This window comes from Setaria viridis, chromosome 9 (assembly GCF_005286985.2).
Source record: "Setaria viridis chromosome 9, Setaria_viridis_v4.0, whole genome shotgun sequence".
NCBI classification, from domain to species: domain Eukaryota; kingdom Viridiplantae; phylum Streptophyta; class Magnoliopsida; order Poales; family Poaceae; genus Setaria; species Setaria viridis.
The window spans coordinates 53279802-53417468 of record NC_048271.2 but is presented as its reverse complement, the minus strand read 5'-3'; the positions used below and the strand labels follow the sequence as shown (position 1 = coordinate 53417468).

Here is a 137667-nt window from a genome sequence, read left to right as displayed (position 1 = left end):
ATCTACTAATTAACATCTGAATATCCGATGTGATACTGCTAAAGCTTAGCACTAACGTGCGATCCCTCTCGTCAAAAGGAAAGGTTAGCAGACATTCATACAACACGCTTATCTCATCACACATTCCAAGCGAGCCAACACAGCCCTGGCAGAGCTTGCTGCACCGCAGGAGGTGGTGTCGGCCCCACAAACATGGGCAACCGTGCAAGCGCTCGGCGTTCGCATGAGCGACAAGCTCACTTTCTCTCCTCTTTTGTCTCTCCGCCACATCGGAATCAGCTGATGTGTCTTGGCTGTACGACCGCTTGGGTGCTCTTATTGGGCTTGCTCTAATATACGCAATTGCCGCGAGGCAGAGTGTGGCGACCTGCCGACCTTACGGAGGTGTAACAGTGGACCCCGCCTCTGATGACGCGGCGGAGTCCCCAGTGCGGGATTGTGGGTAGCGATTGGGGAAGCCAAACCAAGATGAGTATGCTACTTGTGTCCCCAATGCGGGGTAGCGGGGTGGGAAGCCAAACCAATTGACCGCGCGAGCTGACGCGCTGCGAAGCTTCCGTACACCTTCCGGATCGCAGGTAAGCAGTCAGTCTTTAAAGCTCATATTGAATTCATGTACAATATTTTTTAAGTATCCATCAACAATTATTGACACGCATCATATTTTTTTAAAAAAAGTCTTACTTAATTGTTACTAAGATCTAGCTAACATTTTTAAAGTATGTCTAGATACGTAAGTAAAAGTTATGTAATTAGAAAAGTTAAAATGAATAATAATTTGTGATGGAATGCTAGGAAGATCCATCGCTTTGGCAGCAATGCAAAGCAGGCACACGGGAGGGGGGGTGGAGGAGGCTGCTGCAGCTGCGTTGGCCTCACGGCCCAAATATACAGCCCAATACGCAACCTTTGTTCTCATTTCCAGCCCAATAATAGCTCCCTTGCTGCTTTTGTCTGCTTTCCGACCGCCTCTGTTTTCGCTATGGTGAACTACATCCGCAATAGGCAATACGATCTGAGCATCTCGTCCGATGACAAAACTTGCACGAAGAAAATAAATAGATAAGAAACAAAAATTACTACTGCAATGGCACGATCTTCTCCGGCGAAGTTGGAGAACTTTGCAAAACACTTCACTGAAACGTGATAGGTGATAGACTCAGAGTAGTGCACTACTACACTCTCCATTTCAAGCAACAATTTTTTATTTATCCAGCGTACTAAAAATCATGACTTGGCACACAAGCAACCAGCTCTCGCACGCACGACAGAGGCCCAACAGAACAAGCAAAACATACGGAACAACAAACAAACACTGCCGACTGAACCACGCCGCTCACGACAACAGAACGAACAGAGGCATGCACACTCCCGTCAAATCACATTGAGCTTAAGGTCTGGTTTGGTTGCTCTTGCTTATTTTTAGCACCCATCACATCGAATGTTTAGATACTAATTAGGAGTATTAAACGTAGACTATTTACAAATCTCATTACATAAGTAGAGGCTAAACGGCAAGACGAATCTATTAAGCCTAATTAGTCCATGATTTGACAATGTGTTGCTACAGTAAACATTTGCTAATGATGGATTAATTAGGTTTAATAGATTCGTCTCGCCATTTAGCCTCCACTTATGTAATGGATTTTGTAAATAGTCTACGTTTAATAGTGTATCTAAACATTCAATGTGACACGTGCTAAAAATAAGCAAAGGGAACCAAACGACCCCTAAACTCCACACGCAGACGACAGGCGACAGCCAGCCCATGACAGCTGAAGGCGTGATCTCGTAGCTGCAAGGTCACACGACTCCGTGACCGCGGCCGCCGTCGGAGGCCCAGACGGAGGCTGCCACCTGGGCCATCCCTGCGAAGAACGCCCCCGTGAGGGCGACGAGGTAGGCATTCCTGTCGAGCCAGGGCGGCGGCTCGGAAACGGCCATGGTGATTGCCGTGGAGGCGGCGGCGAGGCCGAGCAGACCGCAGCCAAAGGCTGCCCGATGGTGAAGCTTTGGCGCCCCGCCGGCGGCTCCCGCTTCACGACCGCTGCTGAACGTGCCCCTTGCCATCTTCAAGCCGAGGCTGCTCTGTACAAACGACATGAGGCTCGAGCTTGCAACGAGGAAGGGGAGCGTGACGTTATATATAGGCAGCCCGCAGCCTTGCGGACCTGGTGTGGTAATCCCTGCTCTACTCTGGTTAGTTCTACTCTGGTTAGTTTATAGGTTTATGCCCGCCTGTGACGAAGGGGCTGGACTTGCTGTACGATGCTCCCCCCGCGTGCGAGTCAGTGACAGGTGGGGCCACGGTCCATGACGACGAATGGAGCCGTGGGGGTAGAGCAAGGATCAAAGCGATGCAATCGTCGTGCCTTGCCATCCGTAATCTGACGCGTCGAAGCGGACGTTGACTCTTGAGTCCGTTGACATTTGTTGATGATTAAAATAGGCAACCGTCCAAGCGCTCGGCATTCGCATGAGCGACAAGATCCTCTCTCTCTTCTTTTCTCTCTCCGCCACATCGGAATCAGCTGATGTGTCTTGGCTGTCACCGCATACGTGCCCTTATTCGGCTTGCTCTAAGCGTCGCCGTTTGCAGAAATGTAGTACAATGCTAGCTGAACATACGACGGCACGCCGAGAGTATCAAATCTCGGCCCGAGACTGGTGCCGTGATGCGGTCTCTTCTGAGTTTTGGCCAATTTGGCGCTGCATTCGTTTGACCGGTATCTGGAGCTGCTACTTCAGCTGATCTCTTCAACTGCTCTTTTAAGAGTAAATTTCAACCGTGGTACTTAAACATGTCCCATATTCTCATCCCGATCCCTATATTCTTAAAATGCATATGACAGTTCTCATCCCGATCCCTATATTTTTAAAATGCATATGACGATCCTTAAACTTGTCCCAAGCTCTCATCTTGCTACTTGAACTTGTCCCGAGCTCCCATCCAGTCCCGGTACTCTCATAATGCACATAACAGTCCCTAAAGCTCTCATCTACTAAAAAATTGAGTGGGATTTGAACTTGGTTTCAAATCCTCAGAGTTTTGATCAATTTTGAATGGAATTCGAACTTGGTTTCAAATCCTCATGCTATGGACCAAATTTGAGTGGTACTTGAACTTGGTTTCAAATACTAAAAGTTTGAATCTCACTCAAAATCGATCCAAAGTTCACGAGAATTTGAAATCAAGTTTGAATGTCTTTTAAAATTGATCAAAAAATCATGAGGATTTGAAGTTAAGTTCAAATTTCACTCAAATTTTTAGTGGATAGAGATCGAAACAAGTTTATGGACTTGTATGAGTGCTCGGGACAAGTTTATGGATCTGGATGGGAGCTCGGGGCAAGTTTAGGAGCCGTTATTTAAATGTCAAGAGTACCGGGAAGCACAGGATAAATTTAAGGATCGTCTTGTGCATTTTGAAAGTATCACGATCGGGATGAAAACTCAAAACAAGTTTAAACACCTCTTACGAAATTTACTCTTTCTTATTCAAGCGTCATGCTTCGCAGCTTTACGCCTTCAGGCGCAAGGTTCCTCTCTGGCCAATGTAGCTACAGTCTACAGGTATTATAGTACAACTGTACAACTGCACGGTCATGAAAACAATACAACTGCAACGAAGAATCGAAGAGAGCGTGAAGAAATCAACAAAATTACAATACATGGCACAAGGGAAATGAGACGGAACAAAGTTTTTTTTTTGTTTCTCTTGTCTTTGTATTCAGTATCACTTTAACCAATCCAGTATCACCACTAAACCGCGATACAAAGCCTCCACAACAGCGGGTTAGCAGCCAGCGGCCGCAGAGGACAGATGTAATTTCGCACTGGGGGCCCTGTCTTAACTTGTCAGTTGGGAAATTTTATAAACTTTGCAAGGAGAACCCTGAGATGATAGACCTTTTCTTCGAGCGCATTCGGTCGAGTACTGTACAGTTTCCAGGTATGCACAAACAGAAGGGAGAGCGTAAGCATATATATTACCAAAAGAAAAATCAGATCCCACTCCAAGTCAACGTATGACAATCATCTTGAAACCAGCGCCACACAGTATACCCAAGTAATCTTCTAGGGAGAAGTGGCAAAACTGTCCGTCGCAGGGTGCTTCAGTTAAGGACCAACCGTGATTCGATCGAAAAATTTCTCTCGGTATAAGAGGATTTCTGTTCATCCCAATTTCCAACTACCTTTTTCAGGAGGACCAAAATTTGGACTGCTTTCTTAGCCAGATAATGATGAATCTAGTACAAATATTTCACATAATCACATTTCTTGGCATGTCAGCATTTTATTTCACACATTGCTGGTGCACTGCTCTCTTCCTTGGGGATCTTAACAATGATAGGTTCTGTGGTAGTCATCTGAGATGACACACAGCAAGTCTGCAATAGAAAACAGAAGGCAAAAGTGTGTCATGGTCCTGCAGACAGAGCAGGAGAAAACATATCATAATAACAGACTTAGATTTTTTGCAACCAAGATTCAGGAGCTGCTTGAGCGTGTACGGAACAATCTAAAAGTTGAAGCTAACTTTTGACAATTTATCAAACCACGAGAGCTTCGAGAGGATATTAATCTGGTTCAGCTACTTCAATGCAGCTTCATTATCTTTCATATGTACTATACGCTTAAATGGTTTAACCAAAAGTCCAAAACCCCACATGCATTTGACTAAAAAAAAATCAAGAATGAAATTACAGAGAGGACCTTTGCAGCATCCATCAGGGCTGTCCTGATCACTTTAAGCGGGTCAATGATACCAGCCTTCACCATGTCCGTATTCACCTAGGTTGGAAGATAAGTTAACATAACCAAAGTTATTACAAACTTAATTTAACATGAGTTTTCAAGGGTTAAGGTGATCAACAATGCACCCTACCTTTAGCTGTGTCATAGCCTAGACCATTGTTTTCCTGTTCAAAAGCTTGCCAACAATAACAGCTCCTTCTACGCCTGCATGTGAAGCAATAGTCTGCACTGGGTCTGCAAGAGCCTCCAATCATCAGATGATGTAAACATGAGAGGTTCATCTAAAAAAGACAACTTCTTCAAACCTTCAAAGCATTTTGGATGATTTGAACACCGATCTTTTGATCAAAGTTTGCGGTCTGCAATTTATCCAGGTCTTTTGACGCGCAGAGAAGGGCTATACTGCCACCTATGTGTATCATAAACAAATAAGATTTTCTGCCATGCTGATATACTGATACAGGTTTATATCAGAAAACTCAACAGTGGAGCTCCAGCTCAGTACCTGGCATAATACCCTCCTCAACTGCAGCTTTGGTTGCATTTAGTGCATCAGTCACTCTCTCCTTCTGCACACCAACTTCCGCTTCACTTGCTCCACCAATCTCAAAGAAAAATCAAAATAATGCATGTTATCAGTAAACCAGGGCATCAGAATCAATTAAAATGCTATGTCAATTCTTTTACATAACCAAGTACCTACTGAATATACTCCATACATGATACATGTCTGCCAATTTACACATTACCTAATCTGTTAGTTGAGGAATATTCTAGTGATTTACATTGATAAGTTCAATATTGACATCAAAATTCTGAAGTTGCATCATTCAACATGGATAAAAAAATTTCACCTTTAGAACAGCAACACCACCAGACAGCTTTGCCAATCGCTCTCGTAGCTTTTCCTTATCAAAGTCAGAAAAGCTTTGCTCAATAGCAGATCCCAGCTGTTGAAAACAGTATTTGATTGCAATAAGCACATAAGAGTCCAAACTGACTCACGGAAACTAAACTTATAAAATGAACCTGCTCAGCTCTCCCTTCAATTGCCTTCTTATCTCCAGCTCCATCCAGGATGACAGTGTCCTCCTTAGAAACTGTAACCTGCATTCAATCACTTCATTTAAGCATGAACAGAATGAGCAAGATAATCTACTGAAGCTATTGTATCACAATTATTGTTCACCCATGTAATCTAAACATCACTACTTTAGAAATAAAGTGATTACTTTATACTGTACAGCAGTTCAGTTTGATAGGATTTCAAACAGTGAACAGTCGTAAACAGGGGCATAATATTTATCTTCTTGCAAGTGCCAAACATATGAGGCTCAAAGTTTTCAAGGTTCACTAGAACAGTGCGCAACGTTGCCGCGCAGAAATAGCCCTCCATCTATTTGGTTTGGAATTTATATTTTTATGGTTAAATGGAGCACACAATATTTATGCAATATCAAAGAGTGGACTTTGAAAAGTATCTTGTAAATAAATTCATGCACGTATCGAGATGTTGTATTTTGTTGTTTTTTTTTGCCTACATTTAATTTTTTTGTTGGATACCTTTGGTTGTAACGAAGCCAACAAAAGCTAACTTATATTTTTATCATTTTCTACGTTTCAAAGTGTTTGGGTGCATCATATAAGCCAAAGTGACATTCGATTTATATCTCTATCATTTTTCTATGTTTTTGTTTCTATTTTGCAAAGTGCCAGTCAGTTTATTAGTTAATAAATTATCAGTTTGCATCTTTATCATTTTTTTACATCTTTGTTAGACAATTGTGTATAGGCCGACCCTATGGGCCTTGGGTGCTGGCCGCACCAGCCCATTGCTGAGTGTGCGCTGCCCCTAGGATTAGATAGGTGTAATTGTATTAGGCTAGGATCTCTTGATTGGTGGTGTTTGTATAAACCTTGGAGACCCTAGCCTATATATATGTAACCCGGTGCTTTGCATCAATACATCTACTATTCCTGAGCCATATTACTTTCAATCTTTATTTATATTACTTGTGGGTTGGACAGCGAGGTGATTTTGTTAAAGGTAAAGGGTTTTCTTAGGAAATTGCGTGAGAGAGGTCTGTGGACTGCGGGTTGTATTCCGACAAAGTACGGGTTTTTAAAAAAAAATTGTGTGAGAGGCCTTAGATGGCGGGTTCGATTCCAACGATGTTTGGTTTTTTTTTTGAAAGATTATTGGGGCTATCCAACTGCAGGTTGGATTTTGACAAAGTTCGGGGGGTTTTTGAAAAATTTTCTATGAGGTCTTTGGATTGCTGGTTCGATTTTGACAAAGTTTGGGGTGTTTTTTGAAAAATTGTTAGGCCTCTATTCGACAGCCTGAGCTTGCAGGTTGGATTTTGACAAAGTTCAGGTTTTTTTTAAAAAAGTTATGGGGCCTTTGAACTGCTGGTTGATTTCGACAAAGTTCGGGGTATTTTTTGAAAAATCACCATCCTCTACCGTTCGTGCTCGATCCGATCCGACGGCTGAAATCTTTTATGGCGACGTGGACAGCCTTCCTAACCTTGAGTGCGAGCAAGTTTAAGTCATTAAAGATCCCAAGTTCTTCAATGATGGTGCAAAAGCCTAAAACAAACTGAAGTAAATAAGGATTCAAACATAGGGAAAGTAATAGAGTCGTGACTTACTTCTGCACTGGTAAGAATAACAAGGTCATGTAAGTTGGCTTTCTTGGTCTCCCCAAAACCAGGAGCTTTGACCGAACAGACCTAAATTTCATGTCAAATTAGAGCCAACCTTAACACCTCCACAAAGCTTGCTAAGAACGCTTCACTTTCTAAATCTTCCACAACAACAAGAGGTTTTTGCTTCTGTTGAAGCAGAAAAATAGATCATTGGCATCTCAGATTGTAATTGAGGTCACGACAAAACAAACATCAGTCGTGAGCCCAGGAGAACAAATAGATTGTAATCGAGATCAGTGCATTCCAACATCAGCCAGCCCAAAAAAAACAATTAAAGAAATACCTTCATAGCCAACTCCATCACTTTGGCCACCGCGTGCATGTTTGATATTTTCTTGTCATGTACCAATATCAAGGGATCATTTAATTCCTACAACAGATAAATTAAAGATATAATAAAAACACATTGAAGTTACTGCAGAAGAAAAACAAGAAATCAAGGATATACTTACACGTTTCTTGTTCTTTTGGTTGTTAATAAAGTGCGGGGAGCTGTAATCTCTGTTGAGCTTCGTGCCTTCCGCAACTTCAAGCTCGTTATAGAGTGTGTTGACATCCTATCAAGATTTCATGGTTCATAAACAAAATATAGCACACTAGAAATAAATCCTCTGAGAAAAGTTGATATAGAAATCTTCTCCCAGCACAGCTAGTTATAAAAGAAATAAAAAATCAATGATAACAATCCTTTGTGGGATAAAGAAAATGCAAATATGTTCCAAATTGAGCACATAAACAACCTAAGTGTACTGGAAGTTATGGGAGTGTGTAAATCATATCTGGAACCCTTGGAACTGCCAAAGATAATTCAAAATATATTGGTACATGTGACAAGATTCATAAAATGCTAAGCTCTTTAGAGTGTTCTTGACTTGTTGCTATTCAACAGTTACCTGTGCTTTTTCCTCTGATATGCTAATCATTCTCGCAATGCCTTTTAGGTTTCTAACCGCAGCATCAACAGCCATTGAGATAACACGTCTCAGATCCATGGCATTCATTCCAGCCGTTACAGACTTGCAACCCTGAGTGAATATAGCCTTTGTCAGAACAGTAGCACATGTAGCACCTGAAAGCGTTTGAGCATAAGAACAGGGAACTTAAATGAAACCATCTACCAATGATCACAAAAAAGTAATACTGGCAGAGAGTACTTAAAATGGAGAGCGGCGTGTGGCCGTTACCGTCGCGTATGAGTCGCGCCGCCTCGGCAGCCGCCCGCCGCGTCGCCGCCGCAGGAACCAGGGATCGCCCGCTGCTGTTGCCGCAGCTTCTCGCGAGGGTTCGTTCCAATTGGAGGTTTGTTTTCCGGACGGGCGGGCGGGCGGGGGAGGGGAAGGAAGCGCTGGGTGCGGTGAGCCGAGGCCAGACTGGGCCTAGCCTAGGCTGGATTCTTTCAAGGCGCCGACTATTTTCAATGGGCTCGGATTCTTTCGAATTCGCCACCGTGGGCCGCAGTCCTGGCCGATCCAGCCCAAGCGAACATAGCCTAGCCCAAATCATACCCCACAATCGTGGGCACGCCTCGGCGGCAGCGGTGGCCCAAGATGAAGCTGGAAATTTTGTAGAAGCATCCACAGTTGTGTTTTACGGCACTGATCCGGAGACTATGGGAGGACAGGTGCTGCAGGGAAGGCTTGGCCCTAGCGGCCTAGCGTATGATATCTCCCTCTGCCGAGTACGTCTGGCGAGCGACCGTGCCAATGCAGTCAAAAGCACGATGGGACCGATATGTGTCCCTATGGCCACCACATTATCAGAGAAATCAAGGTAAGGCGCGACGACCTCTCAGAACTACCGACCGCATCAGTAGTTCATAACTACCGACCGTCAGTGAGCCAGAGGCAGGGACCTCAGAATTCAGGGCTGGAACTGGAAGTGGCGATAACCTCAAACAACAAAAGTGATGCAACGCGAGCAAAGCAGACTACGGCAAAGGTGGCCGCTTTGCTTCGTCATCTTGGCAACAACTCCCCTCCCTGGCTAAGCGGTAGTGGAGCACCGAACCGAATTCAGCACCATCATCAGACGACGGACCGAAAAAGCAACGGCTATTACGCTATAATCAAAGCCATCAAAGGAAAGCTACTACTCCAATCTAACCCACTTTCATTCAGATCCACTTAATATAACGACGACAACGACGAAGACAAGGGTATACTCAACTCAAAGACCCGATTACGCAACACGCACCCAGCCAGATGGCCTCCGCAATCCATTTTGTCCGGCCACAGAAGTCTCTGGCTTTTTTTTTTTTCCTGATGATGAGGATGGTACTATTACGAAAGTCCTGGAGCTAAGCAAACTGAAACGAGAAAATACGGCAAAAGAGAAACTAGGGGAAAAACTAACAGCTAGCCCAACTGCTCTCCAGTAGGCGCGACCAAGCAAGGCTCTCGGGGCCATGCTTCCAGTTCCACAGGTAGCCCTTGCTAGATCACCAGTTCCTTGGGACCCCACACTTCGGTTGAGTTGTCCGACCATCTTCACGGCTAGCTATGGAACATCGGTTTTGCAATCAAGCTAGCCAGTCTTGGCAACTCCATTGGCGAGGGCGGGCTTCTCGGTTGCTGTTTGGGCCACCTTTGCAGCGTAGGAAACAGCGGGAGCAGTGACGTTCTCTGTAGGAGCCTTCACCTCTCCGTTGACACCGTTTGGTACAGATGGCTTTGGCTTCCCGTTAGCGACTTCCTGCAGCTCACCGGTTGTGACAGAAACGGGAGCCCTGCTGTCCCAGACCTGAGTGATTTAAGACAGACACAGCAGAGGTATTTTAGAAAAACAGGTTAATTAAGTTGGCAAGGTGCTGGAGCCTCGAACTGATTAGTAAGCACGTATTTTTAGTGCGAACGTACCTGCTTTTGGATCTGCTGCTGTTTCGCCCTTTTATCCTGCATCAACTTCTGCCGGCTTTCATAGAAGGCAAAGTCATCCAGGATGGAGGTCTTGCTGACATGCTCCTTGAATATCTTGAGCATCTGAAGGCCTTGTTCAAGGTGTATCTGAATAATTGACCAAAAAAGATAAAGACACCACCATTTTTGCAAGCCAGTGAAATAAAGTCTGGAGAATGCTTACCTCTTGTGTGTCACGGCTATTAGTGACAGGCTTGTTCTCATTGTTCTCTAGGATGATGTGCTTCAGCATATTGTTAGGCACGTCCTTGACAATGTGCCACTTAAGAGAGAAGGAACCATTCCACTTGTCCTGTTGCCAGTACTCAAGGGTTTTCTCAAAATCAACAGCACCAGTCATTTCAGCCACACCAACAAACTGGCCACTTGTATTCACCTGAAATTTCAACATGAAGGCCATATCAGTCAAAGAAAACAAACTCATACATTCATAATGAAATAAGAAATGTTGATTGACAGGACCCATACCGAGAAAAACAAGAATATAGGGCACGCAGAGCCCTTTGACTGAGCTTCTTGATAAGCAGCATCAAGCTTCTTGTTTCCATTGGTGGTGCTTGCCCACACATTGTATTTAATACTCTTGTGGATATCATCCTCACTGTACGATTTAATGACAAAGAACTTTGCAGCATCGTATTGAACAGGGAAGTCATCTCTGTTGAACTGTGCTCGATCAGGTAGGGCACTATCATTCTTGCTTTCGCCAGAAGGAAGGCTCTGCCCTTTCACAGCAATAGAAACAGTATGACCATATAATTTCTGGTTCTTGAAACGGCCAGATCTAGGACCTCTGTTTAACTCAATTGTTCCATCCTGACTCTCATTGCCATAACCATAGTATCCATTAGCACGACCCCTGGGCCTGTACCTGTTGTCCATACCAAGACCCCATCGACCATATAACCTGGAGTCATAACCGTTACTGCCATAAGGAAGACCAGTTTTTATTGAGTTCCCATACTGGGTGTAAGGCCGGGAGCTAGGGTACATCCTATTTGGATATGTAGGTGTCACTGATCCGGTTGTAGCTGTAGGTCTTCGATTCTGCATACCCTGCTTGAAGACAATAAAAAGAGGACATGAGTCAGCCTGCCAATAACTGTTCTAAGAAAGATCATATATGCCATAATCAACTCTAGTATGAAGGGCAAAGGTAAAACTTTGTAAACTGCTCGATCAGGAAGCACATATTTCTTATATTTGAAAGCACAGTATGTCCTTGAATTGTTTAAAGAAAATGGAATTCTACAGAAGTTATGCTCCCCATCTGGTTAGACTAATAAGTGTCATGAAATGTGAAATGAGATTTATCCTATTGTGACTCTGAAACAGTGGAGTATTAGCCTAGCAGGAAACATATGGAAAAGCAGAAGAAGTGCATAGATGACACAGCTTTGTATTCTTAACAATACTATCACTAAATTTAGTCTGAACTCACCATCTGTGGAGCCGTGGAGCTCTTTGTCTGATTTCTTGCTGAGGAACCATTAGCATTGAAAGTCGAGGTCGGCATATGATTAGTTGTAGTTGATCTTTGCTGTCCATTTGCATAAGCAGAGCCATCATACCATGCAAAGTGTGCTCCTGTGCTGTCATAACCATAAGTTGTGTCCAGGTAACCAGCAGAAGGAACTCCACCTAGCAAGGGTGCCCTATAAGTTCCATCAGGCGTCAGTGATGAATTTTGGTGGCTTGACGCAAGGGGTACAGTTCCACTGTTACTGTGAGCAGTACCATTAGGAACACTATTTGTTGTTGTCTTGGCAGGATCGGTTTTAGCTGCTGGCTTTTCAGGATTGACAGAAGACTGGAGGTCGCCTTGAGTGGTAGAAGGAACTGGTGTAGGAGGTTGAAAATACGCAGTTGGATACTGATAATGCTGCGCACCAAACATCTGGCCATCAACTGTTGGAACTGGGGAACTGGCAGGAGAGTATGCACCATAGGGAGCATACCCATATCCATAAATATCGCCATATACTGCCTGTGAAATTCCAAAGAGCCTCAAAATGGTATACATGATGCTTCCAGGAGTAACACAAATATTAGAAGAGCATAAAAAGATACAAGATGCATAATTTTCATGACACGATGTTAGTGGCAGACAAGAAAAACAACCTTTCTAACATGAGGTAACAGTGCAGGAAGCACAAGGAAAAGAGAAAACCAGCCAAAAGCACAAACCATACCCAAAAAAGAGAGGGAATAGCTTTCCACTTCCTACATGTCCAACAATAGACACGACAGTACAGCTATCACCTAGCAGCAGACAATAATAGCAAGCATTTTGACCATTTCTACATTAAGAATATGCTGCAGGATACAAATAGTCATTGGAAGCATCAGATGACAAGTTGAAGAAAAAGATCTTCTAGGATTACTTACTGGGGCAATCTCCACTCCGTCTTGATTTAGATATCTAGGATAATCATCCCACTCGTTCATGGAACCGTCGTAGCCTGTAAGACACGAGACAGCACCAGTTCAGTCATCTAAATCACAGAACTCTCAAACGAAGAAGTAATCAAGCCTACAGTCTGGCACACCACTAGGAAGACGACACCAGCAAACAACTTGCCAAGATACTCCTGCTAGATAGGAAAAGGGCACCATAAGAATTTTTTACACAGTCCCTCACTCACCTCCATAGTAATACGCTGGCAGATAGAACAGGTTGGGATCCATAAAGTCTTGAAGCACCGGCGTGATGGACCGCTCCGGCGGGATCGACACGCTCAGCGGCTGGCTCGCTGCAGCACCCTGCTGAATCGAACAGCACAGACAAACAAGCGAATCAGAATCACAGATCACCTGGAGCAAACCACGAACACACACAAGATGAAAACCCATGAAAGCTTCTGTTTCATCCCTACCTTCTTGGCACCGGCAGGCTCTGTGGCATCCGCTGCCTTGGGCTGCGAATCCAGCGACAGCTTCTGCAGCAGATCCGTGGTTTCTTCGCGCGGCAAATCGGCGAATTAAGGCATCACAAGGGCGTAATCAGATCAGAGCTTGCAAGCTACTAAATCCAAGCAAGCACTAGCAATAAACCCAATCACAAAACTACGAAAAAAATAATCTTTATTGCTCCTGTAGCTTCCAACCAGGTAAAAGGCTAAGGACAGTAAAAACGCATCGATCTGTACAACCCAAGCGAAGGAGCCGGCAAGGACAGACAAGAGCACCGGACAGGGTGTCGGGCGGCCGGGCGGCGCCGGCGCAGCCGGCACAGCAGAGCACGCACCACCCAACCAAGCAGCCAAACCCTCCCAAAGGCAAAACCTTTCAAGCAAGTAAAAAGGACAGCACGAAAAGGATACGATCCGCGACAGGGACGGCTGCAGGAGCCGTAGCGGCAGCGGCAGAAGCGGCCGGCGCCGGCGCGGCGGGCGCTGGGGCCGGGGGCGGCGTGACGGCGGCCATGGTGCGAGCGCGAGCGAGAGATCCCAACGGGGAGGCAGCGACGAGATCCGAGAACCCCCGACCGACCGACCCTTCTCCCCTCTCTCTCTCCCTTCTCCTCGGGATAGGTAGCTCCGAGCTAGCTCGGGGTAGGGAGGGAGGAGGTGCAGCGAGAGGAGAAGACGGCGGCGGCGGACGGGGGTGGGGGGAGGGAGGCGAGCCGCCACCAGAGCAGCAGCGCGGCGGCTAGCGGTAGCAGGTGTACAGGGGGTGTGAAGGGGAAAAGGGGGAGGTTTTGTGTGGGGTGTGGGGGTCATATAGCACCAGCCCAGCAGGCTGGATAGGGGAGTTCGGGAGGAGCACGGCTCTCGGCTCTCGCCCGCCCGCGCGGCCGCTTTGGATTCCCCTCCGCCGCTCCATTCCTTTCTTTAAACTATTCCATCGTGCTCCCTGCAATATATCTTTTTAATAGTATAAACCTCCTGCCTTTTTCTTTTGGTTTTATTTGGGCGAGTGAGTGAACGAGTAATGGACGGATTAGTTTAGTGACTAATCGGGATCGCTCTGGTGTCCGGCTCAGATCCCTTTCTTAGCTCGGTGGGTTTGGAGCCGGTTACTTGGAGTACTGTGTTCAGAGAGTGAATCATCGCTCCACCCACTTGCTTTTGTCGTCGTCCTCAAATTTGCGCCTAATCCTTACTGTTTTGTTAAAAAACATTCCGTTTGGTGTTACGTGTTCGTACCGTAGCTATTTTTGGTGAGGAGTCATTGCTGCTGCGTGAGGGTATGTGATGAGTTCCAGTCCGTTGGTTTCAGTTTATCAGTCACCAAACAGTATTTTTCTCCCACAACAGCCGGCTTATAAGTCCTCGTCATCTCTGCTTTGGCTGGGGTAACAGCGGTCACGCGTGATCTACCAGCAGTGAGATGCCTGCGCACTGTTACGACGGCTACCGCTACCAATAATTGCGTGACTCCAAACCTGGCTCAGCACCAGCCTGACGGGTGACGGCTGTCTCTAGCATTTCCGGCCCCGTCCGATCTAGATATGCGTACGCGCATTTCCACAAGCAGTTTCGAACGGTATAATAAAAGAAAGAAAAACAGAAAGGAAGCCACGCGAGCGAGCAAAAAAAAACAAACACACTTGCTTTTGTCGTCGTCCTCAAATTTGCGCCTAATCCTTACTGTTTTGTTAAAAAACATTCCGTTTGGTGTTACGTGTTCGTACCGTAGCTATTTTTGGTGAGGAGTCATCGCTGCTGCGTGAGGGTATGTGATGAGTTCCAGCCTGTTCGTTTCAGCTTATCAGTCATGAACAGTATTTTTCTCCCTCAACAAATCAGCTTCCTTATAAGTCCTCGTCATCTCTGCTTTGGCTGGGGTAACAGCGGTCACGCGTGATCTACCAGCAGTGAGATGCCTGCGCACTGTTACGACGGCTACCACTACCAATAATTGCGTGACTCCAAACCTGGCTCAGCACCAGCCTGACGGGTGACGGCTGTCTCTAGCATTTCCGGCCCCGTCCGATCTAGATATGCGTACGCGCATTTCCACAAGCAGTTTCGAACGGTATAATAAAAGAAAGAAAAACAGAAAGGAAGCCACGCGAGCGAGCAAAAAAAAACAAACACACAACATTGAAGCGGGCCTCCGGTGCGTCCATCCATGCATGCGTGGCGCACGCAGGCGGCCACGCCAACGCCCAACAAGAGCCGTGAAGCAGAGCACACCGCTGCCGGCCGCCGTTTCCTCCTTGTGCCCCGGCGGCGGCGAATCTGCGTGAGAGTGAGGAGAGAGAGAGAAAGGGAGAGAAAAAAACGAGAGACCCGGTGCGGTGAACCGAGAAGCCCAGAAGGCAAGTACGTCATGAAAGAAATAGTAATCGCTCCGTACTTTCCTAATCTCTCCACCCTCAGTTGAGTTGTCACCGTTGATGCTGAATCTAACGGTGACTGCAGACCACCTCCCCGGTAGACAAGCTCCCGAAGGGATCCGATTCCGGCGCCAGAAATCGACACGTCGGCCGCGACCCGTGGGGCGGATACTGCTCGGCCTCGTGATCCGAGCGGCGTCCCGCCCGCTCGGAGCCTTTTGTTTTCCTGCCGCCCCGCGCCCGCTATGTGCTACGCAACAAGTATGAGACGCTGCTATGTACATGGAATCCACGTCAAGTATAACCTATCAACTTGTACTGTTGGAGACGCTCCGGCACAAGCGGACGGATGGATCGCGTCCCTTTATCTTCGGAACGTGGGATACGATGGAGGAAGCGTAGGAGGGTGATCCTCCTACACGGAACCGTAGGAAGCCACGTGGGCCTCGCGAGGACCAGAATTTGGAAGAAGAACGATCTCGTGCTGCCAACGACCCTGATGATCGTAACAGCTATGGAGCCATACGTGATACGAAGTGTACGAGTTTGCGTTCTCCAGCTCAAGTGTCCTTTAGCTGACTTTGTTCCACCGATGGGGCGTCGTGTTCTTATCTGACAAAAAGCTGCTCCCGGTGTACGTAGCATGGCGCTGCTCTCTTTACTTCTGTCGATGGGATCTGCCGACAGGACCAACAGATCCGATCACCACGGTGCAAAGGCGCGTGCGGGCACCTGCACGGCACAGTCGGCACCTGTTCGCAGCGAGATAACACTAAACACGCGCACTCGCTCTGTCGCTTTGGCAAACTTTTTTTTTTCTTTCCAAAATACTAGTAAAATGCACGTGGGTGTCGTGTTTTAAAAAAAATCTAGTAAATAATGATTTTTTGTTTATAGAGAAAAATGTACATGCATGCATTTTTAGAAAAACTAAAATATATATATAACCAATCAACTAATAATTAAATTTAAAAAAAAAATATGAGTAGCAGGTTCAGACATTTAGCGGAGCATAACCTCACCATATCTTGGAAGGTGCACGTATCATATGAAAGAAATAACAAATAAAGCAAGGGACTTGATTTTGTTGGATACAAACACAAAACTCTCCCATTCCTTGCCTGCATGGCTGCATCCAAATTAGATAAGCATACATGCATGTTAGAAAACCTTCAAGTCCAAATCACTTAGCTATTAAAAAAAGAATACAAAGTGCATCAACACAAAAGAAATATTATTACAATAATGGATACAAGATAGTATAGAACGTAATATTTCATTGTGTGACCTTAATAAGTCAATAAATAACATTGTTCCTTCAGCATGTAGAAAGCTGATGACTTGTTGGCTTCTGAGCTTCCCAAAGAGTCTGACCTCATGCTTTACCTATTTATTAGCTGAGCTAAAAAGTGGTTTCAGAATATGTAATTCCTTGCATGCCTTTGGTCTTCAAGTTGCTAAATGTAGAACACCATCTCAAATCCCTTTAAAAATACAATTCCAAAGTGCATAATAAAAATTCAAGCTACTCTGTATCCAAGTTTTTTTAAGTATGGCATCTAATAACAATGTATTCATTAGAAGGTCCTAGTGTGGAAGTATGTGAAAAATATCTCCAATATGGTGTGACATGTCTCGCTAAGTGCTTCATTCACATGGTGCCTAAGCTAGTGCACCCCGAGAAACTGCATGCAGAAAAAAAAAAGCACCTTCCAGGCAGCAAAAAAAGTTGCCCAACACTACATGCCTACAAGATGATGAGTTCACAGGGAAAAAGGCGCTAGCAGGGATATTCATTCAATTCCATCTGGGCATCTGGCCAATTTCAAGCTGATGCGATACTGTAGCTGCTGGACAAGGAAAGTATGATAATCACCGGTCACCTTCATGCACTCCATAGTAAGGGGAGAAATGTTCAGTTCACACTTTAGGGCAGGGTTTCAAATCTGTGCAAGACTTTACGCACAAATAATACTGCAATTAGATACCAAGCACCTTAACGTTGCAATTACATCACGAGGAATCCAAAAAATGACCCGAACAAAGAAATGTCTTCTATTTCATCCAGTGCTCGTATGGAGTATGCAGGATTTGCAGTGAGCACTGACTCTGTACTGGAGAGCAACTCTGTTACTATATGCTTAGAAATTTGTCATCCAGTGCTTATCTGACTACCAGAAGAAATGTCCTTTCTTCTAGTGCTCATCTGTGGTCTGAAACTATATGATTCTACAAGTTTGCAGTCTATATGCCTATAGGTTACTGCCGAATTCTAAAGGTACTGAGCAGTCATTGATTTTATTCACACCATAAAAGCCTGCAGGATAAGTGTCCTATCTCAACAAAGTGAGCATGCAAGGCACCAAAGCAATGTTTTGATTAACACTCTGAAATTGTATTCTGAAGCACCCAAGTCTATTCGACAAAAAAGGAAGGGCCGAAAATTGATCAACTCAAGGTCTGCATTTACCTACTGGATATTAAACCTGCAATACTGAACCTGTATCCAGCAATGCGAACTCTATATCTATTTTACAATACCAATGAATGTACAAAAAAAATTAACCATTCAAAAATATCAAAGTCCAAATAACAGGATCTCTAGTTAGTCCTGTAAGACCTTACAGGACTAACTGGAGATCCTTCAAAAGAGGTGGATTAACCTCATTCTCATTGTTACAGGAGCAGCTCTCCGATGCCATCGATGGAAGCTGTTGGGGCACTGGCCGTGACTGAACACGGAGGGCACAGCCATCGCAAGGATGAGTTCATGACTCCATGGCGCTGGGATCCAGGGGAAGCTCGCAGCGCCAGGGAATAGGGGCTCTCCAGCCAGGGAGCGGGATCTCCACCATTGTGGCATCAGGTGCCCTCGTTGGTCGCCAGTTCGCCACCGGCGCAGCGCCGCAGCCTCCTACCTCCGCCACCTTAGCATGCACCGATCCACACCCACATCTGTCGCTCGCCTGCCGGCTGCCAGGAATCCCACCCGCCGTGGTGGACACATTGCCGTTTCCGACTGCCACAGGCCGCATCGAGATTCGAGACCGCCGGGTGAAGGCGTGAAGCGCGACACCGCACGCGCAGCCGCTGGCAGGGCACATGGCCATCATGATCGGCGCGTCGCGGGGCATCGGGCGCGCCATCGTTGCGCATGGCTGGGGAAGAGGTCGGACGGCGTGGCGGTAGCGCGTGAGCACCGCACGGCGGGGTTGTCGGGGAGGAGAGGTCTGGCGGCGCAGCGGGGGGGCGAGGCGAAGAGGACTTCCGGCGAAGGCTGGGCGGGAAGGGAACGCGGCGAGGAAGAGTTTCGACGGACGGGGGAACGGGAAGGCAAGCATGGCGGGGGTGGGTGAATGCAGGCAGGAGCGTTGCGCTGGGCTCGTCGGTTCGACAGGCTCGGGTAGCGCGCCGCATGGGCATTCGGGAGGAGGAGCGAGCCACGCGAGGCCATGGGCGCGGCCGCGCGAGGCAGCTGGAGACTGGGAGAGGGACTTGGGACGGCGTGCCGCGGCTTCGGAAGCGGAAGGGAACCTCGGTGAACGATTTTTGGACGGCGGGTACGCGGGCGGGTATAAACATCGCCCGGTGAAAAAAAAAAACGTTTTCGACCGAAACATTTTCTAACTCTTGATTTCCATGCGTCTGCACCCCTCCTCTCCTTCAAATACATGATGACCGATGGGTCCAGCGTAAGGGGTACGGTGACGCCGATTTGAATGAGAAAAGTTTTCAATTATTTTCGATCTTTATAGTATAGACTAACTCTTAATTTTTACGGGTATGCACCCTATCCTCTCCTTCAAATATATGACAAATGGGTCCAACATGAGGGGTACGGTGGCCCCGATTTGGGTGAGAAAAATTTTCAATTATTTTTGATCTTTATAGTATAAACAAGCTTAGCCAAACTTCAAAACAATAATATTACGGATAGTATATTTGAATATAGTCTTGCTTTGGATACATCACCACAACTTGAGAATGGCGATGAAGGATACGCACGCCTTGCCGTTCGTCTAGTGCTACCTCACAATAAGTCAGCGTCAGAGTAGACGATGGGATCAAATGTGTCAATGTCCGCTGCTGCTGAATTGCCCTCAATTAAGCAGGATTTTTTATTGCCAGCTAACATGATCCTGCTGGATTGGAGTATACTATTGTGCAAGGTTGCAAAAGGCGCTCTCTAGGCGGTGACCTACCCCTAGAGCCTAGGCGCGTCTAGGTGTTTCAAGGTGGTCTCCTAATCGGTGTTGCACATACGCATATACTTTGCCACATATATACATATCCTTAAAAAAGCAAAATAGAAGACTAGTGGGCCTAAAGTTGAACCGAAGGCCCATCAAAATAGCCCAACCCGAGCCACAACAGTCCCACCTTATCCCTATCCCCTCCCTCCTCCCACCTTGTCCTCTCGACCTCTCCTCTCGACCACCCGCGAGACCACGGCCCCTGCATCGCCCCCGCCATCCCGACCACCGCCACCGCGGGTCTCCATCCCCTAGCTCCTTCTCCTCCTCCGCGCACCCGCGCCCACCCCTACCTCTTCCTCCTCCGCCGCCTGTCCCTGCCTCCGCCACCTCCCGTCCCTAACCTCGCCGCTGCCATCCTGGCCTCCGATGCCACCACAGGCCACCTAAGGGACCGCCTACCCCCTAATCGCCACGGTACCCTACCGCCCAACGCATAAGCGTGCTTAGGTGGCCACGGAATTCCACCTCATGGAACACTGCTATTGTGGCAGCAAACCTGGAAAAAGCCTCTGAAAGTTGCACTCGACCTAATTTAGAAGATGCGGTGTAAAAAAGTTGCCCGACTTTGAATGAAGATTTAGGGGGTGTTTGGATCTTTAGTCCGGACTAAAATTCATGTCACATCGAATATTCGGAGGCTAATTAGGAGGACTAAATATGAGCTAATTATAAAACTAATTTCACAGATGTAGGCTAATTCGCGAGATGAATCTATTAAGCTTAATTAATCCATCATTAGCACATGTTTACTGTAGCATCGCATTATCAAATCATGGACTAATTAGGCTTAATAGATTCGTCTTGCAAATTAGTCCCCATCTGTATAATTAGTTTTATAATTAATCTATGTTTAATACTTCTAATTAGTATCTAAACATTCGTGACACCCCTTTAATACTCTAGGGTATTGACATAGGTTCTATCATGTCCACCGATTCCAGTTCTGAGATCCGCGCTAGCTGTACTAATTGTCTGCATTATGTCCCACCAATATTGTGTACGGTGGGTCCGTCGTATACGTACAGCTGCTATACACGATAAAACATAATGCTTCCTCGTCTCATTTCGAATCCCGGTCAGGCGTCCACCTCTCTCCTCCCACCAACCCGTCTCTCCTCCTCTCCAAAGCCGTGGCCGCGGCGGCCGCGGCGAATCAGCCAGAACCGGCGGCGCGGGACCAGATCCGACGGTGCCGCGGGTGGATCCGAAGGTGCCGCTGCATCTCCGCTCCACCCTTTTTATCTGTTTTGCTACTTTGGTGGTTGGCGTGAGCGCTTTGATTTATGAAGGTTGTGCTTCCCTGCTTGGCGTGAGGCCAGATATTTGCTCTACCAGATATCAGACATATACTTGTTTATTAGTTTTTAATCTGTTAGCCTTTCCTTGTGCGCGGTATGTCTAGATTTGATGAAAATTATCTACCACAGAGCTGAAAATATACCTACTGCTCTTGCAATTCTAGTTGCAAGTTCAAGTTTCACAACAAAAAAAGGATGCAGAATCTGTTAGCCTTATAAAGAAGTTGTATGCTAGTAGGTCTTTGACAATAGTAGCTTCCTTTCAGAATACTCTCTTCTTTGTTGTCTTTCCCATTTCATTGTGTGACCAAGATCTGTTCAATTTATCAAGATGCTCCCTGGCCTTCCGCTGTCTGAACGAGATAAAAAATTTCTTTGACAGCTGCATGAATTCATATGCAGGTATATCTATCTTGGGCGCTTTTGTCAACAAAGTTAAAGGGATGTTTGGATACCTTAGACTAAACTTTCCCTATCACATCGGATGTTCTAACTAAGAGTATTAAATATAGTCTAATGATAAAAATTAATTGCATAAATGAGGGCTAATTCGCGAGACAAATTTATTAAACCTAATTAGTCCATGATTAGCCCATGTTACATTAACTTGTATCCATACGCTTCAGATTATTAGCCTGGAGTTCGCCACCAGCAGTATAGCCAACCCTACCCTATCACATCAATCCCACAAGCCTCTTATCCATTCCCGTTCGATCGTGGTGGGAGAGTAAGTCAAAATAGCTTACATTAGGTTTAGGGATAAACAGGCTCGAACCGATGACTTCCACCACATCAAGGTGACACTCTACCGCTGAATAGGAGAACAGTAGCCTGACAAACAATCGGTTCAGTCCGATTCAGGTGCCAATTCAGGTATAACATGGGCTAATCATGGACTAATTAGACTTAATAGATTCGTCTCGTGAATTAACCTCCATCCGTGTAATTGGTTTTATAATTAGCTCATGTTTAGTCCCTCTAATTAACATCCGAATATTCGATATGACATGAAATTTAATCCGGACTAAAATCCAAACACCACCTAAGGGGCCGTTTGGTTCACAAGGCTAAACTTTAGCCCATATTTAGATACTAATTAGGAGTATTAAATATAGACTATTTACAAAACCTATTACACAGATGGAGACTAAACGGCGAGACGAATCTATTAAGCGTGATTAATTTTATAATTAACTTATATTTAATCCTTCTAATTAACCTACGTTCGACGTGACACGAATTAAACTTTAGCAACAACCCCTAAGGGGGTGTTTGGGTAACACCTCCTAAACTTTAGTACCTGTCACATCGGATGTTTGGATACTAATTAGGAGTATTAAATATAGTCTAATTATAAAACTAATTACACAGATGGAGTCTAATTTGCGAGACGAATTTATTAAATCTAATTAGTCCATGATTTGACAATGTGGTGCTACAATAACCAGTTGCTAATGATGGATTAATTAGGCTTAATAGGTTCGTCTCGCGAATTAGTATAGGAGTTCTGCAGTTAGTTTTATAATCCGCTCATATTTAATCCTCCTAATTAGTATTCGAACATCCGATATGACCCTCCTAATACCTCGTATCAAACACCCATGAAACGTCCTCGTAGCCCGGCTCTGCCTTGCCGTGCCTTGCACAAATTCCCTTCCTCCTCGCGTCCCCAAGCAAACTGACGCCTCAGAAGGAGCGAGCACATCGCCATCAATGCTCCCAAACCTCAAGGTGAATCATCAGACCAGTGGCATACAATAATCCGGGCACGACTGCAGCTCTGACCGTCTCCTGCACAAGCTGCTGAAGAACGATCGGTCCACTGACTGACAGCAACTACCCTGGAATTTGTGGCAAAATTCTGTCTTGACCATGACCGATGGCACACCCACACACACTACCGATTCCGGAGGAACCCAACTCCCAAGAAAGAAATGGGCTCAAAAAAGTCTGACGAAATGCAATCCACACACACGCACGCACGCGAGAAATATCTGAAACCGAACGAGTTCTGAGACCGTGATGCGCTGCCTGCCAAGAACCGGGGGTAGCTAGGCTAGAAGGCGGCCTGTAGATCATCGGTGGCGCCGCGGCTGTCGTGGTCGCCCTTGGCGGCGGCGGCAGCGGCTCGGACGCCGTCGTCGGGTAGGTTGGTCACCCTGACGACGAGCGGCGTGCGGACGCGGTGGAAACCGTCGGACCACACGATCTCGCCGAAGTCGAACCGCCCGCGCGACGGCTTCGCGGGGGCGACGCTCACGTAGTAGGAGGCCGTGTCGCCGTGGTACGGCGAGAAGGCCAGCTCCCGCGGCCACACCTCGGCGCGCGCGCCCTGCGGGCTGGCCACGGCGGCGCGGTACACCGCGCCGCGGTTCGGGCCCACGTTGGTCACCGTCCGCTTCACGGTCACCGGCGCGCTCAGGTCCGGGAGCACGATGGCCGGGTAGTTGAGGTCGGCGGCGTGCGCCGCGCCGCCGCCGCCGCCGGGGCAGCTCGTGTCGAGCGACGAGCCCGGGAGCACCAGCTGCCGGATCTGCTCCGCCGTGTAGCCCAGGGCGCAGAGGAACAGCACGTGGTCGCGCGCGCCCACGTCGTAGACCAGGCCCGGGTCCAGCGCGCGGAGAGGGTCCACGTGCCCCGCGCCGACGTCGAAGGCGTCCGCCGCCTTCAGCGTCCCGCCGGCCAACATCACGTCGGACGTGTCGTCGTCCATGTACGCTGCACGCAGCCACGCACGGAAACAAGGTTACGAAGACGGAAAGCTTTCCGGTGGCCGGTGCAAATTAAAGCTTACTGGTACTAGCAAGAAAGACCTGTGGTCATGAGGGCGGATTTGACGGCTGCCGGCGACCAGGTCGGGTGCACGGACTTGATGAGTGCGGCGATGCCGGAGACGTGCGGGCACGACATGGACGTGCCCGAGTCGAAGTTCCAGTCGGTGGAGCGCTTGTCCAGGGGGAGCACCGTCGGCGACGACTTGGGCGGCCATGCCGCCAGTATGTTCACTCCGGGAGCAGTGACATCGGGCTGCCATGATCACGCGACACACCAGCCAGCGTAAGAAGACCTCACGAGCAATCACAATGGGCCGAGCCCACTGCCGACACCGGGGCCGCCCCGTGCCTTGCCGGACCGGGCCATATTTGCTCAGGTGTACAAGTACAACATGTGTGAAGAGTGAGGCGAAGTAGCATCGAGCGAGTACCTTGAGGATGTGGGGAGAGATGGAGCTCGGCCCTCTGGAAGAGAAGTACGCCACGACCGGCGCCGGCGTTTTGCCGACGACGGTCTTGCTCGAAGAAACGTGCACCGTCGCCTTCCTGTTTGCAGCAATGCAGGGATTGTGCTCCAGTTAGAAAGTCGATAGCAAGGCCGGTCGAGCAAATGCACGCATTTGCAATGGACCGGTTTTGCTTGGTCCATGATTATATATTGGTTTAGGCGAAGCACCTGGAGGCGCGGATGTAGTAGAGGATCTGGGTGCCCTGGTGCAGGTCGACGTGGACGGTGGGCCAGAAGTTGTCCTGGCTCGATTTCCGGCTGATGGTGTCGGCGAAGATCACGCCGTCGCCATTGCCGGCGTACACCGCCAGCGCCGCACCCTCGCTGGACACGGGGCCGGCGGTGCCGAAGCACAGCACGATCTTCCCCGACGCCGCCGTGCGGTTGATCAGCTGGTCGAACGTGCACGTCCTTCGTCCACACGCAAAACGGAATGCCCTCGTCAGATGCTATTGTTACATATACACATTGGACCTTGGAGGGAAGGAGGGAGGTTACCCGTCGGAGAAGACGCTACTGCTCTCTACCAGCTGCTTCTTCATCATGCCATTCGCAAGGAAGCTCTCCCCCTGCGCAAGTACGCCACGCACGCTGTGATCAACCCATGCACACGCTACACGACGTGCCAACGTGGACTCTGCACGCAGGCACGCCGGCCGCTAGGAGAAAAAAAAACTGAGAGATACTCACCACGACGGTGGCATTGTTCCCGAGCGTGATCACCGTCGGGAACCTCCTGTCGATGGTGCTGGCGGCGACGGTGAGCCCCCACGGCGACACGTTCTGGACCATCGACGCGTCCGGCCCGTCGTTCCCGGCCGAGAACACTGTCACGACGCCGCGCTGCATCGCGTGGAACGCCCCGATCTCGGTGCTCGTCGCGAACAGCGGCATCAGCGGCGGGGACGACCCCAGGGACGCCGACACCACGTGCACGCCGTCGCACAGCGCGTCGTCGAACGCGGCCAGGATGTCGGCGTCGCTGCACCGGCCCGTCAGGTCCTTGTACCAGCACACCTTGTACACCGCGAGCCGCGCCCTGGGCGCACCCCCGCGCGCGGCGCCGCGGCCCAGGCCGAAGTAGCTGGCGTTGGGCGCCACGCTCCCCACGGCCGTGGACGCCGTGTGCGTGCCGTGTCCCACGCGGTCGCGCGGCGACCGGTACTCCTCGCCACCGGTGGTGTTCAGCGGGCCGAGCTCGCTCTCGATGCCGGCGAGGTAGTAGCGCGCGCCGATGAGCTTGCGGTTGCACGCGGTGGCCGGGTCGAAGGAGTCGCCTTTCACGCACGTGCCGCGCCATGACGACGGGATGGGACCGTAGTGGGGGTCATCTCTGAAGCTTTCGGATTCGGGCCACACTCCTGAGGGCACATGAAAAGATCAGATGTCTCGAGCTTCCAAGTGGAATGTCAAGGACCGCACCATGTATAACAACACTAACAAGAATGAGTGCTCCATAAATTTCAACTTCAGATCTTAGCAGGGCATGCTAGGATCATAGCAATCATTTTATCTTTCATGTCAAGATTGCTCAACTCTATGCAGGGAGGATGAGAGGGATCACCACTCAATTTTCTCCAGCTTCTTTAATTTGTGCACGGATATTCGGAAACTATATACTTTAGGTTATCCCGTGAATACGTAGGAGAGCTGCGTATCTTTGTATTAAGAAGAATGTGCATAAAAGACATTATTTTTTTTAGAGAAAAAACACAAATATACAAGATTTGTAGCATTGCAGGGACAACAATATATATATATATATATATATATATATATATATATATATATATATATATAGATAGATAGATAGATAGATAGATAGATATATAGATATAGATATAGATATATATAGATATAGATATATAGATATAGACACACACCTGTATCAAGGATGCCGACGATAACATCGCCTCCAAATTTCAAATGCATTTGGGATGACTGTTCCATTTGCGTGTGCAGATTGAGGCCCATGAAATCCCAGCTCCGTGTTGTATGGAGCTCCAGCATCCTACTCCTGAATACTGATATGACCCCTTCTGTTTCTGCTTGCAATGATCATGAGGTTTCTTGTAAGTGCACGAAAATAATGAACTACACATAACTAGGTAGATGTATGCATGTTCTGACAACAAGCAAAAACGGATGCAGTCTACCAGACAAGGTGGAAGCCTGTGTTGAATTGAGCAGTGCAGCGAAACCAGAGAATCCGCAGCTGTAGTTGTACAGAATAGCTTCTGTTGCTTCATCCGGCCTGCAATGTTGAGTGCAGAAGTGTATTTGATATTTTTTTTTACCAATCAGACTCAACTGATGAACATCTGAATTTTCCAAAGCAGTTACTAAATTGCTTGAAGTTAAGCATGGTGCACAACCTGAGAATATATGGGACCAAAGATAACAGTTGTATATTACGACATATACAATTTAAACAGTTAAATTACATTACCTTTTCTTACTAAAGTGTTACCTTTATCTATCAGCCACATGCAGCAATATACGTGATTGACTGAGGAAATTATACATTAGAACAGTTTAATCAAGGATTAAGTTTTTGCACTACATTTGGTAAACTTAACTTTAAGATACTCTGAGCATGTATTTTGTTAGTTCCCTTGATTTTTACACCAACAACTTCAGGGGGAGAAAACAGAAACAATTACTTTGTAAAGACTCTTGACAGAAGTTGCAGATGAGACTCTGAAGTTAGAGAAGGACTGAGGCCATTGTTGTGGCCTAAATACACAATGTGAACCTGCAAGACAACAGAAAGAGGACATACAGAATGTGAAGACATGGTTTGATCAAAAGATCAAATGGACTGCAAAATCTATGAAAAACAGTACATCTGCATGAGACCCTGGTATAGATTGAACGGTATAAACGCCAGAGGAAAGAGAGAAAACAAGAAGCAGCAGCCGAAAAACTTCCATTGTGCTTTACACGATGACTTTACTGGAGTCGCAGGGGTATATATAGGGAGATAGACAAAGGACATAGCATACTACTCGGTGGGGGCATGCCTTGGTGCCATGCTGTAGGGTGCTTGCAAGACAAGCCTTGCAAAGCTACAATTGACTCTGACAGCCCTCCATGGCTGCATCATGCCCTCTGCCTTATTCATCTAGTGATCTAGTCCATAGACCACTGATGCGATGATTAAGCCTATGGAGTTAACTACATAGTCTAACTACTATACTATGTGTAAAATAACTAACAGACCTAAGCTTGTTCATAGCAAACTAACCTTCTTGGCCTCGTGTTTTAATCATCTGATCTAATGTTTTTAGGTCCAACTATCAGCTACAGTCTATTGACAAGTCGGAATGTCGTAGCTTTTGAAGTTCTCTAAAGGCTAACCTCAAGCTCTCAGTTTAACTAACTAAAAGGCTAAACTCCAAGGTTACAGGTAGACTTTCAAAGGTATAAGTAATTGTTGAGTTATGAATATCACATGTGTGCTCATATCATTATACCTTTAAAGATCCAATTTAGACACAAAACAAATGGTACGCCTACCTTGTATAGTAGCCGGGTTATAGCAAACTACAGTGACTTGTACTGCTTTGTATAAAATTTATAATATCCAAAATGTTCCATGAAATCAAGATGAAAGGGCCTTTTTTTTTTGTCTCGTGCCAATCATGTTTCAGTAACGTAATTTTTTTAAAAAAGAAGTGCAGCTTATGTAAGGAACCAGGAAAGTCTACTGTGCATGTTGATGTTGGTAGCCATTACAGTATTACACCCCGTGCAAGCATTATGCATTCTCTGAACATTCAAAAGCAATGCGATCTCACAAATAATGAACGGCCATGGTTCACAGGAAATATTAATACTTAATCAGCATGGACCTTGTTTCTTTAATTATGGTAATGACCTTCACATGCCCTACTTTGTAAAATTGTAGTCATCCAACCTCAATCTTTATCAGCTTATATTTCAGCAACTTGTAACTGTGCAACTTGCAAAAGGAAAAAAAAAACTGTGAAGCACATCTACCATGTGGTAAACCTCCCATCCAGGGTATGTTTTGCATACAATCAGGATGCACAAAGAGCTAACATTGTTCCATTATGTGCTGACCAAATAGCGGGTGGATAGGTCCTCCGGTTGCGAGGCAACCAACCAGGGTTCAAACCCTAGGTCTCGCATAAAAAAGACTCCTCAGAGAGTCATATTGTCTCCAGAGTTATACGCGATTAGGCAGTTTGGCGTTCAGGGCCTTTTCTCAACCCTGCAAATCAAAGAAAGATTTTTTCTTAATGCAACGAGACTCGTGAGGGGTCTTTCCCTTAAGGGTCGAGTTTTTTATGTGTTGATTTGTAACTATAATGATTAATATAAGTATATGGGTTCTTAAGAATATGGGTGTAAAGTTCTGTGTGAATGTGCCGGTCGGCCGTGTTGTAACAAACTTAATTCCTTCTTCAGCTCTCCTGTGTGTTCTTGAAAAAAAAAATTCTCAAGAACATGGAGGGCAATATCTATTTTTTCGAACAATGGACAATGTCTGTTTCCAAGGAGATGCATAGTAAAATGAAAACATGCACACGAAAGTTTAGTATAATTCAGTAAAACGCAGATAAAACCATATCCAGAGGCAAACTATCCAGTATCATCGGTTGTAAAGAAAAAATGTGTGAAACAGACGGTACGAATCTTACCAAACACTCCCATTTGGCATGAGTATGGTTCATCATATTTGTTCACTTCACCAGAAAGATCTACCAGCAATCCAGCATGCTTCATGGACCGTCAATCTTTTCATCTTTTAGATGCATTATTACATCAACATTGCATCATTGGATCAACACAGCAAAAATTTGGTTTCCTCATGTGTTTGATTATCCATGTTGACATGCCCGGTGGCTGCCCCATATCCATGCAGGTCAATTATGGTCAATCCAATTGAGCCTCCAAGGCTCCATATACCAAATGTTCTTTGGCTTCATGAGTGGCACAAAAACAATGAAAAGATGAATACATATGAGGTGGGTTAATAATGGCAAATACGCTTTTTCTGAAGTTCTTGAAAAGCAAACAGACTTATATGCGCTCCACAAGGATTTTACATGTCCATGTGCACGACGAGTTTCCGTTTATGGTTGCATGAAGACCAAAAGGCAACGACACCTTCCGAGGGATAAGGTATCCACGGGTCCTCACCGATCATAATACTGGTCGGCCCTGACAAGTGGGTGTCGGTGTTTAGATCCGGCAATCTACTGAGGGGGATGCCCGAGGTAGTGTTTTGGTTGGTAGGGCTCGTCGAGATCAGGAACTTGAAGGTAAACGCTGACACACGATTTAGACAGGTTCGGACTGCTAGATTGTGTAATACCCTAGTCATGTGTGTTGGTTGGATTGAATTGCCTTAGAGGAGATCCCTGCCTCACCTTATATAGTCAGTCGGTTGGTTACCAGAGTACTAGTCGGATACAACTAGAGGAAGCCTACCCTATTACAACGAATACTTTCCTAATTCTCGACTCGTTCCTGTCTTTCCATGTAGACTACGCCATCCTGTGCATGGTCTCCATGTTAGATGTGTCTCGGTGTCCAGCCCTACATTTGGGACTGTCAAAACTTTCGGGTGGGCCCATAGATGTATGTATGATAGTGGGCCCGCCCGACCATGCCGTGCGGGTCAAGGCATGAAAATATGTGGAGCACAAGTTTAGAGGCCGGGCGAACGGATTCTGCTCGGATATCACGGGATACTTGTTGTAAACCGACTCAGATTACTTTCCATGTAACAACCGATTAGGATTAGATCCTATCCGATTGTAACCCTAGGTCGTCAGCCTATATAAGGCGGCCAGAGGCGCCCCCCAAGGGTAACGCACCTCAACTCATCCCACGTCACGTTAACTCTTCGCATCTGCGATCAACAATACAATTTACCAGAACACAGGACGTAGGGTATTACTCTTCGGAGGCCCGAACCTATCTAAATCTTGCGTCTCTGTGTTACCATTCGAGTTCCTGATCTTACGATCTCCCCCGCCTACAAATCTACCACCTGGGTAACCCCCTAGTGGACTATCGGTCACCAAATCCGACACCTGCGAAAGGATCTCCATGTCCTACTGTACACACGTTTTTACTTATATGAGCACATGAAATCCTTTTTTTCTAACTGTCTTGCCGAACCCCTCGTGAAGAACAGATAATTATTGCCAAAATAAGTTACCCCTAGGATGATGTCGCGATATCCATTTGTTTTGTCTCTGCAGAAATATAGAGACAGTAACCTCCTGCATGTAAGGTGTTTTCACACATAATCATGATGACAGTACGATCCTTCATAGCATTTGGTTCCACGATTATACTGTATTTTATTCTCTCCAAAAGCCTTTTGAAACAAACTCACAAAGTTCTACACAGAAAATCATAATCAGAAACAAAAAAGAAGCTAATTTGGAGTTGTCCTGAAAACATTCTAACTAATAAGAAAAGTACATAACTTTGGTTAATGATAGGTATACAATTGTTACAAGTTCCATAACCCATTACACCGAATTATTCAAGATAAATAGATAGTACGATTATATAAAACCATACCGAATTGCAGATCAACACTTGTCAAGTTTATGACTTTCTTGAAGCCCATAGTATATTTCACAAGTAAATTCTCTTAATTAGGGGAAAGGGGGGAAAACTCAACTGAACATGTTTTGGCACTTGACCATGCACAACTTTTCTTTGAGATAAACAAGACACCCATATTTTTTTTATCAATATGGAACGAAACAAGATTTTTACAGGTCGAATAAAGAAATAACCCCAGAAAAAACAAACACCTTGACCGTTCTTTGTTGATCTCAACAAAATAATATATGTTTAGTCAGGCTCCTTGCCCCAGTTGGTTTCTAAAATTGATAAAATGAGCAAACAACAGAAAGAAAAAAAGGCGAGCTATATCAGACCAACCCAGCAGCTAACCACTGGAAGTTACTACCAACTACTCCCTGCGTCCTAAATTACTATTCGTTTTGACTTTTTTAGATATATATATTTTGTTATGCATCTTAGATATATCTTATGATATATATTATGTCAAGATACGTAGCAAATGTTATGTAACTAGATAAGCTAAAATGAATGGTAACTTGGGACTCCTACGGTATAATTTAAATCAATAAAGTTCAATCAAACACCAAACTTGGAAGCTAATCGAGTGTACGCAGAACTTGGGGGTAAAACTCATTCACTGAACCGAAAAATAAAAATTGATGTCTAACAACACAGAAGGGATGTAGGAAAGGAAGAATGATAGAGCATGACTCAGAATACTGTAGCCTGTAGGCTATAACCAATTCAGGACCACAAAAAGCAATACGGCACCATCAGAATTAATACTAGACAACTAGAGCTAAATTAATAGGATTTTAATTCCCAAATGATAAGTTTCACAAACACTACTTGTGCAAGCTGCCTTTTAGGAGAATCTAGACAATGATCTTTTCTAGTGCGACCAACAAACTAGGTTACCTTTAGGGCTTTCTAGAACCAGACAACTAAGGAAGACCAAGTGGAGCCTGTTTCCTTGACGTGTAACTATCAAGATGGAGTAAAAGGAATGCAATTCGTAAAGGCATGTAGCTTTTGAGCTTAGAAAATCCCAAGCGTGATATTTTGATAAAATTTCAAGTATGACCTGCTACAGGCAATGTTCTTACCCAATCGTATAATCCAAATACCCCAAAGGTGTTGCAGAACAGTATAATCAATCTACTCAAGTAACTTCTTTTTACACCAATCACATTCACAGACAAATCTGTCGGCACCCTCATGGTCCATGTAGTCATACAAAATCCAGAGACAAGCTGGGTTCATACATCACAGCAACTGATGCCGACATAGTTAGGAAAAATATAAAATGGACGGGCGATGGCAGTGTTTTACTAGCTGGATCTCACGCAGTCCCATCACCGAGAATTTAAGCTGTATTTAGGCCCTGGTGAACCCGTAACTGTTCAACCTAAAAGTGAGCCACCTGCTACATGCAAAACCTAGCGCTAGCAGCTCAAAGTCTCACAAGCAATCAATCAAGCATGCGGTGGTCGCACGAGATTATCATCAAGCAGATAGTCCGCACCTATCCAGTGAGTTCTGACATTCAGATCACACCGACATGCACATTTCTTTGCTAGCATTACAGTTTGACAGGGAATGGAATGAGGAACTATCCATGTTCGTGGAAACAAGTGATTCACGCTATGCTGCTGAACCTCAAGGGGACATAAACGCAATAGTAGTGCTAGACACCTCCCCTTGCAGCTGCAGGATCACTAAGGGCGTGATTGGTTGTGGTGCGTGCCTCAAGCCAGGATGGCCGGACGGTACAGGCTCAAAGCAGTCAGGATGCGCTCTTGCAAGTAGTCATGATCGGTTGTTTTTGCTGTTGATTCTGTATGAGATGAGATTTTGTTTGGATGCATGCAAGTATCGAAGTTCTAGTTGACTGACATATGGGCCCATGCACCTTTGCGTGCACCAAGCCATCTCGGCTCGCGAGGGAAGAGAGATTTCTAGGAGGGATACAGGATGAGAGGGGAGCAAGTGAACAAATCAGTGCAGGCATATGGTGCGGTGGGGTAACCAAATTAGATCTAAGTGCATGAAATGATGCCGGATGGCTTTTAGACGACTCCTCCCCGTGCACGAAATGGTGCCGGATGGCTTCTAGGACGACTCCTTCCCGCTACCAATCACGTCCTAACTACTCCTGAAAAAGGATCTTTCTGCAACTCTATCACTCACACGTAGGAACAGAATAACTGTAACTGTCTCTGGTGATAGGCCCTTTTGTTATAATTTGTTGCCTAGAGGAAAGCACCGTCATAAGTAGGAGTAATGCAAAGCTGTGCACCTTTGTTGATCTTAATTAATGAGATTAACCAAACCTAGGCAATTGGCTGGGAAAAAAGATAGTGATGTTGACACTCCCAGCTTAGGCAGAGCCGCAGAGGGGAGACGTTTCTGACCAAATGCGATGGGAAGGAACAGAGGTAATGGTTGGTGGCTTGGTGGGTCCTGAACTTGGAAGACTGGCACTGGTCCAGGTCTCGCTCTCACTCCCACGCCCACCCAAGCCAAAAGAGCGGCCAAAAAACAACACCGAGTGAGTCGCCCAAGCAAATCCAGAAATTCTCACCGCAGCGCAACTCCGCAAGGATTGCAACATTTCCCCTAAAAAAAAAGTCGCTGGAGATGGCAAAACTGGCTGCGTGATTCAGACATCCACTTCCCCAGCAGCAAAGGCTAATCATCGCAGGGGAAAGAAAGCGAATTCCACAAGACTATAAAATTCCTTGCAGCAAGGAAATGGGAAAATATAATTAGTGCAGTGATTAGGCTTACCTGTGGCTAGTGGGGGGTGTGGGATGGGCGCCACCACCACCGCCACTCCACCAAGAAACCCCATCATTCCATATCCATGAGAGATCAAGCAGATGGGGCTAGATGAGTGCATTCCTTGCAAGTCCCAACCACAGCCCAGAAAGCAATTTGGAAAGGAGTGAGGGCAAAGCAACCAAGGTCAAGGGCTTCAGCGCTCAAGGCCGAGACAGTGGAATCTAGGATGATTGCAGGGGAGCTGAGAGGGACAGAGAGAGCCACAACTGCAATCCCCATTTCCCCCACTCAGACTTCTTGGTGGTCTGGTGCCTTTACCTATGTCTGGTTGCTGCATTTCCCACCCCTTTTTTCTTCTCCCCCACAACCACAAACCAAACCCCTCAGAAATGGATATAGAGGAAAATATAAATCAGCGCAGAAAAGGAGAAATCTTCCATACCCTTCTTAAAAGCAAGATTTATGAAGTGGGTATAAATGATGCATATATAGAGGAAACTGACTACCAGAATTGAACTGTTTCCGTTTCTTTTTCTCCTTGCGTTTTGTCCTCATCAAACGCGTGATAAGTAGAGAAAGGGATGTTTCACTTGAGGCTTTCCATTGTGTTTGTGCCTTCTGTGTAGCTTTCAGGAGAATAAAAATTTGCATCTTCTCTCCCACCTCCACTGGTGTTCTTTTCTTCTTCCTTCGTTTTATGCTGACAACTAGGGCTGATCTTCAGGAGAGCCCGTTCTTGGTTCGAATCCTGGGAGTATATGTTGGTGTTCCTGTGCTGCGAACCATCAAGGCATCAACCCATCAGCTCACTGCAAGCACTCTCTTTCTTCCTTTTCTGTTCTTGGTGTTCTTGGTGAGACAGGGAGAGAGAGGCAGACTTTCTTCTTTAGGAGTTGTGCAGTATGGGTAATTGCTGGTTTAAAGGGAATCCATACTTCAACAGGGTTTCTTCCAATGCCACCAAATCAGGTAACACTTTTCTATCTTGGTTTCATGTCTGGGATTGCGTAGCTACAGTTATAACTAAGAAATTTCTCTTATTTGTTTGATCCCTCAATTGAGGCATTAACGTAACTGTTGCTAATTTCTTTGAAAAAAATATTCTCTTATATTTGAAAACATTAGTGTTCAGTGAGCATGGCCCCTGCTCTTGCTTAATCAAACTGCAGCAATTTTAGTACTCAACGTTTAATCTGATCCAATCCAATGATTCTTTCTTTTCCCTAATCTTGACAATTGGTCTTATGGCTATTCCAAGTAATGATCATAGATTTTCTGTTTTGCCATATGAAATTCTTGTTCATCTTTTGATAACTGATTTTACAAAGTTTTCTCAATCATTCCTATATTTCAGTATCTATATATGTCTTGCATATTTTATTTGCTGCAGAATCTCCAAAAATTCAGAGCCCATCGGAGAGAATTGGAAAGGAAGACAGCCAGCTGCCATCCAACCCGAAAGAGGTGGAGGCACTGAGAAAGGATACGGCTCGCAACCCTTTGATAGCATTCACATTTGAGGAGCTCAAGAGGATTACCAAAAATTTCAGGCAAGATTCATTGCTTGGGGGTGGTGGATTTGGCAGAGTCTACAAAGGGTACATTACCAAAGATCTCCGCGAAGGGTTGGAGATAGAAGAGCCCCTGAGAGTTGCCGTTAAAGTTCATGATGGTGACAATAGCTTCCAGGGCCATAGGGAGTGGCTGGTGATTAATCTGCCTTTTCTGAATATATACTGTTAAACGCATGCTTGTGTTAAGCTGTTGTCTTCAGTTTTTCTTTTTGGCATGTTTTGCTTTGATGTTCTCAGATGTGAAGTTTTTGTTCCTGTTTGCAGGCTGAGGTTATATTTCTAGGGCAGCTCTCTCACCCAAATTTAGTGAAGTTGATCGGGTATTGTTGTGAAGATGACCACAGGGTTCTTGTTTACGAGTTCATGCCCCTGGGAAGTGTGGAGTCCCATCTGTTTTCAAGTAATTCTGATCCTATTCTTGACCAGTTGTTGTTTGGCTTTCTAAAGTTTGTTGTCATTTTGTCATAACATTGACTATAGTACATCTGCATAGGGCATTCTGAACTGAAAACTATTACCCCTTCGAAAAGAGCATAAAACTGCCCCTCGCACCTATCCTGAACTAGAATAACTTAGCTGCATCTCTGCATTGCGTCAAGTGGCAGCATTGTCTATTTCCGCATGACCTATGTGGTAGTTTGTATTGTCATTTTGTTCATTTGAGATCAATCACTGTGTTCTGTCAAACCTTTTTGAAATATCTGTACTTGTAATGCAGGGGTAATGGTCCCACTTCAATGGTCGATCAGAATGAAAATTGCGCTTGGCGCTGCAAAAGGACTTGCTTTTCTGCATGAAGCAGAGAAGCCTGTCATCTATCGGGACTTTAAGACATCAAACATATTGCTAGATGAGGTATATTCAGTTTAAATTTATTTGATTTTGTTACACTTTCATATCAGTCTCTGTAAACTAAAATGCAAGAAATGAAGGAAAAATTCACTCATAGTAAATCACTGTCATTAATTTTGTTGGGAAAATGGAAAGCAACGTTTTCTTGCTTATTACCTCTTCTTTTATTCCAAAAAAATACAGGAATATAATGCAAAACTATCCGATTTTGGGCTTGCAAAAGATGGACCAGTTGGTGACAAGTCCCATGTTTCAACTCGTATAATGGGTACTTACGGTTATGCAGCACCAGAGTACATCATGACAGGTAATGTTCTCCTAACAAGGCTAGCTACCACGAAGGGAGTTTCAGAAACAATGACTAATTACTCAGGTTAATGCAACTGGTTGCTCAAAGGCCTTGTGGTCATGACCTGAGACTGAACTTTAAGCAAAAGGAATGAACTCTGAATCTTCATACTTTGCTAGGCGTCTAAATTCAGTACTTGTCACTTGGTTCCATAAACTTCAATACTAGACCAGTAACCAGTGTTGTTCTTTTGCAACTCCAGGGCATCTCACGGCGATGAGTGATGTCTACAGCTACGGTGTTGTACTCCTGGAGCTCCTCACAGGCCGGAAGTCGCTGGACAAGTCCCGGCCGGTCAGGGAGCAGACGTTGGCCGACTGGGCATTCCCGTTGCTGACGCAGAAGAAGAAGGTGCTTGGCATAGTAGACCCGAGGCTTGCCGAGGACTACCCGGTGAAGGCGGTGCAGAAGACGGCGATGCTGGCATACCATTGCCTCAACCGCAACCCAAAGGCTAGGCCGCTGATGCGCGACATCGTCGCTACCTTGGAGCCTCTGCAGCAGCTGGAGGAGAACCCCAGTGACAATTTGGCCGGTGCCACTTGAAGTGCTCACCTCACACAGCTCAGACGAACAGAAATGCCATGTACTTGTTACATAGGGTGTCGATAGTGGCTAGCTAGTGTTCTTGATCTGCAGATGATTTCTTGATTGTTTAATCCATGAAGGCACGAGTTCTGCTGAGCAGGAAGTTAGTATTATGGGCAAGTTTGTGTGTTATCTTCAGTGTTTGTTGCCCACCACGGCAGCTTGCCTGCCACAATGTTTGTAACCTAGCAGTGTGTAGCTCATGATATATGTATGATGAGTCATGTAGTCATGTGTGTATACGACGAGGTTAAAATGCACCCAGGAGGTACATTATGTACAACAAATGCACAGACTCTTCACCCTACGTTCCGCGTGCCAAGGAAAACCCACGCTGATGCCACCTCATAGCTTAACCCATCCATCCAGTAAGCATGCATGCAGGGAATCTTTTCTTGATTCGAAATGAAAAAAATATGATATCTCTAGAACCGCATATCCGATTTTAAATCTGTTTGTAGCATGTTGTTGGAAAAAATGTGCTTAACACAACGAGATCCATGAAGGCTATATTTGATGAAGTTTTTTTAAGTATGTCATTGCAACTAAGTTATACTTTGAGTTGCAAGAACGTCTGCAACCCAATTGCAACTTGATTGTAGCCTATTTAGCACTTGTTATTGATTGTAGCCTATTTAGCACTTGTTACTTATGGTTGAAATTATTTAATACTCAGTTGCAACCCAGTTGCTACTCTAATTGCACTAGATATGTTTCCTACTGAATAGAATTGCAACCAGTTACTACCCAATTGCAACCAGTTACTACTGATTGTAACTAGTTACTACTTGGTTGCAACATGGTTGGTACCGTAGTTGCAACAACGTATGATTGCAACTTAGAATTGCAACTTGATATGATTATTGTGACCAGATGCAAACAATACACAGAGTTATAACTAGTTGCAACTCTGTAGTAGTCCGAGTTGCAATCGATAGTACATAGATATGCAATTCGCTTAAACGATAAAAAAATATATCCATATTGGATCTAGTTTTGTTAAGAATATTTTTTTTGAGACAGATGGAATAAACGGTTTGTGAATCGGGTTACGGTTTAGGAGAAAATTTGTTTCAAAGATTCGAACCAATAAAAGATTCCATCCATACATGCATTTAGGTGGCTTTACGTGCTAGGTGGAAAATATAAATTAATTTAGGAAGCACTCACGGCATGTCTGGTTGGGTGTGCTAGTTGCTTCAACCTAGTGCACCCACTGGCATGGGTGCATTCTATGTATAGGCTACACCCAGGTGTATTATAGCAAAATACTATGTATGTAGGTAGGTGTGTGTCTATATATATTCCATGGAGTGAAAGATTGCACGTTTTTTTTTCTTTGGAACTAAATGGACACGAGTTATATTTGGTCACTGAACAAAACCACCAAAGTGATCACAGCTTTTGTGGTTTATTTGGTCACTGAATCCCACTATCCCACCCACTTAGTCCTAACTGTTATGGGCACAGCGTTGAGCCTATGCTCCTCGCTTGTCATCCTCTTAAGATTATCTATTCAATCACTTCATGTTGTTTCTGGATGTCTCCATAGACCATAGCCACCTCCTCTCAAACAATTTGACTATTTGAGCAAATGTTTACTGTGACATTACCACCTAGTAGGGGTATATTTTGGATGAGAGATCATTTGTCTAGCATCCAGCATCGGAATGTTAAGAAAAGGTTTATGACAAAACCTAAGAGCAATGACAACAATGCAACCACGGCCCACGGAGAGTCGGCCCATTAGTACACCAAAATTACGCCTTGCAGACTGGTTTACGTAAACTTATGAAAATACACCTTCAAAGCCAAAGCGTGGTGCCGCGCGTGCGCCTCGTCATCGCCCCCGTTGCCTCTGCTGCTTCGCTTCGTTGTCGCTGGTCACTTGGTCCGGCCTCGTCTCCGACGCAAGCCGATCCAGTCCCCATTCCCCGAAATCCACCGCGATCGCCTAACCGATGAAGAACCCTAACCCTCCTCCCCCGAGGCCCTCCGCCGCAGGCAAGCCCCCCACGGCCATGGCGGCGCCGCCCCGCAAATCCCGCTGGGGCCCACCGCCACCGGGCGCCGCCCCGGCCGGAGACAAGGCCGCGCCATCCACCTCCGCCGCCCGCACCCCGACCCCCACCCACCCGGCGGACACCAGGCGCCATCCGGCACCTCCCGCGCCCGCCCCACACGCGCCGCGCAACCCCGCGTCCCCGGCGGCTGCGCTCCGACCGCCACCGCAGGCGCAGCCGCCGCCGGCGGAGACCCCTTCCCCGCCGCCGTACGGCTTCCACAACCTCGACCGCCGCACCGTGCTCCTCGCCGACGGCACCGTCCGCACCTACTTCGCGTTGCCCCAAGACTACCCCTTCGAGTCCGCGCCCCTCCCGCCCCACCTCCTCCCCCGCGCCGGCCCGGATCTCTGGCCGCCGCACCAGCCGCCGCCGCCGCAAATGCCCATGCCGATGCAGATGACGCCGCACGAGGCTAAGCGCAAGCACCCCACGGACCAGGACGAGGGCTTCCCGAGGCACCACAAGCAGCTGCGGCTCGACGAGGCGCATCACCCTCCGCAGCTGCCGCCACATGCCGCGGTGGACCGGCATGCGCTCAGGAGGGCGTTCCTCAAGTATGCCAAGATGCTCAACGAGAGCTCCTCGCAGAAACGGAGGTTCCTCGAGGGCGGCCGTGTCCCGTGCCTCGCCTGTGGCAGGTTTGGTGATCCCACATCACTTGCCGCCTTCTTCCTGACAAGCTTTCTAGTATCATTTGTAGTCAAGTTCCTGTGTTGGTTTCTTGCTATTGTTGAGCTCGCTCTTACTCTTTGACATGATATGTGATGACTTCTTCCCTGCTATTATCTAGTTATAAACTGGACTGGCACTGATTATGTTATGTCTGTGCCTGGCTGGAGAATTCTACTTTACAATATTTTCCTGAAAATTTTTGCTGCCAATAGGTCTTTCTTTAGTATGTCATGTTGCATAACTGGTATGCATTTTATCTAGGCAGGTTTCTCCATGTATGCCTAACACACTTAGATATCATTTAGTATACTAGGAGTGTCAAGGTTAATTTTGTCTTCTGTATTGCTTAGTTTTATCTTGTACTAGTGTTGCTTTGCTAGGATGTGTTTAACAATAGATTTTCTGCTGTTTGCTACCTGTTATAATGTCATCATTGCTCCTAGAACTACTTTTGTGTTATTCGGAGTTTTGTTTTCCATTGTAAGAGTAATGATATATCATATTCTAGTGAACTATCACCAGCGCTTGTTTTGTGTCTTGATTGCTTAATTGTATACTAATGAGCTTTCTTATGTATTTTTTCTACCCACTGAAAATTGAGGAAAAGTGGCATTTTAGTGTGATCAGAAGTATAGGGGTGGGCATTCCGTTAGACCGAACTGAACCAATTAGTTCTTTGTTTTTCAGTAATTTCAGTTATCTGAAAATTGGAACCGATCGGTTTCTAAAAATTCTGAAGGCCGACAATTCGGTTCGATTAGTTCGATCTCAGTCTCGGTTATGACCGAACTAACTGCACACGTTCAAATCAGAGCATAAACAGAACACAATTTTCTGAGTACACAGAAAAAATGATGCAAATCACGTTCCAGCAGCAGGAATGAGTTGGATATTAGCAGCGAGCTTAGATCCTGGTAGAACTAGATGCTGGCCTGCAGGGGGTGCCGCGGCGTGCGGAGATCAGGAGGAGGCGCGTGGGGAAGGTCGTACAGCGTGGGAGAGACTCAGAGAGGTGAGGGACGGGGTGTGTGGGGAGCGAGTTAGGGTTAGGTTGGGCTGGGTTTATATGTGCGCTTGCTCTTGGACTATTGGGCTGGCCTGGGCTGGTTGGCTATTGGGCTGCACAGGTTTCTCTAGGCTGTTCTTATTTTGGTTTTTTGGGTTAAATCGATTAACCTAGGATTAAGACTGAATTACCCGAGTTAAATTCGGTTACTTAGAAGCAGAGGCTGAATTTATGACCGGAATATTCTGTTTCAGTTAGTTCAGGTTCGGTCCCGGTTAGTTCAGTTTGGTTCCTCGGTCTGGTTTTTCTGCCCACCCCTATATAGAAGTATAGAATTGCAGTGATTCCGTCTCTGCCTTTTGGCATCTAAAATGAAACTGCACACTGTCTTCATGTTTTTTTTAATGTCCATGCAATTTAATAAGAATAAATCTAATATATATATCCTGCTTCACTTCTTGCGGTTGTGGTGGCAACGGCAGATCGGGTAGATCTGCATCTGCTACTAGTATCTTTGTTCATTGATTGCTTGATTGCCATTGTGTGCTTGTGAGTGTTTTTTTGATGTTGTAGCAGAATTTATTTTTGTTTTATTTTAAGATTTGACATTCTGCAGATTATATATTATGATATAGCCACTTTCAGACTTCATGATTCATTGATTTGTTGAGGCTGTGCTGTGTGTTTTTCAATTTTTCATGGTTGTCTAGCATCTAGTGCAAGAAATAGCCTATCTCCATCCAGGAATACTACTTTATCCTTAATCGCTTGTATCCTTGACTTTAATTTCACCCTCACGCTTTTGTACTTTGTATTACTGTCTTGCTGGCATGAATTATGATCTGAATATTTTCTTTCCCAACTTGGCACCAGTTTTCCGAAGCGTTTACTTGTTACTGGGCTATAGATGGTGCTATCATACGTAGCATACATGCATTTGTTGAGTGTCAAATGCTTTGTGTGTCAAATGATAGCTTTGAATGCTATTTTGTAATTGTTTCTCCTGAGATTGTGCCACTTCATATCCTTTTATTGTTTGTCGTATCATTTATTATTGGTCTGTTTTGCATGATGCCATACAGTATTAAACTTATTCCACGGTTGACATGCTAATTACAATATTTCTAATTCTAGCTTTTTATGTAGACCTTGTTTTTTTGTCTTCTACTGTCGATAACGCCTCGTATGGCTTCTAGGATTAACTTTGTGCTATTCTAGTATTCATACTCAACCCCAATAAGGAGGATACCCCTGCCCACATCATGCACTTCCCGTTGTGTTTGGCCTAAACTGCACACTCTGTGCGACCGCTATGCCTAGTTGAGATGAGCTGCATGTGTCACCGTGTCAGGCCTTCTCTGACCTGCTCGATCTGCAGCACCATACTTGCATTGTGCTGTTCGCAACTAATTGCGCGCTGTTAGGATTGTGAAGGTGGCTTTACTTGAGAACGATGAATAGAACTGCTCCAACAATGTAGGGCCTCATGACAGCTTTGTTAGTAGTGACATCTAGGTAAGTTGAGAGGATGATAAGGTCATAAGGATGATGACTTGATGAGAAGCCATGGCAATAAATTCATGAGAGGAAGGGAGTTGTTGGGTCTTGGAATAAAGTTTGTTAGAAGATAGTTTTTTTCCCTTTTTTTCCGATGCGAGGCACTGCCTCATTCCCATTTCAAAAGAGACGGAAATACAAGCGAGTTTGTTTCAGACAGAGAGCCTAGCTATAAAAGCTAGAAGGGGAGATGGGGGGAAGTAGTTTCATCTAACCTGATTCAAGCTAGAAAAAACTACTAGATATTAGATAACCAGCCTAGGATTCCTAGACTTTGCCCAAGCCTCTTACCATCTCTAGTTCTTCATTGCGGTAGCTACGGTTCTAATGGGTAACCAAACTTCATTGTGGTAGTTCTTCATTGTTAGAAGATAGTTGACTGTACAGTTGCTGCCTAACTGGATGAAAGAAACTAATAGCTTCCTGATGCAGCAGTAGAATCCTTTTTCCCCTCACCTTAAACAGTTTCTGGCAGTTCGTATTTTGATTAAGTTTTCTGATGGTACAGAGGTGATCCTTCCCAAAATATTAATGCACTGCTAATAGGATTTGATTTGGAAACAAGTACCCAAACCTCGGTGCAGACCTCATATAAAACCACTTATTATCCATTACCACATTTTCCGGTGGGAGCTCATAACCATTCTTTATCAATGTACAGTGGAACTGTGGTAAATCCATGGTGTGCCCCCTAGGCTGCCTCATTCCATACAATACTTGGAGCAGCAGAGCTGTCAACGAACCTATAGGAGTATATCGTTTCACCAGTGAACAAATATGTCTAAAACTTTTTTCTCTTGACAAATGTTTCTTTGGCATAGAATCCTATCTTGCTGCTTTCTTATGATACTTTTGCCGTAGACTTGTTTTTGGGATTTGTCAGTTGATATTCTCTCACATTTCTAGATCTTGTTGTACTGTATTTGTAGTGAAGGCTGTGTTTAGCCCACTAGTTTCCGGCTCCTATTCATCGGATTTTAATTCATTTGTGATTGTGGCTGGCCAATGTGCACTCTTCCAGGGACTTTGCTGATGTGCATGGACTTGTCATGCATGCTTACAACCCACCGAATACAGATTCACTTGTTGATCATCTTGGTTTGCACAAGGCATTGTGTGTCCTTATGGGATGGGATTATACAAAAGTCCCTGAGAACTCTAAGGGATACCAATCATTACCTGCTGACCTTGTCCGAGCAAGTAGGGAGGACCTTATTGTGTGGCCGCCAACTGTTATCATGCACAATACTGCAACTGGGAGGAAGAAAGATGGCCGCTTGGAGGGTTTAGGGAACAAAGACATGGATAAGAAAATGACAGGTATATTATATCGCAGCCTTTAACTTATGGGAATTTAGTGTTTGCGTACAAGTGCCTGTGGAATATATGTTTTATTAACACACTACCTACTGCTGCTAAGCAAAGCAAAGCCTTTTTTTTGGGGTGGGGGTGGGGGGGGGGGGGGGGCTTGCTGGATTGTAGAGCAGCTCTTCATATGCTTATTGATCATAGTGCCAACTGCCAAGGCTTGTATTGGCTTGTATAGTGCCAACTGCCAGTACTTGTGAGGTACATGAGCTGTCTCATAGGTTACCTCATGCATTGGCTTGTAGGATTTAAGGTGTGTCGAGGGGGGAGAGAGAGAGGGAGTTGAGGGAAAGAGGCTGTTATCTCACGGTACAATTACTCATAATCTAAAATCTAGTGCTATTGGACAAGTCACATACCATTGTACCGTATATCATTGCGATGGATTTATTTTATTTCCTTCCACCGAGGCACTGGCCCACAAATTAAAGGGACATACTCCAGTTTCTATGAGGCAACTAAAAGACAACCTATTGTAAGGGTTGTCTGTTGAGTCGTATCAATATGACGTGGGGGCTATGTCGCTTTAAGATGGCATCATTATCTTTGCCCTTAATACCTGGTAATTCGTTCGTTCAGCTTGACCTTAGGAAGATAGTGTTGGGGTTGTTGTCTGTTGGGTACCTCTACTCGTTGAGTGTTTGTTAGGCTACAATTAGTTATAGGATCCAATGCTTGATTGGATGGCTTGGTTTCCATTGAATTTGCAATAAGCTAAGAGCCTGTTTGGTAGAGCTCCATATGATTCTGATTCTCTATGGGAGCTGATTCTATGAGAAAAGTGATTGTGTGGCTGAAAGTGATTCTCTTTGATTCTCTAGCATAAACTCTTAAAATCAGGATGGAGAATTACTTCACAGAATCAGGAAAAGCTACTTTTTTCAGCTCCCAGCCTCTTAGTTCGTGTCAAAGAATCACTTTACAGAATCAGCATAGAATCACTTCTCTCTTGAAAACTGTTTGGTAGAGCTCCTGCTGGATTCAGCAGAGAATCAGCTCTGGGAGCTCTGCCAAACTCAGCCTAAATGTAACTAATGCATAGGCTACTGCGCAGACAGTTAGATATTGCATTTTCTATGCAACAATTGTTTGCTGCCTCTTTGCCTTTGTTACATGAACATGCGGCTGACCTCAAGGGGGTCAATTATGTCCTGTCTTGTCAGTGTGACAGCCATACAATCGATCTACTTCAAGCAGATTTATTTGCTCTGTTGATCAGATCTAGAAAGTGACATTTCTCTGTCCAATGTTTTGTGTTGCAAGTTGCAACTTTTCTAGTTAAGGAAGAACTGTAGCATCATTGTGGGGTTCATATCCTTGCTGAACTAAACTATCTGATGTAAGCAAAGTAGGAATGCTATTCAATGCTTAGCTTGTTCAAGGCTGCAAGTTAGAATTAAGCCATATTTGGAGCAGGGACATAAAATTACTCGCGAAGTACCGTTACCCTTTACGAAATCATGCCTCTGCTAAGCACGTCTTTTTGAAGCAATGCCATATATATCACAGTAATACTTGCTGTGTCAATGTCGTATCTTTGTTTTCAGAACTAGGGTTTTCTGGTGGCAAGTCGAAGTCCTTGTATGGAAAAGAAGGGCACTTGGGTTTGACACTTATCAAGTTCGCAAACAACCCAGCTGGCTTGAAGGAGGCTGAGCGTCTTGCTGAGTTCCTTGAGAGACAAGATCATGGACGTATAGGTTGGTCACGTGCGCGTGCCACTCATTCTATAGATTCTGATCAGAACCCTTTGTTGGTTGAGACAGATATCAGGACAGGTGAGAGAAAGAGGATATTTTATGGCTACCTAGCAATTGCATCCGACCTGGATGAACTAGACTCAGATTCGAGGAAAAGGGCTTTCCTCAAGAGCAGAAGAGAATTCGACCCAAGTGATTAGTCTGTAGTCTCTTGTCATAAAGCCCACCTCCATCAGTTTATTTAATTTGCACCGAAGCGTGTATACCTATCTCTGATGCCAAGTCCATAGATTCATGCTACTCTGTGCTCGAAAGATCTTACCTTGAATATAATGACTGCAGCTAGGTGGGTTGTGACCACTTGTTCTGGAAACTATATTTTGCACTAGATGTGTTTTCTTGCAAGTGTCTATGGCTGACTGATTGAGTGGTTATCTGGAAGAGTTCTATCCTCCTATTTAAGTATCTTTTGCCTGATCAATTGCTCTCCATTTTGAAGTGTGATGTTGGTCTTGCATAGAGTATTCCGGGTTGATCTTTTCCATACTGTAGCATTTCCCTTATTTCTTGACTTGACATGAAGATTTAAGTTTCCCTTAAGAAGGTAGTCACTACATATTCCCTGGCACTTCTAATATTGTCTAGTTCTTTGAACACTGACCGTGATGATGTGATATATTTTTGTTTTCCAATGCATAGTGATACTATTCAGTATATTGCTGCACTAGATTGATCGCATTCTTTTGGGCATCTGTGTTTTCTGCATTGCTACCTATATTCTAAAATGCTTGTGGAAATGTTTATGTGGAACTAGAAGATAGCAAAGCCACTTAAATGCCAACTACTGCTATGCTATTTGTCCGAGTTCAGTACTTGTTTATTGGCGAATTGGATTCCACAATTTCCATGGCAATCAGAGATTGAATCAGACAAGTTACTTATTTACCTTTTTATTCGGGGTGGTATATTTTTGCTAACAAAAATATCCTTTGCTGTTTCTGTGTTCCAAAGAGCCTCAAAATTGGATAGGTACTACATTAAGTGGTGCTGATGCCAATTAGAGCTCAAAAGGTCTTTTGTGTGGAAGTGATAATGTAAAAGCCAGATGTTCGACAAAGAAAACTGCAAGCTTAAATGTGTGCTTGCTCTGACTATAGAGATCGATTTGCTCTACAGATTTGTCCATATGTTATCACTAACTGTTCTGCGATGTAGAATAAGATACTTGTTCTTTCAGGTGCTTCATGCGCAGCCATAACTGTAGCTCCATAACAGATAGGCATGGGAAAGGTTTGACCACTAACAGCTGCTTGCTGAATGGTGCGCCTGGTTTTCTGAAGGCTGTGTTGCCATCTCTGGCAGGGCGCTAAACCTGCTGGGTTTACTAGTGTTTCTTGTCAGTGTAAGTGGTGCGGTGTCGGAGCCGGTAATGCCTGTTCTGCTTCCTGTCGTGTGCTGTGTGCACTGGGCGTCTGGGTTCCCCACACGGCTTTTTTTCGTGCCCATCGGAGATGATTCTGTCGGTGTCGCTGCTGGTCGGAAAGGAAAGTGCCACAGGTGAGAGTGCCTGGAGCATAGTGATGGCCGGTGGTGGGGGGTAGATCATGGTTCTGCTTTGCAGGATGCTGTGCTAGTTGCTGCTCCAACGGTGCCAAATGGTGTTGCAGGGATCGCAACATGGGTGCACAGCTGCTTTCGTCTTGTGAATTTCGTTTCCTATTGTGGAGCAGTCTGGTACGCGGCCGAACGTCGGCTGGGCACGAGACTTCCTGGGCAAAGCAGATCCGTGCCGATCTTGTTCGCCGTTGCCATGTCAATGTCCGACCTCAACAGCCCTTGATTGCTTTGCTACTCTGTTTCCTTCTGTTGGCACGGTTCTTTTCTTGGGTTTCCCTTCACCACCCGAGTGGTTCGTTATGGCCACTTTGTGGGTCCATGGATCTTCTATCACGCAATGCTTACTCTACTGAATGGAAATGGGAAGCGTAATGGCGCCGATGGTTACTCTGTTCGACAGATGCGATCCACCCAACTACACGGCAGCCATGTGTAAACGCTGCAAGCAGCCTGCAGCTCCTGTACCCAGCCGATTGGTTTTGCACGGCATCTGTTTATTATTGCTGCCTGTGGCTGGATCCGAAGACCTCGCTCGTCTCAAGAGAAGAGACCTCGTTTGTGGCGTAGTTTATGAGGGAGTGATGCAGGCAGCTGCAAGATGGGAGGGCTGATCCTACATGAGCTAATCGTAGCGAAAACCTTCCCAAAGCTCTCAAATTCAAAGGATTTTCTTAGGTATCTCAAGGAGATTGTATAATGTTCCTGTTGGAAAATGATTTTATTTTGCGTTCCGAATCTATTAATGTTTGGTAAAACGTCATATAGCTGTTACAATCACGACACGAACCATAGCAATAGCAAATTCTGCCTTCAAACAATGCTTGGCATGGCCTACATAACACACAAGCAAACTTAGCCTTGAAACCATGCTTGGCATGGCCTATATAACAAACACAAAAGCAAGCTTAGCCTTCAAGTACCCCCAAAGAGAACAGAAAGCTAAAGAGCTCAACAGTAAAAGAGCAGAGATGGCCAAAAAGGCAAAGGCAAACGCAAAAGCAAACCAAGCAAAACACCTTTGTTTGTAGAAGCTGGACATATTCTATCTTAGCCAGCACGCTCACTGCTCACAAGTCACAACACACCCAGAGAAAAGTCAGAGCAAAATGCTATGCATACTGACAGATTCCAGCTACGAAATTTCACACCACCACGTATTTACAGTCGTTAGATGATCTTCAGAGTTCAGACACCATGATCTGCATGTGGCTTCTAAGTTACTTGCCAAATATTGCAATAGAATTCTGAATACGGTACCCAAAAATCTGTCGTCCGTATGCATCGCAGAGAGTTGCTGCATGCTAGCACGAGTCAATCGTGGTGCTCGTCGTCGAGGTTTGTGGCGGCGGTGAGGCGGAGGAGGAGGTCGGTAAAGGCGCTGACGACGTACTTGTGCGCGCGCCTGTCGTTGAGCGCGAGGTAGCAGAGCAGAAGCTCGTGGAGGCGCGCCCGGTCGCCGCGCCGCCGCGCGTCCAGCCGGAGCGCCGCGGCCATCTCCTCCATCGACCGGAGGAAGTCGGCGTGCGGGTCCGGCGAGTACGTCGGCACCGCCACCCCGGCCGCGCCGACGCTCAGGCCCAGGGCGGCGCCGTGCGCCGACGAGTCGACGATGGAGTTGGAGCGGCCCGGGGAGGAGAGGAAGAACCGGCGCGACGCGATGGCCGACGACAGCCCGGACTCGGACAGCGCGGACGGGTTCTTGCCCACCGCGCCGCCGTCGCGGCCATGGCCGTGTGGCGAGCTGCTGGCGCCGCCGTTCTTGCAGCGTGCCGAGGAGGACGACGAACACGGGGAGGTGGAGCCGCCCGCCGACGTCGAGGCCGCGGACGTGGACGCGTCGTCGGACCCCGGAATGGGCTCCGGCGCCGGTGACCCCGCCGGCGGCCGCCGCAGCCGGGAGAAGCATCCGAGCATCGTCGTGTACGCTTTATTTGCTCTAGCGCGAGTGCTCTCTTGGTTTTGTTTGTTTACTGGGCGCGAACGCTGCTGACCCGGAGCTAGCTAGGAGCTAAGCTTTGGGTCGTGAATGGAGTGTGGAGTGAGAAGCTGGTGTGTGACGCCGGCTGCGAGGAGTTTATAGGAGAAGTGAGGCAGTGGCGTTTCTAGGTATGGCCGTATGGGGGCTCACCTATTATTGGACGAATTGAGTTCAGTGCAAGCTGACAAAGTCACAATTTCTGGTCAAGAAGGTTCATTCTACCTGCATTAGTTAGCACGCAAGTGGCGCCAAAAAAAATTGATCGATAGCTTTTTCCACTTGAGCTATCCAGATTCCAGAAAGAGGTCTATTTTCTCAACAGAACTAGACCACGGCCAGTAAGTAAGAACACAGAAGTATCTACGAGAATGCTACACATACCACCCCTTGCAAACATCTTTACCGTCCAAGAAGCTTTGAGATTCTCCCTGAAGTTGCTGGAAAAAAAATGTAACTTGCTTGTCGTATGCATTTCTTCTCATGGGATCAATAGAGGGCTAGAATTGCCCTCACCTATCCGAGAAATAAAACAAATGAGGATTGTATTAGCACCGCCTTCATCCTCTGTCATTATTCTATCATCAGGGCGCAACGTGCAACTACGGCCACACCTGCATCGGTCGCCTCTTGAATGTTCAACAACCACAATAGCTTCATGGTACAATTACAATTGGCTCTGGTCCAAAATTGACAGAAGTGGCCGGTTACCGTCTGAATTCACTCCACTCGTACGCTCCTTTACTTGCCAGCACCACTGGTCCAGCTCGTACAGACTGTACCACGTACGCCCCCTGTATGTCAGCGTGTGTGTATCGATCAGCGTACGTATTCATGTCAGCATTTTTCACTGAGGCTGAGGCTGTAGTACGCATGAACAACGAGTAGTAAACTTGCAATAACCATCTAGGCGATGCCCGTGCCCCCATGGCTCCATGTGCCCCTCGTACTGCATCTGCATGGTGATGCTGCTGCTGCGCTGATGCTGTCAAGTCCTGTATTGTTCTAGCAAAAGCAAAGAAACCGCGTGCAGAACAGAGGCCTGGGGGCCCTATGCATGAACGCTGCCTGGGTGCGGAGGCGTGTCCATGTGTGGTTGGGTGCGTTAGGGCTCTCACATGGTCTTGCTACCCGGGCGGGCGGGCTCCGGGAGGCAGCACAGTGAAAGATCGATTTGAAGCATTGGCGTGTCAAGTGCCCATGCATAAACGTCGACCAACCACAACGTGTTGTTGGGAAGAAAACATGAGAAGGGAAATGGAGAGCTATCATCCTACTTTATAGCAGGCGTGTTTCATGCGTGCAGCCACACGCCAGAGCGAGGTACTCGTATCCTGTGGCAGAGATGTATTTTTCATTCGCTGCTACATTCAATTCCTTGAGATGAGAAGAAAGTATGCATACCGTGTTCCAAGAAGTTTCGTTCCGGGCTAGCTCGATCGTTTTGTTTTCAACCGATGACGATGAACTTTGCAGGAAAGTATGCTGATGATGATCGCGGAAGCAGGTTTCTTGTCGACGCTGAACCTTTCCAAACTCGGCACACGTACAGCTAGTAGGACGCCGTGCTTACGCAGCAGCGAGGGCAACGAGGCAACAACCGATGATGGAGCGACAACAACGCGTAACGAAACGACGCGAGCCGCTGGAGCACGTACGTCGTCGTTTAAACGGAACCATCTCAACATGAATGGCCGAAACGTACGTGCGTGAGTAGCAGCACACACATGTCACTCCGTTCACGCTCTACACTGCTACACAGTACGTCCGTCCGTCCTGGGGCGATCGATCGACACACGTGATCGCGCTCGCTCGTCGTCGCCCATCCCCATCGATCTCGTCTGCATCTACCGCCGCCGCCGTCGATCGGCGGCGGTGTACGTCGCAGATCATCATCAGCCGGTGAGTGTACTCCGTATAGCTGTCGATCGTATGGTCGAGCAACTGGACCGGATGATGGCCATGAACGCGCGGCCGGCGAAGTGGGGCACCAGATGCCACCCGACCCGGGCGCGGCAGGGCCGGCGAGATCAGAGCTAGCGGCGGAGGGAACGCATGCAGAGACATGATCCGTGTTCCGCGCGGCTGCCTTATCCTCCGATCTCCCCCGCGCCGCCGTGAATTTTTTTGGGGTTTGTTAATTTGCCCGGCGGGCAGGGAGGACGACGCGGTGTGGCCGTGGCCGCCGGCCGTGTACGGGCAGCGGGTTACGGATGGGGGAGTTCCGGCTTGTTGTCTTGCGTCCGGCTCACGCACGCGCCGCGCAGCACCGCTCGGAGACGCCACGCCGCCACATGCGCACGGGGCAGCGCTGGTTGGTCGCCAGCCACCGGCTCGCGCGCGCTAATAAAAGCGCCGCCTCGGTCGCTTGCTCGGGCGGCCCTGTTTGGAGCCGCACGCCGCCCATACAACGCGGCCGGGCGCCGGCCTCGCGGCGCCCGTACCGTGCTTGTACACAGATACTGGTGCAAGAGTAACTTCCTGGCCCGTCCGGCGGGCGCAGCGCAGCAGCAGCCAGCATGCCGCTGACGACGTGTTTCGGCATACGGCCTCGATGGTTCGCTCTTGAAGATGCAACGGCGGGGTCGCCCCCAGCCGACTCCATCGAGCGTTCGTTGCAGCCGGCCGGGGGTACGGAAGAGACAAGGATCCGTGTTCCGGGCTTGTCCCGCGCGCGGCCGTGAATTCTCTGGCGTCTGACGCGCGGCAGGCACGAAGCGGCCCCCATCCATCATTCCTCGTGGTCGTGGGCTTGGCGTATGCGCGCGGGGGCGGATGGCAACACACATCGCGACATCAACACACGCGTGCGTGCACGACGGGTCCGGCCTCTTCTGCCGTTCTGCTACCACCACCCCGCGTGCGCGGCCGTCACGCGCCACGCCACCACATGCTAAGGAGGGCCATCGCGTCGGCTCTGCTCTCCGCGCCCGCCACCCCAACCGCGTCAGTGCTCTGTGCTCTTCACCGACTCGTCCTGCAGCCAGCTTCGCCGTCGCGTTCCGCGGCTCGCCGGATTCAGAGAAGAAACTCTAGGTGATTTTAACTTTTCTTTATTTATATATGTTTGTACCTATACTATATTTAAGTGCATAGAAAATACTATGCCCCTAGAAAAATCAAAACGACCTGTAATTTAGGACGAAGGGAGTAGTACACTGGTAGATTAGCAGGTAGGGAAATTGTAACCGACCAACGTAGCACCCTTATACAGAGTTACTGAATGTAGATGTCTGCACTACGAGGTTCCTTCCACTTCACTACGACCAATGTAGATGTCAGGCACCATCCAATTTAATTCGAAGCTGACAAGCAACTCATTTATACTCCAATATACGACAACCATTGTCCCCGCAGAGTAATCTTGTTGCTGAGTTGATCACTGATGATCAGACAATTAAGCACGAGAGGAACAACGGCACGATGCATTGTTTGCTCTGTCAACATATAAGGCCACTGGCGGAGCTCAGTTGAGACAAAGGGGGCCATGGCCCCCCTGGTCCAACCCAATCTTCATCGAATGAACAGTATTTTTGCTACTGTTCACAGGCGTTTAGTGCTTAATTCCGCGGGTTGCCCCCCTCTGATTTGTTCGTCGAGCTCCGCCTCTGTATAAGGCAAGCGTCCTCGTACACACTCGAACACTCCAAGGTTCTTAACTAAAATAATCAGCATGAGTAATCAAACAGCAGAAGTTAAGTGCCTTTGCAGTCATGCGGCGGGGCCATGTTCATATTTTCTGAGAGTGCACAGTGATGGTAGGGCGGATGGAAGCGGTGGACTCTGTCGGCAGAAAACGGGGGGCCAGGCGTTTGTTCCTCACGTTGATCGCGAGTACCCATGCAATTTTGTCAGTGCTTTTCACTCTGCACATCAGGTGACAAACGTCCTCATCAAGCACGCTCAAGGTGGAGCGTTGATGTTCCAGTTCAATGGTCGTTGCCCTTCAGGTCAGGCAGCAAGCGCCTTGGGTTGCTGATGTCGATGTCATCAACGTAGACCTCGCAGTCCCTGAGCCAACGATCAGAGGTGGTCGACCTGCTCCGTGCGACGACATCCCAACCATCGTAGGCGTCGTAGTAGTCGATGCTAACCCCCCGTCTGAATCGTCGCGCAGTATAGAGCCACAGGCACCCGGTGGGACGGAGGTCCCGCCATTGCTGCAGGTGACATCCCGGACCATCGACGCGTTCTTCTCCATGCTCTTGTTGCTGGCCATCGGCTCGGGTAACCCGATGCGACGCAGAACTGGGGTTTCTTCCCGGATCGGGCACAGCAGGATGCCATTCCAACGTGGAACGGAGGACGGCGATGGCCGATGGCGAAGCGGTCCTTGTCGTCGCCGACGGAGGGCAAGAGCCAAGAGGCCGAACTCGTTTTTTTTTTTTTTTTTTTTGGGGGGGGGGGGGGGGGGGGGGGGGGGGCGCGGGCGGGCGCGGGGGGCGGTGGAAGCAGAGCGGGGATGGGCTGGGGAGCAGGAAGAGCGACGGGTGCTCGGGGTGTGCTCTGTACACGAAGTAATCCCGGAGCGCCTTCTCGGAGGAGAGGTAGACGTGGAGTACGGCGACGTCCTTCTCGGAGCAGACGACGAAGGGCTCCTCGAAGAAGTCGCTCTTGTTCAGGCCGGGGCAGTGGACGCACAAGCGGGAGAGGCCCGGCGGGTCCGCGAGCCAGAAGGAGACCTCGACGGCCGGCCTGCCCGGTGCGCCCGCGGTGGTCCCGTTCCGGCGGTCGGCGATGCACGCCACTTTATCGAGGAGGACCCAGCCGGGGCACCGCCGACGAGAGGTGGCGGCGGCGCCGGGGCCCGGCGTGGCGTGGCGGGGGTGTTAACGTTGAAGGAGCCGAGGAGGACGCGCGGAAGAACAGGCTGTTCTCCATCGGGGGCTCGCCGTCGGCGGCAGATTGCTTTGAGGTTCATTATTTAGGGCGTCCCCAAGAACGCGGCTGAGCCTGTGATGAATCACTGCACGCGTGGGCGGGTAGCCGTGTACCGCGAGGGGGCGTGTCACGCACGGCTTCTTTTATCTGTGCCCAACCCGCGCACCGCGCCGCCACGTCTCACTTGCGCCTCAGCCTCGATTTCTCCTGGACTGAATGCGACCTGATAGGATCAGGTACGGTGCAGGCACGTACGGTACGCCACCTGATGGTCTAACAAACAGCAATTTCTTTGACAGGAAACATCTTTGCACTGACCACCAAACATGCAGGTGAACTTTGGTATCTTACATTTGTCCTGCACTGACGCGTATCTTACATCACACGTGTGCGCACATCGCACGACAGTACGACACCAAGCCTCTCGGCTGATGCCGAGAGTTGAGACAGACCCATTTGACACACGACACGGGGTAACAAAAAAAAAAGAAAAGAAGAAACTTTTCAGCTGCGTGGAGCGTGAGCAGAGAGCGAACAAAGGAGACCCCGACTGGGCCTAAACCGAGGATGCATGTGCATGCAGCCTGCATGTTTAAAAAAAAACACTCGTGGCAGACGCAAAACTAGGCTCTCCTGGACACGTCTTCATGGCTGCGCGACGAGACGGCGCACCCTTCACTGTTCCCAGACAGCCTCATCACGGTTGAGCTTCGCGGCCGCGGCCATGGACGCCGCCACGCCCCCGGGCCTCGCCGTCGCGTCTCCCTTGTTGCGGTTCTCCGCGCCGGCCACCCTCAGCGCGTCGGCGCTCTCCACCGTCTTGTCCGCCACCAGCTTCGCCGTCGCGTTCTGCATCATCACACGTCAAATAAAGATCAAATCGACTGCTTAATTAAACACGCGCAGCCGCACGAACACAAAGAACAGAAGCTTGTGTGCAACGTCCGACGTACCGCGAGGACGTCGCCGATCGTGGTCTTGTCCTCGTCGCGCGCCGCCCACGCGTTGGCCGCCGCGGCTGACTGCGCCTGCGCGGCCAGCCCGCCGGGGACGTTCGCGTGCAGCCCGGTAGCCCTCGCTTCCGCCGCCTGGATGGCCGCCGCGTCGCTGCGCTCCACCGGCTCGTCACCCGCGGCCAGCGCCGTCGCCTCCAGCGCCTCGCCGATCGTCACCTTCGTGTTATCCACCACGCCAGCAGCAGCGACACCTCCTGCTCCGGCGGCGCCACCAGCCGTGGCATCATCCGGGGCAAGGTACTGGCCAACAGCCTGCGCACAGCATACACGTGCTAGCTGCAAACGCAGAGACAGAGCAGAAGGGGGCGTTAAGTGTTTGATGATTACCTGGCCGGCGACGAACTCTGTGACGAGGCGGCCGCCCGGGACGCGGGTCTCGGAGACGGTGACGCCCTGCACGGCGGTGGCGTCCGTGGCCTGGTCGTGGCCGACGACGCCCATCCGCTCGTTGGTGGTGGCCGCGGACTGCATGGTGGCGCCGGGGCCGCCCCTGATCGTCTGGCCGAAGCCGAACACCAGGCTCTCCGCCGACTGCATCGTGGCCGCGTCCTGTGGCGCGACAGGCTTCTCCGCGAGGCCCCCGCTCACCGCTGGGAACACGTCGCCGTAGCGGACGGCGCCATGCTCGCCGCCGGCCGCCTGCTGCTGGTCGGACGGCCTCCTTGGCTGCCCCTGGCTCATTCTCGAACACTCCAGAAGCTACCTAGGACTAGGAGTATATTCTGCACCTGCAGTAGCGTATCAGTATATCACCTACCAGAATCACCTATCAGTGACGTGCACCGCTGTTTGGCTTGGCTTCGCAGTCCGGTGCATCGGTTCGTCGCGGTTATATGCGGCTGGCGTGGAGATCGAGGAGGGACACGTGTGCAGAGGCCGGAGACGTGGAGGCGAGCAGGAGGGGGCGCGTCGCGGATCCATGCCCATGTGGCGCGTGCCCAAGGGCTGGCCGGCGGGATGAAGCTCGAGTCGTGGAGGGGGACAAGATTGCCAGCGTGGTTAGGCGGCGGAGAGGATATGGGCCACTCGCGCCGTCATTAGCAAGCAGGCCGAACTACCGTAAAATCCTACGATGGGCTCATCTAAGAAGTTCCAAGGGATTACTGGGCCGGCTTATTACTACAACCGTTAGGCCCGTCACCCACTGCCGCCGCCGAAGGCCCGAAGCAAGCAAGCTTCCGCGACCGCAGCCAATCGATGGCGATCGCCGCCGCTCGCCGGCGCCTGTGGCGCGGGATGGGGACAGCGGCCGCGGCGGCGGCTGCGGGGACGGAAGAAACCCTACTCACTCGCCTGGTCTCGGAGCCGGAGAGCCGCGTGAAGGCGACCGTGGAGGAGGTCGCTTCCTCGGCGCAGCACCGTGACGGCGGCTTCTGGGGGCCCCTCGCCGCCGCTCTCCTCCGCGCGTCCTCTCCGACAAAGGCGCACCTCGTGAGTCGCTTCTCTCCTCCTCACTAGTCACTCCTCAGCGCCTTCAGCCAAGCTAGTTTTCGGTTTAATTTAGCGTTTGTGTTTAGTGCTACGGCAGGGGCGAAAATTAAAGAAGAAGCGGCAACTGGGTGAAGGCAGGGGCGAAGAAGCTAGCAGAAATTTTGCCTTGTACATAATTTTACTTTTCTTCCGGTTAGCCGGCTGTTACTCTCTTTTCCATCAATGAAATAGGCACGATCTCGTTCCCGTTCGTTAAAAAAAAAAATAGTGCTACAGTAGAAGGAAATTTCTGTTTGCCCACGGGTCAGAGTGCGGACTGCGATGCGTATCACTAGTATTTTTAGCCTATCATCATGTGAGCTTACGATACATGTAATGATCTAACTTTTGAAATGCCGATATGATCAGTTGGTTTTGCAAATGAATCTGCATGAGATTCATAAGTTTTTTTTTTGGGTGAATTTGAGAACAGGGATAAGCGAACTAACATGTTGTGAATGGTGAACATTGGATTAGGTATTGGAATGGAAGCTAGAGAAGCTACTGAAGGAAGAGGTTCATGATTGCGAGCCCTACTCAACAATAATCCAATTCTGTGCTCAGACAAGAAATTCAGCACTTGCAATGAGAGTCTTTGAATGCGTGGAGGCACAGGGAATTCATCTGAACACTGGCATTTTCAATGCCCTTGTTAACACTTTCTTGTCGGTCAGAGATCTCCTCTCCGCAATGACCTTATATGAGACTATGGAAGGCATGGATGGTTGCAAGCCCGATTGCTTTACATATGGTGCATTTATATCTGCATTTTCGATCCTTGGAAGTGGCCATGCGATGATGAGCTGGTATGTAGCTGCAAAAAATGCTGGGTTTACTCCAAGTATTCAAGCTTTTGAATCTTTGATCACAGGGTTTGTTCGGTTGAACATGCTAGATGATGCAAAAACGGTGTTTGAGGAAATGATTTCCTTGGGGATTAAGCCAAACTCTGCTATTTTGGAGGCAAATCTTGAGATTGTTACTAGAAAAGAGGAGGTCAACACAGTAAGAGACTTTTTAAAACGTGTGAGGGATGGCAATTGGGAGTTGAACAAAGCTACAGTTGAAAGGCTAACGAGAATATGCCTAGATGGAGGTGAAATAGATGAAATGGAGCAGCTGCTTGCCGTAATACAAAAGGGAACACATTCGAGTTATGAAACACAACTGCACCATGGAATTATCAGGTTCTATGCTAAGGCAGATCGATTGGCAGATATGGAAGATGCGATTTGCTGGATGTTGGACAACGGTGTGATGTTTATGTGCCCAGAGGATGTTGATGTCATAATCTGTTCTTATTTTCGTCACAAGGAATTTGATAGATTGGATTTGTTTTTAAATCGCATTCAAAGTTTCTTCAAGCCGAACAGGTCTACGTATGATATATTGGTTGCTGGATATCGAAAGTTTGATTTACATGAAAGGCTTCATTCGACCATAAATGATATGAGGCAAGCTGGGTTTGCATGAGCTCACGGAAAACCTTAAGTGCATCATGCCAGCAAAATGAAATCCTGGGTTACATGTTCTCTTCACACAGTCCAACTCAATGTTCTTTGACCAGTTCTATGTCTGACACGGGAAGGATCTCAGATTCAGATAAATTATCATGCCCAACTATTGAGAAGCATGTGGACATATGAGAAGCATGAAGTTACCTGGATGTTAAGCTTGGCATTACACAAACATCTTTTAGCCAAGACTCCACTGATCTTAGAGGCTGCTGACGTTGCAGAAGGTGTTATTTAGAAAGATCAATGGAAGGTTAGTTGAGATAATAGCTGTAGCCACCTGACTTGTCATTAGGTATGTATGTGATATCTAAGCCGCTCCAGGTGTTTTGTTTTGTTCTGCTTTGTATGGACCATTTTTTCCTCCTATAATGAAATGGTCACAGTTCTCCACGATGAATGTTTCTGTTTGTCATATTCTTGAATATGAATAATTTGCTTGCATCCTTCTCAGTTTTTTAGCGTACAGTATTCAAGAAGTCTACTTAACCCAAGTGATTTTACTGAAGTTGACAAGATCCCATACACACTGCTACTGTCAAACACTGATTTAGTCGACCCACTGGGAGATAAGATGGCCTCATGAGCTGTATGGCTGATTATCTCAAAGAAGCAAATCTGATTTCCCCTTCTCTGTACATTGGAGATAAAATATGTCAGGAGAGGGCACTAAGATTCACTTTTAGTTTTGATGGGCTGATGGACACCTTAGTAATTCAGTAGCTGGTCCTTTTGGTGAATGATTGTGTCATTTCCATGCTGGCGCCATGTGCATATTTATTCAAACTGGTGGCCAGTAGTCTGTGCGAAATTAGAACAAACCTTGATCCATAGGCCGCGCTGGTAAATAGAAATGATCCCCATTTTCCTATGACTTTGTTTTATGAAAGGAAATGGTAGTACATGGCATCTGTTCAATAGCTTAACCTGTGTAGCAAATGTTTTAGTGCATTATGATTTAGGACCCAATTTGTGCGCATCTCATTGTCATTAATTCTAAACTAGGTTGGTGCTTACAACCTATTAGCCTACTCTCATCTGGACACTGGATTTTATGTGCCCTTGATCCTTATAGTTCAGATTCCAAACCCATATTTCTATTGAATTGCTAAGTATAGAAACCAATGAGATGTTGGCTATAGCCCATGTACTGATGTACTGATTGTTTAGGTAAGTAGTGACTGCCCAATGAATTTCATCCTTCTAGAAATGATCATCATCACAAAGCAATGTTCAGTGCTCATACGGACAAGTATATAGTTGTATTGTATATATGATGCATAGACCTAAAGCAACTTGGGTGGTCCATTTGATCTTGATAGGGTTCGTCAACTCTTGTCCATCATGCTGTAGATGTTTTACCAAACTGGGGTCCCCCTTTGTTAGGCACGATTCTTTAAACTAGTATCATCGCTTGTTTTCCTTTCCTCACCTTTCCATCACCTGTTTGGTGTTCTTTGTATTACGAAACCATTTCACTTTATTTGCAACTTGAACTGAAATGTGTGAAAATAAGTACACATATAGTATCACCAGTGAAACAAAGGCTTATTTATTCCAAGTGACTGGTTTATTCACAATCCTCTTGTGGAACTTTGACTTTTGCAGCATGATCGGCTGGTCAACAGTGCAACATGGACATGCATACTCTAGCAGTGTCACAGATGTCAAATCGGGATTTTGATGAAATATTGGATAATGTTTTTCCTTAACTCCATACTTTATCATAGTAATTCTGCTAATTTTTTCATTGCTTTTCTATTTTGTATGGAATCATATAAATATGTTTTTATGTTTATGTATTATGTTGCACTGTTTCCAAGGAGAATGATATAAATTATTTAAAATTTGTGGAAGACCTTTGTGCAGGAACTGCCATTCATCCGGAGTATTCCAGTATTATTTGACTGATTGACCTATCATAATTTAACGCTTCAAGTTCCGGATGAAAGCGAGTGGCAAATGTGACCGGAACTTACAGAATATCAGGTGATCACTGACTGAAGATATGGCCTTAAACCAGAGTGATTATCTTAGGTAGGGCTAACAGACACTAGGCTGCAAACTGTGGGCCATCAAAATGGAGATATTTGATGAATCCATGTGACATGCAGCACCAAGCAAGTGGTCCACTTTGCATCTGATCTTCAGAAATGGTAACAGTAAAACTGACCAAATCTGGTCTACACATTATGCTCCACCAGACATTATCTACCACGATAAAATCCAAGTTGCATCAAGTGGGCACATCAAGATAAGGAAGGGCATCTCAAAGTCACAGGTCTATCTAGAATTTACATTTGATTTCATGGAAACCAAAGGGAATTTACAGTAGCTGCTTCTATATGCTTAAGAACCAGCAAGAAGGTAGCTCATGAAACATCTATTACTAAGACCAGGCAAGGCATAATAAACAGCCCATCTTCAGAAAAAAACAAAGATGGCAAGACATTACTAGATAGTAGAGTGCCTACTTCTACTGTACAACTACCAGTCTTCCACTAATCTTTCCTCCACTGCAGCACCTCCAGGTGACCTCACCTTGGCCGCCTTCGGCGCCTTCATCGCCGCCACGCCCCTTTGGCACCGTCACAACGAGCTGCCCGTCGACGTACCCGGCCACCGCCATGGCCGGGCAACTCGCCTCGGGCAGCCGGGACCGCCACCTGTCGAGCTCCATGTCGTCGGCGCCAGGCTCATCACCACCTCCGGTGCCTCCTGCCCGCACCACTACCTTGGTAACCCCAGGGTGGATCCTCACGGTGCGGACCTGCACCATGCCGGTGCCACGCGCGCCGGCGGCGACAAAGTGGAAGGCGTCGGGGCCTTCGAACACCTCAACGTCGGTGTCCGCCGGGAGCGGCAGCTCCAGCACCTTGCTGTACACGTGCGGCAGCCGGCGGAGGTCCTTCTTGCCGCCGGTGGGAGCTGCTGCTGGGTGGATCCTCATGTGCTGACTCGCAACAAACTCCAAAAGATGAAGCTTTTTTTCTCTCTCTCGGTTCCTTTCGTGGTGTCTCTTCTGCTCTTGCTTGTAGTTGGACAGGTGAACAGCCGAGGGAGGCTGGGATTTATAGGGTACCAAGAGGCTAAAGGCTGAGGAGGTGTCACAAGGTTCTTGACGTGTAGGGAAGGGAGGAAGATAAGCTCGGTGGAGTGACGAGGAGTCGTCAGAAAAGATGGAGATTGGAGACGTGACAGGAGGAGGGAGACCGGCACGGCGCGCGTGTCTACTATCCGCTGGTGCCGGTGCCTGTTTGTTGTTTGATGCTAGTGGCTGGTGCTCGGAACGGGGGTGGGCACGTCACGATTCGTGGGCTCCGGCGGCCTCGTCTTCTGAAGATAAGGCAGCGGTATTGGCGTTTCCCAGCGATCCCTGACAACGAAACATGGGGCTGCCTCCAACGGTTTTCAGAATTCAGATGCCAATCCCTCCCCTCGTTTTGGTGTCCGTGCGTTCCTTTCCGGACAGGGATTCTCGAGACGTCGCTTTGCCATTTTGATCGCGGTTGCTGTTAGCCACTGATGACCGGGAGTAACAACAGGTCAGGTCAGGCCAGGATGCGCGATGCTGGCACTGAAAGCGGCATGGAAAAAATAGCTTCCCGTGCTTGCAGTGCAGGGATCCAATCCTCCCCTCCTTTGCAGTGCAGAGCAGGCGACTTGCGCTGCAGGCGATGCCTCTCCTGCTGCTGCGTGGATGAAATGAAAGGTATTTTTGGAGAGTGAGATGCGGCTCAGCGCCTTTGCAGGTCAGTCAAGGCACCTGGTGTCCGATCACGTATAGTGGCGTCAAGGAATGGTGTCAGTGTTTCATGCATGTTTGGATGTGCGTGAGCGAGTGCGGCGCAGGGCTTATCTGAAGGGCCGGCGCCGTACAGGGTTTGGTGTCGCGTCAGCTCACACTTGCTTTGCTTTATCTAATCTGGATATGCATCCGTAATCCCACGAGTGATGATAAGCTTCGATAAGTTTCTTTTTCATGGTTTTGTAATAACTAATAATAGCTTAAGAGACTGTGGCTTGTTCTTTTTGCTAGTACTTTGTGCTTCACCGTGTTCTCGACTCTGCTGGTAAGGCAAAGGCTCTTGTTCTTTCCTTTCACCTTTTCGAGTTGTGCTGTAAAGGATTTCGTGACTGTCAGTCTTTAACTTGATTTACTGTCTCCTTTCTGATTTCCTTTCGCAGTTACTCCACGGCACCGTAACAGTTGGCCCATTATCATGTGAACTGAAAGCGTAACGCGTCAAGTGCACATGATATAGTAAGCACCCAAGCAAGGCAAAGACCCCAGAGATTATTGTGTTTTCTCAGGCCTCATTTTTGCCGTCTCGCTGCATGTGTCCAGGGAGTACATCCAAGCATCGTACCGTGTCGCCGAGTTAAAACTGCAATGAACAAGAAAAAACCCTCTAGTCTCTACGTATGTAGATTTCGCCATCACACAATCGTTTATCAGCCCAGATATTCATCGAATCCTTGATACGCGAGTAGTGGCGCATTCATCTTGTTCAACTGGGCCTCCGAGTCTCTGATAGAAAATGAAAGGAACTACTAATACTTCTACTGGCCTCCCCCTTTGGCTTTGTTGACACGAGAACACCTGTCCCAGGTCGTTTTCTTGCGTGTGGAAAACCAACAAAAAGGTAAAACAAAAATAAAAAAATCTTCTTGCCCGTCGACATGGATGCAAGCATCGCTGGGCCGTTAGCTGCGCCTGTCACGCCAGGCGCGTTTTCTCCAATCAAATCTCGCAGTTCTTGTACGTGTTTTAACGCTGAACGGGGAGAGAAATCACACTGGCAATCCTCCTCTTGATAGCTGCGCAGGCGACAGGCCGCCGCCCCGGCCGGCACGAAGCTTCCGGCCATCCTCCCCGTGATAGCTGCGCCTGAACCACCGCTAGCTTCCTCTCTGTCTCAGGCGAATGAAAAGGCTTGGATTTAATTCCCTGATGATTGCCGGATCGCGAAGGATCAGAAGTATCTGGGTGCTGAATAATGCAATGTTATGTACTCAACCTCACAACCTGAGCCATTCGACCAAAGTCAGATGTGTTAGCAACCAAAGTCAGAGTATTAGTATACGGACTAACCAATATAATTGGTATGTTTGAAGATTGGAACACCGGAACTTTAAGCGCAAAAGACTCCGACATGAAGTGCAAAAAGTTTCCTGAATTCTTTGATTTCTCTGATTTTACTTGTACATCGTCGTACTTTGGCCAGGCAGCCATCTCATTTAGTACTTGGCCCATTTTTAGGAGCCAAATCAAGGTTGACAGAAAAACTTATATGCAATAAATTCGAGGATACCGTACCGATTTCACGGTGAATTGCACTGCACCTAACGAGAGAGACTTGTGTACGCATACATGGATAGCAAAAGGGAAAAACGAGAGAACCAGGCGAGCTTCGGATCCTCTCAGTGAAATCACACCATCTCAAATACAGTAATCTTTCTGGCATTTCTTTGCAAATTCATGACCACCTTCTTTCCAACCTAAACATGATGCCGGAGCCGGACTTGACGCCGGCGTCGAGCGGCGGATCCCTCCATTTGATCACTCGCAGACGAGACGAGACGCGACAGGCCCCGTGTCTCGGACAAGAGCTGCTGCAGCCGGGCTGCCCCACCCCCGCACCAGCAAGGACGCCGTCGGGGGTCCTACCCACGATCGGCGGCCGCCCCTCCCTCAGTCACGTCCCGATCTCCATCACCCCCGTATCCGCCGCGTAAACTAATCCGGGGTGGTTCCTTCGGTAATTAACCCCAAACCACAGGCCCCTTAACATGATCATCACTAGCCCAGTCAGTAGCCTCGCCGGCCGCAACGCAAAGGCACCCCCGCCATTTTTGCAGTCACACCCCTCGGGCGACTTCTCCACCCGCGCCATTTCCTTCGCTCGTTTCGTTCCCCACCCGCCCGCTCGCCGCCTCCTCCGCTTCGACTCCCCCCGTTGCCTTGCTTCCTCGTCACGAGTCGTCGTCTACTCGTCTCCTCTTCGCCGACCACACCGCCCGGCACGCGGAGACGCTCGGAGAGCCGAACCCTAGATAATAGCCGGGCGGGGCGGGGAGGTTGTGGGGGAGGAGAGATGAAGAACCTGTTCAAGAGCAAGATCAGGTGGCAGCACCGGTCCAACGACCCCGCGTCCCCGGCGGGGCAGCCGCAGCAGGGGCAGGGCTCGCAGCAGCCGTCGTCGCCCGCGAGCTCGCCGTCGGGGACCGGGGCGGCCTCGGCGCTCTCGGTCTCGACGGCCTCCTCCTCGCCCCCCTCCGCGGCCGCGACGCCCACGGGGGCCGCGGGGGCGGGGGCGGGAGCGGGAGGAGGGGAGGACTACATATCGTCGGAGGAGGAGTTCCAGATGCAGCTGGCGATGGCGCTCTCGGCGTCCTCCAACGGCGATTACGTGGGGGACCTGGACGGGGACCAGATCAGGAAGGCCAAGCTCATGAGCCTCGACCGCTTCTCCGCCCACCGGGACGAAGGCCACACCGCGGATTCGCTCTCCCGGCGATACTGGGTGAGGCTTCGACTCGGAATGATGAATATAGTAGTACTTAAGTTGAAACTGTCTCTGCTACTTCATACAACTGTCTCGACTAAATGTGGACCAAGGATCGCGATACCAGTTCATTCTTACCAATTCGGCAATCATTTTCTACCATCCGATTTATCTATTCATGCACATTGGAATTTGTTAGTTGCAGAGGCGTATCCAGGATTTGGACATAGGTGGGGCCAAGTGAGAAATACCGATAATGATTATATATAAATGATGGCGTATGCATAAAAGAAATTAAGCTAGTTATTTGCTAATTAGCTTTGAATTAAGCATGCGAAGATAAATAAGATAGCATGTGCTTGTCAACACAAAATAATTGGTGATTAAGATCGAGGGAGCGTAGAGTTTGTGATTTCGCAGCCAAGCTTGTGGCTAGTGCTGCATCCTGGATGGCTGCACCAGTGGGCAGCGGACGGTGGCCTAGAGTCTGAAGAGCGGATAACTCGAGCACCAGCTTTTTTTAGAGGAACTTGAGCAGCAGCTAGCGGTGCGAAAAAAGAAAAGAAAACAGAAGCGTCAATGTCGATAGAAGGATGTTGTCCCTCCACTTTGGCTTGGGATAGTCGAATTCTCATTTTGGGCTACGAAATGCAGCAGCAACACGTCACAAAAGTGGCAACTTAATATGTGATTAGCAGGGAATTAAGAGGGTCTCCTGTGGAAAAGCTGCAGCATTAGGGGGGGCCAGGCCCCTGCGCGCCCCCCCGTGGCTCCGCCGCTGGTTAGTTGGTTTCAGTAGCTTATGTGACTGTCTAGTTTGCAATTGAGCTTCAGTTCAGCTCACAGCATGGCAAATAACACATTGCAAATAAATGTTAAGTACCATGTATAAGCTTCATGCTGTCTACCGAGCATTGCAATTATTAGATACTTTGTCCTAAGTCAAGCCTTTTGGCTTTGGCAATCAATGTCCAAGTTTCACATAGATTGTCAACAGAAGATTGGAGCTACTAGGCTCATCATAAAAATTACTTTTGTAATATAACACAAGATATTACAGTTAAAGTGTCGTATTGGAGGAAGTACTCCTATTTAGCAGGCCATAGGAATATAAAGGTCCAGGTCGGAGCTCCTGTGAGAGCCAGCAATTCGAGGCTCCATTGCTCACATAAACTATATTTTCCCTGTACATGGTATAATGATGCCGTTAAAATACTTATGTGCTGAATCATTGCTAATTGCTATGTATGGTGCGTGCTTGAATGAAGTCACCGTGTTGGGGTAGTACCTTGCGTCTCGTTAGTTATTAAGAGTCACCTCAGTCAAGGACTCCGAAATAATATACGGAGAAGTGAGAATGCTACTTACTATTTAGAGGCTGCATGCATGCATGCAAAAAATATTGATGTATTCAACTATTTGCTGTGATAAAGGATTGGTTCCTGGTGAGCCACTACTAGGAAAGAGAGAGAAATGTTCCCAGCACCACACTGCTAAAAGGAAAAAAAAATAGATAACAAAATAGAAGGCATTTTCTCCTGGGAAATGGATGCAAAAAATAAACAGCCTTGTAGGCTTAGCCAGTGTGTGAAAAACCTAGGTAAAGGAAGGAAGAAGCTGCATGTGTGCTAGTGTGTCATGGAGGTGGAACATAGTTAGCCAAGGAAGGAGATGATCAGGTAGCAGTATTTTGTTTTTCAGCAAATATAGGGTTGCTTGATCATACTATGTTTTCAAGTTTTGTATGTTGTGTTTACGCCAGTCAAATATTTGGTGAGCCCATGCTCTCATTGCAAATCCATATTTATCGTAAGCCTTCTTGGACATGGAAGATCAGTCTCTTATAATCAAAAGTCTCTTTGTTCTGTTTGTGTCTAGTTGGCTATTCATAGTACCATTCATTGGTCAGTTTATCACTACCTATGAGGGTGGAGGATCGGGTGCTGACTTTTAACATTCACACTCCATTCTGACTTATGTTTTAACTTCTTTCAGGACTATAACTTTCTTGATTATCATGAGAAAGTCGTTGATGGTTTCTATGACATCTTTGGCTCCTCTATGGAATCCTCTAGGCAGGGGAAGATGCCATCACTAGCTGATCTCCAAACAGGCATAGGGGACCTGGGCTTTGAAGTCATTGTAATCAACCGTGCCATTGATAGTACCTTGCAGGAGATGGAGCAAGTGGCACAGTGCATCCTGTTGGACTTCCCTGTTGCCAATATTGCACTCTTAGTGCAAAGAATTGCTGAGCTTGTTACAGATAATATGGGTGGACCTGTAAAAGACGCCAATGACATGCTCACAAGGTGGTTGGAGAAGAGTACTGAGCTGAGAACCTCATTACAAACAAGTTTGTTGCCTATTGGCTGCATCAAGATAGGGCTATCACGTCACCGTGCCCTACTTTTCAAGGTCCCCTTTCCTCCCTCCCTCTCTTTCCCATGCACACTGTCATGTACTAATGCAAGCAAGAAAGCTAGCTAGCTAGGAAGTTACTGAAAAGTATTGAATTGTCAATCATTGAGCTGAAAAGCACACACTCCTGTACCTCTTCGTGCAGATCCTTGCTGACCGTGTTGGCATTCCATGCAAACTTGTCAAAGGGAGCAATTATACTGGTGGTGATGATGATGATGCTATAAACATAATTAAGATGGATAATGAAAGGTTTTGATGTTTTGATCATTGCACTTTGTTCATAGCATGGTGCATGGATACTTAGTGAAAGATGCTTCCCAGTGTGTTATCCATGTGCTATTGCTGCTTGCTATATTTCAATTTATTTGTTGCTACTGTATGTTTGCTAAGTAGTTTTATTATTGCAATTTTTCTGTAGGGAGTTTTTGGTTGATCTGATGGCTGCTCCTGGTGCTCTTATTCCAGCAGATATCTTAAGTTGGAAGGGAAATTCATTAAATTCTAATAGAAAACTCAGCCTGAATCGGACAGCTGGACCATCGAGTTCCATTGATGCTAATCTGGATCCTAGTGCATTGCCACCCGAACCTAAAGGTGGCCAACTGCCTTTGTTTAGCAGTGATGATTGGATATTAGATAGTAAATCTGGATATGAGACAGCAGCAGTCGCAGCATCTTCTCAAACCTCTTCGAGTGGCACATCATCTGTTCCTGCTGGAAGTGTTTTTGACAGTTCATGGACGCTGGTGTCTCATGAGCAATCAGATGGACCATCAACTTCTGCTGGTACATCATCCCAGGAGAAAGTTGTACTTCAAGGGGAACATCCACGGAATTTAAATCGGTTTCCAGATTTGCAGGAAAATCCAGAGTCCAGGAACCTTTTTGCTGACCTTAATCCTTTTGGGGGTATTGAGTCCAAGAAAACTTCAGTAGCATTCAAAGGGCCAGATAATAGGAACAATGAGCTACAAAAGCGCAGAGAGAATGTAGCCCCTAGTGGTGGTAGACCACAGCAGCGGTTAGTTATGAAGAACTGGTCACCTTACAATGATGTTTCCAACAACAAACAGTACAATTATGTTGAGGATTCATTCGCACGTAGAAATGTTGGCAATAATGCTGCATCACCATCATCATCCCAGATGCCACGACCAGCCACAAGGAATAGTAATCTTAATGCTGGATTGCGTAACGATACATCATATGTGGCACAGCCTCATAATTATGACAACATTATGATTGGTACCTCTGCCATGAAGATTACATCTACAGCTGAGACTGGGAAGGTTCCTGAAAGGGTTCTCCATGGTGGTTTGGACAAAGTCCCTACAAATTCTAGACTGGAGGATCAACATGGCCTAGTTCAACTACCACAAGAAAGACTTCCATGGGATAATCCTGCAGAAGGAAGAGTCCCAATGAATAGAGTTCAGAATCAAGCAAAACAACATATGGAAAACCTTGATTCAAAGCAGGACCATAAGAAATTACTCCCTGATCCAAAGAAATCTCCCCTTGACAGATTCATGGACACGTCAACGCCATCAAGAAACATGGATGTCAGGTCACAGAGGCTTGACTTTGATGATGTGTCTGAATGTGAAATTCCTTGGGAAGATCTTGTGATTGGTGAAAGGATTGGCTTAGGTACTTCTTTGCTACCAAGTTTTGAAATACACTTTGCTGCCTTTGAACTAACAATTTGGGATTGTTTTGGAAACTAATCTTAAACGTGCTAGACTGTATTTCAAGTCGTTGGCATTGTTGGGTTCTATGCTTTTCATTCGTTGAGTAGGAGTGAGCTGGTTGCATGAACTTGCATCTTTGTGTTCTCTGTGAGAAAATGATTGATTGAATTGCTTCCTTCCAATAGGTTCGTATGGAGAGGTCTACCGTGCTGACTGGAATGGAACAGTAAGTAGTTCATTCCCCTGCTTGTGGTTTGTATCTTGAGCTTGGCCGTTTTTCCAAGATGTTCTGTGAATGAAGTCACAAAGAACTTACATGAGAAAACAAAGCAAGTCTTAATGCACTGAAATTTTTTGTTTTATTTGCAGGAAGTAGCTGTAAAAAAATTCTTGGATCAAGATTTCTATGGTGATGCTCTGGATGAGTTTAGGAGTGAAGTAGGTGAACTTTTATCTGTTTCTGTCTTGGAGTTTACTAATACACCATTCAGCGTTCATATTTACTCAGTCCATTCCTGCTGCACTGTTTGATAATACTGATGTAATTTATTTGACAAGGTACGAATTATGCGTCGGCTGCGCCATCCAAATATTGTTCTCTTTATGGGAGCTGTTACACGCCCTCCGAACTTATCAATTGTATCTGAATATCTTCCAAGGTACAGTACTATATTTTTACTACGCAAAGGTGTTTATATTTTGAAATATGTGAATTAAGTATCCCAGTCTAGACAACATGAAAGTTCTTTTTAGCAACTTATAGTTCTATAACAGATTAACGGTACATGCTATTAGATGCTAAATTTTACATAATTGTGCTCACCCGATTGATAAAAAATCTAATGATGTTCATGTTTTATGATTCACTGTTGTTCATGATTATGTCCTTGCTCAGGGGAAGCTTGTATAAGATCCTTCACCGTCCTAATTGCTTAATAGATGAAAAACGGAGGATCAAGATGGCCCTTGATGTGGTATGGATGAATCTCACATATTTGATTGATATGTTTGTTTATTTGTTCCTGCTCATTCAAATGACTATTTTTTCTTAAGGCCAAAGGTATGAATTGCCTGCACACTAGTGTACCAACAATAGTCCATCGAGATCTGAAATCCCCAAACCTGCTGGTTGACAATAATTGGAATGTAAAGGTATGTGCCTTTTCTCACAATTGATACTTGGCCACCTATAATCATTCATATCAATGTATGCCAAAAAAAACAGGTTTGCGACTTTGGACTTTCACGGTTGAAGCACAGTACATTTTTGTCATCCAAATCCACTGCTGGAACAGTAAGTAGCTAGCATCTGGATGCCACAATCATGTTTTTTCCCTACTTTATTTCCCATGCATTAGGTGGTTTGTTTCTTAATGGAGATTTTTTGGTATTATCTATCAGCCTGAGTGGATGGCACCTGAGGTTTTGCGGAATGAACAATCAAATGAAAAGTGAGTGGTTTTCTGATGCTTTCATTTATCTCGTTCTGGATCATCTGTGTGAAGTTATACAACATTTCCATGGATGTAGGAGTCTATCTTCCTGTGGAATGCTTGTCCTTGTGTTATTTTGCTCAAAATTTTGACTCCCTGTCCCTGAGTTAACTGTGATATACTGCTTATAATTTTTCATTTGCACAACAGAGAGAATCTGGTGTGTTGGTTTAAAAATTAATGATCAGTACCAGGTAAGAAAATATTTTGAGATATGACTACTTTACAGTCAGCTCCCTGGCTGTATAATTTTCCAACCAATCATGTAGAAACCAGAATTGTAAATGCTAATTAATCTGTCTTCCCTAACCAGAATTAGTGGTTTGACACTTTTTCTTGTTCTCTATCAAGACCTTTCTATACCTCACTGGTTCCTTAATTAAAATCAGTAACAATCTTAACTCGTCCTCTGCCTGAATTTTGTGCAGGTGTGATGTTTACAGTTTCGGTGTCATCTTGTGGGAACTGGCAACACTTAGAATGCCATGGAGTGGGATGAATCCAATGCAAGTTGTGGGGGCAGTTGGCTTCCAGGATAGACGGCTTGATATTCCCAAGGAAGTTGATCCTCTGGTAGCAAGGATCATATACGAATGCTGGCAGAAGTGAGTTGTTAAAAATCATTACGTTTTCTCATCCAAGTCTCTCGTCTTGGCCATGGCAATCAATATGTGCACTAATGTGGTTTTCTTATTGCCAGAGATCCAAATCTGCGCCCTTCATTTTCACAGTTAACAAGTGCTCTGAAGACTGTTCAAAGGCTAGTGACCCCTTCTCACCAAGAGACACAGAGCCCCCCTGTTCATCAAGAAATCTCAGTGAATTCTACTCCTTGAGGGGGCCTTCCACTTTCCGCTGTGCGTAGTTTTTGTTCTTGACGTTTGTGTCTCTACAGAAGTCTGCAAATGTGGGCGCACCTTGTAGATTGAGCGCCCCAGGTGGTAGACATCCGGCTGCCGGGACAATGCCTCCCCGACACAATATGTATAGAGCCGTCCATCAAACAGAAATCGGAAGAAGTTCTGTGTGCAGCACCTCATTTTTATGTCGGTGTCAATATGTACATCCAACCGGGTACGAGCCCTCTGGAAAGCAGTGAGAGCTCATTGTGCTGATTGTGGAGTGTCTGATTGTGTCTAAATGGATTGCCGGCTTGCTGCGCAAAAGGCAGCTATATTTGAAAGTTGGAAGTGTTGTAACTCTGTGCAATCAGAACACGTGAATTTAGGATACATTATTATACTGGAAGATGTGTGTTCAAATGACTGGATGAGCTGTTTGTTTGCCTGTGCCTTTGACCAACTGAATAAAATACACTACCTGATTCGTTGTTTGTTTACCTGGAGCATTTTTCGTCCGCGAGATGCCGGGATGGTAATGGTACCTACTATCATATAACTTTTGTCGAGATTTAAATATGCCAATACAACCTTTTCATCTGCATGATGACTGCTAAAACCATTTGATCTTTGGAGTCCAGGGAATTTCACGTAGAACAATATAATCCTCCGCTTTGCCTTTTATACGTAGCATCAGAAAAAGTTGAGATTAGGATTGGTTTCTGTTTCACAAAATGCCGTAGGATTTGGATTCCAGAATACATTATTTGGATTCCAGAATACATTATTTTTTCGTGCAGAAGTACGTACTAGTTTATATCATTCAGAAATCACGTGAAAGAGTGAAAAGAAAGGGAATTCCAGACAGGGCCTTCAAGCCCGACGGTTACAGAGGCCCAGGGGCATCTTTCAGTAGATAACCCCAATCCCTGAGCCCAGTCTCCCGCTCCACGCCTCCCTTATCCACAACACACGCATACGTCACCTCCCCACCACGCGTCCCCCGGATCACCGTCCGCCGGCGCCGACAGCCAAGATCCAACGGCCGATGCCCCCACCCCCGCTCGGAAAATCCCGTGCAGCCCGGTCCAGATGCCCCCAAAGGAACGTTGCGTGGCGCACGACCCCCGTGCGAGGCGCACGGACTCCACCCGGACCCTATTAAACCCGGCTCTGGGCCGGCCGTTTCGAGTCCGTCGTCGTGTAGCTCTCTCACCGCGTTAGGCTAGTTCCTTCCTTCCACACCACTAACCCCAACCACCGCCACCTAATCGTCGTCCACCTCCCTGCGCCGCGAGCGCGATCTCGTCCCAGATCCGCCCAATCGCGCGCGGATCGATCCTTCCGCCGCCTCCCTCCGGCCCAGCGGGTGGTTTTCTCGGAGATTCCCGCTGGTTGTGGCGGTCGATTTGGTGAGTTGGGGGGCCTGGAGGCTGGAGCTGGCATACGCGCGCTGATTTGAGGGTTTTCATTTGGGAGAGGGTTTGATTGATCGCTGGTGGTGCCGATGCAGTGTCTGCTCGCGGTTCCCTGTGGGTCTGGTTTGGAACGGAGGAGAGAAGCGTGGAGGTGATCGTGTGAGGAGGGACGCCATCAGTGCTCTGTCTGGGGCTCGATCTGTTCGTCGGCTCTAGATCTGGAAGGTATCCACCAGTAGATCCATGTCTCTGTTTTTTATGTTTTGATTTGGCGACCTGTACACTTGAAGCAACCATTTCTGCACTATGATTCACTGCGTTGCCCATTACATCCTCAAATTTCGATTTCTGCTCAGATTTTGTTAGTGCTTCCTTGTTCTGCCATTAAAATGTAGTGTCTGATATGCTTATGTGTTTGATTTTCCCCCCCTTTTGGCACTAGGGCTTAAGCTGTCTCAGTCAGAGCATCTGCACCTCGACCCATGGAGACTCTTGTCATCTCGGAGCAGCGCGGCCACCAGCTCCACCACGCCCCTGGTCGCCGGAAGAAGGCATCATCAGCGTCGCCCCATTTCTCCTCGCCACAGCCCGTGCGCGGCTTCCAAGCCGGCAACTGCCGCGCCTTCCACTCCGGCATCACCATTGGCATCCTGCCGTCCCCTCCCGCACCTGGGGTGGCACGGACCCGCTCCTCCCCTGAGCCTAAGACACCGAAGCAGCAGCTGCGCCACGGGAAAAAGCGCAGCAGAGCAATCTCTATAAGCCCTTCGACATCCCCTCCCTCTCGCCCTGAGCTCTGGGCTGGTCCAGCGTTCTCCAACTCACCACCTCCCAGCTCTCTGCCGATACCCAAGTTCTCCCTCCACCAGAAGCGTAGCGTCTCACTTGAGTTTCCACCTGCTGACCGGTCCGACGAAGAAGAGGTGCCTGTGCATGCCAAGTCAGCACCTTCCTCTCCGACTGCCAGCTCAGCTGTTAGCTTCTTTAGTGGTAATGATGCTGCCATTGCGACAGAGAATCTGAGGAGGATCCTTCACTTGAAAATTGAGGATCACTGAATGGCGGGTCAGCAGTTCTGTGTACATAGGTTAAGGTCTGTATAGGGTAGCTGAGAATAACCACCGTGCACCTGACGGTGGTTGTTCATCAACAGGAGTGCTGTAGGTGGTTAGCAAGCACAGCTAGAAGGTTAGGCAGTATGAAACTGCAGTGAAGGATGTGGTGGTGGTTGAGATTGGTGGAGATGCATGAGGCCACTGCAGTTTATGAGTCACCTTTATAGCTTACCTTGTAGTCACCTTTTAGTATCCAATGTTCCTTTTAGGTGTTGGTTTTTAGGCATTAGATAGTCATTTGCATCCTTGGTACCCATCATTGACCAGTAGCAATAGCCTACATAATCCTTGCTTCTGTAGTTCATGTCAGGCAGGGCATGTAGGTTAGTACTGTTCAAGTTTTAGATAACTGCAGCTTAGACCATGCCATATGTGTAGTCATCTGTAGGATGGCTGCATCTCATTAAACTTGCATTCTGTCTCGCGTTGCATCCTCCTGACTGACTCACCTCCCTTCATAACATCTCCTTGTGTTCTGCAAAGCGCGCGAGGATCTCCACTCTCTGGCACTTCTGTTTTTTGGAAGGAAGATGCTGAGAGGAGTTGTTATGAAGTCCCAATTCAATGTTCATGTTCCTCCTCCTCCATGTGTCTCAACTAACTTTATCTACTCCTTTGTTTCCTCAGTTCTTTGCATCTCTAGCATGCCAAATTGCATTCCCCTGCCATTTTGTATCTTTGCTTCCCAGAGTTGCATGTAGTGTTGCTTCTGCCTTTGTTTAGGCATCCTTTCTACCTCCTTGCCTGTTCATGTTCTTGGAGCATGCCCAGGATTCTAGTCTCCTTCATATGTTCTCATAAAGGGCTTCATATGCTGGAGATCTGCAAGTGCCCAAACTGTCAAACCTGAATATGGTAACAATCTGTTTCCCTTTACCCACTATCATATATATAATGATATAATCTCATGCTTGTGCTAATGTGATGTCTGGTCTTGTTGTGCTGCAGGTTTGCTTATCCAATGCACTTCATGGTACCATGCCCGCAGTCCAGAATTTACCAAATGTCTATCGCTTAGTTATCTGTTTTCTTCATAGCCCAGTATTGTGCCAGACAGTTGGTTGGCTAGTTGTTTGTGGTAATGTCTTAATGTTATGACTCGTATACGATGTCGGTGTTGTTTCATATGGATGCTGTGGCATTCTGTTGCTTTCTACTTAATAACTACTTTAATGTTATACCTTCATGTGAATTTTGGTCCTGTTTCTATGTCTCGTCTGAAGTTTTATTTTATGGCATCGAATTTCCTACAAGACTCTGGTGGTGGATCCATCCTGTCCTACGTTCGGTCATTGTACCTCACAGCTTTCTTGTGGTCTTAATCATTGAGTGACAGTGATGTCTTTTTGAGGATTTATCAGCATATCGTAATGCATGATGATGGCACTTTGTGTTGGGAAGATTATTGATTCTGACCATACAATTTGACCGGGACATTGAAGATCCCTTGCTGCCACTTTGTTCTGTTATCTGTTTTTGGTGTAACTCGTATTCACTTCCTGTTGGTTCAGAGTTGTTGAGATGGGATTAGTTTAATTTTGGAGCTCGTTGAAGAGCTTTTAGTTGCCTGCACGATAGCTGTTTGACTTCTGTTCCGGCTATTATGGTTGGCGGCTCTGTGTGCTCCATTTTCCCTTCCTTCACCGCCCACATGTTCGATCCCACGAGCAATCCTGCTGTGTGATTCCAGTTTATGCATATCCCTTGACTGGACATTCATCATCCTCTCGGCAAGTTGGGCTTGCTGATGGGAACGCCAGCTCTGCATATTGCTTTGCTTGCAGTTGCAGTCCCCACCTGCAAGATTACGCGTTAGGTTGTCATCATATGACGTGTTTGGTGTTCCGGAATGACAACTGAAAGGTGCCAACACGAAGGTACGCAAAACTGGTTGCACTCAAGATTAGCCCACGGACGTGACCTGGCGAGCGACAGCCGACAGGGGTGGGTGCCAATTTGCCATGGCTTGAACAAGGCATAGCGTCGGGAGAGGCGATGGTGAATCGTCAGAAGTCCACAGCGGCAAAGGTAGCTGAAGGTGAGTTCCATTCAACTGGCCATCGATTGCTAGATCACTGGGAGCATGGCATCTGAACTGCTGCAGACCTCAGCTGTCGCTGCAGCCAGCAGTGTCCTGCATCACGTCGATTAGTTACAATCATAGGGCTGCCCGTCCGAATTATTCATCGGGTGGCGCCAAGCTAACGACCGGCAGGAATCCTGCTCGACCGGCACCTCTCACTGTTCGCACGGCTTATCATCATTTCCGAGCGAGGCATCTTCCACCGTACATGCTGGTATCGTGGGTGTTAAATTTTAGCATCTGTCACAACGGAGTATTAAACATAATCTAATTACAAAACTAATTGCATAGATGGAGTCTAATTCGCGAGATGAATTTATTAAGTCTAATTAGCCCATGATTTGACAATGTGGTGCTACATTAACTATTTGCTAATGATGGAGTAATTAGCCTTAATATATTCGTCTCGCGAATTAGACTCCATTTGTGCAATTAGTTTTGTAATTAGCTCATATTTAATCTTTCTAATTAGCATTCGAACATCCGATGGAATCCCTTCGTATCCAACATCCGGCAACGACGATGCTACAAGCCCTGCATGCTTCTAGAACGGAATGGAGTGGTTAGCTGAGTCTAAGCAACTGCTTTGGCCAAGGTTAGTATAGGCAAAGATCAGTGTGGTCAGTGTAGTAGCTAGTAGGGAGAAGATGGAAAGGACACAGAACAGGACAGGTGCAGCTAGCAGCTGCAAGCCTGAAATGCAGCCGTGAAAGAGACATATCACATCCATCCTCCATTCCAATTTCTTTTAAATTTTAGTGTTCTCGATGATTGTGACTAAGCATGCATGCATGCATGAGCATGAGGCACCTTTCAGAGACAAATGGCAAGCCCACAGTCACCAGATAGATACGAGAACGAGAGAGAGCCAGAAATGGTCATCTTACCCTCTCTCACTGAAAGAAATATGCATTGCAGGAGCACTATTTTCTGCTCCGTGAAAATCATACACGTACTTTACTAGTTTTTGCTTATTGAAACAGTGCTGTAGTCTGAAGCCCTGAAGAATGTACGGACGCCTTCCAATCCTAAGACTCCAATTGCTAACGACGGCACTGATGACTTAGCTAAGATCTACTAGTAGCGTTCTAGCTTAGCTTACAACACCTACGGATATCACTAACACGCCAAAACCGCCGTGCCATTTCCTTCCACATAGTGCTAGCTTACTTGCACAGATAATGGCGTGTTCATCTTGTTCGGCTGTTCGTCTTCTTCAAGACTCGCTAGACGACGCTCTGATCGGATCGACGCCGCGTCGCGCAATGCGATGCAGAACGCAGCGCCGTCACTTGGAGCACCTCCGCAGCATCTGCCGCATGCCGTCGGCGACCCGGAACGCGGGGCTCCGCCGGCACTTGCCGCAGAAGGCCATGTGGTCCCTGAGCGCCTCCTCCAGCCCCGCCGCGCCGGCGGCGCCAGCGCCAGCGCCAGGGCCCCTCGGCTTCGTCGCCGTCGTGCCCCTCGCCGCCTCGTCCCGCACCGCCTCCGAGCAGAGGCCGCAGAGCCACCGCCCGCCGAAGGCGGCGCGCACGCCCAGGATGTAATCACGGGTGCAGTCCTCTACCAGGCCGCAGCACTCGCACTTGGCGCACTCTACTGCTGCCTCCATGGCCGGGCCGGCGAGGTGAGGTGAAGCTGGAGCTGGAAGAGAGCTTGATCAGGATCGGAGCAGGGGGTGGAGCTGTGGTTAGTGGTTGCGAGAGGCCGGGTGCTGTATTTAAGCAGTTTGAGAGGTTGTCACTGCATGTTGATGCTGCACTGCTGCAGTGAGACACAGTGAGGAACCAGGGGAGGGTGTTTGTCTGCAGTGTTACAGTTACAGGGGCTTTACAAATTTTACAGCTCTGGAATTTTACCGTGATGCGTCAGTTAAAATGTGTTGTGTGTTCTGCTTCAGATGAGAGTGAGCTTAGTGAAGTTTACTTGGAGGTGCTACTGTACTATCGTCCATGCTGTGGATTGCACCTGCTCTTTGCCTTGGCATCTGATAAAAACGTTATGATTGGCTCACCTGTGGTTGTGGAAGTCCATTGTTTTAAGAATACAGAGGAGGACTGTGTATCTTTGTAATAGGTAGAGAACTTGGGGAAAATCTTGCAGAGGTAGTCTGATGAATAATGCATTCTGTTAGCTTTGAGAGGTAGCAATGTTACTTGTGAAAGATATACTTGGCATTCTGAAGAGGACCGGTTTGCTAGGAATATTTCGAAGTTCTACAAGATACTGCTGGGGATTCCAGCACTAAGAGGTAGGAAAGCAGAAGCGCCAAGGATCTTATCTTGGCGATTCTTATTCTCCACAAGCTCCATAAAACTTTGAACCGAAATCTTAAACAACAGCTTAGTTACTGTCGACCTAGGACCACCCGGCGGCAGAATCTCTTCGTCGCTTGTGCTAGATTTCAGTCACTGTTCGTGATACGACACGCCTGGCCTTGTCGGATCGGTTGTTACGTGGTCGACTCACACTAATGATCCTCCCCTCCCGTGATTTAGTTTGCCATGAACACGCAATTGCTCAACTGCTACCACGCCAAGTGTTCTTGGGGCAGGATCAGTTCCTCTTGGACCTGCATCAGCTACTCTCCAACAACTCAACACAGAGGCCAGGCCAACCCAAACCCTAGTGCCTCATTTGCATACTGGCCATTAGTGTAGGACCCTACGATATGCCAAGTGCTGCAATTTTTGGGGGAGACCTGCTTGGACCATGTGGCATAACCACATGTATGCCATTCGGTCCAGTAGCTTCAAGTGTATATGACAATGCATGTCTGTACCGAGCTGCAGATTTATGAGCTGCAAAGGTTGGTGGTACAACTTGTTGATCCAAAACCCTTCCCTGCTGTCCGTATGCACAGCTGGGGTTTTTGGTCCATGGCTTGTGAGAATGGGAACACCAGCTGTCATACGTGTACAACCAATGGCTTATTGTCCTAGGATCAAGAAGCAGTTGTACCATGAAGAAGTACACCTATTGCCACTTCTTCTCTACAGATCCCTCGCCCTTTGTCTCTTCCTCATGTGGTATCCCACCAACAGCAATGCATCATTAAGCTTATGGTGAAACACTTTGAAACAAAGTTGACCAAGTTTTAAGCAAAGTTTCATGTCAGACATCCCATGCTAATTATTCAGAGCTTCAATTTGCTCGTTCTTACCTAAACAAACTGCGAAGTCGCAGAAATGGATGGGAGAAAGGACATTGCAGGCATTGTTGCTGAAAGCATGCAGCATCTGTAACTGCAATTGCATTACAAATCTGACCCTTCTGAGCTCCGGAGCCCCATACTACTAATAACAAGACAATGCTTGATAAGCTGACATGATATTCTCTTACCATTATGAAACTGTCTGGAGACTGCGATGGACAGCCTCAATTATGCTGTTTACAAGTGAGCGTTTGTTGCCCGTCCTCTATCAGAACACAACCCGTGGATGCCAAGTTCTACCGGATACTGATTGCGCTGCGATCCTCCCACATGATCGCCACATGCACATGTCCGGCTAGCTCCCTGTGAATTATAACCTCAGTTAACCTGCAACTCGTTTGTGAATTAGGAGAGAACACCTTAGTTTGTTGAAACGGCTGAAATGATAAACCAGACGCCGATTTGATGTGTTAATTTTTTGTTTGTGTGTTTTACCGGGCCGAGAACCTGGCTGGGCCGAGAAAGTTATTCTGGGCCTTGCGAAAGAAGCGCGTCCGTCCGGCAGCCCAAACGAGCGTTAAATGGACGGACAACCAACAGAATGACACCAGCAAAATAACGACACCATTTGCAAGCAGCAGGACAAGTCGAACAGGACAGAAGGTCCTGTCATGTCGCCAACATCAGGTGGACGGCCTAAACGCACAGATGCAAGCAGTTCACTCACTACAACAATTGTCCAGTGGTAAGTCGACTGAACACTGAAGGCTTGGTGCAAGGGATATCCTTCCTGGAAGTTTAGTTCTTTCACAGGGACAGGGTCATCAGCCTCATTTATTCTGCCAATGGCCCCTAGGACGGGCGATTGCAGGTCTGATCAGTCTAGTCCCAGCCTGATGCTGGGATGCCTGAAATGTCGCACCAACCAGGAGGGAAGGTGTACTTCGCCGGGTACGCATCATGGACCTGGTCGTCATTGGTCGAGCACTGGTCGTTGGGCTGCACGTCTCCCTGCTCAGCCCCTTCCTTGACGCGCTGCTTCGGCATCTCCTCCTCAGGGTCTGCTTCGGCGTTGTTGAATGGCTGGTTCTCATCCTCGGGCAACTCCTCGGACCATTTCGTTCTGTTGTTGGTAGCAGCAGATTTAGCATCATTGTCACCTCTGTAACCGGAGTCAGATGGTTCTTGGTTGCAGTTGTAACTGGTAGCTTCTTGGTTGCAGTTGTAACTGGTAGCTTCTTGGTTGTAGTCCCACCCAGCAGGTCCACCTTGGTCTTCGTCGTACTTGGTTTCGTCTGAATAAGAATAAGACTCAGGTGGTGGAAGTGGGCATCCTTGGTAAGAACCATTATCTGCACAGTATCGCAGGAGCCTATCCCAGTGCCGATCCTACAGTTACATTTGTTAGTTTGGCAAATAATACAAAACGGTGCATGATATGGGACTACAGTAGGGATATAATGATACAGCAGTACTACCTTGGTGATGATGTGTGGGTTTCCAACAATGACGAGCAACGATTTTGCACGAGTGATTGCAACGTTGAACCTTTTATAGTTGCTCAAGAATCCCAGGTTGAAGAATTTGTCAAACTCGTTATGCTTTACAGTTGACCTGACTGTAGAGATGATTATTACTTCCCTCTCTTGGCCCTGGAATTGTTCGACACTTCCAACTTTCAAGTCTGGCATTTCAAATGCCTCTAGGGCTTTCTTTATCTTGGCAACTTGCTGACGGTATGGAGTGATTACTCCTATATCAGCTTCACTAACAGTACCACCCTTTGTAAGGTTTCTGATGATACTTACTACTTTACTGACTTCAATTCTATTGAACCATGATGGATTGGTGCCTTCCCTCTCATCACATCCTTGGATTCCAACAAAAAGAACAGGGAAGGACTTGTTAGGAAGGCCAATGCAATCGTAAGCAGGTGATGCCTCATCTTCTTTACAGGCGATCAGTTCACCCCCATAGAAAAGCTCTGATGGTAGCTCTAAGATTGCAGGATGGCACCGATAATTCCTCACCAGTTTTGTTACATAGTTAGGATTCCCTGTTTCGTACGGCTCGAAGTCAAAAAGCAGCCTTTGCAGATATGATATCCCCAGACCATCTTTCTCCGCTTGCTTAGAATAAACCACCGGCCCTAATTGCATCGGATCTCCTGCTAACACAACTACAGTGTTTCTTCCACACAACCCTGACAAAGGAACCATCGCCTCTGGTTCAGAGGCTTGACCAGCCTCATCCAAGAAAATGTGTGTGAAATGCCCTCGGCGAATACCCTCAGCCAGCAGCAGAGATGAGCTCATGTAGGTCGATATAACTATCTTGTACTGCAGCAATGCTTGCAATGGAGGGCACTTGAATACCCGATCTTCAAAGAAGCAAAACCGGATAAAATCCGAATTGACATCCTCATATTGACGGCTCTGAGCATTTAGCCTAAAGATGTCACTTGGGCGGATCAGATAGCTAGCAAGGAGGAGTTTTTCCAGTACATGGTCAGCTGCAGTATTGGAAGCAGCACAAATGAGAATATGTGCCTTCTTCTTGGCTGTATAAAGCTGCAAAATAGCCTCTATAATGGTCATGGTCTTGCCAGTTCCTGGAGGTCCATATATCACATATGGTGGAACACCTCTGCAGCCAAGTATCATTGCAACAGCATCAGCTTGCTCGGTATTTATATGTGGATTCAGAGGCTTAAATGGCCACCTTTTCAAAGCTCTACAAGGTGATTGGCAAGGAAATAAAATGTCAGGTCCCAAAAACTCTGCTTCATGAATCGATTTGTATAGCCTTCTCATGTTCACTCTGTTATATGTGAAGCTAACATGGTACTGGTTCCTGTCATGGTGATTAAGGTGGAACTGGTTGTCAAATTGTAAAAATATCTCATCAGCTTCAACCTTGTGAATGAAACCCTGGAGAACAAACCACAATATCATTACTCACTGAGAGCATATGAACCTATATAAGAATGCCCAAAAAAGTATTTGACTGCCAAGGAAATGGGACTAACTTGGTAAGGCCGAGAATCATTCCTAGCATATCTAGCAACTATGAAATCTCCTTGGACTAATGATGGCCTTCGTTCTGCCAAACCAGGGACCTCAAGAGACAAAAAGTTCCTACCCCTCCTTCTCATTGAGACACCCTCCATGTCATATGCTCTCATCTCCTCCTGCAAATGGGCATCTGAAGTTAGCAAACCAGGACAAAGCTTAAAACTTTATACTACTACAGGTGTTGAAATACCTCTAAATTAAGTTCTTCCATGACTAAAAGAGTGCTGAAAAATTGTGCATAGTTTATCATGCTCAACTCTTCGGATAGGACATCAGGTCTCTGTTTACTTTCAATGAGCTCTCGGATATGTGCAGGTATTGCAAACTGGGGAAGCTTATATTTGAATCCTTGAGCGTGTTGCCGAGTCGGACGGCAACCTGGCACAATTGGAGCAGGCTCAAATTTCTTATTTTGACCGCGTCTCCTGGAATAAGGTTCTTCTGACAATAAGGCCTTAGAGATATTGTCATCTGCCAATAGAAAAGCCACACGCTCAATCTTCTCATCACCAATATCAACATGCACGATTGATGTGTGCAAACCAATATCTTTTGGCATACAAGAAAGCCAAATTGTAAGGGTATGTCCAGGCAAAAGTGAACGGTCTTCCACTGAGGTCAAACCAAGAAAATCCTGCTTTGCCTCCTCGTTAGCATCATTTAGTGGTGGTCTCATCATTGATAACACATAGCTGTTTTCCGGATTTGAAGAGAATATTCTTACACTCCACAAAGTTACAGATTCAGAAGAGGTATTCTCAATGCTGATGGTGTCAGTCGATGTTTCTCCAACAAGGACAGATTTTGGTTTGCCATCCTCAAAAGGGAAAGGAACTGTAACAATCACAGGACCATCTTCAGATGCATAATCTTGAAGAGTGTCATCATTTTGGTAATCCATGAATTCTACTTCTGGTTTCTCACCAGCCACTGAAAATTCATCATCTGAATAATTCTTCAGATAAGTCCCCATCTTGAATCCTGAGGATTAAAAAAGTTTTACAACAGATTACAACAAGTTCTATAGACCAAAAGTGTTATTCACAGTGGAGTTCGAAAACGAAAAACATTCTAAACACGTGAAGACCCTTTCCCCCATGTACGGTAAGGATAACAAGCATACAAACTGATGTTGCAACCAAAGACCAAATACAATATAATCTCTGTGAATAACTATGGGAAGGAGAAAAGTGTTCGATGGCTTCATGTTTTACTTTCAGAGGAACAGCTGGAAAGAGAGGAAGAGACGGACCTTCCAACAAGTATCAAAGTAACCACAGGATGTGGCCTACCTAATTAAGGAAGACATCCAGCAATATACAAATATCATTGGGCTTCCAGTACTTCCAAGCGTCCTGGACAGCAGGAGGTTTTTGTCTTTCTTTTTGCATTGTATTTTTTTGTTGTTTTCTTTGTGTGGTAGCTTTTCCATTTTCAGCTCCAGTTGTGGTGTGTTAGCTTGCTCTCCATGCGTGGAGATGTTTTCCTGTAGTTGTCGTGCACCTCGTGTTGAGGTGAGGGCATAGTCGTTTGTTTGGTTCAGTCTTGTCGAGTCGGAAGTCATTTGTATTCTCCCTCTTTTCTTTTCTCTCATCTAATAAATCTTGCAGCAAAGATCTTGATATCCTTTCGGGGGAAAACTACGGGAAGGAGACACAGTGATATTCAAACCTGTGGCTATCACCCAGCCACTGAGCGGTTCCCAGATCTATGTATTTTAAGAATTGCTGTTATGTTGTGCTCCCTTAAGTTACTGCATCCCTAGATAGAAATTTCCCCTTCATGCCAACTATACAGAGGCAATTTGCCACTGCATTACTACAATTTCCTTCTTCATGCACATCTTAAATGATGAAACAATTAAGCATTTAGACATATCACTCTATCCCTAAAGAAATCACTCTACATATCCCAAATCGTCCATTACTGATTCCCCCGAAGAAGGAAAAAGAGAAAGACAAGATCCTTCACAGGTTGGGAAGTGCTTAAACTCTACATGATTATTATAACAAACTGTAAAAGGAGACATGACTCGCACTATGTGGCCATCACCCAGCCCTGGCAGGTTCACAGATCTATGCATTTTAAGCGTGCTGTTTTGTTGAGCTTTTCTGCATCCCAATACCCCCCCCCCCCCCCCCCCCCCCCCCCCCCCCCACCACCCAACAAAAGAAAAAAGAGTTTCTGCATCCCCAAAATAATAAATAAAAAAGTCGCCTTCACACCAACTATTCAGAGGCAATTTTCTGTTACTTCAATTTCCTTCTTTGCGCATGACTTAAATGATGAGACAACCAAGCAATTAGACATATCAGAGGTAAAGTAGCCATTCTATATCCCACCCACACAAACTAGTCACGAGGCAATTTGTCACTACATTACTCCAACTTCTTTGACTTAAATGATGAAGCAACTATGCAATTAGACATCAGAGCTCCAAGTAATCCATTCTACATATCCCCCAATTGGTCCAAACTGATTGTCCCTCTCCGTGAAACAAGGGCAAGAATTTTCACAGGTTCGCAAGGCTTAACACTAATAATCAATCAAGAGAATAACCCGCTTGGGTGCCTTTACACTGACCAAACCCTAACATAATCCCTTCTCCTGCCCCCTACCGCAGCATAGAAAGATGGTTTACGATGATCGGATCAACAAACTACAGGATCACATCGCAATTTCTACAGTTCTTCAAAGGAAAATCAACGAATCTCTATACCTCCCGGGTTTCCACAGTAGTCCCCTTGAAATTCGGAACAAAAACAAATCGCAATGCGGCACTAATCAAGAGGGGAAAGAAGCATCACCCGTCTCCCGAGGGAACCACCAGTGAGGTGCCCAAGAACCGGGCGCCGGCGAGACGATAAGAGAGGCAGTAACCGCAGATGGATTGTCACCGCCGCCCCCACGAGGTTGGTGTTGGCAGGGGCAAGCCTGAGGGGGGTTTTAGGGGAGGAGCACTGGACTGACTGGATGGCCTGTTCCGTGGGTGCCTATCTCCCTTGATTCTCTGCGTTGGTGATGGCTCTAATGGAGGGACTCAGAGAATCAAGGGAGAGAGTACCATCATGAAACCGGCATTGATTCTCTGCGTTCTTCCGCAGACGCAGAAGCTGCAACTCCAGGATGCGAATCTTTGTGGGCCTTAAAAGCGAACTCGGCATGGGTGGGGTTCGAACGCCACAGTTTCCGGATCAGCTTTTGATAATACCTTCGTATTAAAATATTTGATAAATAACTTTTGATTACAAGGTTTGATCATTCATCTTATTTAAAAGTTATACAAGTAATATTTATTTTATTTATAACTTATTTTATCATTAAAGGCATTTTAACAATAACTTTTGTGTATGCTTCTAATAAATTTTTAAATAAGACGAATGGTCCAACGTTACGAGGAAAATCACCAAAAGTAAATATTTCAATAGGGAGTTTCCTCCAACTTTTACCAACAATCTTTAAAGGCTGAGGGAGGCTGTTTAAAATTTGGCATACTTGATTTATATTCATTATGGAATTTCAGTTACCTAAAAAGATAGAATTTGCAAGTTTCCTTAAATTTGAAAATGGCAAATGATGTAGCTCAGTAAGTAGGTAGGATATCAAACGCAGACCTGAGCTATAATTACAAAGATTTGAACCTGTAAAATTTATAACAGTTTTACTCCTTAAATGCTTGATTTTTAGCTATTTCTCAATCACATATACCTACACTAAAACTTGAATTAGGGGGATTGGGAATTTGGGTTAGGGGTTACCTGTGGCCTTCAGGTACAAAGGGTCCCAGGGTGCTGGTTGATCGCGGAGCGGAGGTGGTGAGGGTGCTGCTAGAATCGAGCGGTGGGGGATCCTTAGTGGGTGGCAGATGCAGTAGGGAAGTATGAGCCAAACGAATTAGCATTGGGCAGCGGCGGAGGTAGTCGAGGCCGTTAGAGTCAGGTAAGAGGTGCTGGTGAGCGTCGCGTCAGGCCAGTTGTGTGAGAAGACATGGAGGTAGAAGAGAGTGACGAGGGAGAGAAAGGGAAAATCCAGGTATAGATTTAAAGGTTGTAAACCATTTGATATAAATACAGCTCCCGTCACGTAGCTACCGTCCTTTTTTCCCTTTACCATTCGTTGGCTCATTGGTTACTATTTGGTGGCATTTTACTAGTTTTATTTATTCGGCTCCGATTTTTTGGGAGGAAATACAAGTCCGAACTTGTAATGAGCGATAATTTGCGACCTGTTAGCTTCAGCTTATCAGCCAGCTATCAGCTACCGAATAGTGTTTTTCTTTCAAGTTTTTCAACCGGCTTATAATTCCAACCGAAGAGATCATTGCCTGATATCTTTTGTAGGCAATTGTTTCGTATATGGGTTTGTTCGTGGTGGTTGTGTTCGGCCGAAGATCCCGCCGCAACGCAGCAGAGGCCGCCGTCAGGCCGCAGCGCGCACGGCACTGGCCGACCCGCGCGTGTAAGCCAGTGGGCCGTGGCCCAGTGCCCGCCGGTGCCGTCCACTGTTGCCATGTTCGTTGCAGCTAGATCCATGGGCTCTCCGCGCTCTCGGATGGCAACAGTGAACGACCCGCCGCCTCACAGCTCCGAGTGAGGGGAGAACGTGTACGTCATGAGAGAAAAGGAGGGGTCCGATTTGCATGTGGCGCCCGCCGGCGATCGAGAGGTGATCTTGATGCCCAGCGGATCGGAGTGCCGGCCGACCAAGTACATGCACGCTTCTTAGGCCGGCCGGCCTTGGGGACGATGTGACCGTTGGCGTTATCTTGTTGCATTGCTCCGTGTGTGGTTCTCTGGAAGGTAGCGGTAAAAAGACTCCACCAACCATACCATCAACAAGTACCATGCATCTTCACCGCAAGTACATGTACTCTTCTTCCTGTAGTGCCCCCAAAGGCCCCAACTGCACACAATACCCTGAACGCTACTCGCGTACTACACGCGACAGGCGACGCCGACCGAGTGAGCCATCGACATGATCGGCGAGTCCCGTACGTGTCGACTACAAGTAGAAGTGTAGCCGGGCGCCCGGCCGGTGCACTGACACGCATGCATGGTCGAAAGAGTTGGACGACTAGATCACAACAAGTCGTAACTTCTGAAGCAGCATGCATGCATCGATGTTTGTCTAGACACGATGGCACTGCTACTACACTTGCACGGTGCATGCATGTTCCATGCCGTTGTCGTCTGTGGAGTGTGGATGAGTCAGCGTGCATGCATGCAAGGAAGTGAAAGTGAAGGGACTAGAGCGAGGGAGGAGTGACTGAGGCCGGCCGGGTATGTAGGGTTGTGGCCTCTCTTCTGAGTTCTGACAGCTTCTGCCCTACGCAAAAAATGCCCAAAAGGAAAAGGGGTACTAGTATGTAGCTGGGGGAGAGATTCTCTTCCCCACCCGGCTAGCTCATTTCCAATCCAACCGTCTTTTCTCCTGCAGCTGCTGCAGTCCTCTTCCCAAAGCCAAAGGGCGATGTGTAGTGCTGTGTTCAACTTGAATGCCGGCCGATGCCCCCATGCATGCCCAAAGTTCTGCGGCAGATGCTCTGCGGCCCATCTCTTCGGTTTTCCCCTGCAGGTTGATCGTTGCGCTTTCTTCTCAACTTTAAATTTGGCCTCAAATTGAAAAATGCAAAAAATCACAAATACAAACTAGTTCTATACATTGTTTTCACCTCGATATACAATGCACGTACATACATAGGTCAATCTGCTAAATCTCAGTTAATCTTGCCAAGCTGTACCCTATATTTGCCCACATCAAAAACCCTACCTTCCCTCTCTCTCTTTTTACAGTCTTGTCTCTTCATGCTGCATGGTGGTGTTTATAGAATTATCACCCGCGCACAAGCACAACCTTGCATGATTGCAGCACGTCGCGGTAACACATGCATATGCATGAACCCTTGCTTGAATGGCACGTATGATCAGTGCATGACGGGACAATGCGAGGCCACTCTTGAATCTTCCATCGTCGTGCTCTCATGCAAGCACTTCTGAATGATGATAGCCATCGAGCTTTAGACTTTAAGCAGGAACGAACCTGTGCTTCCCCCCATGCACGCAGAGATTGTTCGATGCAAAAGTGCACTGTCCATTTGCTATTTCCTCGTCGATCGATCCTGTTCGGTTTTTTCCTTCTCTATATCACTGCTGATAGGTTCTTTGTAATCTTCTGCGCAAGAACCCATAACATGCTGTACTACATCCAGGTCGTGGAGCTGAGCTGAATAGCTGATTGCTTAGCACACGTCATAGAGTAAATAAAGGCTGTGCATTCTTTGCTAATTCTGGAGCGAATGAATTGCTTGCTCTGTCGTGACGAACACTCTCCTGCACTGCACAGTAGCAGTAGAGGTACGTGGTGGAAATGATGGCCATGGTTTTCTGGGTCCTGGGAAGCGAGAGCGATGACATCAGCCACCATCATCATCATGCGCTCCTCGAGATCCGAGCCGCATCAACGGTGACAGCCGGCAGTTGATGCTTCTTGCACGTTGCTGCCACAATGTTGTGATGAGTATCCATCCATGTCTGTCTCCGTACCTACCCTACCCAGGATTATCCATTTCCTTCTCTCCTCTTCAACAAAATTGAAAATTTTACCACATACATTTGTTCGAAAAGAGATTTGAAATTTTCATAATTTTAGCATACATGTTCTTAACCTCAACGAGTTTAAATGGTTGGCCATGTATGCGCGCGCGCACACACACTTGCATTGTTGCATGCTGCAAAAAGAGCGGCATGCAGTCTAGTCATGGATGATGCATGAGGCACTGTTTCAGCGGCCGATCCAATGATTAGCCGGCCCGGGACGCAACACAATCACCCCAGGGATGCATGCAGAATCCGATCGTCGTCGAGTGGGAGAAATCCGGCCGGGATCATGAGCCTTCTTGACGACCATTTGCATTGTTTGGGTTGGTCCCATGCAAAAATCCGTCCGTCTCCCCGCTCTTCTTCACCGCGCGGGAAGGCATGAATACCCTCTGGCTCTAGGGCCAGCTCCTTCTCCCTCCCACCGTCGTGTCCTCTCATGCATAGCATATGCTTTTCCACCAATCACCTCAACGCCCAAAGGGCGCCATGGCACAGCCATTTTGCTCCATGCTCATGGAGATTCTTTTATTCCCAGACCTCAATTGTTACATTCACCCGGCACATGAACACACACATATATGCTATAGCTCCTACATGGACGTGGCCCCACGTAAACAAAAACTTTATACTATGAAAGTAGCCAGCACTGCACAGTTATTTACTGAAATGTTAGCTAAGACAGATCATTGACAGGTAACTTGCTTGGTTAACAGTTCCGACACCTTGATAGACAGCAGCTTAGGTTTGGTGGAAGTGGAATTTACAGTTGTTTCAGATCCACACCGCCGCACAAAAGAAGGTGAAAGATGGCTGTCATTTCCTCCCAACTCGCTCTCCTTTTGAGGCTAGGCGCAGTAAGAGTTAGCTAGGTTTATCTTCTGTTAAGGGCTAACACACCAATCAAGAATAACTGTATTGTAAAAAGTGATCAGGTTCTTCGGCAGGAAATGAGGTTAAAGCGGCCTAGAACTCTGCATTTCCCCTGTTGAAACATTGGGGTCAGAACGTTGTGATCTGTTAGTTACTTGTTGTCAACCGCAACCAGCCCCTTTTTTTCAGTGGACAAAGATTGCTTCAGGAGAGCAGTATCTGTTAATAAAAAACGATTTCATCTTCAGTAACTCGACAGATACAACAGTGCCTCAAATTTGAGTTCTTCTGCAGTTCAACACTTGATGCCAAAGACTGAATCACACTACATGCGAGGTCCAATGGGAACGGTCTGCACCACTGAAGCATGTTCAGGCTGCACTCAATCTGACCATCATGCAGTGCACACCAACCTGTAGCCAAATCATTCCATGCTAGACCTCATCACGGCGTGCTCTTGCACTTGCAAAGTTGCAATACAAACGAAAAAGAATATCACAGGTGGCTCTGCAGGTTCCAGTAGCATTTTTTTTTACCCCTAGCCCCCCCTGCCAGGAACAGTGAAAAGAGGGGTAGAACACATTTTCCTGCAGGGCGACGGCTGGTGAAAATGTGACAGGTAGCCTTTTTGTCAGCTCAACTGATCCAGACGATGCTCATAAAACAAAAACATGGCAATGATGGCCCACACATCCTTTTTTCCATCCATGGAAATGATACGAGCGATGCAGGCGTTCATGGGCCTTTTTTACAGCTTTAATATAACCAGAGAAGTAAACTATGCAAAGGACTGCTTGTCGTTATTGTCTGAAAATGTTGCCCTACAATGTACAGGTTAAAAAAGAAGCATATATCTAGTGCACGCTTGCCGCTGCTGTCAGTAGTATCTTTGCTGTGACCAAAGTCTTCTGAGCTTATGATTGAATATCGTACTGTCTGCCCCAAAAACGAACGGTTTTGCTGTAAGTCAGTGAACCACGCCCCTTGTTGCAGTATGTAACTTTTGTTCAGAGTTCAGAGAACATGGCCCTCACCTGCAAAAGAGAGAGGAAATAGGCTTGAGTGACTCGTCAGACCTCTCACTCATGCACCAGAAATGTAGCTCTGCTTACATGAAACTGATCATACTCGTACCTTGTCTCGATTACTTAAATATTGCATACCATCCGAGCACTTCTGAAGATGCCCAATGTGCAGGTCTTCCATTTTACTAAATTCAGCCAGTTCTTGGTTGCTGAGCGAATCAACTGTACTGATCATGATATATGGATAGCGCTTACTGACTATCAGAAGCTGAAGCTTAGGTCCAATAAATTTTGGATCTTCATCCACAATACAACCTGACATTGTAAATTATCAGTGCATTAATGCCACATATACATTTCAAGTAAGAACCCAAATCCTCTCCAAAGCCTACCTTTTCATCGCTAGTTGTAGGATTCAACATTCAGAGGATCCTGAAGACTGAAATCCTTGAACTCTTTCAGTAGAAGTTTAAGTCGGTGTATCCGTAGGGGTTGATGTCAGTGTATCCATATGAGTAAGGCAGCAGTTCTTCAATGTCCAGTTGAGAACTTGAGCAACTCATCTTTTGGATCCGGCTATGATTGATTGATTCCACTTCTGCACTGAAGACGCTGTAGACTGGCCTATGGTCCGAAAAGCGAGATTCACCTCGTACATATGACAGTTGACCAAGGCCTCTTCCATACCATAAGATACGGTCGCACCTGCAGGGCAATATTACTGAATTTACTTGACTGTACAAAATCCGGCAAAAAAATTGGCACTAAATTCTACAGCTAAAATACCATGCTGGAGTTCTCCTCTTTTCCTTCTGGTTCATGTCATCTCCGGCGTACTTGTCAGAATTGTTCGAGTACTTGTATGTTGGGGGGAAATATATATTCCCCTCACTCCACCCAACAAATACTCGTCCACCTCTTTGCTCGATCCTTAGCTGAAAGTTCCAAGTTTTCATGTCTTTGAGATCATAGAATATTTCGAAATAATTTTAATAATGAAAACAATTGCTCTTTTGCTTTTGCCAAGCTACCAGAAATCTTGTAACATGATAAAGTAAAAGAACGACAAGACTAAAGGCACTGAGTTGCCTGTGGAACAAGAATTTTACTGCTTTCTGGAGCTTCAACGCTACACACACGCATACATTGTGCTCAAGAAGGGTTACCAAGCTCTCACCTGATCTTTCTCCAGCAATGCTTTCCAATTGCGCATCTCCACAAGGGCCTTCACTGACCGATAGGAAAGCGCAATTCGGTAGTTTAGGTCCCCGAGCCAGATGATTCGACTGCAAAGAAAGGAAAAACAAGGGACCCAAAGTTACAAATGTATATGGAACAAACTCCATAAGTCCACTGTAAGGTTCTTTGCTTACTCATGCTCGAAGATGGTTTCTGGTGAACGCTCATACTGCCCATAGACCATTGGAAACCTGGTCTTTCTGATGATTTCCAGTACATCAGAGTTCCTGCGCAGCTCATCACCTTCCTTCTGTCCTGAAGTCAGGTGGCTGCAGACGAAGCAGAAGCTTGTTTGGTGCAATGACATGCTAATCGAAATTGAACCCTGGAAAACAAATTCTTTACCATTGAATATTTAAGCTAGCAAGATTTCTTGTTTGTGATCAAGTCATATAAGGTAGACTGGAAAAGCAATAAAATTCACGTGATCAAGTAGTACTAGAATACTATGACTAACCTTATTCCCAAGGTAGCCCATCAGTCCTCTCCCAACACAAGAAACCTTCAGATTTCTTATGTCATCCCTTATGTCTTTCCGAGCCCAAATCATCAGAAACAATCCCACCATTTGTTTGCTTGCCACCAGACAGTATCTGAACATCCAGTCACCACAAAAATGATTCACTAAACTAAATATCATGACTTTAGCTTCAGGAATGAAAACTTCGAAATTAAAACTTACCTAGTATGACCAGCTCGTCTCTGACTGTCTTCCAGAGAGGATGTATTACCATATCCATATGACATTGGTGAATACACTGTACTCGGTGACTCTCCGGTATTATTTTCATCATCTGATGATCCACCCCACCGGCAGGTGTTCTCATAGTCACTAGGCCTATGGCCATAGATTGCTCTGTCACAGACACTGTACCGACGTTCCAGCCTTGGCTGGGGAGCAAGAATGTCGCCCTCCATCCTCAAACTCCGGCTAAGCCCAGCCTGGAAAGACCGACGATGAAAGAATGGTGCATTGTTCTGCCTCGACGACAAACCCTCAAAGTCGTCATCTATCTCCACCACTGGGTTAGGTGCCGGAGACGGTGTCCGGAAGCTCCCATTGCCACTAGTGCCTGGCAAATTGTTCAGTGTCCTCCTGACCAGTGACACCCACCTCCTTGCTGGGCCATTGTCCTCTGTCCCAAGAACGTTACCAGCATTCAGCGGGACGATTTCTTGAAACCTAAACACAACAGCGTTGACAGAATCAGTATTATCTTACTTGTAAGCACTGTCACAAGAATTCAGATACTAACACAGAGGTGTATCAACTATCAAGTACCCGAGGACATAGATGTCGGCAGGAGGTGCAGCATGGAGCCAGTCCTCAAGACTCATGTTATTTGGTGGGGAACGGCCACCAACATTCCATGTAGCAACAAATATCCTACTTCAAGAACAAGAGGAGTTATTTACGGTCCAAATATGGGATTGGGTATGAGCACTAACATTGCAATGCAGAAGTGTACCTATAGTCCAATGTCACTGTAGCTTCAGCGGCGTCAAGGTCAATCTTGCCCCGCCTCGAGTGCCCATTGCTCCTTCTTGAGGACCTCTCTGAATCAATATGCCACGCGGCAAAGGAAACAATTCAGAAATGTGTCCATTGAGATAACAAAGATGAAGCCTTTGGTAGTTGCTCACCTGTCTTGCTCTTCTTGACTGTGCTAGGCTCCCTCCTGGTGAAGCTGCTGCCCCTCCACTCATCATCGCCCCCTCCTGCAATCGAACCAGGAAACCATCGATCAGGCAAGAGCTGGTAACGAGCTTGGGAAAACTGGAAAGTTGGGAGCTTTCTGCAAGTGGCAAGAAAAGAGAAACAAGACAAGGACAGACGAGAAGATGAAGAAACAACAAAACTGATCTTCAGGAGACAGAGAAAGACATGGCGAGCTCACTGTTGGAGCAATGGGGAGCAATCAGGCCCACTGATAGAAACACACACAGCGAACTCACAGAAATACGCACCTGTCCTCCCAACCGCAGCTACATCGTCGGCATGGAAATCATGGGCCTTGCTCCTGATGTTGAACCACTTCCTCACCAAGCTCTTGGACCACGAGAGCTGCAAGTCACAGCAACACATCAAGGGGAAGCACGGAGGAACAAAACAAAACAATTAATTTCAGAACGCAGAGCTCAGTGAAGGTCCTGGAATGGAAGATACCCTGCTCTTCTTGGTGGTGTTGCTGCCATCTCTCATTGTTGCTCGGGGGAACACTCATGCAGCCGAAGAGACTGTTGCTTGCTGCAAAAATGGACAGCCGAAGCAGGTAGAAGAAGCCAGGCAGAGGCAGAGACAACTGTTTGTTTTCTATAAACAAAGCTTGTGATTTGATGGACAGAGAGAGGGAGGGAGGGAGGGAGAGAGATGAGAGAATTGAGGATGAGAACAAAATCTGGATTCTGTTTGGAGGAAAGAGCCCGGTAACACCAATGTCCTAACTGCCTCCTGAAGCAAAGGAAGAAGAACAAAATGTGATGCTATGCTACCACTAGTCTAAGCTTTCACAGGGCTTCTTGTGTGTCTCTGTATGTTTATGTGAGCGTGTGTGTGAAGGGAGGGAGGAAGAGCCAGAAGGTAAAGTTGGAGGAAGGGAGGAGGGAGAGACTGGACTGGAGGGCTCTGTCTATCTCCTTCAAAAACCTGGGTCTTTGGAGGTGAAATTGTGAGTAGCCTAAATACATGTGAGGCTGGGAGAGAATAAAGTGTGGAGGAATCTTAGGATTGACAGTCCCTGCTTTTATGCTGGTCTTGCAAAACCAATGAGGGTAATACGTAGAACTGTAGAAGGGCAAACAATGCATACAGGCACAGTACCCTTCCATGGAAAAGTACTGCAGTATTTAGCATGTGACGACTCCATGAAGCAAAAAGGACCACTTACTCAACCACCTTGCTATTGGCATACTGTACTGCACTCATTTAACTCCTAAAATTTACACCAAATATGTACACAATTTTTTTAAAAAAAATCTTTAATGCGCTCGGCCACAAAATTTTATATAAAATAAAATAAATTTATTTCTCCCAAAAGGAAAGAACTCCTAACAGCAGTGCATGTAATGCCAGCTATTTCAAATATGTAGCGTCACTTATGGTATTCTGGAGGCTCACCCCTAAAAAGGATATTGTGTGCAGCAGTGTACTAGTGCTGCAGTGCTGGCGTGTACCTTTGATCCCTCTCCCTCCACTGCCCACTCACTCGTCACTCGTCAGGCACCACAGCAGAGAAAGAAACCAAGAGCGGTTGGGGAGGAGCAGAAAAGATAAAGTCAGGAGAGGAGAGGCTGCTCACGCTTCACAGAGACCCTCCCTGCTTTTCTCCCTTCCAAGGCGTTTTTCCCTGTGTTTTTCGGCAGCCGATATGACACGGCCCCCTATTTCGTTTGTTTTTCCTTGTTCCTTTCTTTTGATATGCTTTGGTACTTCGGCTCGAGGAGATTGGTCTTTCCCTCTTTGGCCTGCTGGATCTTGTGTCCCTGACTCCCCTGTACGGCTAGGAGAGTGTGAGTTGGAATTCCAGACGCTTTTCATTCAAGGTGCTCTTCTTAGCAGTTCACATGGAAAATTTTTGTTAGCTCAATGCGAATAAATGGGCAGCATTTACCTGGGTCTTCACGGGTACAAATGTCAGGAGGCTACTTGGAATGAAGGTACCAGTCACAGCCACATGGATGTTGGAGGACTCTTGTTCCGCGGGTACCTGGGTCACGGTGCGTGCCTTTTTGAGTTTTGAGAGCGACCCTGGAATCTGAATGGAGGTGATTGCACATTAGTCCCTACTTCCTAGATTTCACTGGGAATGTTGGCTTGTCAGCACCTTCAGTCCAAGCGATTCACTCTTCTTTTCATGTGCCCAAGAATCAAGTGCGTGTCGTCTTGGTAAAAGAAAACAAAAAAAAAGGGAGAGCACTTAATTTCTTTTCTGATCCTTCCTTTCTTTCCTAAGAACCAGTGACTGACCAAATCAGATCGAGATTGAAAGAAATGAATGAACTGAATAAAATACAATCCTCTTGACGCAAAATCGCCACACCTATATGCTACATCTGTTTTGGTACTACCACCCTCTTTGTAAAAATGCTAGCACTATAGAGTATAGCCTACAGCATTACGGCAAACTTTTATTTTGTGAGACTGTTTATAGTCGTGGTACTTGGCAAAGAGATAACACCTGGGACCAACTTTCCACCGGGTAATAAGTCAGCTTCAACGTACTTACCAAAGGACGCAGACTGGGGGGGCTCTCAGTACGGACATGGAAGATAAGGGAGCTGATCTCACCAGTGAAACAGCCGGAGGTTGATTCTTCTGTGCCATTTTGACTGACAAGGTTTGGGTGTCACCTTGGATGGGAGTTACCTACCCCATTCACATGTTCTTTCTTCGTACACTGCCAAAACAGTCATTATATTGTTTCAGTGCAGGTAACAACCGCCGTGAGGCTTACTTGTAGGGGGAAAAACATTCAGGACAGTGCATGGCCACGTATCATGAATTTCGGCAAAAAAAGCAGTAATTCTTTTTTTATTTTGTTCATACATATGGTAGTAGATCAAATTTAGCACAGTAGTTTCTTGAAAACTGACCATGATATCAACCAGTAAGGAATTGCCTTGAGAAGAGGACAGCAAAAATGTTCCTGCCAATCACGTGACATCCATTCTCAATGATCATCTGCTCAGATAGCAGGACGGTCTTACCAGAAGTGGCCAATCCGTCTGAACTCCGAGCCAGCCAATAATTAACAATTAGCATCATAATCCTGGAACCAAGAGATTACGACCAGGGTTACCTCCGTCAAAAGCCGAGCAAAGCCCCATCCTTTCTGCTTAGTTTATCCAGAATTCCCACGGGTGTATGGCAGCTCAGAGAAAGTAGACCTGAGTAGGAGCAGATTTGTTATTGATCTCTCTGTTCCAAGTTCATACTGATCATGAGTTAAATAGCATGCTGCCAACAGGATACTTACTGCCCCAATCATGGCCAAGCAAACAACTTTTGTCTTTAACAACTGCACACACACTAGATTCATATGTACAATGCGGTGTAGTATATACCAATGCTATATCTACATGCCTACAAGCCAGGTAGGCAGATACATATGGCAAGCTGAATTCATGGTCCCACTGTCATAGAAATATTGCACGAGTGGGTGGAAAAGATAGTCAGTTTTTAAATGATCACTTAGGACAGCTCTAAGCATTGGTACAATCTGTGATTAGAATAGTGCCTAGGTTGATTAATCAATCAAAAAGTACATTCTTGGCTAGTTGTTGTGGATATTTCCTCCCTTCCCCAAGACAGGGCCAATCTTCTTGAGTTGAGAGCAGACTTGACCAAGAATAAGAACATATGGGAACTACTAGCCCTGCAAGCTGTGCATCTGATTGGTAGCCCCACTCAGCATATTATAATGTTAGAGAACTCCGAGCCTTGTGTTCAAACTTGAAACAGCACAAGAGGGCACTTACATTAGTCTATCTAGGAGATTAGGTTCATTAAGCTTGAAATGATTGACTGCATAGAGTACATGTGTCAGGTTAATGACAGGGCAAAGCAGGTTTCAGGGTCTAGATTAGCTATAAAGGCCATATTGGGCACGCAGGCTCTTCCCTAATCTCCAGAAATGGGAATCCCTACATATTCCTTTTTCGTTGATGAGGCATCCATATTGGTTTAACTCAGAAATAATGCATTAGTTCTGTCAAGATTTCTGCTCTCATATAATTTCCATAATTATTTAGAGATAACTAGGTCATCTAACAATCTGTACAATCACTATATTTATATAAAACAATCAAAATGCCAAACTGAATGCTTACTAGGCTACCAGTACAGATAATGATTTTACCCATGATAGCCAAGTTTTAAATTCTAGTATGTTTTCACTACTCCTAATAAGTGTTAATGGATGGTAGATTTGAATAAAATCTACAAAACTGGGGAAGAAGCAGAAATAGCACGACTGCAGAATTTGCCTAAACTTCGAAGGAAGTACTCCCTACTGATCTAAAGCGTGCTAACTGCTAAGTGCCTAAGTTGCTGAAATCGAAATGAGGAAATGAGAAGGTGTCCCCTGTGAACTGTGGAGTCAGTCAAAACAGGATCCTCGTTCCATGCTTTGGCCAAAGTGCTCATCTTTGTCTTTTGCTTTTCAGCTTTGCAGCCCCTCAGGCCCTCATTTAGTTCTACCCCCTCCCTCCCTCTCTTTCTCTGGCTAACGGTAACAGAAGAAGTCTGCAAGGTAGGAGCAGGAAAAAATTGAACAGCATGCTTCAAAAGATTGACATACATACTGCTGTGAACCTGTTATGCATCTTGCACAAAAGTGTACGGCATTTCTTCGGCAGCTAAGCTAGCTAGATTTAAGTGACGAACATCTCCCTTTCAATCTCTCCCCAACACACTTCCCTCGTGTCATAGTCTGAAAGCCTCTAGTGATAGAGATGTACACAGAGGACAACTCCAAAGCATCTTTGAAGTGAGGATCGTTGCTGACTTGCTGTTGTTGATCAATCTACCACATACTCTCTGTCTCTCTCCATCAAACCCAAGCAAGCCATGCACACAGCACACTATCTCTCTTTCTCTCACCATCCTTTTCCCATGCACACACAGTCACACACTCTCTGCTGCCATTCCACCCTTTTGTCCCAATCCCTACAGCTCCCTTTCTCTCTCTACCTCTGCACCACCCTGCATAAACCATTTCTGTTGTTGTAAAGGGATCTCTCTCTCCAACTGGACCCCCCAGTATCGATAAACGAATCAAATGACCATCATTGACAAAACCTTGTGGAATCTGGCCCACAGTTCATGGCGACATGAGCGTGCCATACTGCCATGAAAGCCCAAAGTGTAGCATGTACTATGCCCTTTAGAACATGTATACTCTCATACCCCAATCTAAGTCTAACAGTAAAAGAGCATGATATTTCAATACATAATAATAACTAGCAGATCTTATAGCACTCAGTTCCTACTTCCTATAGTTATAGTGTTGCATAAAACCTACGGGATCTGTAGCCACATAATCTAGAAACCCTTACACAGAAAGAACAAAAACTGTGGTATGAATTCTATGAGCCTGCCTATGAATATGATTGTAATTTGCAATTGTAACCTGTCGGCACACCCGGTAAGGCCCATACTGAATGAACACAATAGAAATTATCCTAGGAAAACATCAAGCTGCTTCAACAATGAGAAGAACGTAAACCAAAACTAAAGTTGCAAAGTTAGAGTAACTCGTATTAAGCGGCAAGGCGACAGTGTTTCCTCACCTACTGTGTTTCTGCACACGTACAGCCACGCGAGTGCTGGATTCTTGCCATCTCTGAACCTTCCAAAGAAAAACGTCTCGAGTGGTCCATCCAAGTTCTGCAGCTGCCATGCTCCTGCTTAAAAGAGAAAACCAAGCCTGCAACTAGCAATGTACGCAAGGACTAGTTACATATGTCGGGCGTGATCAAAATCCAGGACCACATGAATAGTAACATTGTAACAAACCTGACTTGTTATAGCATGGACAACTGACCAGAAATCATACCTCTGAAGTGCACCAACCTTGTGAGAGAGTGGGAAGATTTGATTCCCAAACGCTCAACAAGGATTCGTGGGCTTTGAAGCTTGAGATGCTTGATTTCATCAGAAAACGAACTGTTGTTGTTCACAATTTTTTACATCACTACATCAGCAGTCAGGATGGTAAAAGTAGGTTGAACTAGAAAACAGACTATCATACATAACATGGGGATCTAGGATACTTGGAGAAATTGTATTGTAAATCTGCTAACAAGATATGAGCACAATCTTGCCTAAAACAGACTAGACACCAATAAACAAAATATTCTGTGAGCATAGGGGCAGATGCCCACCCTCACCGTCAGCCTTCAGATTGGTCCAAGGCAGATGCCCAACCTCCAATTTGCTTTCCAAAACAGAGATAAGCCAAGCAACTCTCCTGTTAGAAGGTGCTGAGAGTCCTGTGGAATGAATGATGCTTCTTAAAGAAAAATCCAAGACATCCACAAGACAAATGACAATTGTTGACCTCTGAAGTTGTACGTGAATAATGTACTTTCTAAACAATAATCTTCTGCTCCACAATAATTTTTACCCTATCACATCTAACAGTTCACTGATATAGCCTCGCAAAAAAAAAAAAACCATTCACTGATATATGATGAGTACAAAATTGTTGACAGTAGAAAGGGAACATCAGTATACCTTCCCAGGCATGCACTTCAATCAGAATGACAAAGTGGTAAGCAAAGAACATAGTTGGGCCAAACGAAAATTTGTTGGGGAGTATAATCTTCAAATTTGATAGAGAGGAATGAGTAGATCCAAGGAAATAATGCATCTAGAGAGCTTACCGCACCCTCGCATGATGTATGCAAAGGTCACAAAGCTCTCAGCAGCAGTTCTTAACTTAATTGGGAGGATAACACAAAGACCAATAAGAGCCTGCTCAATAAAACGTAAAACGAGCTTGTCTGCAGGGACAGTAATAAGGAATCATCGTGTAATCACTTGATTGGTGCTGTCCTTGGTACTCACATTGGGCACTGAAAATATAACCATGAATATGACAACTCTTTACTAATTGTGATCCCTATATAATACTAGCCATTGGTGAATTTCTGAGATGAATTTACATCATACAGAACTGCATGGAAGACCAAGCTAGCTTGCTCTTACAATGTGATGAATTTTCTGGTTACTGCATTCAGAGATCAAAATAAAAACTAGGACTTTAAGGAACTTACAGAAATTCATTTTCCTCCCATCATGAAAATTACGCCCTCTGCAGAGAAAGAAAGTAGACTATAGAAGAAGAGGGATGAAGAATTACCAAATGCATTAAAAGTTCAGCAATAACATATTAACACTGTCTATTTCCTCAATTGTGACATACGATATGCCTCACCATCGATCAGTAAACCAGCCGCTGCCATTTACCGTCCAGTAACTACCATATCAAGCATCAATACACCCGCTGCTTATCCAAGTAACTGAAAATTGGGCTTGATTTCCGCCTTGAGAAGACTAATTGGAATGCAGGCCGCTACCGATGTCAGGAGTTCAGTTAACTGGAGGCCATTCAGTTGGGAGCTGAGCCATTCAGACTTCTTTCAGCAGGCGCAAGTGGAAGTCGGCACCAGACATAACGTTTCAGCGACTTCAACAGAATCGTCCATTCGTCATCCGACGGCTGGGATCGTTTCCTTTCACGCTGTAGCTTTTCATCCTTGTTTTCTTACCGATAACAGTGTTCAGTTAGAGCAGTAATAGCTCTTTTACCGTTAGCTGGGATTGTAAAAGGACTCGACCTGTGGTCATGGATCCTTATCGAAGAAGAACCTGTTCTAGACTCTATATTAGATAAACTGTAGCCATGGGAGCCACTAGGGCGAACCCCTGTAAGTGGATCTGAAGTTATCTGAATCCCAAATTGCTACTACTCTCTCTGCATTCCATTTGCTGTTCGTCAGTCCTTGGTTCTTCTTCCTCCTTTTCCTTCGTTTTACTTCCTGGTTGTTTTCCTCGCTTGACAACCGATTCTGCAACCAGCGCCTAGGGCGAGGGAGGCGACGCCCTTGGCAAGTGATGACTGGCGCTTCCAGTCTCCGTTCAGGGTGTATGTGGAGACACGAGAGGTGGTGCAAGGCCGGGCCAGCGACGGCAAACCCTCGCCGCCGCCGCCGCCCTCCATTGCCTCACACTCTCACTGCCTCTTCTGAGCAGCGAAGGGGGTGGCCGAAACAACCGATCTGGGCTGTGCAGATCAAATCTGACGGCCCATATGGACTTGGCCAGACGGCAACAGGCCGGCCCACATGGACCTTGACACAGGTCGGATTCGATTGGATTTATGTGATTTCCTTGGCAATGCACCAGTACATTACTCACTCGAGATGAAGGTATATTGATCTCAGCTTGCTTGTTGACAACTCATGTTGTCAGCAATGTACGAAATAGCGGGCTATAGCGATGCTATAGCAGTTGATGCTAGCTGCCGCTACAACAATGTTGTACTAATTAGCGGAGCGGTGCTATAGTGGGCTATAGCGGAGCTATAACGGTTGAGCACAGCTCTACGCTAAATCCCATAGTCTTGCTATTTTATACATTGGTCGTCAGGCTCAACTACTAGTATTACATTTGCACACACAAACACACACACCGTGTCGCCGTCCTCCTGCCAAATCAGACCATGTTCCCATGGGCTGCCGCACTGTCCATGACCGCGCCCGGCTTGTGCGAGTGCAGCACGTAGTCGCACGACGATACCGCCTCGCCCACCGTCGGGAAGATCCACTCGTGGCCGATCAGCTCCAGCACCTTGGAGCTGTACAGCTTCTTCATCATCTCGCTGCCAGGGTTCGCCAGCACGATCTGAAAGGAGGACATTGGAAGAGACGACTGAATCAGCCAGGGTTCATGTCATGGCATTTCAGAATTAACTCTCTTCAAGTTCTGAACTGTGTAAATTATTGCTTTTGCTCTTACCTGCATGCCCCTTCGCTCCAAGGTCTTCTTGAGTTCATCCAGCATGCTCGTCCCGCTCGTGTCGATGCTACCGACGGCTGCAGCAACCAGAAAGATAGATTCAGAAACATGCAAAATGCTTCAGGTGTTTGTTTCTGATGCAGAATTTCAGAGTTCAGACAAAAGCCAACAATTAACTCACCACCCATGTCAAGGACGACGTACTGCACGCCCATCTCGCCCTCACCCTTGGCGCGCTCCTCCTCCTCATTGATCCAACGCAAGATCCTGAAACACGAGTTTGATCAGGGTAAGATCTCCAGATCGCCCTTGCCATCCGTTCTGAAGAACTGCCTTTGATTTTCTCAGTTCATCAGTCGCTTACCTCTCTCGGAGGTAGCTCGCGTTGGTGAAGTAGATGGGCGCGTCGATCCGCAGCACGAGCACGCCGGGCACCGCCTGCGCTTCGGTGTACTGGTCCATCCTCCGGTAGATCATGGAGTTGGGCATGTTGCCGAGCACCGTCGTCTTCGGCCTCGCGACGAACAGCAGCACCCGGAGGATGGAGATGGAGACGGCGACGACGAGGCCGATCTCGACGCTGCCGAAGACGACGCCGAGGTAGGCGCCGAGGCAGACGCAGAAGTCCACCTTGTCGACATGCCACAGGTGGATGGCGCCCTGGTAGTCGATCAGCCCCAGCATCGCCGACATGATGATCGCCGACAGCACCACCAGCGGGGTGTAGTGGAACAGCGGCGTCAGGAACAGCAGCGTCAGCATCACCGCCAGCGACATGATCACGTTCGACATCGCCGTCTTGCACCCGGCGTTGTAGTTCACGGCGGACCGCGAGAACGGGCCTGGCATATGCATCATCACAGAAATGGTTCTGTTTAGCAACAAGGTATGTATATTCTGAATCCGAGACTTGTTTTATTATGATCCTGACTGAATCCTGCACCGGAAAATGGGTGTTTATATTACCGGTAGTGAGGTAGCAGGATGTCAATGACCCGACGATATTCATCGTTCCGATGGCGGTCATCTCCTTGTTGCCGTCGATGTTGTAGTTCTTGAACATGGCGAAACTCCTCCCAACGGCGATGCCTTCCTGCATTTGACAGAACGAGCAAACCACTGTAAGTACTTCGGTTAACGCGATGAAAATCTTGCAGGCTTGTAACTAGTGAGACAAGCATAGTAGGCTTACAGCGAGGGCAATGACGCCGGTGATGATCCCGGTCTTCAGCGCAAGCATCATGTAGGGTGGGGAGAATTGCAGGCTTGTCAATGACGGTGGGTTCAGACCCTTCTTCAGGTGACCGATCTATGATGTAGAAAGAAAAACAAATGTCATAAATTACCAGTCCATTTTTACTGGATGTTCCTGCATTTCTTGTTGACAATGTGATGCTAGTATTATCAGACAGAACTCAGAAGTTGCGCTCACCACTTGGATGCCATGGTTTTCAGCATGAGTGAGGTACACCAGAACACTCCCAAGGATGACCGACGTCAGCGGCGCCGCCGCGGCTATCCAGAATAGTTTCGGCCGCCTCTTGCTCTGAAGAAACAAGTAAGGTTACATTAAACTTTACAACTTTTACATTACAAAGTCCCGTGATGAAATATGCAATAATCGGGTTTTAGTTCTTGATCACGCCAAGAAAAAGGACAACTGAGAAATTTGGACTAATCATCCAATGATGCATACTTTCAGAACAACTTCTGATTGCGATAATATAGAGGGGGTCCATTTTTCTGCTTTTTTTTTTCAGAGGGTTCTCATACGAAAAAGTTGATACACTACAACACAGTTTTTTCTGGTGGACCTTGGCCTTTTGCAATTATTGCACATTGTTTTCACTACCCATGAACCTGGATCCGGCCACTTTAGAAAACATATATGAAACTGATGCACAGGGAAGTCAAAAGCTCTTTTCTAGCAAAAAAAAAAAAGCTGCTGCGCATGATGCCATCATGCAACGGCCCCTCCTGTAGCCGCACGGGCACGCTCCTAAGTTGTAACTTCTAAGCCTGAATCACATAATTCAGTGCCTCCTCCACTAGTAGCGCACCTTGAACAAGACAAGGGTTGTTCCTGTTTGGGGGGGGGGGGGGGGGAGGGGTTGCAGGATAGGAAGATGTCCAATACAAGCCAAAGTTTTGACAGGCAGATTAGATCGTCGCCGTCGGCGATGCATCTGTACGCCATACATATTGCGAAAGTGCCTGATGGATTGGTTCCATTGTTGTCGCCCACCAATCAGGTCACGAGATGGCGTCCTTATATCATGTGCGTGTGGCTCCAAGCCAGTCATGACATGACAAACTCCTCTTTGTTGCATTGCATCTCTAGCAGGCCTGTGAGGCCGTGACCAGGCTACCTGCAGTAGCAGTCACGGATTCACTAGGCTAGAATGAATCTCGCTCGGGGTGAGATATTTGTTTAATTTTCATGCAAGCTCGGATTTATGATGAATCCGCGACATTTCCAGGGGGTTTTTTACCCCCATTTCTACACGTGTTTTACAATGCATTTTCCATTGCAATTTTCTCTTAAATTGTGCAATCAAGCTAGCTGTCTCTAGTCGCAATCTTAGTACAAGTGAGGTATTACGTCATGATCAATTATCTATACAGAAAGGAAGAGAAGGGGGGAAAAACCACAAACACCCCCATGATTAGTCGATTCTCTTGTGGTCCACGTGTATACTCTTTTAGTATGATTGGACCAGCCATTTCGCAAAGATTCTCATGGCTCTACCTTTTTCTAACAAGTAGAGTCGATCATGCTAGTATATGTATCCCTCACACTACTTTAAGAGAGACTAGTAGAACTCTTAATCTCAATTAAAAATAATGGATAAACAATCGGGAAATTAAAGGTGCGTTTGGTGTGATATGCTCCATTATATTAGAGACGAAGTGGAAGTGCTTACGATGAAGCGGGTGACGAGGAGGAAGAAGAGGAAGCCACTGCCGAGCACGACGCTTTCCCACCGCCACTGCAAAACCAAAACCGTCGGAGCACGGAAATCAGCATCTCGATAACGACGGGGATCAGATCAAGATCGTCCCCTCATCAACTCCCAATCAATATCGTGTGGCCCGTGGCACTGATGAGCTAGCCCTGCCGCAAGCAAGCAAGCGTGGTGGAGCGAGTGACCACTGACCGGGCCGGGCCATTCATTCATGTCCCTGTCTCCGCTGCAGGTCCCTCTCCGGCCAGGCCTTGCCGGACATCCACGCAACGCAACCTCTTGCTGCAGGGCTAGCTCCAGAGGCTTGTGCTGCCGTCGTCGCCGTCTGACCACACACGTATTCATGGCCCATCCGTGTGCTGTGCGTGCTTAAATTTGTTTGGGATCGGAGCTGCGTGTAAATATGTAATGTGTACCTGGTGCGTCTGGGAGAAGACGGACTCCATGACGGAGATGATGTCGGTGGCGGTGGTGAAGCGGTCGAGGCCCAGCATGCCCTTGAGCTGCTGCAGGATGACCACCGTCGCCGCGCCGCCCATGAACCCGATGATCGTCGCGTGCGACAGCAAGTCCACGATGAAGCCCAACCTGTTGATGCAAGCGCACGCACGTGTACAAAGATTAGTCGGCAGTTACTTTTTACCTAAATTTCTAATCTTGGTGAAGATTCTACCATGAGTTAATTAACTATTATCACTTTATTTGTAGTAGTCTAGTACAGCGAGCTAGTGGTACTAGAGTGGCTGCTCTAGAATAGAAACTGATGACTTTAGACAAGCTAGCTACTGCACTTTTGGCATCTTTCACCAACTGCTCTTGGAGCTGAGCTAGATAGAGGCTGATCACTTAGGCACTTTGTATTCAACTCATGTATTGTAGCAGCATGCCATACCTGAGGAGGCCGAGCGAGGCCTGGAAGACGCCGGCGAAGAAGGTGGCGGTGAAGGCGAGGTGCATGTACAGCGCCGGGTTATCGGTCGGCGACACCTGGCTGCTGAGCATGGAGCCGATGAGCAGCGACGCCACCGCCACCGTGCCCACGGCAAGGTCCTTGGAGCTCCCCATCAGCGCGTACACCAGCGGCGGCACGAAGCTCGAGTCTGTATTTTTTTTTAACAACGCAAGCATGCATCCAGTAGCCGGTCGTCAGCGCTCGCTTCGTCGTCGTCCAATTCGTATGTAATATCGCTCAATGCGTACGTGCATGTTGCATGAATACAAAATTAATGGCGCTCGCTAGATGTGCTTACAGAGTCCGAGGATGGGCGGGAGGTTGGCAAGCTTGGCGTAGCTGATGCCCTGCGGGATGGCGAGGCTGGCGATGGTGATGCCGGCGATGAGGTCGGACTTGAAGGCCCCCACCGTGTAGGCCGGCGCCCACTCGAGGAACGGGAAGAAGTAGCGCAGCGCCGCCAGCGTCCGCCGCGCGGCCCCGCGCTCCCGCACCACCGACCGGAACGGGTCGTCCGGGAAGAAGGTCTCCTTCAGGTTCCCCCGGAACGTGTCCAGGAATGGCCGCGCCGGCGGCACCGGCACCCGGGCCGCACCTCCGCCGTTCGCCTCCGCGCCGCCGCCGCCGCCCATGGCTACTACTTCAGGGGAAGAGCTTTGAGCTTTCAGCTGCCTTTCTTCTTCAGGGGAAGCAGAAGCGTGTCCGTATGTGGCTGTCAGCTACCCAGCTGCTGCGTGTTTGGTGGCGATGTCTCCGTGAGGCGTTCGGGGGTGGTTTATATAGGGCAGCTGGATTAGGCGACGAGCCCCCGCCCGCGAGCGATATGGGTGGTGGACCCCGGTTGGCTGCCGCGTCACTCCATCGCGGGCGTGTTCGGCGCTGGTGGCGGGACCGGGTGGGTGCGGGCCCCGCTCGCCGGCGAGACGGGGAGGGGGAGGGCGCCTGGTGGGGTTTAGGACACGTGGGCGAGGCGGGCACGTGGAGGCGCGGCGAGGTGGGCGGCTGTGCCTGTTCGCCGGCCGTGACACGGCGCACGCGCGGGGCCATCGCTTCTCGTGTGCGGGCCGGCGCCGCTGTCCATCGCCGGGCGGCGTCGGCACGGGGTGCGGCGGACGCGGAGGCGGATGGTTCGGTCCTTGTCGCCGCTCGGTTGGAATCTGTGGAGGTGTCAAGCTGCTCGGCCGCCGATTGGCAACGAGTTTTTTTTTTTTTTTTTTTTTTTGGGGGGGGGGGGGGGGGGGGGGCGGCGATGAAACGCGCGTGAGTTTACGCGCATGTGCGGCGGGTTCTTTTCCGGCGTGATATTTCCTGATGTGGTAACTGACGACTGCAGTTAGCACCTAGTCGATCCCATGATTCTGGAACCGCGACATCCACCTAATTAATTCATAAAACGAGGCGCGTCCAGATTTTTGTAGGCTACATACATCGTGACGCCAAATTTTCTTCTTCTAGAACTACTCGCACGCAATTCCAAGCAGGTACTAGCTGACTAGGATCGGAGCTGACCTGGAGAAAAAAGAACATGCGTAGGAACAAAACGCTAGCGACTCGTTCGACGCTGGCTCTCAGCACGTGAATTGAGGCACACTAGTGTTCCTCCTCTCCTCCTTTTTGCTGCTTCAAGGATAAAAACTCGCTTACTTAAATTAAATTATAAGTCATTCTAAATTTTTTAGAATGAAAAGGCAAAACATCTTAAATTTGACCAAATTTATAGTGCTAATATTTATGATATCATTAGTTTTTTTATTAAATATATTTTCATAGTATATCTATCTGGTGCTATAAATTTGTGATCCTCTCTATAATTTCGGTCAAACATAAAATGGTTTGACTCTCCAAAAAAGTTGGAATAACTTAGGGTGTGTTTTGGTTGGGCTGTGACTTTTAAAAAAGTAGCTGTGAACTGTGGGTTGTGGGTTTTGGAAAAACCGTTTGGTGGAACAGCTGTGGCTTTTGGAAAACACTTACGAGCGGACCCCACATGTCATTCATTGTCCACCCCACAAAACCCTCTCCCTCTCTCACTGACGAGCGGATCCCGCTTATCAGTCCCTTCTTCTTCCTCCGGATAGACAAGGCCTTGGCTGCGTGCGAATGAGCCTGTGGCGTGAATCGGGCGGAGCTTGGGTGATGGCGACTGGCGAGGTTCTAAGCGGTGCAGGGAGAGAGGGGAGGGGCCGGTGGCGGCGAAGGGCACAGGCAGGGCCACGCCGAGATTGAAGAGCGCCGCGCCGCCCAGAAGGGAGAGGGGGGGCCACCGGAGATGGAGGAATGCTGCCGGAGCTCATTTCAGGGGGTCGGCAGAGGGGGCTGCGGGGCGCCGCGAGCAAGGGTGCAACCCTAGCTGCGCCGCGCCTTAGGAGAGGGAGGACCGAGAGGAGGAGAGCAGGGAAGACGGGAAAATGTCGAGAAAAGAACGAACCGGTACCTTCATAACTAGTGGCAGGTGGGTAATTTCTTCGAACTTACCGTTTCACAGCTGGAGGAAGTAGGGGCCAAGCGGCTGTGAATTTTGTACGGGGAGAAGATAGTTTTACCCAAAGCATCTATGGGTTGGGTAGTCTTTTGGTTGGCTTTTAACTTTTTTGGAAGTCAAAGCAGCTTAAAAGCTCAACCAAAAGGACCCTTATAATTTGAAACAGAGGGAGTACAGCGTAGTACTCCTACTGATTTTTTTTAGAAAGTCATTTAGCCGGAGCTGAAAAAGAATCAAAGCCTAGATACTCGTTTAAGGTGGCAGTTACAAAGATTAGACACCACCATAGATAAGAGAGGAGTAAGCTATAGCAAAAGTTGCGCGTCAGCACCACCTTGACAGCAGCTACTTAGTGCGTGCACGAGAGATTATTCGCTGCAGTAACACGTGTGCATCGTTCTGAAACTACAGCCTCCTCAGTGGCTGCTACCCCAAACACCCCCGGCCCACTTGCCTCTCCAGATTCTACCAGCACGCACACACTCGTCTCCTAACTGGCTAACTCGATTGCATTGCTCGGGCGCGATCTGGCTCAGATCGATGCTGGGGAAATCTACCTGCTATAGCTGATCCTGATCGATCTCATCTGGTCGACACTTCTCTAAGCTTTTTCTCTCCTGCGGACTGATGGATTCGGGCATCACTAGCTAGCTCATCTCTGTGCAGACTCTAGTGGCTACAGTTGCCGCACTTGGACTCCTTGCATGCGTCCTTGTCTTGACCTCTCACGGACGCATAAGACCACACACTCAATGACGCAATTCCTTCCCCGCGTCCTAATCAAATCATAGTGGGCCTAACGCAAAATAATTGAGGGCATGTATACACATACGGATACCTAAAGTTTTCACCATAAAATTTCAAATTCAACCATTTTTTTAAAAAAAATAGCATTATTGTCCCCCGAAGAAATTTTTTTTTTTGAGTTTCTGCCTCCGTCCATGTCTAGCCAGACGACATCATGTACATGCGTATACGCCATCGAGTATAGATGTCATATTGGATGCGTACAGTAACACATCGTTTTCAATGTGCTCATCAGGTAATCAGGTGTTGAGCATCTAGCTTATTCTGTAAGCCACACACGGTCAATGGTGATGCTGATATGTGAACTTGTGAAGGGAGATGAGAGGCGCCGATTCCCATCCGAGTCCCGTCACTAAGTACACAATATGCGGCCAGCGTGTACGCCACCGAGGCCATTAGACGCGTATCAGCTTATCATCCGGGTCAAAGATGCACTAAGCACGTTGACCTCTCGAGAGAGGAAGAGCTGGTTTATCACGACGACGTATAGTACGAGATGAGTGTGATACTCACGTGCCATGTTCCATGTGCTGGGAACATTCAGACTTCAGAGCACCACCAGTCGCTCCAGATTGAGTCTGATGCATCCAACACCAAGAACGCAGGCAGGCAGTGACAAGGCAATGTTGTTTTGCTGAAAAACTAGCCAGAATTACATTGTGGAGGGTATTGTGTTATGTTAAAGCTCACTGCGTCGTGGAGAGAGAGAGAGAAATGTCTAGGGGTGGTAATGGACCATGACCCTCATGCTTCTTTCACAATCTAAGTCAGCCCTATCTATTTTAGTTTAAAATCATATAAAATTATAGCCTGATTCTTGTTAAGCCCGATCCTTAAATTTGCTAGGCTAAATTAGAGAGCCCTTTACCATCCCTAGTGGCAGGCAGTTGGGCGTAATCCTAAGATTACGCATAAGGTAGCTAGTCTGGTAGATTAATGCTAATGATGATGCTCAAAGATGAGGTTAAGTCCAAACAAAACATATTATAATAATACATCTGGTAGATGGCCAAAAGGTGATTACATGATTCCTGAGGTTCAGATCAAAAGTGGTGTTTTGACAGTGATGTGTCAGTCTTAAGTCTGACTGGTCATACAGGACCTGGTTATATATAATCACCTGACCAATGATCTTCTGTGTGCAGGTTTGGAAGTTTCTCTCCAACCCTGCCTGCTTTCAGATACTCTCACCTTCCATTATACGCTAACTTTCGGCTCTTGTAACTGGTCAGTATACGATTCTTGAACTGCTCGTTCAGCGACCGGAGAAGTGGTTGTTGGGGGTTACGTCTCAAAAGGTTAGGGACCCACTATGTACAAAGAGGTTCCAAACAGAGGTCTTAGGGCTTGTTTGTAAGGTTTAGCGACTTAGACTTATTTGTAATATTTGACCTCACCAATAGAATAAGTATAAATAACCACCTCCTCCTCCCTATAAATAGAGCTCCGGTACTTTGAGGAGAGGATTCTTGACCATTTGCTCACTTGTTCACTTGGTTTGTTGTCTTTTATTCTCCCTTCTTCCCAACAGTAGTTCTGAACACCAAACAAACACGGCTTCGGTTCAAGGCCAGAGGCTTCCAGAATCCTGATCAGGATTCAGGATGCTGCATTACAATTGCATCCTATCAGTGCCGGTGCCGCCACAGCGGCAGGCTTGCCAGAAGCCGCGGGGCACTGGTGATCCAGCTTTTCTGAGTGGTTAGGGGGTGTGCAAGTGCGCAACGGCTCTGCACTCTGCAGTCAGCACACGACTACTGATCGACTTCCACAGATCTGCCGACTCCAATTTCTTCTTCAAACCTGCAATCATGTAGCTGGTAATAGAGTTCAGTTTTAATCTCTCCATCGGAGTTCAAACTGCCCAAACCTGACACACCTCGCGAGCTGAACAAGTGTCCAGTCTGACCTGGATAGTTGGACCATCATCTCATGGAGTGCTTGGACGAACTGCGGCGAGCAAGCACGCCAAAACTGTCCGCTGCCTTCTTGGCTCAAAACGAGAGTCCTTTTACGTGGTACACAATATTAGACTATACTAGTGTTCGAGAATGACGAGTATAAAAGAATTCGACGGTAAAAGCTTCACTTATGGTATAGATAGTATACGAGACTAGTGTAGATAATATAAAGGGTATTATCGTCAGTCCCTCCATGTCCATCCCAAGATGCCCCTCTCCCGTGCCGAGACTCGGCACTCGCACCACCATGCGTCGCCATGGCCGAACCAAGCAGCACCGCTGCCCTCAGCTACTCCGCCAACACCGCATAATGAGCGCCTGAAGACCAACACGACCTCCTCTCTCTATTCGCTACTCTTATAAGAGTCCTGACTCGCCAGAGCACTGACAAGGCCGACCACCAGAACCGCCAGTAGCCAACAAGAAACACAGCCGCCGGCAGCCCAACGAGGAAGAAGATCCGTTCCTGATATTTTGCATGAAGGCCCTGAAGGAACTCATAAACAAAGCCCTAATTTGCCCTAATTTATGTGTCTTGTTAAGCTTGCACATAACCCCCTATTAAAATTCCACCTACAGCAATTAAGTCCAACAGCTCGAAAAGAATTCAGAGTTTCCCCTGACAAAGCCAAAGCAGGCCATTTTTTATCCAATCTCTTCATGCTCCAGATGGAGTATAAAACATGGTTTCCCCATCATTTTCGATCCTATCTGTTCTATCCACGAGGCCCACAAAATATATTCTCGTCCATACAAATCCGGACAAGGAGCGTTCCGAGCTGAAATGGATGCATCTCTTGGACGAACAGAAATGGCGCGAAAAGTTGACCCATTATTGAAGCGTATCTGGATCGGCATTTCGCAGCCATTCTGAAACAAGTGCAGGTTCACGTCTCCACAGGGGGAGTGGGAAGGAGAATGTGGTGATGTTCAAAGGAACCGAGTCACCGAGACAGCGATTTATCCGCAGGAACCGCTTTCACTTTACGGATCAAAGACGATTGTTGGGCTGCGATTGCGTCGTCTCCCGGCTTTAGTTTGCTGGACGATCATGTGTTCTTGGTGTTGTGTGGCTTTCAAGTTAACTTCAGCAAAAAATTTGCTGGACAAAATGAGATTCTTTCAATCCCCGGCCGTGTTGCGAGTAGGTGTCACTTTCTTTCCAGGTAGAATGAGAATCGTTTGATATGCTGTATATTGTGTGGCAGAAAATATGCAAAGGGAGGAGCAGTTCTGGCTTCCTGAACAAAAGGGAGAATGGAACACTTTCACCCCGGAGATGTACTTTTGCGTGTACGAATTGCTCCTCTCCGTATGCAGACACTAAACTGTTAACGTCACATTAATTTTAGTTGGATGTCTTTTTTGAATTTCTGCTGAAATCGTAGGGCTGAAGAGTACCGGAGGAAGTATCACGACTTGGCTAAATCATTTTCACCATGTGAATTTCATGGCTTACTAGTGGCTACCACATCTTCAGTTTATCTCTGAGAAAAAAACCAGTATGACTCTGAACATTTTATGCAGTTCTACACATCCATCTTGAGTTCTTGACCAGGTACAACCTACCTCAGACAGATTGTTGTGCAGATAAAATACTTTTAGTAAGGACATGTCATCTCAATTATCCTGATCCATTTAAAGCTGGTCCTTTAATAACATTCTCAAGGTGGATCTGTCCCTGCAAACGAGCCATCAACTAGCCAATGGAGTATTCCGGTATTCTCTCACCCACTACAGGGTTAAATTATACATCTGTTGGCAATGCATGACTTGAAGAGATAAAGGTTATGCCATTGACCGGGAAAAACTGAGCCCCACCCCTGTGTTGTCCTCCAGGCAACTCGGGGGGCGACGCCGCCCCCCCCCCAAACAAGCCCCGGCGGCCGCTGCCGCCGTTTGCTAGGTGGCGGCTTGCGGCTGCGCCACGCCCCCCTCCCTTTCTTTCCTCCTCTCTCCACTCCGCAACCCTAGAGCCCAGTCAACTCCGATCGCGATTTCCTTGCCGGTCGAGGTCAACGCTGGCCACCGGAGGCTAGATCCGCCTCCCATGGCCGGATCTATACTCTCCACCGCCGGATCTACACGTTGGGCCTGCTGTTGCTACATCGTCTCTGCCGAAGCGCTGCGCCGTGGCCACACCGCTGGTTGCTGGGGCTATTGCCGCGCTGTGGTCCTGCTGCCCCCTCCAACAGGAGCATCTAGGCCTTGGTTGGGGACTTGCCCTCTCCGTCGATGAGGGCGGCTGGAGGACTAGCCCGCCCGGTGCTTCCCCGGGTGCCTGCCTCTGCTTCTGCTCCGCAGTGGGGGCCGTGCCATCCTCCACTTCTGGGAGGGCTCCTTCTGGTGGCTGGCTCTGCATCCACATGGCTTGCTATGTGGCGGCGGCTTGACTGCAGTTGTCGGCGTGTGGTGCTGCTGCCCATGCCTCTGTTTGTGAGATTGCCATCCCTATCTGTCTTGGGACACCAGGTATCAGCTTGGTGGTGGTGGTGGTGGTTGTCAACTCTTCTATGGGAGATTCTTCTTCTGTGCTTGCCTCGCATCACATTGACCATCGTCATCTTGGTTGCTTGCATTGGGTTGCTGTCGTCTGGCTTTGCCGCCCCCGTCGCATTGGATGATGCTTTCTCCGAGTGGATGCTTTGCCGCTCGGTTTATGCTCTTTGAATGGATGTTTTGCTACTGTTGTTGTATTCGTGCAGATGCTTTGCCGCCGTATGCTTAGACGGATGCTTTGCCATCATGGTTGTGCTACTTGGGTGGATGCTTTGCCACCGTTGATGCTTTGCCACCATGTGCTTAGGTGGATGCTTTGCCGTTTGGTCGTGTTGTTTGGGTGGATGCTTTGCGACCTTTGGGCACCTTTAGGCAACTTTGTCGACGATGTTTCTTTCTTTTGGTTGTAGATCCAGTTGTTTAGGTTATTTTTGGTTTTTCTAGGTTGCAGGGTCCCTTCGCCCCCACCCCCACCCCCCTCTTGCTGCTCTAGTTCATGTTGTGTTGGGTTGCTTGCCACCTTCTTGGTGGTACTTTGTATCTCTGCTCTACGAGGGTTCTCTTGTAGTTGCGGCACTGTAACTCTCTTCCTCTCAATGAGAAACGTGCTAAGTCACCGAAAAAAGGTTATGCCATTGCAAAGTTGAGGTTATGCGGACAAATTAATCCTTCAGACGATACCATCAACTTTACTTGAGCGTTAAAGCGGAAAGCTTGACAGGGAAGTGTGTTGGAGTAGCACTACTGAGTAAGTCAGTATAGCCTTCCCCGGATAAGGTTGCGCGGGCGAGGTTTTCCTTGCCAGGTAAAAAATGAAGGAAAGGAACAAGAGCAGGGACGAAGATATGTTACGATCTTTAGTTAGTTTTTTTTTTTTTTTGGGGGGGGGGGGGGGGGGGGGGTTGGAATATGCATAGCACAGAATAGGTGTTTCACAATCACGCAAAAGTTATATTGCTCTGAATATGTTCAGAATGCCAGCACTTGGAAAAAATGTCATACAGTGCTAGCCCATACAAAATACATCAGATAGAAGCTAGCTCTTTTCTTCACTGACTGAAAGTATTTCCAAACATTCTTGATGTTTTTTCAGCTGAAATATGTGCATGCCAATAAGGATTTCAGTTCAGATACGCTGAGCAGCATATCATCAGTGAAGCAACACCCAGTGCCCCCATATTCCGATACGTCTTGGGAATAAATCTCTTTTGGGATGCATTATTGCAGTTGCCTGCAGATCGTGCCACCGAAAGTGGTTTCTAGCGCAGATGACGCATGTTCTCCTATAGGTTCAGTGGCTCACCAGATTACTCAGAGGTCAGCCCCTGTAGGCCGAATAGATCATATCATGCCGTTGCAAAACAGGATCTGGAGACTGGACTCCGGACACAAACAAGCATACCTCGATCGCCTGCAATTGCGTTTGTGGGCTGCATAATTGAACGAGAAATGATGGTTAATCGCTTAGTGGCTACTCCTGTAGCCCCATGCTTCGCGTCAGCACAAGGCAACGGTTCCCTGTTCATCTGGGCCTGAGCACCCTGCACCCTCTGGCGGAGAGATTTGCACCTCTTTTGTCCACCAACAGAATCCCATCACTGTTCATGAGGACGGCCATCATTCTCCATCCACGTCTCTGTGCTGCGAATTGGAGCACCTACCGTGGACTGAAAATGATACGACGACATGTGTGAGAGAGCAGCTGACAGGTCATTTTCGAGGTATAAGCATTGCAATGGAATTTCTCCTTCTGAAATCAAAGTATGTTTTTTCTTCCGAAAGACGAGATCAAAGTATGCTAAACTCGCAATTGTGTCACAGTAATGATGCATCGATCTTGTCCTTGAGATGGACACTAGTAGGCAAGAGTTACTTTCCACTGCTGACCCTATGGAAAGAGAAAACTCATATAGACTGTTGTCTGATGATGATGCAAAGCAGTAAAATGCAATGCCTTTTTCTCTTCAAATTCAGAATCCCTTCCATTTTTGTCCGGAGTGGTGGGGGGAAGCAGTGGCAGTGAGTTTCCTTGCATTCTAGAAGCAGAAACATATTCTCCTGCATCCACTCCAAGAGCTGTCACGAAAAAGGGCTGGGGCCTCGATCTTCCTCCGCGCCTGGTTCAGGTAGGTTCAGCCGGCTGCTACTGACCTCTCTCCACTTCGGGCTTACCCCATCCACAAGACCACAATCCCACATCTCATCAAAGCCACATGGACGGAGGCGAGGACGACGACGGGCAGCCAGGCAGGCACGTATGTGCAGAATTGCCGACGCCTGGAAAAAAAGTAGAGGCGCGGATGAACATCGTACGCCGAACGCTCCCGGCAAACGACTCTCATCCTGAAAGCTCATGGCAACTGTGACGAGTGTGTTATTGACTTATGCTGTCAGAAGTTAGCATCTCAGATGATATCCACGAAAGGAATCAGATTCAGATATGAGGCTCGGAGAATCTCTCTCGTCATTCCAATGGCGAGTCCGGCAGTGACTGATCATCGATCCCACTAGGGCCTGCATTATTGCCCAAAAGGTGTTCCTCTTCGCCTCAGTTTGTTTTGATTGTTCTCAGTGAAACTGGAGCATGCAGAGTTCGAGGAGGGCTATGCACTGTGCCGTGGTCCTGCTGCACGAAAATGGCCGGATCGGAGGTAATGGCATAATGCGGTTGACTTGGGAAGAAAAGGATGGGTTAGTTAGTGATCGTCGAGTGGCCAATGCCCCATAGTGATGGGAAGCGACATGCTACCCCTGTTGCTGAAGAATCTTTGCTGGGGTGCAGGTCGAGGACGTATTTGCATGATACATAGGGACGGCGACTTGTTTGTAGTAGAAGAAAAGGTCTCATGTGGATTGTGCTCGACCCAACGCCAAAATTAAGAATGTACACAAGTACTCGCGAAACGATACTAATATACAGATAGCCTGCAGGCGGCACAGGGTACTCTTCTCGTACTTCCGACTGCTTCTCTTCGATCTTGGCCAATATTTTTAAAAACAATTTTATTTAAAAATTATTTAGAAATTAAACTCCTAACAAATAATCGAAATTGTTTACCTACTACTCTGTCATTTTTTCAATACTTCAACATAATACTCATATAGATGTGCACTTATCTTTTGTCCAGTTGTGATTGATTTTTATTAGTAATTACTTTATACATTTTTTTCATCCACATTCATCTATGCATTGTGTTTAGCAAAAAAAAATCAATATTTTTCATCACTTCCTAACGTACATACATAAATGGTGTACATGGTGACACTCATCATGCATATGTACGTTAAATTAGTACTTCTATATGAACAATGATATAAATAGATAATTTAGAATCATATATTAGTTTACTTTTTGATATTTCCGTGTGATGCACATGAAGATAATTAGATTAAGATTTTAGATGTTTACTTTAGGTTATTTTTAATAACAACATACATGGATATAATTTTAGAATGACATTTTAAGTTATGCTTTACAATGATATGCATGAGTAAATTGGATGAATATTATGGGGTTACTTTAGATTATTTTTTTATAATAGCAAAGCTCGGTAATTTAGATATAGGTTTAGATTTTATTTTAGAATATTTTCATAATGATAGTGGTGGGAAATGTTTTATAAAATATAATAGACCAATGACTATGATTATTAGAGTTTAAAAGATTGATATTTGATGTTTAGATGTTTCTAATTTTTGTGAGAATTTTTAGAATTGATCTCTTTTTAGCGTGTCTCGTGAGAACTAATGCAGAGTCTCCAATGGAAAAAAATAAGATCACATTGCTACAAAACTATTATCTTGAGCTACCTCTCATTTGTTAAATATTCGAACACAATACTTATATAGATATATACTCATTATCTTCATCTGATTATGATAGATTTTAGTTAGTAATTACTCTATAACGTTTTCATCCACATTTATAATCTGTAACTTTTCACTTTGCATTGTAGGTATACACTTGAATTTGTTTAATGACTCTAATTTTAACAAAGAAATCTATATTTTCATCACTTTCTCTATATCTTTATAAATGGTTATATACATCATGCGTATAAATCTTAATTATTATATCATATATTAATGTAAGAAATAGACAATTTAGAATCATATATTTGTGTATATTTTAATTAAGGTGATTTGGATTCAAATATAGGGTTAACTCATGTTATTTTTAATAATAGCATATGCGGGTAATATAGCTTTAAATTATTTTTTAAGTATTAGTGGTGGATAATTTAGTTGAAAATTTAGATGTTATTTAAATATTTTTTTTAATGATATAAGTGGGTAATTTTGATGAAGATTAGGGGTTACTTTAGTTTATTTTATATAATGGCATAGGTGGGTAATTTATATATAGATTAGGGGGTTACTTTAGGCTATTTGCATAATGGTATAGGTGGGTAATTTTTTTAGAAAACATAATAGATCCAATGGCTACGATTATTTGAGTCTACTAATCGATGGCTAGATGTTTTGCTTTATTGTGAGAATTTTTTTGATTTATCTCTTTTTCTAGAGTGTTCACCTAGTAATCTAGGTGGCTTCACCTGGAGGCTTTAAAAGAAACCTCCAATTATCTCTTTTTCTAGAGTGTCCACCTAGTAGCCTAGGTGACTTCACTTGGAGGCTTAAGAAAAAGCTCCAATTAATAATAGTAATTAGTAATAGAAAGATACCGCCGTCAGCGGATCATGTAGTAAGATACCGCCATCAGCGGATCATCTGCTTTCTGCAGCGCCATCGCTTCGAGCTTAACTTGGAATCTGGTGTCGTGGGAATGGGTGGGATCCAAGATGATTGGAATCTTAGATCAAGTTCACGGCATGCAAGATGCCGCCACCGCCGCTAGACCTGATGATCACCTAAGGACTAAGGTTCGCGCCACCAAAGCCGAAGCTCCCAGATGTACATAGGATCTAAACAAGGAAGATCACTTGCCATTTGTTAGTTATTAGAAGCATCCCAAAAGTGTCCGGATTAAAATATGGCTTCCAAATTAAGTTCCAAATTAGTATTCTGCTAAAGGAGTGGTGGTGCCGTACGCAGAAAGGAAGCGACCCATAGAATGGCAGAGGCAAATCAGTACAGTGGCTTGCAGGCCTTCTGGGCCGGCCGATTACTTTACGGCCACCTAAGTTTCGGCTTGCTGGCCCAATTCCCTCGTGTTGGCCCAGTAGCCTGTTTCAGATCCTTCTCTGCAAAGTCTCAACGGCGTCTGCAGGCCCCCGATTGAGTTATTCGGCCCAAACGTGGTAAGTGCGCGAGCGAAATGTCGCGCGCGGACTAGCAGCCTTCTAGCCCATTTCCACCATCGGGCTTCTCTCTCGCCGGCCGTCACCAACCACCACCAGCAGCAGCTGCTGCTGCGTCGTCGGCCGCAAATCGGCAGGGCGATTCATCGCAGACCACGTGCCGACGTGCGCGCAGCCTCGCTCGACACACGCACGGTGCAGTGCGCTCGTCATTCTCGGAACGTGCGATGGCGCCCGGCAGAACACGCCAGCAAGAGACGAGACGACGACGGCAAGCAAATAATCCCCCGTGCAGGTGCGAAACAAACTCACAGTTGAGTGGTGACCGAGGCCCGTTTCTTTGGACTTCGGCTCTTCTTCGCAACCAACCGCCCAATGGCCAAAGGTACGCCGTATGGCCAGGGAGATTCCAGATGACTCTAGCTAGGATTGCTCTACCGCCCATCACTGCTTCATACTGTATCCACACATCGCATGGGCAAGACACGAGGCAAGATTTTAAACATGCTGGCTGTGCTATTTCAGGAAAGGACCTTCGCTTCACGTGGTAGCCAAGCTCATGTTGCATTATTCAAGGGAAGAGCAAACAAAGATCGACAGAGACATGGACACAGCGCTGTCTCTCAGACCCGATCTCGATAAAATCCTTTCAGATTGTCAGCATGTAACTGTACAGCTCCGACAGCATTCTTCAGCACGAAATTAACTAGCCAATCCTTTCCGGAATCTGCATGCTACTACGTTTCTCTTGTCAATCCTTGCCGTTTATGTCAAGAACTAGGCACTGATCTCTGATCCGCATCTCAGGCTGCAAATCCAGTGGCGGTGCCACCGCACCCGCTGCTCCCAGCCACACAACCAAAGCAAATTGGCAAATTGCTATTCTTCACCGTCTCAAAATTAGGAATCGGGAAGCGTTCCTTCCGCCCCGGATCCACCACCAAGGGAGGGAGGAGAAGCCTCCGTCACTGCAGTTGCAGGCGACGCTTTCCCAGGCTCGCCACCACCTGCGCTCCCCCGTCGTAAACGTCGCCATCGCCTCCACCCCCTCGCGTCGCCTTCTATCTTCTTCTCTCCTTTTCTTCCTTGGAACAAAAAAATCGCCTTCTATATTTGGGGGAGAAGAGAGCCTTTGCCGCTCTCTCACTCGCGCTGTCTCGTATCTCCTCGGTTGCTCATTCCCTGCTCGTTTGTCGCCATTGTCGCACCTCGTGCGCTGCTCTGTGAAGGTAACCCCTGCGCCCTTCTCTGTTTAACTCTATTCGCGGTGACTGATCTGCTGCCTGTGTGCTGCACGGACAAGCTTGGGTTCTGGGTAGCCTTGGCCATGGCACTAGTTGGATAGGAAGGCCTAGACGATAGCCATATAGGAATGTGGGGAATTTTTTTGGCTCGACGAATCTGGGCAAACCTTTTTTCAATGGATTCCGATTCCTGAATCTTAGCGCACCTTATTTATTATTAGAGAAACGGAAAGGAGCGTGCAGGAAGAAGCATGTATATGTAGGATCTCATATGGTGGAACCACTCATTTTGTGGATTCTTGATTGATCTTTTGGACGAAAATTGATGTGTAGATTGTAGTTGTAGCTTTCTGCTATGTGATTCATTCTTCAGACTTGCGAATCTTACTTCTTTTGTAATGTACGCATACATCAATACATTCAGCCTCCTAATTTTTATCTCTTTCCCCCTGTTTAAAGACATGGCGAGCTCGGGGCCAACGTCTGGAAAGAAATCTCTAAATACGGTGACTTTGCTGTTCAAATTACCATATTACACACAATGGGGGCAGAGCCTTCTGATTGCTGGCTCGGAACCGGCACTGGGATCGTGGAATGTCAAGCAAGGACTGTCTCTGAGTCCAGTTCATCAGGATAATGAGCTATTCTGGTGTGGAAGAGTGTCTGTTGCTGCTGGCTTCACCTCTGAGTACAAATACTATCTAGTGGATGACAACAAGAATGTCTTGAGATGGGAGGCTGGGGAGAAAAGGAAACTAGTCCTGCCAGAGGGCGTTCAGGATGGAGATGTAATTGAAATCCGTGACTGGTGGCAGGTACTAATCATTTTTACCACTAGTGTATATTTCTGTACTCTACAGTTAGTAGTAGAAATAGCATCAATGCTTGCCTTGACATTTTTAGCCGAATAGGTTGCATCTATCATTGGTGTCTTTGCTATATTAGCAGGCTGATTATGGTAATGATATTTGTCAGGTTCAAGTCATACAAGTTTCTTGTTATTCTTTGTATAGATTTGACGCAAAAAAGCTTTTTTGTTCTGTGCTGTGTTTATAAATAGATTCTGTTTGGATTCAGGATGCTTCTGATGCTCTTTTCCTTAGAAGCGCATTCAAGAATGTCATTTTCAATGACACTGAAGGTGTTAAAAAAGAATTGCAGTCGGTGTCCCTCAACAAAAGTTTGGATTCTGAAGGTATCATTTATATTAAAATCAATTGAGTGTGCAGGATTAGATTGTTCAATCTACAAATATCTAAGGTTTCGTGATAAATACATTGCTGAAAACGAATTGATACAGCGTCATGCCTTCAAATGTTAAATACATCAAAAGAAGCAAGCTGATAGTTTTTTAGAAAATTCTTCATACTTCTCTAGATGTCTAGAGCTCTCTCAGATGATGTCTTTTGCTTGTTCCCAATTATGTTTTTATCCTTGGGGACTGGGGCTTCTGAAACAAATACATCTTCTTCTGGAAAGTGAAAACATACAAGGGCTATGCATTTACAGTGCATCTCTGGTGAAAATGGGCAAATGATTAAAAACGGTGAAAATTCATCGAACAGCATACATTAGAGTTAAAAAAAATAAAACTCGGCAAATCCATAGTTCATGTCTTGGTATACTTCGTCGCGAAAGTTGATGGTCAAACTCTTTCTAGTTTAATTTATACGAAATGACCAAAATTCAGGTGGATATGCACTAGATGACACAGTTTGTCCTCTAGTGCATATTCAACCGAAAATGTAAAAGCCTAAAAGGGAAATACCAAAAGAAACAAAAGAATGCATCTCTATTTTAAGAGCACCACATGAAGTTATCTTATACAACATTTTTCCTGAGCAGATATCGTTGTCCAGTTCGTAATTAGCTGTCCTCGACTTGTATCTGGCTCTACTGTAAGTACACTTCAAAGATGTCTTACTTTTATTTGCTATGTTAATTGTCTTAATCAATATCATAGTTAATTAATTTTTATCTGCTTGCTGGTGTCCCTAATGGCTGCTGATAATAAATTTTAGGTCGTCGTCACTGGAAGTAATCCTCAATTAGGAAGATGGCAAGCTCAAGATGGTCTCAAGCTGAGCTATGTTGGAGATTCCATATGGAAAGCAAACTGTGTTTTGAGGAAGTCTGAGTTCCCTGTAAAATATCCTTTTGCAAATGATTTTCCCTTTAATTTTTCATTGGATGTACCATACCGTATGAGTATTGTTTTGCCAGTATTACTCAATGCATCATCTTTTTAGATGTTGGCTAATATCTCGTCCATAATTTTTTTAAAAAATTTATTGTCCTTAACATCTTTTCCACATACAAATATTGTCAAATCAGTCAAGCAGGAAACCCTTCATTGGAGCTAGGTCCAAACAGGGAGGTTGATATTGATTTATCATCGCCCAAGCAATCCAGATATGTCGTGTTATCAGATGGTGCCCTCAGGGTAATGTATCCAATTGTGTTATCTGCAAAAGATGCACGGCCTTATTGCTTGAGAACTTTCTAGTAATTTCTTCGCCATTTTAGCTAGAAATCATTGGCCATGCTATGATGCATGGTAGGCAATTAATAGCATTCAGTATACATGAACACACATGCTTGACAAAACCATGGAACCCCATACTTCAGCTAGAAATCTGAGAATCAGTATGCATTATACAGAACCAACAATGCGTACTGATATTTCATCTGCATTCACCAGGATGCACCATGGAGGGGTGCAGGTGTTGCCGTACCTGTGTTTTCAATCAGATCAGATGAGGACCTTGGTGTTGGAGAATTTCTAGATCTTAAACTCCTTGTTGACTGGGCAGTCAATTCAGGCTTCCATCTTGTCCAGCTCCTTCCGATCAATGATACTTCAGTCCATGGGATGTGGTGGGATTCGTATCCATACAGGTGCAGCTAATATTCACTACCAAGATTCCTGTTCATAATGGTGTTTTTTCTTGGAGTATGTAAGGACCATATCGAAACAGTAGCAATGTGCTCATGTGTTTGTTTACAGCTCGCTCTCTGTGTTTGCGTTGCACCCCTTGTACCTAAGAGTACAAGCACTTTCAGATTCAATTCCAGCGGATGTTAAGGTATATCTTTGTCATGCTTCCATATTTATTCATTGTATGTATTGGCTGCGTTGTGTTTACATTTCGCTAAATGTTTGAATGAGTTGTCCCTCACTTCATTCAGTACTCGATCTGAAACTTATTACAGGAAGAAATTCAGCAGGCAAAGAAGCATTTGGACAAAAAGGTTAGGGCATTTGCATATTGGCGTTGATTCTTGAAGCTGTCTAAGTAAATCTCTAATATTTAGTTATTTTCCTAACTTGGAAATAACCTGGAATAGGACGTTGACTATGAGGCAACGCTGTCTACAAAAATGTCGATTGCTAAGAAAATATTCAATTTAGAAAAGGACAAAGTGCTAAACTCCAGTTCTTTCAAGCAGTTCTTATCTGAAAACGAGGTACATTCACTGCCATTTTGTTTATCCTGTGTAATCATGGTACTTGATTGCCTTCCAAACTGTGTGTTATAAGCTTCCATACTGTGATCTAATAGGAATGGTTGAAACCATATGCGGCATTTTGCTTTTTGCGGGACTTTTTTGAGACATCTGATCACAGCCAATGGGGTCGGTTTTCTGAGTTTTCCAAGGAGAAGGTATTGAAACTATTATTCTGCATGGGTTCTTGGATTGTTTCAGGCACGATAGCTTGCTAAGAACCGATCATTGCATAGATATTCTGTCATGTGTAACATGAGCACTAAGATGGTTTCCTTCTGTAATGTGTTTCAGCTTGAGAAGCTTATTTCTGAAGGTACTCTGCACCACGACGTTATACGTTTTCATTACTATGTTCAGTACCATCTATATATGCAAGTAAGTAGTGTCTGTTGTTGCTGTCATTCTGAACTGCTGATTGAATTACTCTCATCGATATATTTTGACACTATTTTTATTTGCCTTTTTAGTTATCAGAGGCAGCTGCATATGCAAGAAAGAAAAAGGTTATCCTGAAAGGTGATTTACCTATCGGCGTTGATAGGAATAGTGTGGATACTTGGGTATACCCGACTTTGTTCCGCATGAATACTGCTACCGGAGCACCTCCTGATTATTTTGACAAGAATGGACAAAATTGGGGTTTCCCTACATATAACTGGGAGGAGATGTCAAAGGATAATTATGGGTGGTGGCGAGCTCGTCTGACACAGGTTGTTTAACATACCGATTGCTGTATGTCTGACTGGTCATATTTTTCTTTTATTATTCATATCCTATTAGCATGTTGCAGATGGCAAAGTACTTCACAGCATACAGGATAGACCACATATTGGGTTTCTTTAGGATATGGGAGCTTCCAGATCATGCTGCAACAGGTTTAGTTGGGAAATTTAGACCTTCGATTCCTCTTAGTCAGGTTAGTTTCTGTATCTGCTGAGCAAAACTAAAATGGGACAGAGAATGCGTACGGAATAGTTTGCCTAACTTGTTCTTGACTTCCAGGAGGAGCTTCTAAGTGAAGGCCTATGGGATTTTGATCGAATGAGCCGACCATACATTCGACAGGAATTTCTGGAGGTTGCTGTGTTTAAAATGATCATGTTTCTGAATTCTTTCGAATGAAATTTTAGGGCACAATTATGAAATCTATTCTCCCCTTTTTTCAGGAGAAGTTTGGATCCTTTTGGACAGTCATTGCAGCCAACTTTCTAAATGAGTATCAGAAGCAGTGTTATGAGGTAGTACTTAAGAGTGCGCTGGAAATCTCAATTTAAATGTCTATTTTGTATTCTCAGTTGTGTGTGCTTTTAACGCAATTTTGTTTCTAAAATATTACTAACTTTGATCTACTGTGCTTTCTATTCTTTGCTTCACTTGTATAGTTTAAAGAAGATTGCAACACAGAGAAAAAGATTATTGCGAAGATTAAAACAAGTCCTGAAAAGTCACTATGGTTAGAGAAAGAAGACAGTATCCGCCGTGGTCTTTTTGATTTTATACAGGTAATCTGGGTCTTCTGTTATGATTTACTTGCTTTGTTGTTGACACACTTTATTCTCCATGTTACGACTTCTCCTAATATATCCAGCTCCTTTTCAATTTGGATTAAGAACTGTTTGTTCTGCAGAATATTGTCCTTATCAGAGATCCAGAGGAACCCACAAAATTTTATCCCCGTTTCAACCTGGAAGATACTTCAAGTTTTAGGGACCTAGATGAACACAGGTAATATTAATTGTTCTCAACAATAGTTTTTCCATTCTCCATATTCAACAGTAAGTTATGGGGGTTTGATAGACTTGTGATTTAGTCTATAAATTTGCTTTAGTCTACTAAATGTTTATAAAATATAGTGTAACAGTGCAAGTAAATTTCACTATTTTACGTTGTTATCTAGGCAGAAAATGAAATTAGTACATTAGTATCTTTACAGTAGGCAGCTTGTTCTCAAGAAAACAAAATTAGCTCACACCACCCTAGGCTTTGCTATTTGTTCTTGATTTATGCAATGTGTTGTAACCAAATCTGTGTCTGTGGACTATTTCATCCTCTCATCGAACAATGTTTTACAGCAAAAATGTCCTCAGAAGACTGTACTATGACTATTATTTTGCTCGCCAAGAAAATCTCTGGCGTCAAAATGCACTGAAGACTCTGCCTGTCCTGTTGAATTCTTCGGATATGTTGGCGTGTGGAGAAGACCTTGGTCTTATCCCTGCTTGTGTTCACCCTGTATGACCCCTCTTTTGGACATGTTAAGTTGTTGTTAAGTAATTTACTGATTTTACTGACTGCTAATAAATAACAATAAAAACTTCTCTATAGGTTATGCAAGAACTTGGGTTGATTGGATTGCGTATCCAAAGAATGCCCAGTGAACCAAACTTGGAATTTGGTATTCCTTCTCAGTACAGCTATATGACGGTGTGTTTCTGTCCTTTACAGTATTACACTCAGATACAGCTGGAAAAGTATATTCTAACTGAAAATGATATAGAGATTCAGAGAGGATACATAGATTTGATAATTAATTTTTTGCTGCGATGTTTCAGGTTTGTGCTCCCTCATGTCATGATTGCTCTACTTTACGTGCTTGGTGGGAAGAAGATGAAGAAAGAAGAAGTCGTTTCTACAAAACTGTAGTTGGCAGCGATGAAGAACCCCCATCTCGCTGCACCCCAGAAGTAGTGCATTTTATTGTTCAGCAGCATTTTGATGCTCCATCAATGTGGGCAATCTTTCCACTTCAGGTACAGAACTTGAACTGACATCACAGTTCAAAGTCTCAACTGAAATAAGCTGACGAGTATACTTCGGGTTTGGCATTTATCAGGACCTTCTCGCACTGAAAGACAAGTACACCACAAGACCAGCACCAGAGGAAACAATCAATGACCCAACTAACCCAAAGCACTACTGGAGATTCCGTAAGTCAGTTTTTATCATTTTCCTCCTCTTCATCAGATAAGGCATTTCAAATTTTCAATTTTCAAAAATAAGGCTATGCTTGAAATGACGTCTTCTTTTGAGGAAAAGCCTTCCATTCAATTTATTGACATGATGACGATAGACATGTTTTGGTAGTTGCGATGTTAGATGAGTTGCATGATGTATCTGCTGCTTGAAACATAAACAGTTCAGCATATGTGTTTATGCTACTACCTAACCGATTGTCTCAATCAAGAGAGGCAACACAGCAGGTGAATTCAATATTTGGTGGCATGATACAATGCTAGCCTATCAACTTTGAATGACCGATAATACAATACCTTGGAGAGCAAACTTTTAGGATACCATCATTTTCTAAACTAAAGCGACATCTCTCAAGTTCCACATGCGATTCACACTCCCGTTGTAAACTTAATCTGGAAAGACATTTCTTTTCCTTGGTTCTAACTTCTCCCACAACATTTTCAGGTGTCCATGTGACGTTGGAGTCTCTGTTGGATGACAAAGACATCCAAGCAACCATCAAGGACCTTGTCACAAGTAGCGGGAGGTCCTTCCCTGGAAAGGTGGGAGGTGCCGACGAAAGCGGAGAGAAGCTATCTAAGGTGCAGTTGAACGGTAAAGCTTAGGAAAGGATCGCAAGAACAGCTGAATGGGACCACGATTACAAGTAAATAGAATAAGTGACACATTGCATTACCATGTTGGTTGGTTGGGCTTATGTTGTTTCAGCTAGAAATTTCTTACTCTCAAGTTCTTTCAACACTGGAGATAAGAAGTGTCACCCATCAAGTCAGCAAGTGAAATAGTTAATCTCTTGTCAGTTTCCATTCATATCATTGTTCTTATGATTTCTTATTGGTTCATTTCTGATTCAGCCTGATTATTCAAGCCTTGAAATTGCCTCTTTTGCAGTTTGTGTTGTCCTAATCAACCGATATTGGTGTGTCTGGTGCATTGCACACGAATAAATGCCGGTTCCTTTTTCTTTTTCTTTTTTTTCTAGAATAGATTATGTTCTAGATTTGTGTTCTGCTAGAACTCTAGGGGAGATAGTTACATTTCTTTTGGTATGGAGTATAAGAATAGGTCATGGCTCTGGATGGTTCTCCTCCAGCTGCTTTCCATCTTGGCCTCTGCTTTTGGAGCTTGTTTGACCAAATGCTGATTCACAAAAACATAAGCAGTTGCGTTGCTATATTGATGTGGTCCAAAGTTTTGGTTACACCAAACGCCAATTCATAAACACATTATCATGGTATAGAATGAATGTTATGTTATGTTATGTTATAGAACCTTTTCTTTTATTCACTCATTCATTCAGCACACCGTCATGTTATGGAATGAATGCTGGTGCAGTAGTTCTCAGGGTTGAAGGTTGAATTAACAGCTTGTAAGTATCCTACCTCACCAGCTACTAGCGTAATCTCTTCACAAGATCGTGCTTCTTTGCATTGGTCAACATACACCAACCCAAAAAATCGCTAAAAATATTTGTGAAATGCCTGTACAAAGAAAACCAAGAGGAAAAAAGAAGCATATGCTTGTTTGTGTGTGCTGGTACGGCGATTTTGGCTTCGCCATCCCCGTGTTGTGATCGTGATGAGGGACTGCCTGGGCCGTCAGAGGGAACGTCGTGCCGCCGGCCACCTCCATCCCACCAGACGCCGCCCCCCCTCCCCGCTTTGTTTCTATCCTCGTCGGCCGCCGCGGGTGCGGCCGGCAGGGGCACGACTCCGCGGCGCTCTCGGTGTCGCCTTCCACATCGGCGTGGGACCTCGGTGCCGCTGGGTAGCTCACGAGACATGGCAGAGCTAGAAGGCGCAGAGGCATGGCTACGGCAAAATCTGGTTGCAGAGGCGATACCAAAATACAAAGACGAAGGAACGCAACGCAATTGCCCGTTTGCTGTTTCTGGTTGCCTTCCTTACGTTAAACTTTACGTTAATTAGTTTTTAATTGCAACATCAGCATGACAGGGCATTTGGTCTAGTGGTATGATTCTCGCTTTGGGTGCGAGAGGTCCCGAGTTCGATTCTCGGAATGCCCCTTTTTGGGTCTTTTTTAGACCCTTTCGTAGCCAATAGGCGGAATGCTCTTGGTCCCCGTTTAGAATGCCCAAGATTTCGGCCCAATTATGACCTCCCGGGAAACAAACCCACCTTCGTCCAACTCAAAGGCCCAAACCGTATCACGCCGCTGCTCTGTCTTTGTCTCTCGCTTGAGAACCATCCCCAAAACCCTCGCCTCGCCCATCCAGTGACTTCTCCGGCGTACCGCAGCGGCCATTTACGGTGATCCTCTCCTTCCTTCCTCTACTTCCTCCCTACGGTATTTCACCGGTTCCTCCTCACTAATCCTGTTAGTTCTATGCCTTGGCGGAGGTTAGGCTGGCATCGACCTACATCACCCGCGATTCCACCTCGCTCCGCTCGTCTCTTATTCTGTCGGTAAGAGATCCTAACTTCCTGGATGTGCTGTGGATTAGCCCCCTAATTTCTTTGCGTGGATGCGTTCTTTTTTCCGATTTAGAAATCGGTGGAAAAAGGAGGTTTGATCGATTCAGGTTTAGGGTTTAGATCGATTCTGGTGTCGGGTTTAGAAATAAGTGATTTAAGGTCTGATTGCTGTATACCTTGAAGTTTCGCTTTCTTGTATTCGAATTCCATAGTTTTGTTTCCCCGGTGAGAAGCCATTGAGCTGTGAGGGTTGAGCTAATCCATGTCCGGAATAACATCATATGAGCCCAAATTAACTCTCATGTCAATTCTAAAGGTATATCCATGTGCCCACCACTCCATTTTTGGCACATAATGAGCTTGCACTTTAGCTACATGTTCCTAACCAAGTCAATTTGTGGTGCAATGTATGAATGTTTGTAGGTTGTTATCTGTCCTTTCTTTTTTTCTATGTACCTGTCTCTGCACCATCTATCCTAGCTCCAACCTGAAAATTAGTACTTGGTACATGATTTTAAGGAAACTTCTGCTGCCATATTCATTCTGAGTTCATATTCAAGTTTAAAAAGCTAGCCAACAGTGTGCCTTTAAGTGGTCTAATTAACTCTTAACGATGGAATTGCTGGCTTCCAGGATAGCATAAAACGTCAATCAGAGGAGGATCAGGTGAAGGAATATATCAGAGCTAAACAAATATATAATATGGAGAAAGAGTACGAGGAGAGGATTGCTATATTTGAGACATCTCCCATGGATGATTCAGATTTAGGAATATGGCATCAGTATCTTGATTTTGCTGAGAAGGAAGGAGATCATGAAAAGGTATATGCTGCCACTTTCTTCCCCTTTCCTTTGCTGTACCAGATTTTGATTGTGCATGATATTATTTCAGGTTGTGGGATTGTATGAGCGATGTTTGACCCGTGCGCTGCCCATGCTGATATTTGGATGCACTATGTTGAGTTTTTGGAGGATGCGAACATGATCACAGATGCAAGTGCGGCACTTTCTCGTGCTCTGAAATCGGTGAAGGTATTAGTTGATAGGATCATCCTCCTTTTTACTGTTTGTTTCTTTTTGGCATTACATCATCCAGTCATGTTTGATTGATGGTTATCTGACATATTAGCTTACTACTTATCTTTCTTGTTACATTTAATAGAGGGAAGCATTATTGGAGATATGCCGTTTTAGCGCAATGTATAAAGAGCGTATTGGTGACATTCCTGGAGCACGTCAACAATATCATGAGATTTACTCAGAAATTAGATCCAACCTCACATGAGGCTATAGAAGCACATGCAAATTTTGAACGCAGATTGGTATGTTGAGAAAGAGGGGAGGGGGGTAGGGTGATGATGAAAGGCCTGTTCAGTTTATGGAGATGCTATAGCTGCTGAAAGAAAATTGGGCACAGTCTCAGATTTGCCTGCTTTACTTTTTCAGTATGCATTCTTTGCATATGTGGTAGGTCTTTATCTTGATTTTGTGTTGTTCGAATTCCAATATCTTTGCCATGCATTACTGTATAAGTTTTAACATTTCGTTTTTCTTTTAAAATGTAGGTTCTCAATAATCCCATCAAATCTAGACAGATTTTAAGTGAACTTCACAGTCACAATTTGACTCATCCTGTTATAAAGGTTAGTGAATATGCAAAGTGCTTTGTAGCTTGAAAATGTATCTTTCCATCTTGTTAAATTTTAATGCCTTGTTCAACTAAAATCAATTTCTATTATCTCCTGTATCCTATTTTGTAGGGCGTCATTGACCTGGTATCATGTTTTCCTGAGAGCAAAGACACGCTGTTCCGAGAGTTTCTAGATCCTTTGGTGCAGAAATATTGTTTATTCCACGAGAGTTTGCAATCAAACCTTATTACATTCTGTATCGTGGTATCCGCTTATACCACCCAATACAGTTTGGAATGCGACTATGGGGTGTTTGGTTAGTTCCTGTCACATCGAATGTTTAGATACTAATTAGGAGTATTAAATATAGACTAATTACAAAACCAATTGCATAGATAGAGACTAATTTGCGAGACGAATCTATTAAGCCTAATTAGTTCGTGATTTGACAATGTGATGCTACAGTAAACATGTGCTAATCATAAATTAATTAGGTTTAATAAATTCATCTCGCGAATTAGTCTTCACCAGTGTAATTAGTTTTATAATTAACTCATGTTTAGTCCTTCTAATTAGTCTCCAAAGATTCGATATGACATGGACTAGACTTTAGCTCAAGGATCCAAACATGCTCTATGTACTGCTCTGAACCGGCCATGTTGTTCTGTTGTCACATCAATGAGATTAATTGCAAACTAGTCACGAGCATTTGCTTGAAGCTCCCGGCAAGGAATCCTGGATCATCATCAGAACTGAAGCCACCCGTCCTGCCGTCCATGGCATGCCAGCGATATCACTTACAGCCTGCTCGCTGAGCTTGCGCAACCTACGGTGACTCGCAATACTTGCAGTCTCTACCAATAGCAAGGTTGGTTTTTTGTTTTATTTCTTTCACCGAACGCACCTCCCAACAAAAAAAATTATCTCCCCGTTGAGTGTACATGTCTTCCTCAATTATTCTGTGACTTCCAAAGATCTTTCCCCTCAATAGTTAAATCAATCCATATATACCACTAAACATATACTCCAGCACATTACATTAGATCCTGATATTCTCTCACTAGTTCATTTGCTTCCATTTCCTCTCCCACAGTTCATGTATTGTTACGCATTACATCCTCAACAATGTTTCTTTATTTGTTTTCACTTCCTCCTGCACATTTCATTACGATGTGTAACATTTACCTCTTTTGTTATTAAACTACTAATTCCACAAACAAATTTCATGTTTCAACTATTATAATCTTAGAACTATTTATATTCCCCCTAATAAATTTTATAACTGACTTAGCTATTTTACTTCCCGTTCCCAATACAAATTAGATAAGTACCAAACCCATGTTCATCTACCTTTTATTTTCTATCTGATACTATCTAAATAGGATTAAACAACTCTTTCTCATAACATATACTATAAATAATAGATTTAAGGGCAACACAGCATAGTGTGCCTATCCACCTAGTGAGTTTTATGTTCATACACCAACAACATATTTAACACAATTTTTAAGAGAATAAATAAAAATTAAAATCTTAAAGTTAACTTGGTAAACATCAGATGGAAAACATATTCCATACCTCTATAGATTATGTTGGAGTATGTTTAGAAGTAATCTCAGAGACTGTTTGGTTGTACGCTACAACTAGCCACAACACAGTACTGGCGACGCCACATTAATTGAAGTAGTTGTTTGGTTCGTTACAAACCTTTGGCTCGCCACAAGAAATCAGTGTTGTAACAACACTTCTCTAGCCGCAGAGCGTGAGAGATTGTGGCGCCAGATTTTTTCTGCCATAGAGTGTGGTGCCGCCGCAACTTCGGCTTGGCATGTTGTGGCCGTAGACTCATCAACTCAATTACATCAATCTCATCAACTGGGCAATTAGTATTGTTAGAATATGTTCTCCTGTAAGGGCGGAGTATCCCCAGTTTTTCACCTTTAGTATCTGACTGTATAACATAAGATCATCAACTGGTCTTCTTTTCATTAGTGACATTGGCAAAGAACTTCTTGTATTTAAAAAGATTCATGTGATACATCTCAGCTTTCATCAACAAAGATGAATCTCCATATTCACCCACGTACTGCAGACAATTAACAAATTTATCAGTACCTTCCTGATCAAACTAGATAATAAGATGATAATAATAATAATAAAAGTAATCCTCTGCGAAATAAATGTACTAGCATTGCCAAGACAAAAAGGGGTCTATTCAGAGGTCTTAGTCCACAGAATTTCAAATAAATGTTCTACTCAGTATTTAGGAATGGCGTGATGACCTCCCGACATGGTTTCTTGGTCTTATTCTCGGTGCGGAGATTCGCTCTCCCTGTTCTTGCTAATGGTTGTCAGTTTTATGCATGTAATCCTCTCTCTATTGATGCTGCCCTCATGTATACTATCTCCATATCAAAATGTTTGGCATTTATTAGTTTAAAGATAAATATTTGATATGGAGGTATGTTGACGCTCGTTATTGTTACACTTTTAGTACTATTTAAGTAGTGTTTTCATACATTTAAGTTTCACAAGATATGACAAGTTCACTTTAGGATCAAAGATGGAAGCAAAAAAGACTTTGGAAAGATATCAAAATCCATCCTTATCCCGAGGCTATCAACGTGCGATTCCCGCATGCAAGTAAAAGTAAGTTTCCATATCATCAAAGAAGATTTGGCGACGAAGGAGGGCGCGAGAGGCCACAAGGAAGGACCAAGCCGATTGGCCTGGACCCCCTAGGCCGATCGACCAGAGGCTTTCCTTACTCCTCTCGCCTTCCAATTTTTGCCACGCACTCCCCGAACTATAAGTACCCTAAAAATTCACCGAGCCCCGGCATCCATCCACAAGAACTCGATGAAATGGAGGACATCCACCAGAGGGAGCTGAGGATAGTTGGAAGTCTTCGAAGTTATCTAGGAGATGGCTTAGGCCGACCCTAGCCACCATGACCTCCCTACGTGGTTGTGTCATGGTGGAGTTCAAGAGCTAGTTATGATCATCAATGGTGTGTACTTGGTGGTGATGATCTAAATGCATCTATTATATGAGCAATGTTCTTCATGTCATTCACTCTATTAGCGACTCGTTGTCTCCTTTTATGCATTCTTCTTATCATGAATATGCTTGTTCCTTAGTCTAATTCGAGGTTAGACTTCATAGCATGCTTTATGTAATCATGGTGATTAGATCTAGTATGTTGATCCTTCATGATATTTAGACTGTCCACTTGTGTTCGTGCCCTTAAACAGCCTGCGCTGATAGAGAGGATCGTGACAGGATCTAGCTTGTGTAAGGTTGGGGTTTTTGGGAGGTTGACCGGAGGTAGTAGTTTTGAGATTGCTTTGATGAGATGCATGTTGTGCTTGCTTGTTAGCTAGAACTACAACTAGAAGACGATAGGCTCTTACTACCCTTGGTGGTGTTTTATCATATACATATCTGTGGATGTGATCTACATGTTCTCATGATTTACTTTTACACCAAGGTTACCCTCTTCATATGCAATCTATGCTTCACGTTAGGATTAGATCCGTTAGATTAGATGGAAAACCCTAGTTAGTTCGCTGCCGATCCACGGATTACTAAACCTTGGATGGAAGAATCTGAGGGAAAATCTACGATGATCCATGCACTTGCGGTTCACGAACTGGCATGCTAATTGCTATCACCAAGCTTTTCTGGTGCCGTTACCGGGGATCGGCAACTCGAACCCTGGGGCGATCTATCTAATTTTTTGGACTAACTCTAATTCTTTTTATTGCATATACCCTATTTTTGTTATTTGCATCCTTGAAAGCAGGTAAATACTTAATGCTAGTGTGGCGGAACCACCCAAATTAACTTGGCTAAAGCACACTTAAGTCACTTAACACGCGATCATGTACTTTAAACAAGTCAACTTGGTCGTCCATCGGATTTCATTCGATAAACCACTTACCTCAAGATCGAGAAAGCAAGACTCGCACGAAGGCGAGTGGTTACAGAGATTACAACAGTCCATCTCAATTAAACAAGTGCATTAAATTATTACAACCTTAAGTTCGAAATTCAAGCAAAGTTTGCAGAGTTCTCAAATAACCGAAATAACTGAGCAGAAGTTAAACTTCGTTGCAGGATATCATGACGAAGTCGATCATGACATCAATGATCCCGATTCTCGCCGTCCGAGGAGGGATCCCACTCAATTGTCCAACCAGAAGGAAGTTGGGGAGGCCAAGTGCCACTTGCAGCGAGCTCAGAGGCATCAACATCACCTGAAAAGATGTGCCACAACAAGGCTAAGCGACTACGCTCAACAAGACTTAACCGACCGGTGGTACTACTCCACCAACACATAGACATGCAAGCTTTTTGGCTAGAGGGGTTTGTTTTTGCCAAAAGCGACTAGTGTAGGTCCTTACTTTTAATATTTTAGCCACAAGTTCTATGTTCAATTACCAATCTAAGTTAGCAGCTATACTAAGCAAGCATAGTTTTTTAAGCAATTAGCATAGGTAACCATATTAGATCATCATCATCTTTCATTCTTACTCAGTGTAGCATAGCAATCAAGCAGTTCCAAACTGTGAGAGGCAGACAAATCGATTCGAATTTCTTAACCATGCATGGCGAACCTAATCCCACGACATCCGCGCACTGCGAAGGGTCGCTTCGTTTGTCAGCCGTCCCTATCAATTCCCAGACCTGTGTTGGGCCCACTTCCCTTGGTACAAGGCTCCATAGACCCAGCCTCTGCCGTTCCATGACCGCACTTGTCATCACATACGGCCGCAAGGGAACTCCGTTCCAGAGACAATGGAACGATCCGCTCACGTTCGGTTCAATCAGGTACTAGGCTTCCCCATCCCATACTAGGTATGAGATTAGTACTTTCAACACTTGATCACGAACACTATCACATCTCGACCTTAGTCCAGTTTCATGTAGACAGACGGGGCAATCCACCGACCACCAAAATAGTTCACAGAGCCCGGCCCCATCCATCATCCTTATAGTTATAACAAAAGGAACGCAAAAAAATCCTATAACTCGCGAGTGATAGTCAATCACTCAACTTTTACCGAGTCCTATTAAGCATTGCAACTACTCGGCCTATCATACTAGTGTTCAGATCAAAGGGCACTAATTCATGCATCTACGGTTTCAATCAATTCTAAAAATGTAAATGCACAATCAAGCAACCAAATATATTGCAAGTAGTTAAAGATAGGAATTTATGCTTCGGGGTTTGCCTTCACACGGGGAGTTAGCGAACTGGTCCTCAGCTTGCTCCGGTACGGGCTCGACTCCAACTGGCTGCTACGGCTCCTTCTTCTGGCGTCGGGTGAAGCTCGTATGTCCCGTCAGTGAGGTTCAGCTCTACACGAAATGCAAATGCATCAAGTTTAATTTCCAAGCTTTCTCATAGGATGTAAAACACGAATTAGCACTGAAGTAGAAGTTACATTATGACCACATTCATCTAAACAAGGTTCTACACCTTCTTTATCTGCATAACGTAAGGTGGGTTATGGTACAAAACCTGGAGTTGATTTGATGGTGATTGTGTACATATATAAAACTTATCTTTATTAAACTTTAGATCAGAAAGTTACCCTATTTCTGAATGTTCTTTTCTACCTCTTCCAAAAATTACCTTCATCATTATTCAAGGTTTCTTTCTTTCACTTAGCTAGGTTCATCTTCCAAATTTTATTTCCATCTTCAAACAGCAAGCTATGAAGCCACAAATTTGATAGAAACTTAACTTTGTCATAGATAAGCTACTGCATAAATTTGAGATCCATTGGAGGTGCATGAAAAGAATTAGAATTACTTTATTACCCTAAGGTAGCATATACTTAAACATTTTTAAAACAGAAACCATAATGAAACTGGTCATGAAATTTTAATGGTGAGTTATAGGGGTGATACAGAGCCTTTGGTGAATTTTTCATAATTTTTAGTGAAGGGCATCTTTTTCCATACATTTACCCTATTTATTATTCCCTAAAAAGGAAAGTGATTTTTCTTTCTGTTTTTTATCAGGTTCCATATGTTTCCTACAAACTACACTACACCACTAACTTATTGCAATTGGTTTCACATTTTTATCATCTCTGGTTTAATTATTGTGCAAAAAGATAAAAGAAACCTTAGATTTCCATGATAAAACTAAAATAGAGATTTAAACATCTGAGCTAGGCTCCACATCATTTTTATAAGCTTCCATTCTCTGAAACAAACACTTGAGACTTAGATTTACTAATTTAGGATTTTTCTGCAATTTATGATGATGTAAATGGCTTAAATAAGGATTAAAACATATAACATTAATCCTAGTAGAGACATGTGTCAAAAGTATTTTTATTAGTTTATACTGAGTCTAGCGAAATATGTTTGACATTTTTCTGAATTTTCTATGAGTTCTGGTGAATTTCCAAAGTTAAACATATTTTCTATCGATTATAAAACAAAAATCGAGGTAAACTTGCGATCTAGCCCTCGCGTCTATACTTTATTTGCGTAGGGGTCCCTAGTTTTTGCACTAAAGCCCCTTATTCGATTCTTTCGATCGCAATCGGGTCCCCACGCGGCGCACGGCGGTAGGCGGGCAAAATCTTGGCGAAGCGCCGGCAGGCTTGGGGCGGAATGAGGCCGGGGAGGAGCAGTGGCTCACCTGCGACCGATTTGATGCAGTTGCGGGCGTCTGGGAGGTCCGGCGGGAGCGGAACACGATGGTGGACGGCGAGCGATGGGGATGGCGTCGAGCGACGGTGTTCGGCGGCGGCGGCACTCTTAGCGGGCAACGAACGGGCTCTAGAGCTGCGCGAG

At 46.1% G+C, this 137667-nt stretch overlaps 15 protein-coding genes, 2 long non-coding RNA genes and 1 other non-coding gene across 25 annotated transcripts; 8 read left to right on the top strand and 10 right to left on the bottom strand.

Annotated features, from left to right (window-relative positions):
* Positions 1-3251: 3251 nt before the first annotated feature.
* On the bottom strand, positions 3252-5817 carry LOC117840012 (uncharacterized). Its single transcript, XR_011897294.1, has 4 exons — positions 5264-5817; positions 5064-5167; positions 4889-4992; positions 3252-4794 (listed from the first exon to the last, which is right to left on the bottom strand). It is a non-coding gene; the product is annotated as an uncharacterized lncRNA (long non-coding RNA).
* A 3741-nt stretch (positions 5818-9558) lies between these two features.
* On the bottom strand, positions 9559-14051 carry LOC117837507 (YTH domain-containing protein ECT4). 4 transcript variants are annotated; one of them, XM_034717156.2, is made up of 9 exons: positions 13708-14051; positions 13261-13343; positions 13030-13150; positions 12773-12846; positions 11826-12371; positions 10853-11443; positions 10548-10760; positions 10325-10471; positions 9559-10208 (listed from the first exon to the last, which is right to left on the bottom strand). In XM_034717156.2, exons 1-9 carry the CDS (start codon positions 13808-13810, stop codon positions 9993-9995), a joined length of 2094 nt encoding a protein of 697 aa, XP_034573047.1. In that variant the 5' UTR covers positions 13811-14051; the 3' UTR covers positions 9559-9992. The 4 variants fall into 4 exon arrangements, with proteins under 4 accessions (XP_034573047.1, XP_034573049.1, XP_034573048.1 ...); XM_034717158.2 differs by having other exon boundaries at positions 13030-13147; positions 13708-14050; XM_034717157.2 differs by having other exon boundaries at positions 10853-11440; positions 13708-14047.
* An 8863-nt stretch (positions 14052-22914) lies between these two features.
* LOC117836727 (subtilisin-like protease SBT3.18) lies at positions 22915-27468 on the bottom strand. The gene is made up of 10 exons (XM_034716204.2): positions 27351-27468; positions 27168-27259; positions 26661-26758; positions 26388-26549; positions 25195-25865; positions 25003-25073; positions 24673-24915; positions 24428-24542; positions 24036-24249; positions 22915-23940 (listed from the first exon to the last, which is right to left on the bottom strand). The coding sequence occupies exons 1-10, from the start codon at positions 27435-27437 to the stop codon at positions 23279-23281; spliced, it is 2415 nt and encodes an 804-aa protein (XP_034572095.1). The 5' UTR covers positions 27438-27468; the 3' UTR covers positions 22915-23278.
* A 6531-nt stretch (positions 27469-33999) lies between these two features.
* Positions 34000-37537, top strand: LOC117840495 (probable serine/threonine-protein kinase PBL16). The gene is made up of 6 exons (XM_034721002.2): positions 34000-34836; positions 35258-35574; positions 35706-35841; positions 36160-36296; positions 36477-36600; positions 36845-37537. Exons 1-6 carry the CDS (start codon positions 34770-34772, stop codon positions 37186-37188), a joined length of 1125 nt encoding a protein of 374 aa, XP_034576893.1. The 5' UTR covers positions 34000-34769; the 3' UTR covers positions 37189-37537.
* Positions 37538-39071: 1534 nt separating this feature from the next.
* Positions 39072-45972, top strand: LOC117837952 (uncharacterized). The gene is made up of 3 exons (XM_034717772.2): positions 39072-39934; positions 43553-43851; positions 45447-45972. The coding sequence occupies exons 1-3, from the start codon at positions 39192-39194 to the stop codon at positions 45797-45799; spliced, it is 1395 nt and encodes a 464-aa protein (XP_034573663.1). The 5' UTR covers positions 39072-39191; the 3' UTR covers positions 45800-45972.
* Positions 45973-48005: 2033 nt separating this feature from the next.
* Positions 48006-49625, bottom strand: LOC117837953 (transcription repressor OFP16). The gene has a single exon (XM_034717774.2). The coding sequence runs from the start codon at positions 49128-49130 to the stop codon at positions 48528-48530; it is 603 nt and encodes a 200-aa protein (XP_034573665.1). The 5' UTR covers positions 49131-49625; the 3' UTR covers positions 48006-48527.
* Positions 49626-54346: 4721 nt separating this feature from the next.
* On the bottom strand, positions 54347-55778 carry LOC117840575 (late embryogenesis abundant protein D-34). The gene is made up of 2 exons (XM_034721092.2): positions 55026-55778; positions 54347-54921 (listed from the first exon to the last, which is right to left on the bottom strand). The coding sequence occupies exons 1-2, from the start codon at positions 55767-55769 to the stop codon at positions 54748-54750; spliced, it is 918 nt and encodes a 305-aa protein (XP_034576983.1). The 5' UTR covers positions 55770-55778; the 3' UTR covers positions 54347-54747.
* A 447-nt stretch (positions 55779-56225) lies between these two features.
* Positions 56226-62125, top strand: LOC117838527 (pentatricopeptide repeat-containing protein At3g20730). Of its 3 annotated transcripts, none has more exons than XR_004636637.2 (3): positions 56226-56519; positions 57036-58325; positions 59681-62125. XR_004636637.2 is itself a non-coding variant. In XM_034718579.2 (2 exons), the coding sequence occupies exons 1-2, from the start codon at positions 56286-56288 to the stop codon at positions 58029-58031; spliced, it is 1230 nt and encodes a 409-aa protein (XP_034574470.1). In that variant the 5' UTR covers positions 56226-56285; the 3' UTR covers positions 58032-58525. The 3 variants fall into 3 exon arrangements, 1 of the variants encoding a protein (XP_034574470.1); XR_004636634.2 differs by having other exon boundaries at positions 57036-58367; XM_034718579.2 differs by lacking the exon at positions 59681-62125 and having other exon boundaries at positions 57036-58525.
* LOC117838528 (uncharacterized) lies at positions 60357-61022 on the bottom strand. Its single transcript, XM_034718581.2, has one exon. The coding sequence runs from the start codon at positions 61020-61022 to the stop codon at positions 60549-60551; it is 474 nt and encodes a 157-aa protein (XP_034574472.1). The 3' UTR covers positions 60357-60548.
* Positions 62126-63910: 1785 nt separating the features above from the next.
* On the top strand, positions 63911-71528 carry LOC117839026 (serine/threonine-protein kinase EDR1). 2 transcript variants are annotated; one of them, XM_034719256.2, is made up of 13 exons: positions 63915-64599; positions 66577-66999; positions 67148-67254; positions 67424-68655; positions 68882-68922; positions 69066-69134; positions 69255-69355; positions 69592-69670; positions 69750-69848; positions 69922-69990; positions 70098-70147; positions 70618-70794; positions 70890-71528. In XM_034719256.2, exons 1-13 carry the CDS (start codon positions 64171-64173, stop codon positions 71023-71025), a joined length of 3012 nt encoding a protein of 1003 aa, XP_034575147.1. In that variant the 5' UTR covers positions 63915-64170; the 3' UTR covers positions 71026-71528. The 2 variants fall into 2 exon arrangements, 1 of the variants encoding a protein (XP_034575147.1); XR_004636765.2 differs by lacking the exons at positions 70098-70147; positions 70618-70794; positions 70890-71528 and having other exon boundaries at positions 63911-64599; positions 69757-69848; positions 69922-69963.
* Positions 71529-72208: 680 nt separating this feature from the next.
* On the top strand, positions 72209-74762 carry LOC117839027 (uncharacterized). Its single transcript, XM_034719257.2, has 4 exons — positions 72209-72440; positions 72542-72671; positions 72889-74416; positions 74510-74762. Exon 3 carries the CDS (start codon positions 72929-72931, stop codon positions 73502-73504), a length of 576 nt encoding a protein of 191 aa, XP_034575148.1. The 5' UTR covers positions 72209-72440; positions 72542-72671; positions 72889-72928; the 3' UTR covers positions 73505-74416; positions 74510-74762.
* Positions 74763-76537: 1775 nt separating this feature from the next.
* Positions 76538-77417, bottom strand: LOC117839028 (uncharacterized). Its single transcript, XM_034719259.2, has one exon. The coding sequence runs from the start codon at positions 77254-77256 to the stop codon at positions 76933-76935; it is 324 nt and encodes a 107-aa protein (XP_034575150.1). The 5' UTR covers positions 77257-77417; the 3' UTR covers positions 76538-76932.
* Positions 77418-79400: 1983 nt separating this feature from the next.
* On the bottom strand, positions 79401-85000 carry LOC117836007 (probable RNA helicase SDE3). Its single transcript, XM_034715353.2, has 5 exons — positions 84680-85000; positions 82063-82853; positions 81827-81988; positions 80277-81728; positions 79401-80187 (listed from the first exon to the last, which is right to left on the bottom strand). The coding sequence occupies exons 2-5, from the start codon at positions 82843-82845 to the stop codon at positions 79681-79683; spliced, it is 2904 nt and encodes a 967-aa protein (XP_034571244.1). The 5' UTR covers positions 82846-82853; positions 84680-85000; the 3' UTR covers positions 79401-79680.
* A 5013-nt stretch (positions 85001-90013) lies between these two features.
* Positions 90014-94553, bottom strand: LOC117836009 (type I inositol polyphosphate 5-phosphatase 4). 2 transcript variants are annotated; one of them, XM_034715355.2, is made up of 13 exons: positions 93773-94553; positions 93574-93670; positions 93250-93324; positions 93075-93162; positions 92888-92995; positions 92288-92788; positions 92063-92198; positions 91740-91930; positions 91544-91652; positions 91153-91301; positions 90759-91071; positions 90476-90681; positions 90014-90375 (listed from the first exon to the last, which is right to left on the bottom strand). In XM_034715355.2, the coding sequence occupies exons 1-11, from the start codon at positions 93806-93808 to the stop codon at positions 90825-90827; spliced, it is 1737 nt and encodes a 578-aa protein (XP_034571246.1). In that variant the 5' UTR covers positions 93809-94553; the 3' UTR covers positions 90014-90375; positions 90476-90681; positions 90759-90824. The 2 variants fall into 2 exon arrangements, with proteins under 2 accessions (XP_034571246.1, XP_034571247.1); XM_034715356.2 differs by having other exon boundaries at positions 92888-92992; positions 93773-94552.
* A 6966-nt stretch (positions 94554-101519) lies between these two features.
* LOC117836008 (sulfate transporter 3.1) lies at positions 101520-106793 on the bottom strand. The gene is made up of 11 exons (XM_034715354.2): positions 106344-106793; positions 105986-106193; positions 105510-105681; positions 105052-105117; positions 103560-103673; positions 103320-103436; positions 103094-103220; positions 102492-102969; positions 102309-102394; positions 102128-102204; positions 101520-102013 (listed from the first exon to the last, which is right to left on the bottom strand). Exons 1-11 carry the CDS (start codon positions 106675-106677, stop codon positions 101825-101827), a joined length of 1968 nt encoding a protein of 655 aa, XP_034571245.1. The 5' UTR covers positions 106678-106793; the 3' UTR covers positions 101520-101824.
* Positions 106794-119990: 13197 nt separating this feature from the next.
* Positions 119991-127592, top strand: LOC117838493 (4-alpha-glucanotransferase DPE2). The gene is made up of 23 exons (XM_072290724.1): positions 119991-120284; positions 120759-121114; positions 121377-121494; positions 122145-122197; positions 122321-122451; positions 122616-122742; positions 123001-123197; positions 123307-123385; positions 123513-123551; positions 123648-123767; positions 123863-123964; positions 124101-124184; positions 124277-124519; positions 124600-124725; positions 124812-124886; positions 124976-125047; positions 125192-125311; positions 125437-125534; positions 125882-126041; positions 126135-126233; positions 126362-126559; positions 126643-126736; positions 127227-127592. Exons 2-23 carry the CDS (start codon positions 120761-120763, stop codon positions 127385-127387), a joined length of 2850 nt encoding a protein of 949 aa, XP_072146825.1. The 5' UTR covers positions 119991-120284; positions 120759-120760; the 3' UTR covers positions 127388-127592.
* Positions 127593-128538: 946 nt separating this feature from the next.
* LOC117838492 (uncharacterized) lies at positions 128539-131546 on the top strand. The gene is made up of 7 exons (XR_004636627.2): positions 128539-129052; positions 129148-129208; positions 129851-130039; positions 130110-130249; positions 130380-130684; positions 130783-130860; positions 130978-131546. It is a non-coding gene; the product is annotated as an uncharacterized lncRNA (long non-coding RNA).
* On the top strand, positions 128737-128808 carry TRNAP-UGG (transfer RNA proline (anticodon UGG)). The gene has a single exon. It is a non-coding gene; the product is annotated as a tRNA-Pro (tRNA).
* Positions 131547-137667: the final 6121 nt, after the last annotated feature.

Bases quoted from the DNA above. Each gene is read 5' to 3' on its own strand.
- LOC117838527 (XM_034718579.2), top strand. From the start codon at position 56,286: ATGGCGATCGCCGCCGCTCGCCGGCGCCTGTGGCGCGGGATGGGGACA. The intron at 56,520-57,035 runs GTGAGTCGCTTC...ACATTGGATTAG, and splicing joins CTCCGACAAAGGCGCACCTC to GTATTGGAATGGAAGCTAGA.
- LOC117836009 (XM_034715355.2), bottom strand. From the start codon at position 93,808: ATGAGAGATGGCAGCAACACCACCAAGAAGAGCAGG. The intron at 93,671-93,772 runs GTATCTTCCATT...TGTGACTTGCAG, and splicing joins ACACCACCAAGAAGAGCAGG to CTCTCGTGGTCCAAGAGCTT. The intron at 91,072-91,152 runs GTATTTTAGCTG...ATTGCCCTGCAG, and splicing joins AAGAGGAGAACTCCAGCATG to GTGCGACCGTATCTTATGGT.
- LOC117836727 (XM_034716204.2), bottom strand. From the start codon at position 27,437: ATGGAAGTTTTTCGGCTGCTGCTTCTTGTTTTCTCTCTTTCCTCTGGC. The intron at 26,759-27,167 runs GTAATTGTTTCT...TCAACATTGCAG, and splicing joins CTGTCAAGAGTCTTTACAAA to GCCGGATGAAGCAACAGAAG. The intron at 24,543-24,672 runs GTGCTTCGCCTA...TGCTGCAAACAG, and splicing joins TACTACATCCGCGCCTCCAG to GAAGGCGACGGTGCACGTTT.
- LOC117837953 (XM_034717774.2), bottom strand. From the start codon at position 49,130: ATGCTCGGATGCTTCTCCCGGCTGCGGCGGCCGCCGGCGGGGTCACCG.
- LOC117836007 (XM_034715353.2), bottom strand. From the start codon at position 82,845: ATGGGGACTTATCTGAAGAATTATTCAGATGATGAATTTTCAGTGGCT. The intron at 81,989-82,062 runs GTATTTCAACAC...GCCCATTTGCAG, and splicing joins TGGAAGAACTTAATTTAGAG to GAGGAGATGAGAGCATATGA. The intron at 80,188-80,276 runs GTAGTACTGCTG...ATGTAACTGTAG, and splicing joins ACCCACACATCATCACCAAG to GATCGGCACTGGGATAGGCT.
- LOC117839028 (XM_034719259.2), bottom strand. From the start codon at position 77,256: ATGGAGGCAGCAGTAGAGTGCGCCAAGTGCGAGTGCTGCGGCCTGGTA.
- LOC117840575 (XM_034721092.2), bottom strand. From the start codon at position 55,769: ATGAGCCAGGGGCAGCCAAGGAGGCCGTCCGACCAGCAGCAGGCGGCC. The intron at 54,922-55,025 runs GTACGTCGGACG...GTGATGATGCAG, and splicing joins CGATCGGCGACGTCCTCGCG to AACGCGACGGCGAAGCTGGT.
- LOC117840495 (XM_034721002.2), top strand. From the start codon at position 34,770: ATGGGTAATTGCTGGTTTAAAGGGAATCCATACTTCAACAGGGTTTCT. The intron at 36,297-36,476 runs GTATATTCAGTT...AAAAAAATACAG, and splicing joins CAAACATATTGCTAGATGAG to GAATATAATGCAAAACTATC. The intron at 36,601-36,844 runs GTAATGTTCTCC...TTGCAACTCCAG, and splicing joins ACCAGAGTACATCATGACAG to GGCATCTCACGGCGATGAGT.
- LOC117838493 (XM_072290724.1), top strand. From the start codon at position 120,761: ATGGCGAGCTCGGGGCCAACGTCTGGAAAGAAATCTCTAAATACGGTG. The intron at 122,198-122,320 runs GTAAGTACACTT...AATAAATTTTAG, and splicing joins GACTTGTATCTGGCTCTACT to GTCGTCGTCACTGGAAGTAA. The intron at 123,552-123,647 runs GTTAGGGCATTT...AACCTGGAATAG, and splicing joins AGAAGCATTTGGACAAAAAG to GACGTTGACTATGAGGCAAC.
- LOC117838528 (XM_034718581.2), bottom strand. From the start codon at position 61,022: ATGAGGATCCACCCAGCAGCAGCTCCCACCGGCGGCAAGAAGGACCTC.
- LOC117837507 (XM_034717156.2), bottom strand. From the start codon at position 13,810: ATGGCCGCCGTCACGCCGCCCCCGGCCCCAGCGCCCGCCGCGCCGGCG. The intron at 12,372-12,772 runs GTAAGTAATCCT...GGAATTTCACAG, and splicing joins ACGGAGTGGAGATTGCCCCA to GCAGTATATGGCGATATTTA. The intron at 11,444-11,825 runs GTGAGTTCAGAC...ATTGTCTTCAAG, and splicing joins GCTCCACGGCTCCACAGATG to CAGGGTATGCAGAATCGAAG.
- LOC117839026 (XM_034719256.2), top strand. From the start codon at position 64,171: ATGAAGAACCTGTTCAAGAGCAAGATCAGGTGGCAGCACCGGTCCAAC. The intron at 68,656-68,881 runs GTACTTCTTTGC...TCCTTCCAATAG, and splicing joins TGGTGAAAGGATTGGCTTAG to GTTCGTATGGAGAGGTCTAC. The intron at 69,356-69,591 runs GTACAGTACTAT...GTCCTTGCTCAG, and splicing joins GTATCTGAATATCTTCCAAG to GGGAAGCTTGTATAAGATCC.
- LOC117839027 (XM_034719257.2), top strand. From the start codon at position 72,929: ATGGAGACTCTTGTCATCTCGGAGCAGCGCGGCCACCAGCTCCACCAC.
- LOC117837952 (XM_034717772.2), top strand. From the start codon at position 39,192: ATGAAGAACCCTAACCCTCCTCCCCCGAGGCCCTCCGCCGCAGGCAAG. The intron at 39,935-43,552 runs GTTTGGTGATCC...GCACTCTTCCAG, and splicing joins CCGTGCCTCGCCTGTGGCAG to GGACTTTGCTGATGTGCATG. The intron at 43,852-45,446 runs GTATATTATATC...CTTTGTTTTCAG, and splicing joins CATGGATAAGAAAATGACAG to AACTAGGGTTTTCTGGTGGC.
- LOC117836008 (XM_034715354.2), bottom strand. From the start codon at position 106,677: ATGGGCGGCGGCGGCGGCGCGGAGGCGAACGGCGGAGGTGCGGCCCGG. The intron at 105,118-105,509 runs GTACACATTACA...TTGGTTTTGCAG, and splicing joins TCTTCTCCCAGACGCACCAG to TGGCGGTGGGAAAGCGTCGT. The intron at 102,970-103,093 runs GTAATATAAACA...TGCATATGCCAG, and splicing joins ATCCTGCTACCTCACTACCG to GCCCGTTCTCGCGGTCCGCC.